Source organism: Anopheles bellator, chromosome 2 (assembly GCF_943735745.2).
Source record: "Anopheles bellator chromosome 2, idAnoBellAS_SP24_06.2, whole genome shotgun sequence".
Lineage (NCBI taxonomy): Eukaryota > Metazoa > Arthropoda > Insecta > Diptera > Culicidae > Anopheles > Anopheles bellator.
Window position 1 is genome coordinate 82,233,989 of NC_071286.1, and position 128,696 is coordinate 82,362,684.

Here is a 128,696-nt window from a genome sequence, read left to right on the forward strand (position 1 = left end):
ACGGTGTCCTGATACTCATCGTAAGATCTTAAATATATAGTAAATTCCCCAAGATGTCAAGAACACATAATTGACGTACACGTGTGTTGATTTGTGATCGTTAATCAATATCCTGTCACCAACAGCCAACGGTATAATTTGAAAAAAGAAAGAAGTGCTTCGGACTAATGGTAATCAAAATTATAAAACTTAATGCAAAATTTTGTACATTGCTTACGGTCTAAGTTCGCTAATCATCGGGCCATGTAGTATATTCAATTCAAAGCCGGCCAGGGTAAAAATGCATTGCGCCGGGTAGGTGGACCTGAGAGTGCCTGGTTGGCCGAGGTCTCAAAACTATTATTTCACAAAAAGGCACTGCAAAACCGCATCCACTGCAGCAGGCAGGCGGAACGGGGCGTTGTGCATTGCGCGAAGAAGGCTGTCATCTTCTTCCTGGTCGTCGGTGGTGACGATGGTGACTTCCTCGGGGCCCAGCATCCCACGGCACTATGATGTGGTCTCGTGTTTTTGTGTCTCACCCCCCGAAGCACCGTTTTTTTTGTGGCTGCTGTGCTCCCTAACGGAGTGCCCCGGGCGGAACTAAGGATGCAAAATTATCATCTTATTATTTATGGACAGACTCACTTCTCGCGATATTAATTATCCGGGGCTCACGGGATGTATAGTTTTCTGCCCATTTTGTTTTTCTCCACCACGAGAGCCACAGATCGTTTCGCCCGACCGAGGCACACATTTTTTGTGCCCTCCGCGTAGCATCTGGCCAGTGGAGAAAAAAAAGCCGTCCGGACCAAATGAAGAAGTCTCAGCGTTATATGACACTTCACGAGGACTCGTCGAGGGCGCAGACACCGCAGAGCCGTCGACCTGTGGAGGAGGTCGCGCTTGGATGGATGGTGTGTAATTGAAAACGAAAACCTTGTCGCCCACGCCGGCCAGCCGGCCGGTCAGGGTCCAGGTGGTAATTTGCGGTCCCTGCGGTGCGGCCCCCCGCCAGGAGTGTGTGGTACGTGAATATTGATTATGACGTCCACGAGACCCCTGATCATCGGCTGGAGCTGGGTTGGATGGGATTTTAGTTTTTGTTTTCCGTCCGACACTTTGTCGGTAGCGTTGCGTCTTCCTCCGGCCGAGGTCCGAAACTTCGTGACATTGACGAGCGGATCACACCCAAGGGGGCGCTGTAGCAATAAATGAGCATTTTTGCTTTTCTTGGACACCACAACCAGTTGCAGGGGAAGGCCACGGCCGAGATGAACGAAAACAGTCACATGAAAGCGAAGTCCTTTAAGGATACGCGCTTGGCACGAGGTCACCACTAATCCTGACATTTGTGTTTCGTCAGTCGTCATTATACGAGACTCATATGGCTTTATTTTTTAAAACAACTGCGTACCTGTCTACGAAATCAGAAACTCCTGCCGAAGGTACTATCGTGGGCGAGTGCGAGGCCTATAATGGTCAAGAATCGACACGAACGTCAACAATGCCTTTGAGGAGGGTATTATGGCTTACACGGGCTTATCGAAATAATTGGGACATAAACCACGATCAGCGCCGTTTCTCGACGACAGCCCATCGATTGGGGCTACTAACCCGGCCCGGCTCAGCTCATAGAGAGAGACTCTGGCCACCGGCTTATCATAAACAAAACAACCGCCCACAGTAGACATCCTCGGCGGCTTACATCACTGCTGACGTCCCCAAGGCACGGTGGACAGCCGTCGAAAAACTGGCTCTCGCGCCCACTTATCGATCGCTTAGCGATCTAATGGCACCGGTGTCAGACATTCTTTGGCATCGAATCCGTTGGGCAATGTGCAACCTGCAGCCAGCCGGCGTGTCATTAATTTTCATTTAACACACATCCGGCGTATGATTGACAGTGGTGGAAAGGATATCATTAGCCGAGTGCGCAACGCAACCACCGCGGCTCTTGAACCGATCGGAATCGACCTTCAAGCGGAAGACCGCACCCGACCGTACCGATTACCGGTAGCAATCCATTATTTCGCTCCTAATAAAGATCATTTGCCTTGTCTGGAAAGCGAGCTTGGCGAGGTAGAACCACTTGGTCTGAAGTGGTTGGCTTGGACCTCTCTTAGGTGGGCTCACAGCCGACCGAGACCGAGGAAAGAACCGGTGGGCGAGAATCGACTGGGAACGGTAAGCATCATCCCCCTTGGGAAGGCACCCTTGAAGAGTAGCGCGCCATCTGGTGGTCGTTTTGTTTGTTTTTGAAGCCCTGGCCACGGCGCAGAGTAGGTGGACACCGAACAAATTGTGTTGTCGATCGTTCTCGATGCGGAAGCCAGCAAGGTCGTAGTACGTAAGGGAAAGAGTTGGACGTTCCGTGAAGGAGGTTCACTTTCGCTTTCCCGTCATACCCTGGCGGTTGACTGGAGCCGACAGATACGCTGACAGTGGGCTATCACCGCACATTCCGCTCCGCCCAATCGTTTATCGCCCACACGCAGCAGTCGCCTCATCCGCACGTTCCAGGCACGGGCTTTAAGGGAGGTCTTTGAAAACGGCGCCACCGATTTCGCTCGTCCGGGTCCGGCACGAATCCATCAACCACATCATCGGCGTTCGACTGTGAAGTTTATGTGAATTCATAAAGCATAATTAATTGTGGCTGCTGCTGCTGCTGGGCGTCTATGCGGTCACCAGTCTCGTCATCGTCCCCTTTGAGGCTGTAGCCGCCGTCGTGTCCGCCCGGAGGTAATCGAAGCGACTTGCATCATGCCCGCCCGGGGTGTATGGCGAAAACGAAGACTGCTGCGCACTTCGATATGCGTTATGCTTCTGGGTTTTCGAAACGGAGCCGTTGATTCAGTGCTCAAGCCTCTAGCCGGCTCTATTCAGGTCGCGGCACCGAGGTGCACCGACGACCGATTTCACTTCCGTCCAACCGACCCGGCCGCCACGCCGCTCGGGTGATGGTCAGTTAACTATGCATGCGCAGACACGGCGTGAGTAATGTGGCCAGTCACTAGTGGCCTACCGTGCCGTGCAGCAAAACTTTCTCCCCAAAAAAAATCGGAGCCGCCATCAAACAGCGCGCAACGCGCCAAACGGAGTAGAACTGATGGTTCTACTCGGACGCTATGCAAAGGGCCGCCAGAGGACGCCACTCTTCCGCTTGCCAGGCTGGACATTTCTTGAGCAGGTCGAGGTCAGCATTCAGGCCTGCCTCGGCCCACGGAAAAATAAAGTCTAACTTGACGCCAACTGGACAGTGGCTCAAAGGACACGGTGTCAGAGAGGTTCGCTCGACCACGACCCCGCCAACATGTCACCTCACGGTGTTCGCGATGTCTCATTTTAAGTTCTGCGCTGGGTCCCCCCCTGAGAGTTCCATCATGCTAAAGCACGCGCTAAAGACCACCGGCCCCAAGGTTAGCGGAAGAGTTGTCAGCGTTTTAGTTTTGTTTTTTGCTGCCCGATCCGATGCGACGTTCTTCTTAAGGTCGCCAGCCACACTGGCTGGCTGGCTCGTGTCCGAAGGTCACCGGAACGCGGTGTCCGGCCAATGCAGCTCCGTGTGGCATACTTTTATTATGTAAATCGATGTTAAACACTTTTATTATTCTTCCTTCTGGGCTCGTGTGGCCGAGGCCGAGAGACGTGCCCTCCGGCAAAGCACCAGCACACCACTGGACAGTGGGGCTTCCGCCGCCAGCTGGATGTTTGCTCGGTTGGTCGGCCAACCCATCGGGGCGAGAACTACAATGGGGGAAGGTTCTGCTATCTGCTGTTCGGTATGTGGGGCTCGGCGACAATGGTCTTCTCACAGGTTGGAAGAGGTTTGCCTGACCGTTCGGTATCAAGTTGTTTAGCTTTACAATGGAAATCAAACAACTGCGCCGCGGTCAAAGATGACGACCTTCAGCCAACATGAACATGTTTTATTGTCACTCACTGCATGCGCCTTAGTCAAGTAGTAATAATATTTAACCGTTGGTGTCTCGTTTCATTTCAGGTTGGTATCTCGCAAATGACGGACTAGGCGATGTGTTGATGGTTCGTAAATGAAGGTACGATTTTTGCGACGACCTAGAATTTGGCAGGGACTTCCGCCAAGACCTCCAGCGGGTTAATACGGAATTTAACTCTTGGTACACCGCTTTACATTCTAAAAACAAATGCGTCTTGCAACTCCATTACCTCTCAGGGATCAGCATGACGCGTCTCCGGAGGAACGATCAGCTGCTGAGGTGTCACCTTACCGCCGTTTGTTACGGGTCTAAGTCGGGACGCGCGATCCATCGGCTCGTTAGCAACCACCCGTGAACAATAGGGCCCCCCCCGGTGATGTCAATATCAATCACCGGTTCGGGCCGGCAACTTACGTATCTAAATAATGTGCCATTAGGGCACCTAAGGCGGCACCTTGCAAGGAGACCAGGTCTCGGTGCCGGCACGAATGAACATGCACCGTTCGCACTTTGCGCACGGTCACCTCGGTCGCCAGCAACAACTACCCCGTGAAGCCACTCAACAGAGTCGAATGTTAAATGGCCACGTCACACCACACGAAACCTCCAATGTCATGTGACAGTCTCCGATGCCGAGACAACAAAAAACCGAAAAACACATTACACACTAACAAGTAGCGCCAACATCGCCAACCGCCGGTGTAGGCGTTTCAGATACTCAGCAACAACAAGCGAAAAAAAACCAACGTCGGAGTTCGAACCGTATCGCGCAAATTGCATAATTTATTCCTCCCAGGGCGCATGTCGCGGGCTGGTAATTTAGGAGTCACCGTGATGTGGCCTGTCGGTGGGAAGTTTTCGGTGATCGGCGGGTGGCGACATCGTCGTGGCCATCGCCGCACCTCGCTACCGAAACGTCCAACTGGCCCAAGATTCGGTCGATTACTATTTAACAATGGAGAGAGAGAATGGAATCGTTTTGGGGGCGAAAAAAGGGGCCTTACCTTCTCTCGTGTGTTCTCGTATCGGCGGAACAATAGGCGCACTGTCAAGCGGGGAGTGTGTTCAGAGTACTCCGCCTGGAGTTGGGTGACAATGACGTTGCCCTTCCATTGCTCGCAACTGGCCACCGATCACTGGGATTTCGAGACCTTAGTTAAAACACCCAGCTCGAGGAAGCCACGTTAGATAATACTATGGTGCTGAAAGGGAGCATCGTCCGCTCTATCCAGAATCCCCCGAGCGTTCCTTCCGAGAAGGCTCAAATCAAGTAGTTTACAATTACACAACAATTCTACTTTAATTCAAATTTAATTTAATTTAAAACCAGTTATCTTTCGGAGACCCAGAGCTTTAAAAACTCGAATCTCCGTGAAAAACTTCCATTGGCAAAGAAACTGAAGTAAGAAAGCCCCAAGTCCAAGGGAGTCGACGACTATGGATCGTCCGCAAGGGCTCACCAAGAAAGCAACTTCAAACTGAAGTAAGCGAAGTGTTCTTGAGACCATATCTAGCCACTCGAATAGTTTAAAGTCTAGATAATTGCTATGACTTACAGATAATTAATAAAAAAAATACAACCCATTGACTCCATAATTCCATAGTGGATCTACATGGCACGCTCTACAAGTCGATTCAAAATTTAGACTAATTTCGGTCAGATGACAAACGGTTCACAGCAATTTGCCAAGAGCCCGAAACAAAAAGGACACCTCTGCATTTGGGCATAGGAAATTGGAAATTGATAGCTCCCCATCGCTAGCAAACCAAATGAATAACCTTCAAGGTTGCCGAACGCTGTGGTCCTCCTCCGATCCAATGTCCTTCTGGGGAACTGATAAATTGTGTTTCCAATCAATTTGTTTACAAAATTAACCCAAGCCATCGGCTCCACCTTACCGACTCCAGCGTCCTATGGCACCGATTCGAAATGTCAATCGGGTCTAACGCGTGTCTTCGATTGCTCCCAACGTTCTCCGTCCTCCAAGCGGTAGCCCCAACCGACGAAGTCTGACGTTCAAATGAACCTCAGGCAAGATTGCGCCCGTGGATTATTATTATTTATTATTTATTATTTATTAATTATAAAAATGTTCGCCGTTCAGGCTTAACAAATGTTGGAAAGAAAAAAAAAAAAAAACAAAAACAAAATATACAGATGTAAAAAAGAGAAAGAAACGAAAAGAAGAAAATACTTACAGACTAAAGAGGAAGGTATGAGGAAAATAAGGTGATGAAGAAGAGGAGGGAGGAGATTATAAAAAGGATTCAAGGAGACGGGAACGGAAGAGTGAAAGGGAGGCATTGAAGTCGAACAGGCTGCTCGCATCGTTGAAGGCCGAAAGTGCACGCAGGAATGGATCGTTCTGACCGTGGCGAGATCGGCGAGGGGGAATCAGGAACAGCGACCTATCCCGAAGATGTCGGGATGGCGCATAGAAAGGAAGAGAGGCGAGGAGATTAGGAGCGTCAATGTTTTGGAGGAGGAGATTGGCAACAAAGAGCGCCTTGGCCATCGTGAGGCGATCCTCAACTCTGGGAAGGCGAAGCATACGGCAGCGAATGCGATAAGGGGGTCTGACAGTGGAGGCGGCACCAACAAAGCGACGGATGGCGCACCTCGTGAACCTCCTCTGGACCCCCTCAAGGCGGCTCATGGCAGTGCTGCCGGCGGGGGACCACACCACACATGCATACTCAAGGATGGGTCGGACCCAGCAACAGAAAAGTGCCCTGAGACACCAGGGATCGCGGATCTCAGATGACATGCGAGTCACAAAGCCAAGGGCTTTGTTGGCTTTTGCCATAACTGCATCCACCTGAGGGGAAAAGGAGAGGGAGTCATCGAGTAGGACACCGAGATCCTTGATCGAAGACACCCTTGGGAGAGGAGAGCCATGGAGAGTATAGCTCCAAGTAAGTTTGGAGCTAGACTTACAGAAGGAAATGACACAGCACTTAGGAGGACATAGAGAGAGACCGTTCGAGGCACTCCAATCGGCAAACTCATCAATAGCACGTTGGAGGGAGATTGCATCATTAGGGGATGCAATTGGAAGCCAGAATTTGACATCATCGGCATACAGAAGGAAATTGATGGGATGAAGGGCAGAAGAGCAATCGTTGATGAAAAGGGAAAAAAGGAGAGGACTAAGGGTGCTTCCTTGAGGCACACCAGAAGGAGTGGGAATAGAAGCGGAGAGACACTCGCCGACCCTAACCCGGGAGGTCCGATGGGATAGGAAGGACTGGAACCAGGATAGGAGGGGGTTGCCGATGCCAAGCCGACTAAGTTTGGCAACAAGGAGGGAGTGAGGAATGGAGTCGAACGCTGCACTGAAGTCAGTGTATACAACATCGACTTGTCCCCCAGCGGAGGTGATAGGGTAGAGGGACAACAGAAGGGACATGAGGTTAGAGGTGGTGGATCTTTTGGGCATAAAGCCATGTTGACGAGGGGAGATATAGGGGCTCACAATAGACAGTACATGGGAGTGAATGATGTATTCAAAGACTTTGGATACAGCACAGAGGATCGAGATGCCACGATAGTTTGAGGCGGTCTGACGGTCTCCCTTCTTGTGGATCGGGATTAGGAAAGCAGCCTTCCACTCCCTAGGGAAAGTTCCCATCCTTAACGATCTCAAAAATAGACGAGAGAGGATCGGAGCGAAAGAATGCATACAACCCTTCAACACAGAGGAAGGAATGCCATCAGGACCGGGAGAGAAGGAGTGCTTCAGGTTATTTAAAGCCGAGAGGACAATGTGCTCATCTATAGGGACATCCGAACAGGACAGGACATCACAAGGGGTGAGAGACAATGCACGGGGAGATAGGAGCGAGTGTGGGGCTGGGCCGACAAACACCGAGGAGAAATGCTTTGCAAATAATTCGCTAATCCCAGAAGGAGAGGAGGACGTCTCGTCTTCAAGGGATAAGGAGGAGGGGATAGCGGAGACACCACGCCGATCATTCGCAAACCATAGGAGGATTAGTAGCTCCCCGAAGGCGACCAGCCAGGCCAACGTGTTGCGTGCGTTCCACAGCCACAGGGGTGTTGGTCGACAGCCCGACATGCGTTCGTGATTAGCCTGCTCAGTGGGCACGGCCGAGATTTAAATCCCAAGACTGCTCACGGCGAGTTCCATAACGTCTGTGTGCGGGCGCGGAAAATCAATCTTCGATCCCAACACGCTTTCCGTGCGCACGTGGCACGGCGCGTACTTTCACTAGGAAGAAGTAGCGGACCGACGCGCGAGTGAAAAGTAATTTTCTGTTACGCACAACCACACTGGGGGTCACTTCACGCCCACCGACACTAATTATGCTGATCATAGTGGTTCTCCTCCACCCGAAACGCTACTCCGTGGAGACAGTGCACTATCTCGTCAGGTCCATCGGTCGCTTCCAGGCTGAACTGGACTTGTCTCTCCGTGTGCTGCTTCTCCGAAAAACCGGCCAGCATCCGCTCCCCGTCCGAGAGGCCGGGCACGGACCTCCGTGGAATGGTATCTCTTCCTTTCGCACTGCCCAGCCCTGCCAACAGCTTGTCATAATAATTGTGCAAGATTACGATCCACGCGCCTCGACCGCACAGCTGCGACCGCACAGTGCGAGAGATCGACCCGCCAATGACGCAATCATGTTGATATGTTGTGCGCGGGTTGAGAATTAATTCATTTCTTCGCCCCTTCGGCCTTTCTAGAGCGGCCCGGCTTACGTAGCTAAGGACCCCTGCGGGCTAATAAGCTTGCCGATCATCTAACGTCCTTCAATCCACCGAAGGACTCCGGACTCTAGGAGTGTTAGATGAGGTTGTGAACACAACCGAGCTAATGGGGCTCCGTGGTCATGTCTGCACCCTTATTTGCACTTGGTCCCAAGGCTACGACCTCCTTCAATATTTGATAACATTTAATTAGACATTCCCCGCTGGAGAGCCAAAGTCCCTTAGGTCGCATTTAAAGCAGTACCACGGCGACGGAAGCACGCACGTTCCCAAGATTGTTTGCAGTGGAGATTCAAGCTGATGCTCGTTACCAATTCGCCGGCTCCAATCCGATCGCAATGGGCAATATTTGCAAGTAAATTAGGCCACCAGGGGACTGCACGACACATTTGCATCTTACAATGTTTCTTCACCTGGTGGACGCTCGGACGTTTGCATTGCGGTGCATAATTCGGCCCCGTCTGCAGATCCGTGGTGCACAACGGAACCAGAGTGTATCCGACACCTTCCCGGCTTGGTTACGTACAGTGTCTCCCCTCCGAAGCACCATCGTGGATCTTTTGATTTACTGCATCAAAATTTCCCGCGGATACGCGGACAGTCAACGACTGGCTGACTCGTGTTGTTTCTGCGGGGGCTTCTGGTGGTTTTTCTTTTTCAAATTCCGAACCTTCCTGAAGTGGCAACTTCTTCGTTCTCACCCGAACCGATAGGCGTCGAGATGGATCCCGGTTGACCCAGCCACCCCGAGTAGTACAACTCCCTGTGTATCTCGTTAAAATTTCATTGCGAAGCAAATATTTTTACGGCCACCATAAATTTCGAGCGTCACAATTCGTCGTGAACCGGTCGGGCGGCGGCGGCCAGCCAGTCCCTTTAGACGAACTCCAACCCTTTCGCGCGGATTTTTTTTCCTGTTCCGCCCGGCAACACTGCCGTTCGGCATCGTTTCGCACGGTAGCGGCCAGCCCCCGGAGCAATAGGTCGCTGCCACACGGCTGCCAAATGGGCGAATGTTTGATGGGCGACTGATTTACGGCCGAAGAAAGATGTTACGCGCGATGTTGGAGATGTGACCGACTCCCGGCTTGACACCGTGACACCGAGTCGCTGTGCCCCACGGCTGTAGGGTACTGGCGAAAATGGGACTCGCCGGACCTTCCAGAAAAGCCCAGACCTCCTTTTTCTCACCGGTTTAAGGGATCAAGGGCCTATCCGGTCAGTCCCTCAGCGCAGCCGTTCGAGTATGACATTTCGCGATTCCGGGGGGCAGAATTTGACAACCGAAGCGACAACCCACAAACCTCATTCTGTCGGAGCGGAGTCAGAACCGGGCCGGGGATCGGAGTTTAGCTCACAAATTGTGTCCCCCGCCGTGTTGAGGTTAATGGTCCATTCTTTCTGACCTGCCCCAAAACCGTGGCCGCGTCAATCGCCGAGGGTCAATCTGTTTTACGATATGTTATGCTCACGATTCCGGGCCAGGCGGCTGTGCAGAGGGGTTCTAGGTTTTTTGCGGTCCGATCCCGCTAGGTTTTGTATTCGTTTTCTCATCACGTTTCTCCCGTAGCCGCCCGCCAAACGTCATAATTCGCCGCGCGAGCAATAATCGCAATCGTGTCGTTTGGCACCCAAACTCTAGTTCCGGGCCACCCCGGGGGGGGGAGGTGGTATGTCGGGAACCCGCTTTTTGCGACATTGTTTTCGGTGCAGCATAAGACACGACGAGGCCATTAGGTAGCGATGGCGGTGGGATCAGCGCGCAGAACATAACCGTGGCCGACGGCACGTTCCCCAACTTAGATTACCCGTCGTCAGGCCAGTCGAGCGGTGACATGGGTAGGGGGGAGACACAACATAATATGTGGCGGGAACGTTGGCCGAGCCAACTGGCGAAATCTCAGCGACCACGAACTGCAAGGCCACCGCCGTAACTCTTGCGCTAGAAAATGGGTTTGTGGCGTGGCGCGCGGTGTACACATGTTTACGATAACTGTCTTCAAGAGGCACGTTTCAGGGCAGAACCCGTGGGCTTGGGGCCAGTAACGATGCGGGTACGGAGGTAAAGCAACAACATCGCCCGCCGCTGCCGCCGTCGGCTTGGTTCAGATTTTGGTCAATTGATCGCGGTCCGCGCACGATCCACGCGGCCAAACAGGAGTCGAGTATCGCCCGGGGGGAGGATCGACGAAACAATAGCAAACCTCCTTCTTGCCGGGGAGCAATAGTGAGGGGTACACTAGAAACATAGGTTCGGCGTGTTTTTGTTTTTCTTCACCCGCCCGTCTGTTTTCGTTTCCAAGCCCCATCTTTCGGAGGCAACAACGTTCTCAGCAGGCAAAGCAGGTCACATCCCCGCAGGCCGTCGGGGTTCTAACACTCCGTTGGAAGTCTCGTTGGAGAACAGCTCGCCCCAGCACCATGCCCTGAGGTGCCACAGCTCGGTTGGCCCCAACTGAGCCGAGGAAAAGTGTCGATTTGCACTTTCGTTTCCGCAATTGTGTCGCAAGAAAGGCGTGCCGTGGCGTTTTCGCTGCCTTGGCTCTCTAGTACGTCTCGGTTTCTGTAGCTGGGCACGGGCGCAGTTCCGCTTTCGATTGCGACCGAGCAGCGAGACCTGGGATAAAATTACTAACAACAACCGATCGGCGTACGCGGCGAGATCGGCGTTTTGAAATGCGCGTGTCATTTTTCCTGTCCCACTGGCCAATGGCTGGGCAGTTTCTGCGGGAGTTTCCAGCAGTTCAATTACTTCCAGGGATCTTCGTTTGGTTTATATTTCTCAGGAAAAAAATCACAGGCTGTTGGGATGTTCTATAATGCTGATCGTAAAAGAATTAAGCGAATACTTTCTTTTCAGAAGTGGTGTACCAGTATGAACTCTTGAAAACGGGCGATTCAACTTCTGTAATCCGTATTGGCTAAATTGTGCATTGAACTTTCGTGCCAAGCGCTGCTTACGCAACAACCACAAGCCAGAAAATGTCGAAAAGATATCGTACATTGAGGGAGGAAATAAGATGCATACTTTTAGCGGCTCGATCTTGGAGCCCGATATCAATCAGAGTTTGGCCTCACGAAATTAAGCTCTCTTCGATGGTGAACGCGGATTCCACGTTTGCGTGTCCTCCGGATCACACCTCGGAGTAACTCCGAGCTATCGCCCATTCCTTCACTTATCTGTTCCTCCCCACACGAGTCTACAACGTTGCTCCTTAGGCGCTCTCCGGGTGACCAACTGTGTTGTCGAAACGAAAGTAAAATTCGACTCACTGCAGGCAGGCCCACCGGGGCTCACACCACCGCCCCGGGGGCAGAATGCACCCCAAATTACCTATCCCAGGTCAAAAAGGTCACCGGGTTAACGGTGGATCGGCGAAGACGGAGATCAAACGAGATCGAGGCAACGGGGCCGGGCCCCTCCGTGCCCTGCGTTAGAGAAAGGAAAGGGAGGCTTAAGCGGGGCTGCAACCATAAATCATGCGGTGCGCTAACGGGGCCCGGCACACCATACGGAGCCGCGGTCAGTAAGGCTCCCCCTTCGACCTTCGAATTCGATGAGGAAATGTGTGCACTGCGCTGTGGCGAGGCGAATGGGGCGCTTAGGCCCAGATTATGCTGCACCACCGGCATACAAACATAGTGCCCGCGCTTGGTGATCGTGCATCGCTACGCCATTGCATTCGGCGGGGCTCTTGGAAAGCTTGACATTTCAATCCGCTTGAACGAATGCGAAAAGATTAAGCCGACGGCACGATCACATTAGTTCGATACTTTTACATGGTTGATATGTAATCTATAGATTGGTGCTCACGTGGCTCAAATCTTCACACATTTCTGGCAGGAAACTAATTCGTTAGCTCGGGAAGGTTCAAGCACGTCGCTTCATTACCGGGAAATCTGTAACGTAGAGCCTTTTAATTTAACAACAAATACTATTGTCATTATTTTGAAACGCGTCTTTAAGCATGTCTTTTCTTTCTGCAGAAACTAAGATGTGTCACCCCCTTAGCCATGGCGGATACGTGAAAATGTGTATTTATTTTCTTTCCCAATGTATGCCGTGGTGTCATTTAACGTTCCATTGTTCAGTCTCGCTGCAGGGTGCACAAAACGGCACCCTTGCCCAATTAGTGACACTGTGGCAGCAGTGAGGGTCGTCGAAGGGCTTAGAAGAAAAAACGCGATCAACCGCGCAACGGTTGCGCCATCAAACAATTTCGCAATCCTCATCCACCGGACGGATTATGTCCAATCGCCAGTGATCCACGGAAAGATATTGGCCAACCGGCTGTGTTACGCTGCAACGCCGACACCATTTTTTCCGGCTTTTTCCGGCATGCACAATGCTGCCATTTTGTGGTGCCAATAAACTTGACCGGACCTGGGCACAAAATTCACATATGTTTGTCAAGTGATTAGCGCCTCCGGAACGCACACGGTTGGCCCTCCTTTGGCGTTGTTGGTGCAACGTCGAAATGCAACACTCGATGCTGTCCAACGAACGCTTTATTTTCGTTAATTGCTTCATAAATCACGCACCGTCGCGACGCCAAAAGACGCGAGTATTAGACTTGGGGGTTATTAATAAGCAGCAGCTCGAGTCGAGGTTGACAGAACGTCGATTTCACGCTGTCCCCAGCGGCGGAATCCGTCAAATGTTATAATTGCACCGAAAAAGTTGCAACCGACCAAACAGAGTGGGCAAAAAACCATTACTTAATGAGCGGCCAGAGGCTCAGCTCAGCGCTTTTTTAAATGTGACTAATTATAATGTGAATCTTCATCTATTTCCACCGCTTTTATGGCGGATTGGCGCGTTTTTTTTGTGTTCATCTCGCTCGCACTATTTTCGAGCTTCGTTTTCCATTCCGTTTGTGGGATGTTTGGCGATTGGCCATTAGGTGGTTTTGGTTGAACCTCACACTCGTCTAAAAATCTGCACACCACGTGTCGGCCAGTCGATCGTCACGGATGACGATGCCTCGCGACAGTCAAATGTTGAAACAATTAAAGCATTTTATTGCCACATTAATCTTCGGGATTCGGGATCGTCCGGGCGGACGCTCCGGAACTCGCGGCGAGGGCGTCTCGGGCTTACGAAAGATGATCTTGAGGCGACCGATTGATGGCGCTTGGTGGAAGTGGGCCCTGGGGTGTTGGATTTCGTTCACAGAAATGTTTCGAGTTGTAGTTTCGTAAGAAATATATCCCTTTTTTCGATTATTTTCCAAAGAAAAACAGGGCACAATTTTATGAGTTCCATTGATTGAACTGCTGCTGGATGGATGTTTGATTTTCTTTCATTCAAATAAAAGTTTCAGGTTTTATTGGCACCGAGCAGCCGATAAGACCGGCAGCCGATGAACTGTCAACGGAACACATTACTAGAGACTAGAGAATTTATTGTCCAACGTTGAGCTGGGCTTGGTTTGTGTAGTTTAAGACCCTGGAAGGACTGTTACCAGCATGCCTGGAACAGGATCGCGTTAACGAAATGATTGTACTCCGATCGAAAACGCATCATGCCGTCATCTTTACGATTTGGTTGTCCACTCAAAACACAGTCTCGAAGACCAATCAGTGGTTGAAGAGATACGCGCAGCTGCGTGTTGGTCGAAGATGCATTTGTTGGTCATCTATCCGTTGAATGAATGGAGACGCACACGTGTCTTACGAATTCGACGGAAATTTTTACTTGAAAAGGACAGACCCGCGATTTTGCTTGTATATTTACGGGTTACTTCAGGTTACTAGAATAATGTCATTAAATGAAATATTGTTTCCCATACGTCTTAATTACGATCGGAACACAACACGTAACCCCAACGCAACTGAAGTGAAGTATTATGAAACAGGAAAAGGCACCGGACACCACGTGAAAGATGAGCAAAGGATAAACAAACAAATTCTGCCCTCGGCCTCGGCAGAACGAAAACCTCAGAACCGAGATATCCTTTTACGCTGCCACAAGCACCTCAAAGTGACGCTTCCAAAACAATCCAAATACCGGCTCAAATGACGAAATACCTTCGCACCCGGCCACCTTATGCAACAACGTCCGAGGACACCCATTGCATAAAACAGCAACGCAACTTCCTACGCTTACGCTGAGTTCTTTTATGCGCCGCATTCGGACCGAGGAAGTGCGAACCGATTTGATTATGATGCCGCCTATCAAATGCTCCCCTCGGCATGTAACTGAGACTTCTGTTTGTCCCCGACAGGTCTCACCTTACTTCGCACCCCGGTATGGGCGCCGATACTGCGCCACGGCAAAACCGCCGGCGCCTAATATCAATTACTCGCGCAATGGCAATTATGCAGTCAATTAGCCCGGGGCTGGGCTTAAATTTCGAAGCCGAGCCGAGCCGAGTGCGATCATATGCTTTTTGGGCCTTGTCGGCGAGAAAGCGTCAGCATTAAACTGTTACCACAGTGTCTATGCTGGCACGTTGGGGCGGTGTGGGGCGAACAACTATTAGCATAATAATAATAGTAATGTAAACATGGGGCGCCGCTTTCGCTCTTCTGAGGCGGAGATCCAAACAAACCCGTCGACCCGAACCGCAGATCGTCGAGCACCAAAGAGAGAACCGAAAATTGGTTCGCGAACCTCGCGCTGTTGTTATGCTGTTTTTTTTCTGACCGAGCGCTCTTAATTGCCACACTCCACTACTCGGCCGGGGGCGCGATCGTCAACGTCTTGATCGTCGTCCGCGTGCCGGCCGAGGCCTAATTATGATGTAATTGTGGCGATGGATGGGGAAAGTTGTGATCCATCGGGTCCAGCGGAGCATATTACCGCATCCGGGATCTCTTGGCCGTTGTCTCGCGAGTTCTCCGCGGCGATGGTTGATGTCTTATTTTAACGCCGTTGGGTGACGAAATTAACGCGCTGTCTTCGAAACGAGGTGTTCCCCCTTTTGAACCATCGTTCGTCCTTGAAGGAGTGAATAATTAGGAGAGTACCCTCCGAGCCCCCCATTCTTCTCCTTCGTGAGCCGCCGTGAGTGCAAAATAAATAAAACGGATCACAAACACTCCTCGTGTTGGCCAACCGAAAAGGGTCACTTCTCTGATGCTAAATATTATTGTTTTGTGTTCAAAACAGCGCAACAACGGGTCAAATCCTCCCCAATAAAGACCACTGTGGCTTTGTGGTGATTCGTGAGCAGAGAAAAAACGGTGCCAACGTCTTCGCCAAGGATGAAGCAAAAGAGCACCAAGAGGGAAGAAAAAGAAAGGCCGTCTATCGTGTTATGTAAATGTGCGTGATTGATGAATCCGAGGCTGGCCGAAGCCCGAGTAATGAAGGCTGAGAGGTGAAAGTATGAATGATTCGAAACTTCTTGTTACACTTCGATTGGAATGCAGAGGGTGGTACACACAGAAACTATCTCAAGTACTGCTCCGCCGGTCGCTAATGGATCCTCGGGGGAGCAGAGTTCGACTGCAGTCTAATGAAATATGAACTTTGCGTGAGCAACCGTTTTTTTTTTGTTTTGCTTGGTCCGAAGCATCTTTTGTTCCGGCAAATCAATTTTATCGTACATTCGAAGCGGATACCGATCCTTTTACGGGTAACAAGGATCGGGTTTAAGACATGATTCATGCTTCACGAATTCCTACGTTTCAACATTGCTCACCAGTTCCGGATTGATGCAACAATCGGACGGACAATGTGCTGTGTTTACAAAAAAACGAAACGATCAATAGCTCACACTTTCTCCTCACGATCAGCAAGTGCTCTAAAAAACCTCGCGAAACTGACACGCACAATGGCCAAGGATGTGGGGTCTTTTTAATTTTTTTTGTATCCGACCAACATTACCGTAAAAAATCGCCGATTCCCGATATGCATAATGTGTCCAAAGTCCAAATTTTGATGCTTGACTTGGCGTTGCATTGCAAAAAAGCGCTTCATTGTCTTACGGCTCGATCATTTCGACATTCCATCGGGTACCTTGTCCCTGTTGTCATTTAAATTCCCAGATGATGGCATCGCCCGTGCTCGTGTGACGTGCGAAAGAAATCAAACATTTCTCGCGTCTGGTGCCCGCGCCATGCATGCTAAAGCGTGATGCATTATGTCAATTTCTCAGCATTCCGTTTTTGCATACTGAGTGTTTCGCAGGGAAGGCGAAAGTTTGTTTTGCAATGAACAAGAGCGCAATAGGGCACCGTCGCCGTGCACGCCAGGTTCGCGCTCTCAAACGATACTCTGGTGTCTTCCCGCTCTATCGTCGCAGCGCACAAGCCACCGAACGCGTGGGGTCGTTCGAAGGACAGTGAAATCAAGTGACAGTGATTCTTTCGCACAGAAAACATTCGCCATTTGTCATGCCACTCGCGTTGATGATGCATTTTTTGCCGGGAAAAACTTGGGTCAAACGAAACCAATAACCCCATCCGTGTGATGTTTTGGCAATTCCAAACCTAACTGAAACTTGAATTGTTTGATCGAATAATAGCATCCGCGCTGGGCAGATGAAAAATTATTGTTTAAAACCTGGCTGTTCCAAAGGCGACATCCATCAGTCGGCTAGCTGTGGCTATCGTCGTCACGATAAATGCTTCTTTTATTGGCGAAACGGGTGCCCATTTAGCGGAGGTTAGAAAGCGCTTATCGTAAACCTCCCTCTAGAACGCGTAATGATTAATACGGCAAAAAAAGGTATTCGTGTGCCGGTCGCGTCGGTATGATGTCGGATGGCGATTCATAAAATACGCATCGCGATAAAAAGCAACGAGCATCTCATTAGCGGCAAATGATCCACACAGCCCGAGCTGGACTCCCTGAGCATCCTGCCTTGTCCTTTGCGGTGGGGGGCCCACGAAACGAGAGTCGGTCTGCCCGAGGATGCCCGTGGGTCTCGGCTCTGTCTGGTGGAGCTCATAAAGCTTACCTTTTAGTGCTGCCTCTAATTGGCCATTCATTAGACGGGGTGCAGTAGTGCAGATGCAGATGCGCCTTGTTGTGTCTCGGGCGATGGGGCGATGCCATTACACCTCGTTTCGCCCTTGATACACGAGCGAGCCCCCGTTATCCGGCCATGCGTCGTAATTCATCGCGAATCGTCTGCAAGTTGTCACGCGGGGCACCGGATTCTCGCCCGCAGTGCGTAGAACGATGCGTGGCCGCGACTCGAGCGAATCTTTGCCGATCTATGGAACGCAGGTTAATATGAAAGAAGGAGTGTAGAGACGACCAGATCGTAGAGCAACTTGGAGACGATGAGGAATACCGATTTGTTCACTACAAAAAGATTTATTATTCAATAAATAGGCACGCTGATAATCCGTTCTATGAATACAAATTTTAATATTAAATTGTCATATTTATTAGAGAAAGAGAAAGGAACTGTCATCCGTGTTCGTCAGTAAACGTATAATTCTTGCTTCTCAAGCAAGCATTTTTCCACCAGCATTTATCAATCTTTTAAATACTTTTTCTAAAATAAAAAAACCCAAATTTATCAATCTTCGATTTTTAAATGACAACCCGTTATCCTCGTACACAAACAACTTTAATTGGAAGCACCTCTAGAATGTACGATCGGCCTGGCGGAATGGACGCCAAATTTAAGCACAATCGAACCCGCCCAACCGTGGAATATAAATTACCAGCTGACTATTTTAATATCTACCTGCACTAATTCACGACAAATGGGGCTCCTTCGGTGGCGCATCATCACTTTCCCGGTGGCGTATGATAATGAGCGAAACGCGCCGAAAAAACCATTCGTCCGTAACGGCACGTGATACTTCACTTACGGGACGCGAGTCACCTTCACGGGGTTCCTTTTTTCCTTTTCTCTCTCTCTTTCGAAATAGCGAAAACCTCGCGCGAAAAACTAATCAAAAATCGGCAACAGAAGCCGCGAAAGCAAGAGTCAAACGCGTCACATGAATAATGCATTGCAACTACGCCACGCTTAGTGCAATTAACAGGGAGCCGAATGGGCATAGTCGGGGGCATAGTTTTACACAAAATGGATTGGAACATTGGTTTTGACAATAGTTTGGTCGTTAGAAAGGAAACAGTTTATCCACAAAGTCGCCTCATTTAAAAGAGCGACAAACATTAAAAACCCCAAAGTTTGGCAGAACGAAAGCCGTGACAACTTTTCGCTTCACCCATCGACGGAGTTTGATACAAAATTCGTCGGCAAAAAAACGAACGACAACTAAAAACGGTACGGATCAGTAGTAAACCGCACACCAGGCCCCCCCGACCGGGTTTCGTCGGAATCATTAACGTCATCCCGAATGGTGGCCCACAAATCATCACGCGGCGACGCCCCAGCAACGGTGCGCTCGAAAAAATGTGCGAGGGATATAAGTGAAAATAAAATTGACACCAAACCCCCGTGACGCGTGACTTCCACCGCCCGGGGGCCGCGAGTGCCCGGGGGGTCCTTCTTGCATTTCCGACGCCACTTTTCGTCTCATGTTTCTGCTGACCGCGGCTCGGGAGGGCAAAATGTGCAATTAAGGCGTTTACTCAGTGGTGGGTGGCCTCGGAAGGTTGCGCCATTTGCGGGCGCCGCCAAGGTTTCCGTGTGATCGCGTTACCGCGACGCTCGAAAGTATTGAGCCGGCCCGAAAATTAAGCTTACTGGGGTGATCATTAAGTTTTGACGTTCGATACCAGAGGACGCTGCTACGAATCTATTCAATGTTTGTTATATTGGTACACTCTTCAAATGAACGTATGTGAAGTTTCATTACAATCGGTCACTGAGTTTGTTTTTTTACAAGCCATTTAGTATCGACATGTCACAGTATTTCTCACAATGGAAAAAATCAAGTATCGTGCAGTGATTTAATTTTTATTTTTGAAGGGTTTGAAAGCAAAGGAAAATTATGAACAGCTGTTGAAAGTATAGAAGAACTCTTCACCTTTAATTAGGGGGTTAAAAGAGGGGTTTCTGAGTTTAAACGTGGTCGTAGTAGCATTGAAGACGATCCATGTCAAAAACGTCAAAAAACAGACATAACACCTGAAATCGTAGAAAAAATACAGGATGTCGTATTGGAAAATCGTCGAATCACTTGACGAGATTTAGTATAAGGGCTAGCCATCTTATTGAGCAATATAACCAATATTTTGACTGAAGTTTTGGATTCCCAAAAGCTGTTTGCAAAATGAGAATTTGTGGAAAGTTCGTTTTTCACCACTTCCCATCCATGGCCGTCACCGCTCAACAGCTCGTCCAAACACTTTCGCCCGCCGGTGTACGTTTCGATCGGCTGAGGGCTCAGATTCGGCGGTGGCACTTATTTTGCTTTTAATTCAATTTCAAAACGCATCAGAAAGCTCCAAGGAAGCGAATGGGCTGCGATGGCAGTTTTTTTTGCGGACCGCAAAACGCAGCAAAAATCCGTCTCAATGCGCCGTAATGTGCGCAAGGCGCGCGATGGGCCCGGCAGACGCGTGAGTGTGCTTGGTGGAGTCGCAAGTCCGAAGTGCAGTATGCAACGCCATGATTCATTCCCATAAATTAAAATCGAAAGCGTGGCGTAGCTGTTTAGTTTCGCTGATCGCCTCCGGCGGCCGCCCGAACCCCGTGCAGTGGCTGGTGATGGTGCTGAAATGTGAGTCTTTATTTCTCATCTCTCTTGCGTTGGTGCGCGGCGACGTGCTGTCTTGAGTGTTCATTTTTTTAATCTATTTGATTTGATTGCCCATCGCTCGCCCCGGACCGGACCGGGGGGGCCTATTAGTGGTGTGGTGGGTGCATCTTAAGAAATACGCGCGTGGTGTGAATTATTTGCAGCCGTCTCGCAATTAGTTCGCACGCGGCAATCGAAGGGAATGGTGGTGCCTTTCAAAACGCGCCGGGCGTTGCCGATATATTGGCAACCGAAAGACACGCGAACCAGCGCTTGATTGATTTACGGCTAGAAAAATCACTAGCGATACGGAGCGTTTCGGACGTTTTCGGACATTTATCGGTTGGTAAGCGGGAGAAACTTTGCCGAGAAGAGAACTGCTCCGATAACCACACGGGGCAGGATAATAAAGTCCGAGCCTAATGGGGGACGCAAATGAGCTAATTAGTAGTCCACGTGGCCCCGGCCCGCTGCCGGACTCCTTTCGGATTAATCGAAAGCGTTTGTTGATAAAAACAGTACGCACCGTTGAGCGCGAAGTGCAGCGGCGGAGAGCGTGCGTGCTTGGAACGCATTCGGGGCACATCCGATCCGCTTCGATCGGCGCGGCGCCAAAAGTTTGGTCCCTCGGCGATAACACAGCGTCGGACGAGACAAATTCCCGGACTCAGTCCGAGTCAGCCAGTCGGTCGGGGAGTCAGTAGGTGCGCGAATTGCATCGAGTGGTGAAGTGAGCCGGATAAAACCGACGCAACCGACACGACGATGCACATCCTGCTGCTGGTGAACGTGAAGCATCCAACATGGCGCGATGCGGTTTTCGTCGGCAGTGGTCAAGCTACAAACCGTAAGCAAGTGCCACGATGAGTCAAGTAGATTTTATTCTTAAAAGACGATCACCTGGCACTTGGGAGCTGTTTTACCGGCAAAAGTCCGCATAAACCGGAGTGGTGTGAACAAGATGAAAGGAACTTCATTGGAGATTCCAAAAATACCGATAAAATGTGCAGTTAGCTTAAATCAGCAGTGCCCGAATCGCGTGTTAAGTGTAACGATTTTGAGGCACGTTACTCGACCTCAAAATGGCCGCCTTTCTGCGTGACACAATTTTTGTTTACCAATCCCAGCACTTAATTCTTCACCTATTTCTTAAAACAAAAAAAAGTGTGCATGCCCTTCACAAATCAAACCGCGGGGTCGAATAAATGTTTCATGCATTCACCGGAGCTCCAAACAGCCTCCTAACATGGAATCGAAATGGTTTGGCCCCGAAGGAGCCCCACCGAGACCCCCATAAACATCCGAGCATCCGAGGTGTGTACCCCTGTAGGGCGGCGTTGACAACTTAATTGCGATTAAATCGCTTACTCCGCGCTCATCGATCCCAGGGCAACAAAAGGACCCCCAAGGCATCACCGTCGCCAGAGGAAAATGCTTTCTTTGGGTGCCTTGCAAACTGTGCCGTGTTCTTCACGCGTTCGCCCCCTTCTAAACCCGTGTGGGTTGGGTCGTCGTTGGGTCGGCGATCGATTTCACTCGCCCGGCGCACGATCCGCACCGGAAACTGGACCGGGGTGGTGTACCAGGAATATATTTTAATAAATATCAAATAATGGCAAAACGAGGGGAGGGGACCATCGGGACCCCTTTGGTTGGGTGTCTTCGGACGCGGAAGTATTGGGCGCGGGCGATTTTCAGTTTCCATTTCGTCGTGAGCGTGAAAGTATACGGCCAGTGCCAATATGTTTCGCGCTGGGTCGGCGCTGCACGGCGGGCCTTGTGATTAATGTCACCTTCGCTTCGAACGTGCGCTTTCGTTTCCCTAATGTGTGTTTCTGTGTGCTCTTTCCCTTCTCCCTCGCCAGTACTGCTGATCACGACCGGCAACGGCAGGAAGATGACCGAAATGCAGCAGCGTGCCAGTATCGAGTTCGAGCGCCAGCGGCACCTGGCCAACTGGCTGATCGAGTCGAGCCCGCACATGCCGACCCCGACGCCGGCCCAGCAGAAGCAACTCCAGCAGCAACTGGTGGCGGCGGCGGCGGCGACGACGGGCGGTGGAAAAAAGACGGCGACCGGCGGCGGCGGCGGAAAGTTCAAGCAGAGTCCGATGTATCTGCTGGCCAAGATCGGCCACAACCTGCAGGCGGTCGGCGGTGGACTCGGTGGTGGTGGTGGTGGAGGTGTTGGGACGGCCGGGACGGGTGCCAACGGTGCTGGCCAGCCACCGAACTCACTGGCCGCCGCCTCGTCCACCTTCAACTCGCAGACCAACCTGCCGCTACAGATCCTGGCTCCGGGTGGTGGAGGTCGCGACGGTAGCAAACCGAAGTTGCGGCGCTTCAACTCACACGACACCAGCGCCAACATGTTCTCGGTGGCGGAGTTTGAAAACGCGCGGCTGGCGCGGAGGAATGAGCTCGAGAACGCGGCCCTACTACGCCAGCGGCAGCGCTACAAGCTCAACTCCTTGTCGTCCGGCGGAGCAGGTGGTGGTGGTGACTGCTCCACCGGTGAAAGCAAGGGCTCGAAGCTGTCGAACGAGTCGGTGACCACCACCGAGCCACTGATTGCGGAACAGTTCTTGGAGCGGTTCTCGTTGCCACGTGTCATCCGCCTTTCGTACACGTCTTCACCGACGGCGGCAGCGGCGGCGGTGGCGGCGGCGGCGACGTCGGGCAACGGGGACCACACGATGACGTCTTCCAGCTCGGCCGAATCGAGCAGCACGGCGGAACGACCGGCCAGCGGGGCCGGCGGGTTGAAGAAGTCGAAGAAATCGAAAGGTGGCCTCGGAACGACCACGACAACGACGGCTGGCGCCAGCGGCGGCGACCTGTTCCTGCTCTACCGGTACATGAAGGGCTACAAGAGCTACCACGTGTTCAACACGAAGGCCTCCACCAACCGGAAGAAGGGCTACAAGATCCCGCAGGACTTCCCAGGTAAGTCGAGAGCTAGGAGCTAGATTGATGATGAGAAAGGATATTTCGTGAACAAATGGAGGATAGCATGATACTTCTCTTAGTAACTCTATTGTAGGATTTTCCCTAACCAGATCTAGTTAAACGACTATATTCTTTCTGAATAATCCAAAGAAGAACTTGCATTGCGCTACAATCATTTGTCTTTTGAATATTAACCTTCAAGACGCTCCTCAAAGTCTTCTGCCTATCGGAACCATCACTGACCGACAAAGTTATTGTCTTGAACACAAGACACGCCCTAGCTGGCCGAAGGTGACGGCTGTAAATGTTATTCCCACAACGGACTTAAGCGCTTCTGAGACACTCGGTTTTGCAACTGCAACACAAATAACGACACCGAATTGATGGTCCACTCGACGCGGACACGACAATCAGAGTTGCATCACCATCGTTGGTTTTTTTCGGTGACCAACCCATTTTATCTCCGTATTTTAATTGGCCTCGCACCACTTCGGCTATTGATTGGCCTTTTAACGTGGCCCCAACGGCTCAGGGTTTGGGCTCCTCATAAGTCACGCCAAAATCTCGCCTTCGGTCACGGTGTCACCCGCGGGCCATTGTGACGTTTGTACCCCTTTTTTTTTGGTCAATCAGCACCACCCTAACCTTCGCCGTTGTTCGCCCAGCGCCGACGCGGATGACATCGTGACAAGAGCCGTGACATCCCCGTCGTTCGGGTCACCCAACCCGAAGGCTTTGGCTGCTCATCCGCCTCCGCGGACCGGCCAGTTGGCATACATTTTACTTTCACAACAAGCGCGACCGGCGCCCCGGCCGGTGAAGTTATGAAAAATTGTCACACGCCACACGACTGTCAGTTTCGTAACGTTTCTTTGTACGGAGCGGGCCTACAGAAGATGAGACACTTGGTGAGATTCTTTTGAACTTTATTATATCCGATTCCGATCCGCAAACCGTTTGCTGAGCCTTGGGTTCGGTTTAGTTTGTCGTTACTTTCTCATTTGTTATTGTTGTAAATCTATCTATCTTCCCATCAGACATTTATCCTCTTTTGTTTTTTATTACGTTGGTTTGTTTGTATCTTTTCTATTCGATTTACTGTATCTTTGGTTTGATTGATGTTGTTTCATGTTTGTTTCATACTTTTTTGTGCGTCACTTCTCTTTATTCTTTTTTTTCTGTTCTTGTTTGCTGATCTCTCTTACTACTTCAAACAAATATGAACTTACAACTATTTAAAAACGTCTTCCATACGTCTTCTGCGTGATTTTATCTTTGTGACTGCTTTTGTCTATTAACGATCATCCACTGGGTCCATATCGATTCCGTTTCGAATCGCCAGAATTGACACCTTCTTTAAGACTCAAACACCCGCCTTATGCCACCAGTTGCTGTGGCGGCAACATCCCAACCTATCGCCCCCCTTTGCTGTGCGTGACCGCGAAAATGACGCTACGCAATGGCGTGTGGTTCGCCCAGCAACAAATTGTCTACGCACAGACAGTTCGCTTCGCCTCAGTTCACGTCGGAATGCATGCCGATGATGAGCATAAACATTTGCATAATATGCGAAGGTTTTCATATTTTTTTTGGTACCCGCTCTCTCTCTCTCTCTCTCTTTCACTCTCTCCCTTTCGGATTGCGCATTCAACCGCGATTTTCCGATGCGCGTGTTACGGTTCCGAGCAGCGCCTGCGAAATTGGCAATGAAAATTGCGTTCGCGGTTGTTGGGTTGCACTCGCTCCGCTTCTTCACACCAGCGCCCATTGTTGATGCCGGCTCAGACGAAGCTCGGGGGTCCCTATTGCATACTATTACCGAGGCACCGAGGCACCAGCCCCAAGCATATCTGCTTCGCCGATCAATCTGCGTCAATCGAACGATGCCGTCGGGCCTGTTCGCCAACAGCCCGCCGGCTAGAGTTCTGGAAAGTGCGCAGATAAATAGTTTCCGATGCTGCTGCGATTCCGTCTGGAGGGGCACCCCTGCGTTCTAAACCACCAGAGGATGACCTCCCCCCCCATCGGGTTCTCTAGGGGGTTGCAAATGATGGCGCAGTTTTTTTTGTATTTTTAATTGAATGCGAAAATATGCAGCGAACGGAAAATGGCATATTTAAGCAGCGCCGCCGCCGTTGCCAGTGCCGCGGCATCATTACTTATCGTTGGTCGCCCATTTTGCATCGAGCAGCGAGAAAAATGCATCGTCAGATGGGTGCCCGGCAACCGCACCGCTGCAGTTGTAGGCCGGTACCATATCAGAGTAGAATTTGTCCACCATCATCGTCATCATTAATCAAGCACGCGAAGCGGCACCGGCACGGGGGTAGGGAACCAATTACGGTGGACCGACCGATACGATAGATGACGACGATGACAGTCTCCATGACAATGACACATCTGGCCGCGGGGCCTGTGCCCCGGGAGGTTGTGGTTGGCCCCGCGTGTATGTGCATCGTTCGGTTGTCAAGATCGTTGTCAAACACGGCACGAACGTACTAAACACCTCCGGCATCCGTCCACCCCATGTCCGGTACCACCCCTATGGATCACGTCGGATAGTAATCATCCATCGCGCGGTGCGCAATTTGCGTGCGCTTCAACAATGGCTGTTGTTGCGTTGGCAGTGTCCGCTGAAAGAATTTTTGCTCGTTGCTTCAGTAAACGCTGATCGAAAAGTGTCTCAAACTAAATTAAACCGAGGCCGTCGGTCGCTTTAATTTAGACACAGATAAAGTAACAAGAGACTTGATTCCGAATCTCCGATTACACTCGCCTAAAAGTATGCAACCTGGTGCTTGGCGACCTGATGAAGGTTCTCCCGTTGCTCGGAGAAGGAAAAACTTAGATTGAGTTGGAAAATTAAATTAAAACAATTGTTTTATTAGGTGATCAACTTATCAACTGGCACCTTTTGTTGAACCGAACACCGTTTCCAAGAACCGCACCAATGTGGGTACCCCGGAGATACTGCGCATACCGACGCATACCGTCACCCAATCGCTACACGCAGATCGCTGATCGGATCGATCTCCTGCGAGATCTCAACCCTCGCCATGCTGGCCAGAATGCACACGGGCCACGTGTAAGGAAACACCGAATCCGATCCGAGGTGCGGAGAGAGAGACATCCGGAAGGGAAGAAACAAGACCCGCATGCGATGTCGCTACATAACGGCCGCGGTTTGAACTTGAACCACAGGCACAGAGCATACACGGTACCGCATAACCCTCCGGCGATGAATGAGGGCTCTTTGTGGTGATCGAATGACGATCGTGAGCTGATCGTTGCATCGTGTGCCTACCACAACGGTTATCTATTGATTGAGTTTTCAAATCTGTTCCTAGTGGTAGGTAGGTCTCGGTTTGATCGCCGTGCGATGATTGGCGGCCTTGGGCGGCAGGGTACCTTGCCTGCGTTTTTACACTGTGGAGCGGCACAGAAAATATGTCATTCGATACGATTCGAGTAGTAGGAGGACATTAGGTTGTTCGAATCGTTCTTCGGTTCGCTCAAACAACCGATCGCTCCTTGGGCCGTCTAATGGGTTGTATCATTATTTTAAATGGTGCCAAAAATGGCAGCTTTAGCTCGGCCAACGCTTGTTTGCCATCATTACGCCGTCCATAGCATAAACGATTGAAAGGTGGTCAATGAAGCCGTGATGTCAATGCCACGGACGGTGACCGCGCGTAAGAGAGATCACCTGTTGATGTAATAGCGATCGGCGAACGAAGAAGGTTATAATTCGAGGGGCTTTTAAGTCTAACCTTCCGTTTCTCCGCCGCCAAAGAAAACGAGGAACCATCGATTTGCCTTCACCCGATGCCACCCATTACGTGGCGGGGGGGGAGTGAATTTTCTTTCCCTCCTTGTTTTCTCTTCGACACCTTCTTGCGCTTGCGTTTGTCGACATTGTTTCAAAATTATGTAGCCCCGTCGTTGGCATAAATTTCCAAAACCAATTTTCTTGCTGGGGAAGCGAAAAGCTAAGATTTCCCCGCTCGAGACGGATCCGCGTCGAGTTCGATGCTTTCACCGTGATCTGGCCGCCTGGGAGAGGTAGGTGCCCCAAACCTCCCGCCAATCCGTTTGTTCGGCATTCTGCCGCACTTCTCATGATTGTCGAAACATGGCGGCTCACGGCGGGCCGCCGAGACTCGATCTTATCCGACAGCATCCGTACCAAAAATGGCGAAGGTGGCCACATGGATTTCCACACTCACTCACGCGATAACACGCAACGCGGCATTTGCGTAACGCGGTAGCCCGCGTTTTGTCTTCCCCGTTGGTGTCGTGGGTCTCCTGCAGACCTCCTACATCGGCCAGCCGATTGAAGACGACAGCTAATTATAAGAAGCCTTACAGATTAGACGGTTATTAATGGGCGGAGAAGCTCTCTCGGCGGGCGGCCATATTTTAGGCCACAGATGAGGGGAAGGTCCAATACCGGTCACCGATCAGAGGCCGCGTGAGACCGTTAACCTAATTACTATCCGATTTCACTCCCACATCTTTCGGTGGAGCCCTTTTCTGTTTTGTAGTAGACCATGGGATGCTAATGAGACGCCCAGGCAACTGACCGTTCCATCAGCCGACTTGACCAGCCCAGCCCAGCCCATGTCTCTCACGGTCATCTCCACCCCGGGGAAGCCATTATGCAACCCGCCCAGTTGCAGCCCGGTCCAGGAATTTTCTGCACCTATTCACCTCGAAAACAATCACTTGAGAAGAAATGTAATCTAACGCGCGGCCTATCAGCAACCTTTTTTTTCTTTGTTTCTGGTGCATAATCATCCGCATTCTTTAATTATTGGTCATTTCTACTGGCGAGCCAGGTTGTAGCGGCCCATAACTTATGGGTTTTGTTGATATGCTAATGTGGGAACTGCCACCGCGGACCGCAAAACTGCTGGAAAGAACGGCGATAGACGAGACCCGTGGACAGACCCATGGGAATTTCCCTCTTCCAGGGATTGAGTCTGTTTGGCTTGGTGTTTATCATACCAGTGTCCAGCTATAATCTCTCATCGCTCATCTCGCTCTCTCTCTCTTTCTCTCCATTCGGACACAGGGTACTTCTCGTTCATCAACGAGAAGGGCGCGGCGTCCGCCACCGTCTACACGACGATCGTCCAGCTGGTCCGGGATCAGGTGTACAAGTTTCTTTCGCTGGAAAATCTGGCCGCCTATACCGAATCGCACGGTCGTAAGTATCGCCTCCTAGCTACGGATAAACGCCCGGATTGGCCATTCATGTCCACACTTTCCCCTTTTCTGCCGACAGCCGACAACTTTAGCCACAAGGCGCACTACGTGAAGGCGACGGCTAAGGCGGGCCAGGTCTACCGTTTGCTCGCCGTGTTTCAGGACGGTGACCACAAGACGGCGTCCGCTAGTCACAAGGATACCACCTCGTCGCTCACGAGCGAGCGACACATCGGGGGTCGCGAGAAGGAGCGAGGAAAGTACGCCCAGCTACTGGACGACAATCGACAGGTAACTATTCCAAACTGTTCCTGGGAGCGAGCAAAATAGTAACTCTTTCGATCCTCCCCTTTCAGATCTACTACGTCTCACTATCGGCCAAAGGGAAGTTCTATGAAATCGAGCAGCATAGTGCGCCCGTCCTGCAGAAGCCGGGTTGTGGTGGTGCGGGTTTCGGCCATCACCATCACCAGCAGCAGAATGGCGGCGGTACGAACAATACCCACAACAGCAACAACAACCCTCTGCAAAACCGGAAACGGGAGCTCAGCCGGGACTGTGTGCATCGGATCGGGTTCATCATGCAATCGGACGTTAGTCTGCCGCTGAATCTGCGGCTCATCTCGCCCCAAAATGGGCTGCCCTCGACCGTACCAGGTGAGTGGGGAATTGCCAGGGGAAAATGAGATGCCTCCGTCCACTAATTGGCCTCCGTTTCACACCCACAGAGTACGTGACGATCGCGAAGTGCAGCGAAGAAAACTTCCTCATCGCCTGTCCGCTGGACGAGCAGCAGCTGACCTCGACGCTGACGCTCACCAAGCTGCACCTGGCCCCGCAGATGAAGTTCGCCAAGTGCACGATGGGCTTCGAGAGCGAGCAGCACATGCTGCTCAACCCGAACGTGCAGACGGTGCTCAAGTTCTGCCAGTTCAACTGCGACAACTTTCTGCGCATCGTCGACCACGAAACGAACGCCATCGAGCTGCAGCAGATGGTGGCGGTGGCGGCCCAGCAACAGCAGCACCGCGACCGGGAGCCCGTTTCGCCCAGTGCCACGCTGACCACCACGACGGGTCCGAGCTCGCTCGGATCCAACACGAGCGGTGGCGGCGGTGGTCCTGGCAAGGAACTGTCGTCGAAGGGTAGCGATGTCCTGCGAGCGTTCGGCCGGCTGTTTGGCGGTGGTTCCGGTGGCGGTGGCGATCGCAACGGATCCGGCCACGAGAAGGAAGATTCCATCATATTTTTAAGTAAAAATGATCTGGAAAGTCTCGAGTGCGGTGCTCGGACCCGGGGTGACCACCACGAAGACCACCAACAAAACCACCACTACCAGCACCACCACCACCACCATCATCACAGTTTGGACGACCGCTCGTTCGATGGATCATCCCGGCAGGAGTTGGCCCACCAACCGCACTCACTGCCGGCCGGTGGATTCAGCGAGAAGATGAAGGTGTTCACCGCGAAGGGCGGTGCCGGAAGCAAGGCAAAGTCCTCTAGCCGTTGGTTCAAGGGTCTGGGAGGCGGCGGGAAAGCGACCAGCGGAGGCAGCGGTGGCCACCATCACGGTCGGCCGATCTCGCCGACGACGACGGTCGACGACGAGTGGGACAAACGGACGAGCCTCGATCGGTACAAGGACATGTCGAAGCTGATCCAGGAACGATTCGGCACGCTCGGTCTGTCCGGCGTCACCTCCCAGCGGGCCACCAGCTCGTCGGACATCCTGCTCGGAGGGGGAGGAGGCACGGAGGACGAGCTGGTCAGCCTCAATCCGGCACCGGGTTGCGGGAGTGCGGAAAAGATCCTCAGCAGCGGGTACGAGTCCGACAGCACGTCTTGCCCCGGTGGCGGCACGGTCGGTATGCAGAAGTCCCGTTCGCTGCAGCACATTGGCCAGCGAGACGGAATGGCCTCGGCCGGTGGCGGTAAAAACCGCCCGGACTTGGTGACCAACATTTCGGGCTCGGTGGAGGGTGGCGGTGGCGACGATGACGATGACGATCGGTTGTCCGAGCTCGACGGGGACACGTTGTTCTTCCCGCTGCGCACCGCCGCCCACCAGCAGTCCTTCATGACGCAGAAGCTGTACAGTGAGTTCCACGTCAAGACGAAACAGTACAGCAAGTCGTCCTCCAGCATCCAGCAGCTCCTGCATCTGGCCAGTGGCAGTGGAGCACTGGCCCACGGGAAGGCGGGCAAACAGCGCGGCGCACCAGTGGCCAGTGGGAAGAACCGGAGCACCTCCAACGAGGTGATCCTCTCGTTCGAGGACCTTCGCTACATGAACCGCGAGGAAGAGGAGCCAAGTGCCGGCAAACGAGGCGGATGGTCGAGCGAACAGGAAGCGGCAGCGGCCCATCGGCGACTGAAGTCGGTTTCGCTGCGAGTACAGCAGGAGGCGGAGGACGAGAACCGGAAAAGGAACAGCGCGCAGGTGCTGGAGGACGATCTACCGTACAGCAGTGTGCGTGACTCGATCGTGCTCCACGAACCGGATGTGACGACGGTGCCGGCGGAGAGTATTTACGCCGAAATATGCAACGACGTACCGGCGCCGACACCACCACCGGGTGGAAGCACCGGCCGCCCGCTCGTGCCTCACCACTCCGTGACGATCAACACCGGGGCTGCATCGGTGCGAGCGATCGAGAAACGGTTCGTCAGCATCCGGATCAATGTGCCACCGTGTGACAGTCTCGCTTCTGGCGGTGGTCCGGTGGTAAGCCTCAATCCGGCCGGCGGTGGCGGCGCGGGTCGCAGCGGTGGAAGCAGCACTAGCAACAGCAGCAGCAGCCGCTGCTCGTCGGCCGTTTCTAGTCCCATCGAAGACAACATCTACAACACCATCAAGTAAAGGACGCCCTGCTGCGCGGTGGCACATTGGGCAGCTGAATCCGCTGGAACTAGGAGGGGTAGGACAGTGCCCCAGGGGGGCAGTGTACAAGAGAAGACCTACCTTTCGCGTTGAACAGTTGTTGGAAACGACGACCAAAGTATTACCGGAATTTGTGATAGCGGCAAGTAAGGAACCCTTAACCGAAGTCCCTAGGAACGGAACGACATTGTAGATTTAGCAAAGGAGCGACGCGGAAGCGATCTGTGGTGTTCGCGAGGGGCAGCGCCAGAGCTGGGAGCACATCGATCGATTAGCGTGTTAAGTGTGTGCGGTTTTTTTTTTCTACTCTTTAATTTAATGTTGGCCAGATAAGCCAGAGTGGTGCTTCCGACTCCGGCTCGACTTCACCAGAAGTATCAGAGCAAACGTGTGGTATTTAAAGGAATGTCACACGACTGGTAGCATGTTACGAAAATGTAAATTTTTTCCAAATTAATCGACGCTCGTAGGGAACGGACACAGCAGCAGTGAGCTTCCCGAAACAAGTAAAGGCGATGATTCTTAGGCGGCCTTTGCGCGGTTCGAAAGGAGCTCTTTCCCGCGCATGGCGACAGGTTTGCGTAACATGGGGGTCCTGTGCTGCCCTGCTAAAGGATTTGGAGGTTGTGAAAGGTATTAGTTTGCTGATCATTAAGGGCCGGTGTTACGCGAGCCCATACGACGCAGAGCAATATATTATTTCTAAAATGTATGGATATGGACCTATTTAATAACGGAACCACGATATTTTTGTAGCGTAAGCGCGATACCGGTGAGTGAAGAGATGAAAGCGGCTCAATAAAAATGTGTTTGAACGTAAGTGGAACAATAAAAAGATTTTTCTGAGTGTTTGTGTACCTTTTTTATGAGTAACCCGCGATCGATATCGAAATAATTTCTACCGAACCAACGATTCTGCGACAACTACCGATCTTAACAGAAATCAATGCAGATTAATGTCTTTTCAGTTACTTTTCTCAAAATCCAAATTAGATCGTTCATCTTGACTCTCCAGAATGGTCCAACAAATCTGTCTCTACCTATTATATGCTTTAAAATCGCCTTCCATTACGGTGCGTCCAGTGCCAAAAATTGCGGATCGTTTTCCTCCCGTTCCAGGGCCTGCAAGTATCTCTTACGTTCCGCCAGCACAAGATCTACGTCCTGCTCGTGTTTCAGCGCCACCTCGAGTGCCTTGTTCCAGCGGTGCATGCGCAAGCAGAACCGAATGGCCTCTGGAATGCGCTTGTTGTGCAGCAGTATAGTTTCCGCTTCCTGGATGCGCCCGTTCATCACGGAGTTTTCAGCCATATGTTCCGGGCTGGACAGTGGCATGGATTTGATGTAGTTCAGATAGTTCACCTTATCAATCTGTAGTGAGGCACAAAACGCTTCCTCACTGATGTCCAGCTGGTTTCGTTTGGACGCCATCGCGGCCAGAGTGGCCCACAGGAGCTGATTCTGTACCAAGCGGCACAGCTTCAGCGACCGTTCCCACTGATTTTCGGCAAACAGTTTGTGCAGTATCACGCAGTAGGTTTTCACAGAGACGGTGAAAATGGCTCCGGAGCTACGGAACGTCACGCTGGCCCCTTCGAAGTTTTCCAGCGTAATGTTCTTACCGAACTCGCTCGTGTCGTACGTGAACGTTGTTAGCGCGATCAAAGTGGGATCCGCGCAGGCTTCACCCGGACAGTACCACACGCTGTAGCTGAGATCGTGAAGGCCGACCAGGATGTTCGTGTCGTTTGACCACATTACCCGATGTACCTGTGTACCGATCTTGTGCGTCACATACTCACTGCCTGTGCAGTTCGTAATGTGCAGATCCTGGTTCGCGTCGACGTACACCAGGTACTGATCGTCGGGACTGCCGAACCGGCAGACGGCCACCTCAACTATTCCCACCTTGGCGTGGATGCTGTATGGTTCCTCCTGCCGAGTGGCACTGGGCAGCAGATCGAAAACGTGCAAGATCGTTTGATCGGAGTGATCGCGCACCGCTAGCGAGTCCATTCCGAGAGAAATACAGCGACTGTTGAGATGGGCGATCTGGGCCTGTGATCCCGGGTACCGAGGGTTCAAGTGTAGCCGCCCGGAGTACGTGTAAATCCAAATGGAGGAATGGTCAACTAGGAGGAAGTTTCTGTCACAAACAAAAATTGCACCAATTATTCCAGATCTCTAAAAAAGGGCAAGCGGTACATACTTCCTGCCAAGCATGATGATGCGAATATCGCTGCGCCCGTCGATGATGATCGGCGTGTTGATGTAGTGCTCGTTGAAGATGTGAATCTGATGAACCGTTGCGACGACCAAATGGCCATAGCCCAGCTCCCACTTGATGACTCGCTCGGAAAAGTCCAACGTGTCGGTGGTACGAGCGACGATGTCCTGCAGTAGGATCGTTTTGCGCCCCGTGGTGATCGCTTTCAGGTTGCGATTCCGTAGCTCCCGTTCGATGATGTGCCCGAAGAGCAGCGTCCCCGTGCTGGTAGAGGACGCTATCTGTGTTCCATCCGCCGACCAAACGATATTAAACAAGGAACCGATCACCTGCTGGTTGAACCTCACGATGCTGTGACTCCACTGCGGGCGAGAGCAGGACACAGTCAGCCACCCATAATCAAACCCGATGTGACGATCAACTTACCCCGGTGCTGTGGCAAAGCTTGACCATGTTGAATCCCCCCACCGCCAGCAGCTCACCATCCGGGCAGAACTCTACCGACGTAATGGCGTAGTCATCGGCCACGCTCGTGTAAACGTTCGTGCCCTGTGTGTCCCAGATCTTGTACCGACAGTCTTCGCCACCGGTCGCAATCAGGGCCGTGTTGTTCGACCACGACAGACACAGCACCATCCCGTCGTGGGCTCTCCACTTCGTCAGCTTACTGTTCGCGGCCAACGGTTTGATCGCTACGAACGATCCCTGGCTGTAGGCAATGGCCGTCGCCGTCGGCCCCCAGCAGGCACACCGGATTTGGCCCTCGTTTTGCACGACCGTCGACCGCAGCATACCGGAACGGGACCAAATCTTAATGACACCGTCCTCGCCGGCCGTCAGCAGTCCGGCTCCGTCGGGGCTCCAGCGAGAGGCCACCACCGTTCCCGCGTGGGCCGAAACATTCCGCTCGACACGCGCACTTTTGTTCAGTATCACAAACCTTCCGTCTTCGCTCGATATCAGCAAACTTTCACCACCCTTACTACCCGACCCGGGACCAAGGCTAGCGCTGGCGACTCCCGAGCCCCTCGCGTAGAGCCAGTGCATGTCGGTCGGGACGAAACCTTCGGGCAGCTTGGCCACTTTCACCATCTCCCGATTGGTGGAGGTCCACTTGTGGAGGTCTTCGCTGCAGCAGCTGTACACATCCTCGTTGTTGCTCCACCCAAGCGTCGAAATAGTATCCTTGAGTTTGGAATCCTTCGAGAGATAGGTTTTGAACTTCATTTTATCTGCCCTCGGTCAAGTGAAAACGACAAGCCCAGTTTTGTGTACACAGCAACCGTTGCTAGGATACCGCCAGGATATCGCGTTTCCAAGTTAAGGTTGGAGTTCGTGCTAGTTCGTTTATGATTATTAGTTTATTGAGCCATTATTATTCATTTTTTTATTATCATTCGAACGAACCCTACTAAGGAACCGAAACTTAAACATTTTCAAGTTCGTTATGCGGCAGATTGACGGTTGACTGTTGAAAAACGGTTAGTGTTCAATGTTCACTTCGTTTACTAACGGTGATTCGGGGCTTCAAACTCAATATGTGGCTCAATGCTACTTGACCGATTCATTTAAAACTTGCTACACGTGAAAATGATTAGAGAATGTAAGGGAAGGATTTGATGATACGTTCCCACCATTTTTTACAAATTTTAATATTTACTTTTTTAAGTGTCGTAAAAGTCTTCGCTAAGCTCGCTAGCTCCATCTGGGGGTTTGTTCATTAACCACGGTGGCCCTCTGGCGGTAACCGTTCGCACTCGGCCTCTGACAGCGCCTGTCATCTCGCTCTAGCGTCGGATGTCCCTTTCCCGCCGCAAGTCAAAATTCTCACTCTCACTCAAGTGAGAAGAACTTCGATGTTTTATTTATTGTTTGTTATTAAAAAATGTTATTATAGTGTAGTGTCCGAGGAATTATACTTGAAAATGACACTTAATTATAATTAAAATTATAATTATAATAATAAAAATTATACTTAAATGATCCAGACTAGTGTTGCATTGTTCATTCGGCGATGGTTCTGGATGGCTTATTGCGTAATGGGTGGCTAATCGAAATGATTATTAATAAATATATATATAATATATATAATATAACATAATTATATATAAATATATTAAAGTTATAAACAATGTGGATCGTTAACAGCTAGGCTGTCAGCGTTATTATTATTGATGGATGGATTGTTGTTTTCTGCCAGCGAACTAAGCAAGATAAGACCAAGATATAGTGAAAGATATTCTATTTAGTGATAACACATCTGCATTTCCTCATATTCTTTGCCCGTATAGCGCAGCCGACAAACTTCAAGCAACTCGCCCTGAACAATGGACCGATCCGGTTGACAAGCAATCCCACGGAGCCCAAAAGCCGGAATACGGAATGCAGTTTGCTGGGCCCCTGCGAGACCCAGGCTTCCCGGATTGGAGGTCCTACCTGCTCATCCGGATTGGCACACTGTCCTGATTACTTGTGGCCACCGCGAGGAACTTCACTTTGCCGCAAGATTGCGTATTTATTCAACACATTTCCGAACGCGTGCGCGGAATTCTGCTAGCCAAGGGTCCCTGTACCGAACATCCATCAGCGAACAAATCCTGACCAAACTATCACTTTCTGAGAGGCTAATATTTATATCAGTTTCTGCATTTATTACCAAGATTACTATTTCTATTCAGTGAACACTTAATGCAATATGAACTCTTAAAATATGTTGCAATACAAAAGAATGATGCACTTGAATATACTGACGCGGAATGACGATCGAGTTTAAGGTTTTAAAGAAAGATGCTTATGACGGTAACGGTATATTCCTAAATATTATGCACTTCTTTTTGCTTATTATGCCGAAGTTAAAATTTTATTTAAGGAAGGCACAAGTAAATAACTATAACCACAACCGAAACGTTGCCAAATTAAGTGACAATTTAGACAATTAAGTGTACAAGTAGTATGAAGCATAAGCAAGTATAAGCATAAGTATAATATAATATTCAGAAGTAAGAAAGTAGGTAGAAAAAAATGCAGGCAGTTGGGCATACAACAGCAATTTCAAACGCGAAACATCGCATCGAATCGAATTTCCCTTTTCACTCGTGAGAATCTGGTCTCAAAAGGGAATTTGAGTGAGAAATTTGACTTATCGTGAGAAAGAAAGGGAATTTCGCTTCGGGAACCGAAGAAAAACGAGAGGTCCAGGCAAAAACCAGAGACCGGGAACGCCGGGTCGAAACGTCTGACGTCTGACGTCTGACGTCTGACGTTTGAGACTGACCAAAAAGAAACAATATATTTTCCTTTGAACCATTAATTTGTTTTCATTTTTCATCATCAGAAAGTGCAGAGTCTAAAAAAGTAAAATTCGAACAAGGAGGAATTTTAATTTTTAATTTTTTTAGAACTTCTTGTTGGCTTTTCCGAGACTTTTCACGCCGAACGGAGCACAGCGGCAGTTCGGCAGTTCTTTTTTGTGGTTAGATATGCTGGCGCGGGTGTTTACTCGCGCGCTGTCCCCGCAGAAAGAATCCCAATAGTGTGTTCCGTTGTGGTTTTCTTGAGTGCGGCGGCGGTCCCAACAGAACCGAATCGCAGTTTTCGAAGGTTGGTGCGGGTGCTGGGAAATTACCCAGCTGGCCAGCAATCCTAGGCACTGCGGGTTCCTTGCGAGTGTGCGTGTGCGTTTTGCGGTGGAAAATTGCCAGTCCTAGGTCCTGGTCGTTGGATGTGAGCAAATCAAGTGGCGCGTCCGTGGTTTCCTCATTTAACCGATTAGCTAAGATATTTGTTTGTCACCACCGGCCACGGCGAAAGTAAGGTGTAAAGGGAGCAGTCCAAGGAGCGGCCACTGAGGCCTCTGCGGGCCGTTGTGTTGTGGTAGGAAGGACGGCCGCCCTGCCTGCTGCGAGGAGAAATCGGATACGGCGAAGTGTTGTTGTGTGATGGTTGCCCTGGCTCCCACCACGACCCCGGCGCATAACCCTTGCTGCACACCCGCAAAATCCGCTACGCCATTAGCCCCACCGAACTACGTAACACAAATTGAATTATGCTTTTGTGTGACGTTTAGTGCCGTCCCCGATTCCTTGGCAACCATCTCCGCAGTAGTGCGGGGGACGGGAACTGCAAAGAAACGTCGTTTATGGCTATGGCAAAAAAAACGGGGAAATATCTTCATCTGTCATTCGAGCGGATTGCTTTGATTCAATTTTGATTCAATTTTCCGCAGCGTGTTTGTTTTCCGTTCGTGCGCGCGTTGCGAGAGGTCCGAATGCGATGGTGTGCGAGCGTGCGTGTGTCCGCGCGGGTATATGTGTGGGTACGTGTCAAGTGGCAACATGCAAAGGTGAAGAAAGCGGGTGCTTCGTGGTGTTGGTGCGTTGTTGTCGGCAGTGGTAGTTGTTGCGTCCGCACTGTGAATGCCGAAGGAAATAAGAGAAAGCCCTCGACAGATCGACGGTTCCGTCGTTGTTTGTCTTCTTTGTCGTTGACCGTCTTCTTTGCTGTGGATACCCATCGTCAACCACTAGAGAGTGAAGCAATTGTGCGTTCTTTCGTTTCAGCCGTGAGAGAGCAAGCAGCAAACAAAATATGGAAAAATGAGATCAATAGTGACCTGCGCGACCGTTGCTAAGCAGCTCTAAAAAGTGTGCACAATTCTTAGCCGGTACGCTCCGGAAGTGCGTCTTGTGTTTCAGCTTCCGGTGGGCAGCCAACTGCAAACATAGAAGCCGAGTGTGAAGTGAGAAACTGCGTCTGCAGCCGGATTTTCATCGTTTCGTCTCGTCAACACCACCGGAAGTGGTCAAGCTGTGCGTGGCGAACTAGGGAGCGGAGTAAAGCGAACAGCGCGAAAAGAGAAATCGACAGAACGAGATGGCCCTGGTGCGGAAGAAACTCGATGACAAAATACTGAAAACGCTCCGGGAGCTGGTCGGCGTCGGCGGCAACAAGGAATGCTTCGACTGCGGCCAGAAGGGACCCACCTACATCAACATGACGATCGGGTCCTTCGTCTGCACCAGCTGCTCCGGGATACTGTAAGTGTGTTCGCTCACTTCCGGGCGGCCTCCCACCGTCCCTGTCCGTTGTCACCTTCCGAGTTCACCGTTCTGGTGGACCCTTTTAGGTTCTGTATCGCACCGCACCACCCGTATTTAATGCGAGAGCCTATCACATAAATAGACCATTTCCGGACCCGGCGATCTTTCGGTTGGGTTTCCCCATCGCCGCACACAGGCAGACAGGACGTGTTCTGAACGATAAGAACATGCGACAAAGCGCATTGTGTCGCTCTGTGACCATGGCTTTGGGATGCATGACGACGTGCCCGGTACCATCAGCGTGTCGTGACTACGTAACGGTCATGATAAATAGTGTCGCGCATGGTAATGGGGTTCTTCGTGCCCCGTACTTGGCTAGGAACGAAAGTTCAGTCATCAGAGTAGCCAATGACTTGCCTTTTGAGCCGTGGATCTTCAAGTTACTTATCAATCGTGTGGCACTTTCGAGTCATAGATGACTGCATAAGAGTCATTAAATTCTACAAGATCATCGAGAATTGACTTATTGGAGCCATTGTTGGTCCGCCTCCCAACAACACTCGCCACGGCCATATCGCTTCCGAAACGTTCCGCCCATCGGAACGAAGGGTCAAATATTGGTTGAGATATCACCAGTTGGGCTCTAGAGCTGGCACCTTTCGTGGTCACGCGCCCTTGGTAGGCCGAATTCCACACACCCTCCAACGAGGTGGGCCCTCAAATACACTTTCAGAGAGGGGCCTCACCAAACATAGCGTCCGGTGCGATTATTTAAATATTGACAGCACGGACAGCATTCTTCACTTGGGCGGCGTCCTCGAAAGAGATCGCTTGGACCGTGGGCAATCGCCCCGCGATCGTGACGTTTACACGGTCACTTGTGAGCCGACAGACGATGCGTGAGTTTCGAGAGAGGAGAGCAACACGGAGATGTCGGAGGTCATTCGCCCCTCGTAATTGACAATTCGTTACACTGCGCTCGACGCTCGCGAAACAAACGCCCGTCGTGATTACCGACTCGCGAGGTGACGACACCCTTGGCCAACATCTTCTCGAACTGGTCCGTTTCGAATATTTTGTGATTCTTTGTGATTATTTTGTGATCACCGCGCCCGGCGAAGGAGGAATGCACCACGTCGAGTTGTGTCGCCAGGACCCTGATGCGTTTTTTCTTTCCTTCGGTTACACCATCTCGGACCGATCCGATCGGCCTGAAACCTGCCTTTCTGGTTCTAAATGAGTGCACATAACTGCACATGTCCTCCCTGTCGGTGGTGGTGGTGCAGCAGTGACGAATGCACGCGTCCCAATTGGTGTCATATGGGACGCGCGCACCACTCCTCCTCAGACGGACACAGAGCTCACCCATTAGCAGCGCGCTACCTGCTCTCTCTCTGGGCCGGTCCGCAGATGATGAACGGAACGTTGCAACACACGCTGCTGTGCCCGTGTATGGCGCGACACCGCGTCTTGGCAGATGCTCGGCGAGGCGCCCCGCCTCAAGCCTAACGAGTTCTCGATGATGGATCATTGCATTAAATCCTTCGCCCCGGCAAACAATTATGGAAGCGACGGCGACGCCTGGCAGCAAACGACAAGCTGGGGCCGGCCGTGAGAATCAATGTGGTACGGCGACAGGCGCGCACGGCAATTCCATGACCCTGGCGAGACCCTTTCTGGGATGCCGAGTCTCCTCCGATGCATTATGCACCACGGGTAACGATTTGTGCGGCAAACTTATGTGACGATGGTTGAGTCGGATTTTACAGCCCTCCACGTGCCGGGAAAGGAATTTCATGTTTTTGGTATGTATTTTACCATGTTGATGATTTGCTGATATTTCAAATGATTGTGTCTTTTAGCAGACAGCAGAGACGGCGGGCCTATTAAACTGGTATGAACTCGAATTCATTGAGCTGGCTCCAAAATCTGTTAGAAGCCCTATCAAGGTTGTGTTGCTCATAATCCTTCGTTGACCACCTCGTTGGGCCTGTCCGTTCAGTCTTTGATGGCCCTGAAAAGAGAAAAGGAAGTGCTGGTGAAACACTCCTTCTAGCACCGGTGACTCTTTAGCCGGCTCGCTATGGTGGTGTATCCTGTTAATTAGAGCGCTATGCGCCACTGCCGGCCCAAAGGACGTTCCTAGGAGTGCACGAAATAAAAACCAATAAGCGTTTAGTACCGTTTGCCGAGAGACTCAGGCCCGCCTCATCGGCAGAGTGCCGTAACGACGAGCGAACGGTTTTCAGGCGTGATACGAATGGCGTGCTGAATTGAATATTTCGTTACACCAGTCAGTTTTATGAGTACCAAACACACACGAGCGCGCACGAGAGAGACGAGCCGTGGCACGGTCCGTATCATAACTCACAATCTCCGGAAATAAAAGTGCCTCCAATCAAGTGCCTCAATATTCAACCCATCAGCCCGCTCGAGCGCCCGACGGCAACATATGAGATCGCACGTGAAATCAAAACAAACCTGCTCTTTGGCGAGCGATGGCGCTGACGATGGTCAATGTTGCTGCCGTGGCCTGGCCGCCTCCCCATTGCTGATCGGTCGAAAACGAAAACAAAACTCCCAACACCGAATGTGTCCGGGTCCGGCCGGCCAGCGAGCTCAGCGAAATATGAGCTCCGCGCTCAGATGCCTCCCGAGTCGCGGGGTGGTGCTGCTGCTTCTTCTTCGGCGCAGCATTCCGTGCCAGCCTTCCGTGCGATTTGCGACTTACGACGGACCCAAACCGGTTTGACTGCGGCTCTCGGTTCGGTTTATGAAATTCCAAGTCGAGTGCGCGGCGACGATACGGCGATCTCGCTCTCGAGCGGCTCGGGACACACATGCAGTGGGTGCGGGGCCGGGACTTGTTGACTCACGCCGGCCGCGATGCGATGTACGCCGCAGGGCCCAAGGCTGTTTTTTTTTAGGACTCGTTTGGCTGGTTGCGTTCGACGTCCGCGAGCCGCGACGTCGATTGACGTCTCCGAATCCGACCCCCAATTGATGGTGTCTTGATCGACCGCTCGCTGGAGGACCGAACACCCGAATACACAGGTTTCTTGGGGCAGCAGCAAGTGTGTGTCCGCGTTGCAGAATGATGAACCCAAATTCCGGTCGGTTCCAGGTCGGCGGGAATTCCAAACCGATCCCCTCGGTCGAATCCAGAGGGCCAGCCCCTAAAGATTCTTGGGCCCCTTTTTGATAGCGATGAATTCGTACCGAAGGATGAGTCATCGATTCAAAAGTGTCACATCTCATATTCGTTGCATTCGGGAACCATTTTAGGGCTTTCTTGGTACAGTCACGGATTGGCCACTTCTGTGTATCAGGTGACCCCTAAAAGGCGCTCTGATTGTTGGTGTTTTCATCACGTTAAGGTTCTTCCGTTGTTTGTAGCTTCTTCACGTTTCACATCGGAGAGTCACCATGTAGATGTCATGTCATAATCGTTGTTCTACCAAAAGTCTAATTATGTCACACTCGTTCCGGTGTCCGGAGTGCCGTTCCTAGTGCCCTTGGATTATGCAACCCTCCCTGTCGTACTCTGCTAATGTTTCAGATCGACCAGGAAGGACCCGGCGGTCATGTAGCACTCTTTCCGAAGCATCATGTTTCCGATTACCGGTTGACCGCAAGCAGCATTTTATTGGCCGACAGTTTTGGTATCTCGCGCGACGATGATCACGACGACGGTGATAAAACTATTGCCAAGTTTTTTGGCACTTCGGGTCCACCGGTGGGGAGGATGGATTGCGATTGACCGGCTCTTCCTCGAATCTCTCTCGAATGCATTTATGCATGTGCCAGAATAATTGGATGGGGCTCCACCTCTACCGGAAGGCGAACCCTCTCTTCCATTTCGAATGACAGCCAAAGTGGTGTGCATGTTTGGGGTGCCCCATTTTAGGGTCAACAAAAATAAGCCCGTCCGTATTTGCATGCTGACACGAAAATGGGTGCAACGATTGGAACTGTGCTGGGATGGTCCAAAATGTATGCAGAAAAAGCCAAAGAAGCCGAAATAAACCCAACACACCGTGCTTTGCATGATTGAAAACGTTCGGGGTGGAAATGGCGCACCGTGGGCATGATGTATCGATTCGGGACAACCCTGATGTCTCTTGCACGCCGTCTGGATGTCCGTCTCTCTCACTCACTCCGCTGAAACCGGATGTTGGTGGGTTCGCGAAAGCTCCAGTGTGTTTGTGCGACATTTTGGGGCGGAAATAGGTGGCAGCCCACGCACCACAACCCGGGGAAACCGAGCAGCGAGCAGCGAGCATTATCACGCCTTTATTGATCGATCGGTGGCACTGCTGGCTGTCGGTCATTTTGCGCCCTCCCGCTTCGTCCGTTTACTCGGACCAAAAGCTAGTAGCTCTCGTGTTAATTAAAAGTAAAGTGTAAATCGTTTTTCGTTCAAAGCCTTCCCAATCATAACCATACCGTCGAGGACGGCAAAAAGAAACCCGTCACTCTCTCTCTCACAAAACTACGTTGCCGAACGGTGAAGGTGAATCGCCGGAGCACCGCGGATACCCGGCGGACGTTGAGGGGTCATAAAATGATTGAAATTTCTCTTCCACATCTCTACCGGTGTTTGCTGGCCGGCTGGACGATCATGCAAAATTCCTACTCCCGGCCGCCGCCGCAGCATGCATATCCGCATAAACACAGACGGCGGCGGTAGCGGCGTGGAACCGGACCGGAACCGGCAATGGCCCGGCCCTGCCCAACCCGGTGGGGAGGTTTTACTTTCTTCTTTCACTTTTCGAAACAGCGCCGATTGCGGAAAACGGACCCCGAGCCGAGCAGCAGCGTATCCGCGAGCGGTCCATTTTGCTTTCGGTGTAAATGATACGTGAAATGAAACCGGTCGGCTCTCGGGCCGCGAATTTTTGTAATGCTTCGCTTCTATCTTTTTCACCCATGCAGACATGGTTTGCATCGGGCGACGATGAACGTGCTCGGGATAGTTCCAATCCGGAATGTGCGCAGTGGACTAATGGAAAAACCCTACCGCGAAACGGGTGCGCAGAGGGTTCTTGGCAGCTCATGATTAGCCGTGGCCATTTTCGGGACGGAATCACGTTGGTGACCGGTTCGGGACGCCCAACCCTGACTCACTGTTTCACCGTTGTGCTGTGGCTCCCGGTCGACGGTGAGTCTATTTTCGAGCCGAGAACAGTTGCCCCAGAAGGCAACCGGCGACATGATAAGAGGTACCGTAAGTTGTGCCATGAAAGCATATGTTGATAGTGGTCCGGTCAATAAAATATGTACAGCTGATAGGGGCACATAACAAATCCTTTTTTTTTGTACTAAACAACTCTTGATCGCGAATGGGAGCTCTCGTGACAGAGTGTGACTCAACCGCGCCGCTGAAAGTTTTTCTTAGAACTTCAATCTGACTGCGCGTTAGAAATAATATTTATTCGTTTCCTTAACGCCCAATGGGGCGAATGCTGTGCCAGCACCAGCACCAGGCGGCCCCCGGCGTCCGGTTTCGTTTGTGATGGAAAGTGATTAAATTTCTTTAAGCAGAAAATGAAACCAACCGGGCCGCGGCTGTATTGTGGCGTTTTCCCTCGATTTTATTAATCTTGTTTGTAGTTACTGGTGGCGGTGCTCCGATCCGATACACCGCCCGTCGTGTCGTGCCGGCTCCAATGTAGGTCGCAACCATTGCGCCCGACGACGATGCCCTCCATACGCAAGGGGGCCGCGTCTGCCGACGGGGCCCCCGGATACCGGCGCGGCCCAGATTGGCACCCGCCCCGCCTAACCCCACCGATGGGCCAATGTGTGGGGTGCTCTCGCATTTCACTGCATTAAAACACCCGAACCCTGTGTGTCTGGCTGGCTGGGGGTCTGGTGTCACCAACATAAATTTGTCCGGGTGCCGTCTCTAAAGGGAAGCCTGTACAATTCTGCTGTTGTTTTCATTAATTTTTCTGCTCTCGTGTGCTTGTTTGGTTTCTGCGTCGTTTCCCCAATTATGCAGCCCCAGATTAACGGCGCCCAGTTGAAGGCGTTGCAAATTTCCGCTTGGAAAAACTTTTGCTACATTCAACCGATACAAGACCCCGAGCGGATGTGGTACGGGCTCTCTGGCTCTCTGGTGTGAGAGAGAGAGACAGAAGTTGCAAAGGATTAACGATTTCGGAGTGGTCTAATTTGCATGCCAAATCGATGCCGCCGGCGGCCGGTCGGATCGTGAAAGCGCCTTTATTAGAAAGCGAAGCGGCACGGCGGCCACCCCTAGCTCGTTTTCACTTGTTTCATTTTCGAGGTAAATTTTTCACAAAAAACATTGATTTTTATGCTAATGATTGTAATATTATTAGATATGTGAATAGGTTTTTGCAATCTTCATTTGTAGGATTCTAAAATCCTTCAAAACAATGGGAACTGCAGCTAAACAATGGACAGTAACCTGTCGCAACCTCACCACTTGACCTCGCAAGAACCCGCACGCGACATGTCACAAAAGCCCGCTCCGGTCGGACCGCGCGAAGCACTACAAAGGGGGGGACACGCGTGCAAAAACATAAATCTCGCCCCGGTGTTGCGGCAAAACATAAGCACCATCGTCGTCGTCACCACATGCAGCAAAACATCCCCGAGAGAGAGACAACCCGGCGACGCGCGATCCCGGTGTTCGGGAAGACCCACAAAAAGCCTTCCCTTCGCTCGCTCCCTATGCTGGGCCATCGTCGTCGTCGTCGTCGGTTTATGCTTTCCACACGTCCACCACCGAAACTAAACAATTATTATCACATTAAAATGAATCGGAAAGCCGCCGTGCGCCGGGCATATAGGATAGAGGAGGGACCGGTGGCCGTTTTGATCAAAGGGGCGCTCTGTCGGCATCGTTTGATGCCGGCTTCGGCGGACCAGGCGCGCAGCCCATCCAGCAGGACGCGCTCGTGTTGAGCCTTTAGGGCACACAGACACACACACACACGTGTGTCGGGCGATCATCTGCTCCGGATCTTCTCCTGTCCTCCTCGTCGACACTCTGGGCGCGCGCGGAAAAAAAGACACGGCCGTTTGAACTTGGTCCAGTCCGAAACTTCGGCATAATCGTGGCACGAACGGAGCGGCGGCAGCGGCACATGGCACACCGAGTCTTGGAGGGGAAGGTCAGTTCTCGCGCTGCCGCTGCATGTGATGTCGAACATATCAAAGCCATATGCCGGCGGCACGCCAGGGAGCTGGGCTTTGGGCGTTAGGAGAGAAGAAGGGACCAACCGTCCGTTTTATTCCACCTCTAAACGTGGTGCGGGTTTTGGGTTTTGCAACCGGCCGCCCTGATGCCGATACCAGGCGCAGCACAGTCGCTGCACCGTGTGCGTTACTTCTGCCGCGTTTTCCCCGTCCGTAGGGTCCTAGAAGGTGCCGCGCCATCGAAGAAACGAACCTTTTGTTCGTTCGTAACACTGGATTTTAGGGGCGTTAGAATATTGAAAATTTAAGTAAAGTTTCACTAAAGAAATGGAAAAAGTATTTTCTAAGAAGAATGATTGTTGATTTACACAAATGGCCTTCATTACCGTATTTGTTATTATAAGGAAACTGGTGAAAAAGGAGCCAGCAAAATATTCAGTTCAGTTCCAAATTCAGCCGGAACTGCACTGCGAACTTCCAACAGCGAATTTGCAACTTTAAAGCAAAGTTAAAGGGCACCCCGAATTGCGTGTGTCACTTCGTCAATGACACTTGTTCCCACTGCTCAAAAGAGGACGAAACGACCACCTGTGTGAAGGGCTTGGCTTGTCGCAATTACTGTCGAAACTGATTCAAACTAACCTGTTAACCAGCCCAGGAGGGGGCTCTGCTCGTTTGGAGAGAGAGACAGAGGGCCGCACCTTGCGTGCTGCGCATCAATTGGAAAGTCGAGCGGCAAGCGCCGGGTGGGTGGCTGCTGTAATGCTGTTACAGATCGTCGAACGCGATTACCATCATAACGTGCGCGGGCTTCGGTGTCTTCGGAGACCATTAAAACACCGAGAAGCACCTGTAGACACGTACCCGTCGTCGTCGTCGGTGTGATGTTGGACGTAAATCAGCGCGCCGGTTGAGGTGGTTGATCGTTTCAACAACGAACCCATTTGTTATTCGGTGTACCCCCGCCGCCTGTAACACCGTCCGGTCGAGACCAGTTGTTTGGACAGTACTTTTAATCTTTCGCTTCGCAACATGAATGAAAGCATGAATGGGGGGGGGTTTTATCAGCATCAGTCGAAGCGTCGGGGCGTGCTCTTATCGTGTCTGGTGGTTGCTTATGCTTCCGGGCCGATGTTGCGATGCTCGGTTCCGTGTCTGCTGTAGCATTGCTATTTGTTTTATCGCTTCCGTGGTGCCAGATGCTCGATTCCCGGTTTAGAGGTCATCTGAGCCATCTCCTTCGTACGGGAATCAATAATGCTTTGAAGACGTGTGGCAATTTGCCAGTCTGCGCTCCATTTCAATCCAACTTTTGATGTTGTGTTGTGTAGCACTTTTATCGATGACTCTGGCAAATGTGGGCCTCATGAATGGTTTTATTTTAATTCCACTCTATGCCCTCGGCCCCTCGGGTAGGGGTTTGAACTTGAAACACCCCCACCCGGCTCGTAATGCAAACCGATTATTCCGTGTGCGGGCGAAGACGATTACTCCATTCGTGCCGGAGTGGCTTAAAAAGCCCTGGTTTTGTGTCTTGGTAGCGCCACGCGCGCGTCACGCTCGGAGTAATAAGGCACCGCGACGCATCCGGTTCGTCTCAACCTCGTCCTGTTTCGCCACCGCCGCCGCCGACGCAATCGCATTTTGGCCTCCGAAATCACCGTGTGTGACCGACCGACAATGGCGCGACGCGCACACGGGAAGGAAATTTCCTAACTACTGAATAACCTTTTCCGTCGCACGGCGTTTTAGTCGTGGCTCGCTGGCTTCCGGTACCGCCGACCGCGACAGATGGCGCAGATGGCGGGGTTGGGGCTCCAACGAACGCGAGTCACTCAACTCTGCTGCTGCGGTTTCGTGTCAACTTCGTGGTCCGCGGGACGAAAGCATGGCATTCAATTGTGCCTAAGTAACCCGGCCAGCCCGGCTCCCCTCCCGAAAGGGGGGCTTCCAAGGTTACGACAAAGTGGACGATGGCGTTCGTGTGTTCCGTGCCGTGCCGGTGGTAATTATCGTGTTCGATTCTTCTAAGCTTCGGAGCCGCGGCAGGTGTGTTTGTTGGTGGTTATATTTAAAAAGAAAACGTAATGCGCTTACCCCCCTAGAACATTGTTGCCGACCGCCGATGCCAGTTTGTGGGGTCCTTGGCCGTGTGGCATTCAAAATGGAACGAAATGTCATCCGGCGGGACGAGGCCGATGGAGGTAGAGGCACTTACCGTAAGATGTGTGCATTATGGTTGTCTTGCTCCATTCTAAAGTCTTCTTCCTCTTTTAGGTGCGATTGTCCCTATAATGGTGGTAATCCATTTATGATGCGTTGGGGCATGCAACTCCGGCGGCCATTGTTCCCTCGAACATTAGTTAGCAATGTGAAAGAGTTACTTGGAAAGTGGAGCCTCAGTAAGTGCCTTTTCTGGCGGCTCCAGAATGGGACAATTGGAAGTTCAACAGCGGCGACGTTTCGGTGCCGAACAATTCTTCACCCTGAAAATTAATTCAAAACGAGTTTTTGATGTCCCATTGAGCGAGCCCCCCATGATGAAGAACTCAAAGATGGTTGAACTAATTCTCAAAAGAAGAACTCCGCCCTGTGGTGTCATTAAGCGGTACTTTTGCAGGGCCTAATTATTTTTCTTCTTAATCCTTTTATGTGGGGCGACTTCCCAGCACGACCCCCCGAAAACCGAGAGCCTCTCAGCAGCATCGCGATGAGAGCTGCATTTCAAAGGCTGCCGGCGTCGCGCCTAAAATTGTGCCAAGTGTCGCGAAGTGCCAAAAAATGGCGTGAAAACGGAGCTCCCATCAGCTTGTAATACAATACTGGGCGCGCGGACACCCTGTGAAAGTGTTGGCAGGGGATGGTACGACCGGCTATCTGTGTCTCGTGCGCGGTTCCACATAAATATTTCTCTTCGCGTGCTTCGCCAAGCACCAAGAAATGGATGGCAAAAGTAAAAGTTTTTCCACTTTCCGGCAGCGTGCCCGACATGGACCAGCCGTGTACCGGTTTGGTTACCGTCACCCGACACCACCCTCCCCCGGGACACGCGATCCCGAACCCCGACAAGATGAGTCATTTGCAAGCAGCATAAATCCGGCTTAGTGTAGCCGTAGGCCGAGAGCACATTTGAATTCCAACCGGGCCACCGTGAATGCAGAATTTTGCTTTCATTCGAAAGGCTTCCCCTGCCTGGCTGGCACTTATCGACTCTCGGGGAGTCGCCGGGTTTGTGTCTCTGTAACATAAACTCTGGACCCACCGCCGCGGTGTTTGGACACGGGAGAGACCTCGACCGGAAGGGCAACGCAAGCGGAAAGAGTGCACTTTGTTTGCAGCAGGCACTCGAGCTTCTGCTGCTGTGTGGGTTCCGGACACAAAGACCCCCCGCCTTCAGGGACACGTTGTTGTCTTTCGCTGAAGGCGCGAAATTCCGGTTCCAAAGTTCCAATGAAAACGATAACATCTTCACGTCTCTGGGTCTGCCTTGAGATAAACAACGACACACACGATGGCCTCTTTGGGGGTGGGGAGCACTTAGTTGAGGTCTTGTTCTCCATTGTTTGTTAGTTTCTAAGAGGGTCTAAGGTGCGGAAAGAAATCTAGCCATCAGGGCCGTTGTGTAGATTCTTCCTGATTCCTGCACCGCGGACGCGGTCACATTGACAGTCTATACACCTATAAAACCGGGTGGCAATAAATACTAACCGTCAACGCCCCGAAGCCAATGACGCAGTCCACAAAGAGAGGTTCGGCGTTCCTCAAGAAACCGCGCAATGTGTATAAGTGAACTCAAGCGCGCCCGTTCGCGTAAACATGAATCACACGCGTGTTTTGCGCGCCTTGTATAGCCGAGCGTGACGTTAATGCCCTTATACGCGTCATGGTTGTTATAAGCGCGCCGAGCAGGTGTTATAAAAATAGTCCCTCCCACGGGCATGCTGCATTCGGCCGCGCCAGGACCCCTAGCAGTGCCGATGCCGATTTGGCACCGGAACCCCGGCACGCTCGTGTGTTTTTGGAAAGAGCACACACTTTTTAGTGTGGCCAAAAAAACAGGAATTGATTATGAGATTATGTGACGTGCGATTACCGCATCGCGGACCGTGCTGATGGAGCATCCCTCGAAGCCCGCCTACCGTCGCTAGTTGGTGGAGAAATCGAACGAATTCCACCACCGATTACGTGCTGTAAATGCGTGCGTTATGATGTGCGATAAATGTAGATACAACCTTTTGGCCACCCTTGGGGCACTGCTTTCACCTTTGATTGCATATCGCCGAGGATACGGGAAGTGGACCACATTAAGACTTTAGAGGTCTCCGATTTTATGTAAGAGAGGGCCCATCACCGACGCTGCGTAATTATTGATGCGATCGGAATTCCAGACAGATGTGCGCTAACACAAATAGCCGAATCGGTTACAAACCCGCGCCGGGGTAACAGTGAAACATCCATCGGCACGCGACGCCATCGAGAGGGGAGGATGTTGCAGTGTAAATAGTAACGTGCTCTCAACACGCCATCGCGCGCCCTGGACACTTAATGCCTTACCTCGGCCAACCCAAGGGCCTGTTTCTCATCATTCATTCATTCATAAACCCCTTCGGCGGCCATTGTTTTTTCCAACATTCCATTCTAATTGGCCGCCGCCGTTTGGTCGAGATTCCGCACCCTCGAGCCTTGCGTTGTGAGCTTTCCCTAAAACCACCGGCCGTTTACGACGTGAGTTTTTCGTGACGATGTTCGGAGCGAGAGGTTTGGCATTTCGAGTGGCATCCGGTGATAAACCCACCGCGGTCTTGCAAATATCAAACCAATAAGCGGCTGCAGATCAGAGGCCGCGCATTATGACCTTTTCCGTTGAACATTGTAAAACTTAGCCCGAACGATGATCCGAGCTTTTAGCCTTTAAGGAGAGACAACCCCCACGGTGGGCGCGCGTAATTGACAGAAAGTATCAGTCGTGACTCAAGTAGCCACTCGGCAGGACACCTTCTTTTGCGTCTTCTCGTAGCACCACTCCCCGCCGGGCGACGCGTAATTGATAAGCACCGGTACGTGACTACTTCGCCATGATAAGAACTGTGCCTGGTAGAGATCGGTCGAAGATTAGAAAGCCAGCCGTCCCGGGGCCGGGTCGCATGTCTGTCGCAAAACCTACCCTAAACTGCTTATCGACGCGTTCATAATAAAACGAAAACATCCGCCGCGCGCTCGGTGCACTCGCTTTGCTTGTTGCTGTTTGCAGGCCGCGTTGAAGGTTCCCTTTCTTAGGAAAACAAAGCGCAAAGGGGGTGCTTCTAATGTTGTTCCTTGGAAAAGATTCCGGTCCACGGACGGGGAACGTGTACCGTCGTCGCGTCAGCCCAATCTCTCACTATCGCGTCCCACACCAATGGCGCACCCGTCTCGGAGTACCCGGCTAATTCCAGACACTACGACGGTGATCACTATTTTTAAGATGAGATTAATGCGCAATACCCACCGTCCGGCGGGCGCGCACCGCAGGGCAACTATTTACTAACAAATCAGTCAAGGGCGTCCGGGGCGTTACGTGGGGAGTGTGATTAAGGCTCCTATAGATTTGCTTTCCGTCCTTCGTTCCCCCACAGCTAGATCGGCTTGCCGCAGTTGATTGAGCTGAACTCTGGTGGACTATTTTGCTACTATCAGACATACTTCCTTGCAACTACTGCCCCACTATTTTTCCGTTCCGCGGTTAAGTAACACACCAGGAACGATTAGGTCATCCAATGGCACCAGCAAAAACCTCTGGCACTCGGTTGGGCTAATCAATTTCGCCACAGGGTGGAAAAGTTATCGATAATTAAGTTACCATCAAGCGATTTCGGTGTGTCGGATTGACATTCCCGCATCAATCAGCATGAGCATCTTAACGAGTGGATCAATACGCACTGGAGAACGGTTCCGGTTTTAGTGTCATAATTGAAGTCTAATCTCGTTACATGTGAATAAATTTAGCCGCCGCATATCGGCCACGAAGAATGATGGGCCAATGAATATTCAATCCGATTGTGCTGCCGCAGATGTAACGTCTCATTTTATTTGCATTCTAAACTCTTCGTTCGTTTCGAGGCCACATAGTGTGTTGGAGGAGATAAGTTCGCCAGTAAATCCGCCCATATTGCTGGCGCTCAGCCGCCAGTGAACCTAAGTTTCACGACTCCGGGGACCTGTTGAGACGTAGACGTAGGATTAAATAACGAGTAACGACACATCGATACGGAGACATATGCAACAAGATGCCCTTCTGTTGGCTCCGTCTTGGTCTATTTGACTCACTTTATAGCGACTTTATGCCCTTTGAATTTAAGCGTCACGCAGAGTAGAGTACTATAAACGGTTTTTATTGCTTCACCATTGCAGAAGAGGACTGACGCCGCCGCATCGGGTGAAGTCGATTTCGATGGCCACATTCACGCAGGAGGAGATTGAGTTTCTGAAACAGAACGGAAATGACAACTGCGGCCGAACCTGGCTCGGGCTCTGGGATCCGAAGCGTGCAATCAAGCAGGAGCATCGGGACTTTATGATAGACAAATACGAACGGAAACGGTAAGCCCGCCGCAATGTGTTGCCCCGGATGGCGTATGTTTATTCGTTTCGATTCCCTGCCACCCACAGATACTACCTGGAACCCGCTAGTCCGCTCAAATCGCTGCCCACCAACGCGTCCAGCTCGCTGACGTCCCTGACGGCGGCGAAGAATGCCAATGAAAGTTTAGTTCCTCTCAAAACGCCAACGCTGACACCGCCGGCCACGTTACGATTGCATCGCCACAACTCCGGCTCGTGCAATGGGCTGAACGCCACCGTGAGCGCGTCCTCGTCGTCCCTCGGAACGGCGGCGGGCTGCTTGACGAGCCAGTTTCAGCAGCAGTTCACACCGGACGACAGTGATTTCTTCGGCCCGGCGGCCACGGTGACGGCGGATCCGCCCAAAATCCTGCCGCCGACACCGCAGAAGCACCCGAACCTGCAGCGCAAGAATGGCATCAAGATGAAGAAGCCTGCCGGGGGCGGTGAGCTGGTTGGACCAACGACTTACGGGCGCAACCAGAAGAACGGTTTGCTGAACCACTCGGCGGCGACGGCGTTCACCGGTAGCAGTGGAGACATCAACGCCAACAAGTTCACCCCCGACGGTGACTTTGTGGCCGACTTTGGGAGTGCCACCATCATCAGTACCGTTGCCAGCAACGGCGGAAGTCACTACGGAAGTGCCAGCAGCTTGAGGAACGGTGGCGGCGCCCTCGTCGGGTCGGCCGAAAACGGTGTCTACCATAATGGCGTCACGGCGAACGGTGGACCGGCCTCGAATGGCGAACTGGAAAACTTTGCCGATTTTGACCACAATCCGATTTTCAACTCGGCAGGTAATAGATCGGGCGGGCAGCGATCACTAGCGTTTAGAGCGTAGTTAATGAATTCGGGTTCTTGGGAATGGGATTGAGTGGGATTGACGACCCTGTGGGGCTGACGTGTCTTCTCGTGATCAAAATGTGTTTCTTATTTACTCCCTTCGGCGGCGGCTTCGGCTTTATTTGGATGGTTCGAAATAACGCAGAAAACATGAAGTCGTACTTCAGTTCCAACAGTATCGACAGCAACAGCACGCCGACCAACAGTGTCAGCAGTAGTACGGCCAGCGTGCAAAGCCTGAACGGTTCCGATCCGTTCGCCAACTTCTACTCGCTCACGCACACAATGGCCAACGGTGGGGGCTCCGCCAATTCGGCCGGATCTACCGCGGGCACTCCTACGGGTGGTCCGTTGCCGCCCAAGCACCACCACCACGGTGGCTATACGTGCATGTCGTCACCGGATGAAAAGTCGGCAAAGGTTACCAGCTACGGATTCGGCAACACTTTCCCGGGTGAAACGCGTTTCGCAGCCAGCGGATACGGCACCGGTTACAGTCACCTTCAAAACTACGCCAGCGTCGTCGTGGCCCACCCGCAGCCAGAGAGCAATCGAACGATGGGCAGTGCGGCTAATGGCAGCTTCCACCACAATAATAACAATAACAACGATAACACGACGCTCGACAATGTTCAGTGGAATTTTTGGCAACAGTTCGGAAGCAACTATTGGCCACCCGGGGCCGGCCGGGGTGGTGGTGATGCTAGCTTTCAGCAACCGCAGCAGCAGCAGCAGCAGCAACAACAGCAACAGTATCGCAACAGTAACAGCGCGCTACAGATGATGAGCCCGCAGCGTGCAGCAGGCCAAATAAATTATTGCTCAGATCCGAATCGATGGAGTAAGTTTTTGGCACACCGACGTCCGGCCGGCACAGACACGCACACGTACCTCATTCTCATCATCCCCGTGCGGCTGTGTTGCGCCGGGATGATGGTCACGATGGTTTTCATTTTGTTCTTATCTGCTTCCCGAACGCCATTTGCATCATCATACTCTCGAGCGCTGTGTTGCGCCGGATATGATGAGGTGGTGTGGCTTTGCTTTCGCATGCTCCGGGAACCGCGTTTGCTGCTGCGCCCGGGGATCTTTAATGCGGTCCCACCGAATAGTGTAGAAGCGCACTTTTTTTTGTTTCCCACTTTGATTTCGTAACCCACGCCATCCGCCATCCGCAACGTGTTTGTAGTTCGCTCCTCCTGCCGAAAGCTGCTTGTTAGAGTAGAACACATTTTGCTTTCGACACCGGACCGCTAATAAGGTCGCAAATATTGGCTCCGCTCGTTCGATGCCATTAGTAGCAGTGTAGCTTTAGCCGCACGGTGGCCAAATTTGGTTCGATTTCTTCGCTCTTCGTTTGCGTTCACGCGATCCCAGAGGACAGTGATCGATATCCGATTCCGAAACCGTGTTTAATCCGCATGGGAGAGCCCGATTTGTGCCATTTCGTTCCTTCCTCTAATCCGCCTGGGACCCCCCTCCCCTCGTGTCGCTTTGTAGTGGTTCCGTGTGGTTGTTTTCTTTCGGGTTGCCATCAATTTGAACGCGATGTGCTAAAAATAGAACCCCTATCTGGGTGTTACGTTTCAGGTCTTCCGGTGTCGGCGGGACTGAACGGTTCACACGTCAACGGGGGTAGCAACGGCAACAACATGCACACCACAACACCGTCCATCGATCGATACGCCGCCCTGAAGGATCTGGACGAGCAGTTCCGGGAGATTAAGCTGGAGGCCGAATCGAACAACAACGGCCCGCTAACCGCGTTGAAAGCTTCGGCCGGCACCAGCGCAAGCGATCCTCACTCGCACGGTAAGCTCTTGATTTAGGGCCACTTTAAACGCTACCGTGGGTTGCTAACCGAGTTGTCTGTTTGCAGGACCGGCGAACCCGTTCAAAACGGCCAATCCGTTCCAACAGTCGCCAGCAGCGTGGCCAATCGCAGCGCCCACCAACGGTTCCCCGGTCATCGGAGACCCACGGCATCAGCCGACCAATGGGACCAATGGCGGATTCTACGCAACGTCCCCGTACCAGGGTGGATTCGTGCAGCCAGGCAGTGCGTCCCATCTGTACAACGGTAACGTCAGCGCATCTACCGGCGTTACACCGGTGGCCGGGTACCATCATCCTGCCGCTTACCATCAGAATGGCAACGGCTACGCCATGGTCGGAACCAACGGGGCAATGATGGTGAACGGTAGTGGTGGACCGCAACTGTTGAACAACGTGCCGGTTCACCATTTTGGCAACTTTGGAAACCCATTTATGGTACGTACCTGCACAGGGGGGGCCGTCCATTACTCCTGCTTCATTGTTTTTTTTTTCGCCTTCTCTCTTTTTAGGCTGCCGGTACGACTGCGGGCCACTCGAATAATCCCTTCTTATGAGTAGCTTCGTAGAAGAATGTGTATAGCTAGTAAATTATCTGTTTCGATTAAAAGCTGTTTATGTGTGTCCCTGGCCCCCCTTCCGGGTTAAGCTTATTTCTTTTCTCTCTTTCCCTCTCGATGATGAGACAGTGATAATGAGGCATGCGCGTGTTTGAGATGAGGTGGTAGAGACACCCATTGTATGGTCACACAAGGCATCAAAAAGCATTCGGGACAGGGCCACCACCTTTAAGCGATGTATATACATTTTAATGTACTACAGTGCCGGTATGCGCAAACAAGAATTACAAGTTTTATTTAGTAACTAGCAGCACTCCGTAGCCCGGCCGATGGCACACGCTAAATTATTATCATCCTTACCATTCACACCGCCCAAGAGCAGGGCAGATTCGGAAGGCTTCGTTCATCGATCCGGTTTAAGTGCAGTAGTTCCGGCGTTACTCAAAGCTTTAGCACCAGAGAGAGAGACAGAGCCACTCACCAGAGGTTTCATTTAAGAGGCGATGCTTTTGAGCTAAAACGTTAGCAAGGTTTCCCGAGGGCCGTGTCACCGCGAAACAAACGCGTAGAGTTATGAAACGTTTACATAGCCAAGCCAGACGCTTACACAGTCGTATCCGAATGCCCAGCGGAACCCTAGAGTACCGGTTTTGAGTGTCATTCAAAATGGGATATTCACACGGATGGAGCCACTTGGGGGTTTGCTGCTGCTTTCAATCGCTAGCTTCCCTTCCCGGCCGGCAGCTAAAACGCTTATCACACGGAACTTTGCAACGGTCGCAAAGAAACGGGGTGTGCAGTGTTTGTAGGGTGCGGCCCATGCGAAGCTTAGCGTCCTACGGGCGCATTCTCTCTTCCAGGAGAACTCCATCGGCACAGTTTCCAAGCACATGACAAACAGAACAAAGACAGAACGCGTGATGATCACAGCAGCCTCGGCAGACCAGGTGTCGCGTTAGCGTAATCAAAGTTCCCTTTGGTGGCAGACGTAGGTTTAAAAATGGCGAATGGCGGAGCAGCAGCCACGTTAGTAGTGCGAATAGTAGTGACAACCAAGATGAACAATATTTTTAGCATAAAACGATCAAATCGAACAAATTATTGGTGGAAAAGTTTATGGAAAGTTGTAGAAAAATAGACGGAGATGAGACCTTTTAATGACGTTTACTGTTTTGTTTCGCTTCGAAAGAATTGTGCATCGCTCTCGGTTTCGTTGATAAAAGGGTGCACAATAAGCATGCAGACTACCGCTGTACTGGTTGTACAGCAGGAAATAATAGGGATGGAATTTAGGAGAGCAGAGCCAGTTTGTCGGATCGGATTTTAAACCCACTAATCTTGCTAAGAAATGTCGAACAAAGAAGAGTATTATAATTAGAAGGCAACTGACGTTGACAACCAAAATGGTAAAAATGTTTTATCATCTCTCTAACAAACTTTTTCTCTCTCGCTCTCTCTCTCTCTCCCACTAGCTTAATGCGAGTTCAGTATTGGTTTGAGGGCAATGGGAGATGCTTTTAATAGAGATTTTAAAGTCCCAACATTCTTAAACAACAACAAAAAACTGAATATTTCCTACTTAAACAAGACCGTTTGCAACGATTTTAAACGCAAGCAGAAGATGTTGATGTTGAGACCAGAAACCTATTAGTGACTGCAGACACCAGTCTTTGAATCTTAGAACAAATCCATTAAAACAGATTCCCGGCGGTATAGTGCATCGCGTCGCAACCGGACCTAGTTGATCAAAGGTATACTTCAGCAAACTCTGCTCAATTAAAAGCGAACACATTAGAAGAGTCTTCGCCCTTTTATTCCACTCGATAATATCGGTCCAACGGTTCTCTTTGCCGGAAGTAAAAACACTCACCAACGAGGTAGCTTCGTGGCACGATGATGATGTTGTAGGGATGACATAAATGTGGGCTTATATAAAGAAGACGCTTATGTGGCCTTATATCTAAAAGAACAAAACGTGAGGTAAACTAATGCGCTAGTTTTGTAGATTGAAACGGAGATCTAATAAACACTGCATGGAAAGCTAACACCAAGAACACCTTTGACTCGCCGTGTGCATTGCGTGTAGTGATAAACTTCCGACAGACACGGTAGAAACGGCCATCCGTGTAAAGATGCAGCGGGAGAACTGAAAACACTGGAGACGAAAAGCGAAACGTTTTCAAGTATTTGCGTGCCAGGGCCAGTGTTTTACCAATACTTTAACTGCCGAATCTGGCAGAAAAGGGGATGACGCGATTCTTACTCGTTATTGTGTAGGCAAGTTTTATCCGAATGCATTACCATCGAAAATATAGCTTACAGAAAAATGTATTTCCTTTCACTGTCGCTTTCTGGGAGAGGAGTTACTAATTGTGCTTAGGTAACGGCGAAGTATTGGGAACGGAACGCAAGTGTAGGATGAACGGACATACCAAGCAAAATGAATGCTAAGTGATACCCAACAAACAGAACATCAAACAAATGGAACGGTAAAACAGAACACGAGTGATTTTGAGATTAGCCTAGCTACACCACGGCATTGCGCCTTATCAGCTTACAATAGATAGATAATTTTGTTTAAAATGGCACAACTCGCATACTGATCGCGCGGCTGATCTTCTTCAAGCAAGATCAGCATAATTTCGACGCCTTAAGGGCGAGTGATGTGACAAGAATGTGATTATTGCTGTTGGAACCCCAGATCCTAGCGGCAAGGCGTGGCTTACATCTCTTTTGTGCCTTAATTTCCCGCTTAATCAGAATGTGATGGTTGTTGTATTTCAAGAAAGCCGGTTCGTACTCGCGTTACAAACACGATCCAATCCGTTTCATCCCATCCCGTCGCGGCTGTTCGATTCATACTTTTTTGACCCCCCAAAGATACTGTTCAGAGGGAAAAGGCTTTCTATCGTTCGCGCGCCAACGTGTTATGTCACGGTGGCAAAAAGGTTCGTTTAGCTCCGTCCTATAATACACGTATTACGCCAAGACGCGAACTGTGTGCTTTGAAATTTGTAATGGCACCATTTTATCGCTTAAGGAGAAACGTTTAGATACCGCCTTTTGTCATACTCTCCGTCACCTTTTTCGCGTTAGATCACTAAGTACGGCCGATTCCGGTAGCTCGATACCACTATGTGCTATGCGGGTAGAGAGTCGACGAATTAGTGCAGAAACTGCTGCTCGGAATGGCGATGGATGGTTGCGATTGGGACACAAAGTTGTGAAAAGGAAAAGCACTGATACCTAAACGAGACGCAGATATACAAACTGTTGTGAAATATTTACTAACAAGCCTGGCTAATGGTTAAACGATTTTTAATTCAGTAACAAATTAAAAGAAGTAAAATAAAATAAATTCGACGTGAAAGAGTCAACATGTTCAAGCAAAATGGGATATATCTACCTACACACTATCGTAGCGAAAAATGTAGAGATGTTTTAAATAAAACCCGATAAGATACGTCTATATATACATACCTTATACAAGCATACTATATAAAGATAAAATAACAAGTTTATGAACTAATTATGTTGCAAAGGTCGTGAATAAAGAAAAGTAATATTTAATATTTATTAGGGGAGCTATGGCCGTGTATCGAATTTACTTTCATTTAATTTTGTTTCTTCAGTTTTTTTCGTTTGCCTTTTTATTGGACGGTAAGTTAAATTTCCTGAAGTAGAAACATTGGAAAAAGACCTATTCTACTGAGAACTGCAGAGTTGTGTAACGAAAATCGTCAAAAAGATGCGATGCTTGGCCTGTGAGGCATTTCATGGTTTGCGACACAAAATTGCGCTTCCCGGCAGCCGTCACGTCACCGACAGATTGTAATAGGGCCGCAGAAGCACAGCGAAGGTAGCTGAAGCTGGTATCCCCGCAGAAAGAGTTTAGTCGGGTGTTCTTTTCACGCGTTCGCTGCAACGATCACGGTCTGCTGAGAGAAGAGAAAACTCTCCTGCCCAACCGATCGACACTGCGATCGCTGCGGTGTGAAAGAGTTGACATGATGATAAGAACGTGCGATGGTCGTGAGAGAAGTTACGATCAAATTGTAAATGTTTTCAAATAGTTACAGTTTTCGGATTTGCGCGGGAAAATGTTTTAAATGAAAGACTTGTTTAGCTAATTTTTGTTAAATTTTATTGCCACCTAATTGCTCTTTCATTTAACGCGTCAGGGTCGTAGCCAAGGATGTGGTTGAATGGGGCCGCCATGATCAGCCCTTTTGATTAGGCTATCGATTCGCTGCAAAGTGTAGGCCAATCCCATTGCTAAGGGTTACGATGATCCCTGGGGTCCTGTTATGGTCAAAAAACGTTGTACCGATGGGTCACATTCCCAAAGGGACTGCCGCGCAATATACTACGATGTTTACGTGACGAAGAGAAGGTTGTCGTTGGTTTTATTTTTTGCCTCCGTGAGATCTAATTTAAGAAGAGTGCAACGAAATGCACTTTCGGTGGCCGTCTCGAGCGTCAGAATAAGAAAAAGAATCACGAGAATAAGCACCAGAGCGGAAGTTGCGTTATTTAATGCGGTAGAAATGTTTTATTTTTCGCGTTTCTGCCCATTTTTAGTTGATGCTGCTCTCCTGGCCTATCGATTATTAATTCTTTGCATTGTTTCAGAACTAGTGTCTACTTTTCTTACGTTTCTCTAGCTTAGTCGGATTTCTAACAGAAATTGTTCTTAGGCGGTGTGAGCTGTGCGCGTGTCGGTCGGTCACTGGCGCTAACGGAGATTTTTGTCCACGACGTGATGGTCCGTGTTTGGATGGCTCAGCGGCAGCGCCAGCGCGGGCGCTCTCAAGTCATCCGGTTGGTTGGAACCCCCCACTGGACCGGCGTAACGAGGAGATACTATATAAAACACACACGACGCACGGCAATCGTTAGCTCGCGGATAAAATTGAAGGAAAATGAAACTCAAAGCAAAAACCTAAACTGCGACCATTCAATTCACCGATTCTAGTATTAGCAGCGGCGCCACTGCCACCTTTTCCACTCGATTCGTAAAGCTAGTGCTCCGGCCGGGCGAGAGGCGAGGTGTGCTGGCCCTTCTCGTTTATTGTTGTTCCGCGGCTCTCGCCCCACGCCGGATGCGGTGTACGCTAAGCGTCGCGGTGTGCTCAGTAGATCTGAATGATACCCGATTCCAGGAGTTTCTGTATTTTGGAAGCTACTTGTGGGTTCTTTAGATGTCTGTGGAAGAAAAGCGAAAAGTGCAGTCAGTCGGAGGCTGTCGATCGCCGGCAGGGGGGGGAAACACCGGTTACTTACTCTTGTACCGCTTTCGGATCACTCTGCATCTGCTCGAGGATGACGCGCATCGCCGGGTCCTTCAGGATCTGCTGCACTTCCGGGTCATTCATTGCCTTCTTCCACACCTCCTTCGGGTCGGCATGGACCGCCATCGTGCAGGCCCGGTAGCCTTCGAGCGCTTCCGCGTTGTTCGGGTCGATCTCGAGCGCTTTCTGGTAGGCGGTGAGGGCTTCCGACGACTTCTGCATCACCTGCAGGATCTTGCCCTTGCGGATCCAGCCCTTGATGAACGCCTCGTCCAGCCGGCAGCACGTTTCGCAGTCCTTCAGCCCGAGGTCGAAGGCGGCCAGCTTGGTGTAGCAGGCGGCCCGGTTGCTGTACAGTTTCGCATCGTCCGGATTGCGTTTGATGGCCTCGGAGTAGTGCTTCACGGCCGCACTGTAGTCACCCTTCTTGAAGAACTCGTTGCCCTGCTCCTTCTCCTCCTCCGCCTTGGCCGGATCGATGTACTCCAGGCGCTCGATTTCCTTGATCTTCTTCTCCGTGTCGCTGAGCAACGATTTCACCTCCGGCGTCCGGTGCTCGGACAGCGACTTCTCGAAGTACGTCTTCGCCGATTTGTGGTCCTCCAGGCGGCGGTACGCGTTGCCCGTGCGCGTGAACGCCTTCGCGATCAGCTTGTAGTCGGCGCGGTTCTCGCGACCTACGTCAACCGCCTTCTCGCACTCTTCGATGCACTTCCGGAACTCCTTCTGCTCGAAGTATACGGCCGCGATGTTGTTGTGGAATGTAATGTCCGTCGGGTCGTGCGTCAGAGCGGTGCGGTAGTGCCGCAGGGCGGCCTCAAAGTCCTTCCGTTTGTACGCCGCATTGCCGAGGTCCTTTTCTTTCAGCGCCTGCTGCTTGTTTGGAGCCTGATCTTGGGAGGCCATTTTGCTGCACTGGCGGTGGCGCCTTGACTACCGGAAAAACTTGGCTCCGCTGCTACCGTCGGTCACCGATACAGGTCCGTGAAAAACGCAGCACCGTTCCGCACACGTTCACGCCTCTTTCCGCTAGTTCGGAGCTGTCTCGCTGTCCGAGGTTAGAATTTTCGCGTTGCCAGAAAACAACTTCGATCGAGCACGGAATTCCTGCTTGTCACGTTTTTCTTCACCGTGTTGCGCTCCCGTTGTTTGCTTGTTCACTGCTGGGAAAATAAAGAGTTGCGAGGCTCGGGGTAAGTGTGCCGCTGTTAAGAAAGAATTGCCTTTGTGGAACAGTGTGGAACAATCGAGAACGAAAACATGCGCTGTCTTGGATGCCGGACTTGCTGAAGCCGCGAATGTTTCGAGGTTGCGCGCGAGCGAGACAGCACCAGAATCCATAGAAACGTCAGCGCGCGCTGTGCTCGATTTTGCGGCAAACTGACAGCCGTTCGTCGAAATCGGTGGAACATTTTTTTTTTTTTTTTAAATTTTTCCCGATGCGGGAAAACAACCTGTTTCTCCCCCCCGTGTTGATCCTGTGTGGCAAACAGGGGGGCAGGTATGCGATGTATCGCATTTTATTCAGATAATATATATACATAAATACATAAATAAGGCACATATTTACAAATAGCTATACATTTAGTCACTTTCGCAAGTCGCGGATGTAGCCGTATAGACGGATCCAGCTCCGCTACAAGGAGCTGTCAGTCGCTACTCCGCTCTTGCTCTGCACAGTCGGTGGAACATTGGTGGGAAATTGTGCAACGGAACCGATTTTCGAAGGAAAGTGAAGGTGATATATGAATTATATCGATTCGCTCTCCAAGGATCTCATTATCTTGGGGCATGGATGCTGCAACATGCATGGAAAGCACGGTCTGGTTTGCACAGAGTTTTCTGGAACGCGCGGGAACTTCTCTTCATCGACAACTGCTCGACTGCTCGACAGACCGATTCGAGAGAAATCGGTGGTCGAATTTTTGAAAATTCGACATTGTTTTCGCGCGAACAACGAATTAAAATGTGTTCTGAAAGTTTTTCCATTTTCCCAGCGATGGACAACATTGAAACGAGTGGCTTTGGAATTTCTGTTGTATTACTGATCCTCCTCCGAAATATATCAATTTGTTGAGAAAATTCTTGTTACTCATAAAGAACTAAACATCAAACGAACAAAATTTAAAACCACTCTTTCTGCGCCCAAGTAAAACAATATTGTGTGTCTAAATAGTTGTTCAATAAAAGTTTTTCACAAGCCACTACGTATCAAACGATAGATTAAATAGATTTATCCAAAATAATCCGTTTGCGGCACGAAAGCCGTCAACCCCGGACAGTGCATATCAATTAGAGTGCAAGGCTTTATGCTGCCACTTAATAAGGATCTGACCGTTCTAACAATAATAAATAATGAGCCCCTTTGAGATGCTGAAAAATGACCCGGATTTGCTATTGGCCTGATGTGCTTATTGTATATAAATTTTGAATTGCTCACCTGGATAATTTATTTCAATTCGAATCGCATATTACGAAATTTGCGCTGGTTCAGTTTGATTTCATTGGCTGTTGAAGCGTCGATAAAAATAAATCGTATGCTCGTATGGCAATCCACTTTATGCGCCTCTCGCATCTCGCACTTTGCACTCCGAAGAATCGCCGAATGACGGTTTCGCCACACAATCGCCCGTGCGCACACAAAGCTGTAATCGGATTTAAAGCAATTTACAATTTTACACTATTAAATCACTGTCACGTGTGATACGCTGACCACGCCGTGCCGCCGCAGCCTCCCGGGGCTGTTGGTTTGCACGGTCTGGAGCACTGAATGGCGAACGGGAAACCGCAGACAGAGCCGCGCGCGTGGAAGGTTTACAATTGATTTCACTTTATTATTCCCAGACCGACGCGAACGCCAGATTTCGGAAGTACGCACCCAAATAATGTTGATGCGTTTTCCAGCTTTTTTTTGTGTGCCTTGAAGGTGTCCGAAGTGATGGATTGGATTGGTGGCCAGACTAAATTGGCGGAATGTCTGTGTTTTCAAAATGAGCACCACAAAAAGGCCAAATTCAATATTTGGGTTACGGACAGATCAGTGTCGGTCGGTTACAAATGCGTTGCGTTTTGTTGAATTTCGCCTGTCTGTTCGGAAGAGGGAAAAAGGATATAAGTAAACAATTGGCCAGCGAATGGCGGTCATCCACCCAAAAAGAGAAGTTTTTGTTCTATCCTTTATCCCTCACGGATATTCAGCGGATTTTTGTCAAATTTTCGGACACCCTATCTAACACCACGAGGTCCGTCCGTCTCCGTGCTGGAATGCGCCCTCCGGCCACCGGTTTTGGGTCACTTTATCGAGAGAGTATTTATTTTTAGTTGGCAAGCGCCGGTCTTATCGTCGGTTGCAGCACACAAAAGTGCATCCCTTCCTGGCAAAAAAGATGGCATGTTCCGTGGGACACAATGGCAACCTGTCATACCGCCCACATCCGGGCAAAAAATCCGCTTTACTGCAGATAGATGTTTGCAGTGTGACTCTGTTACAGTACTGGGTCTGTGGGGAGCGACCCTTTTATTTCGCTTTCTTTGCCGTTTCGCTACTAATGGAGCTGTTCAGCAAGGACGACCCAGGGACCTTAAAGGGACATGTGTCCGATCGGGCAACGTGATACTGGTGCTCCCCCACGTTGCCCCCCCACGTTGCCCCCCCACGAGATGGTCAAATATTTGTGCTCAATTTTCATTCGATTTATCGCAAGCCGCAGTCACCATTTTGTGCCGAATGAGTTTTTGAAAAGGAATCAAAAGGCACTAAATTGGTTTTGGCAATAGCGGGATTATTTCCTACTCATCCCGCCTCATTCATCATTTAATAAAATGTTTTCATTAGTTTAATTTTAAACACAAAATTTAATTGAAATTGATAGGGTAAAACTAAATATTCAAAACCCTCTGTTTAACCGCTCTCCAGAGAACCGCCACGAACCGATACAGTTTCCGTAGCAATTTAGTGACGGACTATCCACCGTAAAACCGTACGCTTCCGGAAGTTTGCGGGTTGACTTGTTTCTGTGGTTTTCGGTTTCGGTTGACTTTTTTCATGCCTGAAATGTGCTATCATTGACATGTTCGGCCATTCATTTGTTTCGCTCGTGAAAAGTCTTATTTTTCCCGGCGAGTCCTGAATAAATAACACGCGCTCCTGTGGGTTTAGTGGTCGTGGGAAAATGGTCCGATTGCACGTGGTTTTTTCCTAGCTCGCTCGCCAGCTCCGGCAACGATTCCGATTCCGTTTTGTCACTGATTGGTCCAATTGAAAGGACGATCAAATTTTGATCCTACGCGTTTCGTTGTGTCCTGCGCGGGTTTTGTAAGCGAACGGGGTCGTAGGAACGGACGGATTAGAGGCGAGTGCGAGTTGTGTCGTTTCGCTGATAACCGGACAAGCCGGAGCCGCAGTTTTGCGATTCCTGTCACGACGAGCTTGCAAATCTGGCATCGTCCAGAAGTCATTAGAGTTAGAGTGAATGAAAGCAATCGCAAAAGTGTTTTTAATTTTTCCCTCAAACCTTTGTCGATTTGCTATTCCTGGATAACAGGTTATGTAACGACCCTTCCGTTACCGAAAGAGGCCATATCATCATTTGTCCTCTTTAGAGGACGATATTAGAGGAACGTTTTGAAAATGGGTCACTGCCTTGATTTTTCTCAGCATCTATTTGAAAGCGAAATAGTTCAATGGCCGTCTCTGAAAATTATTATTACTAGATTATTAAATTCCAAATGCATGTTCCTTCTCAAAATGACCAATTTTGCGAACGTTCGTCTGCAGACTCCACCACTTGATATCGAGTACCTCAACTTAGGCGCTCGAAATGATCCAAAATAAGCCATCGATCTGGCAAGGGCTGTTCGCTTCGTTACCTGCCATTTTAATTATCGATTTTCTGTGCGTCTAATGATTTTTGATTGTCTGCTCTCCACGTTTCGCCCCGCCCGATCTGAAGCATCTCCAAAGTATCATTAACCCGCAGGATTTCGATGAACTAATTATAGCATTTTCCAATTCAAATCCTCGCGTTCCTGGAACTGAGGCGAAGCGGCGAGATTGTGCTGTAAATAAAACAGACCGTAGCGCGCAACGGCCGATTCCCGATGAATGGCTCTCAGTCCAGGGGCAATGATTAACCTAATCCGGGGCAATTGAAAGTTTATCCATCAGCGGCCACGTGCGCCATCTCCTGGAGGCCATCGACCGGAAAGTGCTACAAACTATATTAATAAGACAGCGTACATTGAGTGCGACAGTTGAGATCTATTTCAGCGCGTTGGCGTTCCGCGGTTCGCTGGAAAGCCTAGAGGCGTTCGCACGTTCCCTCCCGGATCCGGTGGAAGCTCGGAGTGCTTTAATGCCAAGCAGCCCCAGGCACGCAAAATTCCCATACGCGATACGGTGGCATCGGTGCGAGCTTTCACCATCCAGCATTGATTTCCCGGAAGCGTCCGAGTGGTAATAGAGAGTTGAAATAAATTAATTTCATTTCGAGTCCTTTTACCGCACATTCTCGGGGAAAGAGCGAACCCCTTTCGTTACCCTTTCGGGTGCATAGTTTTTATTTGCATGGCGAGTCAGGCGTGAGCCAGCGAACGAGATGATGATATCGGAATGACCCACATTGGGTACACCCGGAGGTGCTACTAACATTTATAGTGCACAAACAATGTTTTTATCTTTGTTTATGACATGATTTTATAATACAGTAAACATTACCATTTTATTCGTTTAATTTTATTTGAATTAACACCATTGAATATTAGCGATCAATCACCGGAAATGAAACAGTTGACGAAATTAAAACCGTAATTACTTTCGTACTCACCCAATCTGTGCTGCGCTCGTTCCCCACGGATTGTGGACAGCGGATTGTTGAGCCGTGCATTCTATTGGTTTCCATTTAATGACACCGTTCTGCCCGACCCATTCTAGCGTCCGAGCGCGTTCGTTAGTTTAATATTTTGCACGTGTGCGTGGGAATGTATTTATTTTCTTTCATTAAGGACCCCGTTTCCGTGTCACCCACTTTGAATCGGATCGCGAAACTGCGCGAAATGCGCGCTGAACCGGTGCAGGGCCTGCCGGGCGTAAGGAACAAAAAAATAAATAAATCGATCCTTATTGAAACCATTTGACTTACCTGCTTATTCGAATTCGATTTCGTACTCGAGTTGCCTTTTTGTTGCGATTCTCGGCCGCCCGACGGGATGATAGGATTACCGGCAGCCATGTGCCAGGACATTAATCCCGGTTCGTCCTTTCATTCATTCCGCCCAAAAACGGGACACGCGCCACCCAAAAGTACCTACCCGGGCAAAACGCGATCCAAATAATGCTCTCGCTGTGGCGTTTCGCGGACAAAATAATATTTATAGTTTTGGACGAAAAATTGATTCGTTGCCGTGAACAATAACAACGCGCACCATGAATAAGTCATTCCGGCTTCCCGGTGGCGGCGGAATGCCTAGGGGCTTAGAATGGGCCCGGCCGGCGAGGCATAAAATTGCTCACATTAATAATCAGTGAGTTAGGCGATCGGCAGGCGGCAGACTGTGCAGTTTCGTGCGTGCAACGCACCGCAACCGATGCAGCTGCACCCTGCACCGAGGGTATGCACTTATCCGCCGCGACAGCGACAACATAGTTATTTATGGCCATTGTTACTGTTTGTTTGCGCGGATTCGGTCGCGTCGCGGAACGCGGAAACGCATTAATATTTTCACTTTTTCTGTCCCTTATATCAGTCCGGACGGCCATGTAGTGTCATGTTTATTTCGGCCGACTGTGCCATTCATAAAGAAATTAAGATTGTACCGTTTCGCTAAATGATTTAGGAGAGGACATTTGCGCCGCGAGCAGCGCGTTGAATGGTGAACTCGGTTATGTGGATCTCAAATTTGGCAAAGGAAAAGGAAATGAAAGCTTTGATAGCTTTGGACCTTTTCCGTGCATGAATGAATGCTTATCTTATTTTATTTTGAAAGAAGCATCGTCAATATAGTTGGAAGATTGCCAAAAATGACTAATATTAGTAATCTTGTTTAAATTTTGGAATTATATACAGTCTAAAGTTTAAATAAAATCTTTAACAGATCGTACAAAACACACATTCTAACAGCCGAAAACCGAAAACCACTAAAAACCAACCTAAAATAGCAAAACAGTATAACAAAAGTTGGGCAAAAAGTTGTACGTTGCCAAAGTAAATTGGTTTTTACACACCATCGAAATTTAAAGTTTAAATAAATTCTAAAGATGATTAGTTGTACAAAGTCTTAGGCACAAAACAAGCTTGTGTATCGGTGGACTGCCTGATGGACTGATGTATCGGTGAAACTTTTCCGACCACAATGAATAAACGAAACAAATTATAACATAGCCATAGATAATTATCTCAACTGTTGAATAATCAGTGCACCGAGTAGCGCACATGGAAACAGTGCCAAAAGTAAGCCCCTTTAAAACCTCAGCCATGTTACAACCGCAAGACGCAACAAAATTACGACCCCTTGTTAGTTAGAAAATTATTCCCTTAAAACCCGGCTGCACAGGATTCGCCGCTGCTGGATGGGAATAGTTGGATGTCTGAAAAGTTTAGCTCGCATTACTGGGTCGCGTCTTTGGCGTGTTTAACATTTCGCCGGAAACCCGGTGGCTCCCGTTCTCCGCGCTCTATCCCCCGCTCCCTCTCCCTTCCTCTCTCAAACTCTGTGTCTCTCGGGCTGGCGTGGCGTGTTAATTTGCTTCTATCCGGCCCACCGGCAGCAGATCCGGTTAACTGGCGAAAGCCGCGGTGTACACTAATAAGCATTTCTTCATTAACAGCACCCGACCGACGGCGGCCCTGTGCATTGCATTGCTCATCCCGTCATCCCGTGGGTTGGTTCGTACAGAAAGATTTTCATTTTAAGGATTTCGCCCGGGCGCGTCCGGTATTTCCACACTGCACACGAAGGAAGCCGTCGTCGGGAGGTGGCCCTAAGCCCGTTGGTTGGCGTATCAGATGCAGCACTGTGAAAACAACCAAGATGCAGATACACACTTGGTGGTGGTGTCCGCCTTCCGGCGAGGGATTCACTTACAGACTCCGGGCGTCGGTACGCGGTACGTAAGCGCCCGGCGGCTGATTTGAGCTCAGCGCCAACGAAAACAAAATTACACATTTTCGGTGCACAGGACACGACCACGCGCGGTGGCAAAAGAACACCGAACAGTACAACAATCCGGTCCCCAGCGAGCTCCTTCGGGGCACAGGATGCACTTTCACGCGCCGGGCGCTCGTCGGTGGCCGACGTTGACGTGAACTGGAACAGCTAGAAACACACTCGCGCCCTGCGGGGAAAGGAACTAGATCTTGCGTGGCAACATTCGGAGCAGCCATCAGCAGAAGTGACAATGTTTTAGAGTGTGTATTTATAAGCCGTGCGCCACGAGGCAGTATGCTAATTTCAAGTTTTGCACACCGTTGGCAGGGGTTCCCTCTTTCGGTTCCCTCTATAAATATAAATTTAGTTAGTAATTCAATTATTTAGATATTTAGATTTAGATTGATACTAAATTCGGTAATTGATTTACGAACTATCTAGAGTGTCCAAAGCAAATGCGAACCCGAAATGGCACAGTCAGACGGCAGAGGTGTTTCTGTGGCTTGCACCGGAACACCGGAAGTATTCCACTAAAAAGCAGAACTAGTGCCCGAACTTACTCATATGTCCACCCGGTGCTGCTGACTGGAACTGGGGCCCCGAAAAACTTTTCCCATCCTTCGCCCCGTGTGTAGAGGCGCCATGGGACACGGGACACGAAATAGCTAAAGTGACAAGAACATACCGAAACACACCGAAATAGAGCGCGGTCCGTACCGTCGACCGAGGAGCCAACCGCCCGTACGGTCGTGGTCGCGGGCCGGCGCGTGAAAAGTTAGCGAACCGCGGAACGGGAACGTCACGTGCCCCACGGGGTAGCATAAGTGATATTATATTGTTTATATGTTTATTATGCTGTTAGCGGATAACGCCTGACAAAACTGTGCTCGAAGTGAAATTGAAGATCTGGCGCCGCCCACCGTCGTCGTCCGGTGGGGGAGAGTGTCAGGTTTAAAAGGACCTTCCGCGGGGGGCGAGCGGAAGATGTGCCCGAAGCGATGTGCCACGGTAACCACGGGCACTACGGAGGTGAATGGAATGTTGTAACATATACACCGTGCGCGCTCCCGTAATGCGGACCATTACGGTGACAGTCACATAAAATAATAATGAAGCTAAAAGGTAGCAAATTTCGCTCGGGCTCTTCGGCTGGCGAGCTAGCGAGCGCGAGTCCTGGGCATTGAGCGCATCAATAGTCGTGATGTTCACTGTAACAGTGAATGTAATGGAGCTCCGAAGATTGAATAAAATGTGTTAAAACAAAGACGCTAGCGTAGAACAACTTTATATGCATGAAGGTATTCTTCGATAGCAACTTGACTTAGGCGTATGGAGTAGTGTGATATCAAATATATTTACCTACAAGGTCAAAAGAAAAGGCTCTAGACATAATAACAAAATTTATGATTAAAGGTTACCAATAAAGCGAAATATATATAAATGAAAGACAACAATTGAAATGTACTTTATTAGCTAATTTTTAACCCATCGAAAACTATGCTGAAAATTTCCGGACCATTTTTCCGGAATGAAACAATCATTTCCACATAGAAAGAAAAACATATCCACAGTATCCGCGAAGCCTTGCGACCGACAAAACCACCAATCGCGCGATGCTATCTTATCGATCTCGTCCCCTTGATAGCAGCCAGGTCCTTGTGTCCTGTGTCCACAGAATCGGCAAACCCAAACCAAGGCCCGGCGGCATCGGCGGCGGGTTTAATTAAAGATTACCAATAATGCGCCGTTTAGTTTTCATCTCCGGCCAACCACCGTGAAGATTCAACAGCGCCCGAACCTGCAGCCAAACCGCGGGCGAACAACTTTTCCGGGTTCTCGAAGGAAGCCACCGGAGGCCCCGGTGGTACGGAATCGGGACCACCTCTCGAAACCGCATCATTATTGTTGCGGTTTTGCAGCGATGCCACGCACACACAGCCGCGCGCACCGCAAACATTATCAACTGGCGAAAGCTCGGCTCTAATCAAACAATTCGCAGCCCGGACCCCCGGACCACGGGGACCGGATTTTAAGGACGGGCACCCAGCATGGAGCATCACGGAGCCCGCCGGAGTTCCGGTCGGGCGAATGGGCACTCGGCTTCAATGGTGCACACATGCCCCGGGGGCGAAGAATACGGTCGCCCGGACCGCCTTAGACACGGAATTCAATTAGACGTTTGGCCGACAATCAAACTCCGGCGGGCCGGCTAATCTCGAAACAATTAACTTCATTAGATGGCACAAAAGCCGCGGGAAATAATTGAAAATATAATATGATTTCGGGGGGCCGATTGTCGGGGCCCGAAAACATTGCACAACTAGACCCCCGGGGTGTCTGTGGCTAGTCTTCGGTTCGTTTAACCGGTGGATGGCTCCGAATCAAAGGATGACGATTTCCTGCGGCGACGGGCTAAATACGATTGCCGTGACACTTAACGAGATCGGCAAAGCACCTTCGACGGCCAACCAATGCAAACATCGGAAGGCGAGCGATGTTTGCTGTTTCGGGGTGGTGTTAAAAGTGTCACATTAAAGTATTATTAATGGCGCGCTTACACCGGTCGGTCCCAAGTTACTGATAATGCCAGACTGCCTGGCCAGCCAGGTACAATATGCTTCAGTGTTGCTGATTTAATTAAAAGCGAGCGAAAAAGAACCGAAACATCCGAATCGAAGTCGTTTCTTCCGCCCGGCCAACCGAACGGTGGTCGATCATTAAACGGAACAGACTGGCCGGCCGGCGACACATTCTTAATTCGATGTTTTAATTGTTCAAATTATGCGTAGCGAAAGGTGGTCCGCGCGAGGTGATAAAATTGAATCAAAACGGACGGAATAAATTGTGCACCCGAGCTTCCGGGGCCTCGGCCTCGGACAGCATTATGCTGTCCGTGCGTGCGAGAGGTTGGCGCCACAGGACGCTAAATGCGCGGGGCCGAGGGGTGGATAAAAATGGAGGCGCATTTTTTGTCGCTGCCTTTCACCGATTTTCAATCACAGCCGATAGATTTTTCAATTTGTGCGGATTAAATTTGTACCAATTAAACGGGTGATTTGGTGCACGCCGATGATGATGGCGCCGGGCCGGGGCCGGGCCGTGTTATGTTGCAATGTTTTTCTATCATTTGCCTCCACCACGGCCGCGTTGCACGTTGACGATGGCCGCTGACGCCGGCATGCACTGGGCGTCCGGGTAAATACACTTTAGCCGAAAGAGGTACCATATTTTAACCCGTGGATGGACTTTTTTCCTACCGACCCATTTTCCCATTTTCCACTCTCTCTCTCTCGCGCACTGACCATTTACTGCTGGCAGGTCCACCGTGTCCACTACGGCGGAAGTGCACTTCCGCCGGAGGAGGTTTGGAAATGAAAATTAATGCATTTCCCTGCGCATCGATCCTTCGGGGCGCGCGCGCGTGTGTCCAGTGTATTGACATCCTAATCAGAGCCCGTAAACAGAGCCCGATTGCGATTGTGGTATTTGTTTGCTTTTCCTTGATTGCTGAAAGTGTCGGTGGCTGTGAGAGAGAGACGGCTAGGGCTAGGAGTCCAAGAAGATATATGCCACGTGGCAGAGCCTCGGCCTAACAAGTCCCAACCGGGTTGATGGGTTGATTTAGCGTCATGAGTTGATTAAAGACAGAAAAATTAAACGCTGGCCATTGCAAACGAGGTAAACGAATACGTTTGATTGAGTTATGTTTACGCACGATATTTTAATGTCTAACCACCAAAATCAAGCTGTTTGCCAGTGAAAGAAAGGAAAATATGGTAAGGTCTTTCTATTACTCGCATCAGTTGGCAGTAAAACCCGTTGGCTGCAAGCACGATATTCGTAACCATTTTTTCTGACATTCAAACATTCTCTCTCGAAACCCGGAAATGGATGGCCTTTCTGTGCTGTGTGGTGTTCGCAATGTACTACTTTCAATTTCTATAACCTACAAATAAAAATAACATTAATATCAGTTTGGGGAAAAAGTAATCGACGTTTTTCGCGATAGATGGCTTTAATGATCGATATGTAGTGAAGTATCGATCGTACAGTTTCAAGGCTCATTTTAAAGCTGATGCTTTAAACTTTAAAAAATGCTTTCATTGTTTATTGTTTGTTCCCTTCGTTTGTGAGTTACAGGGGGTAAACAATGGAAGTCATCAAAGAGAAAATGGGATACATTTTACTGTTTATCTTTAGAAAGGTTCAAAATTCAAGCTAGGTTGCTTAAATTTTGCATGTTGTTCGTGGTGCCGGTACTCTAACGGCTAGTGGCAATAAATTTTGGTTTCGTTGAACCGTTTCAGTTTTTTTTTATTTTAAAGCCTAGGCAGATACGTTATCGAAAATGTCGATAAAATCACATAAATAATCAAAGTTTATCGACATGTTAATAATCAGAGCATCAGCCAGAAGCTAAAGATCAATCACCGAATAGGTTAAAGCCATTTGCACAGGTTTGCCTAACGGAATGAAATCGACACCTGTTTCGCGCATTACAAAATTTCGTGAGTGACGAAAAACTGCGATCAAAACAGTATTTTAACATTGGATTGTTCGAGTTTTTCGCCAATAACGACTAAACCTTCTACAAAAATGCCATTATTTTCAAAAAGGCAACAAATTTTCCAAGAAAACGGTGAATATTTGACGCAAATCGGAACATTGGAAACCTGATAAATATAGTTTTGAATGTCACCCAAAAATAATGGATTACTTTTTCCCCAGCCTCATACTTTATCTTACGCGCCGCCGTTTAGTAAATGCAAATCACGAATAGACCACTAAGCACTAATTCATATTAGTCGCCAGCGACAACGCTCAAAAAAAGCGGACACTTGTACCCGAGAAAACGATGCATTTCGAGGTTTCGGCGAAGTTGAAATGCTAAACATAAACACACTCTCCCGCTTCCGTGACGGTGCGTGACGAAACTTTTCACTTAAATTGCAATACCGTCCACGTGGCGCGATGTCGTAGCAAAGTTTCGCCCATCGCATCAAAGCTCAACCGAGCATGGCTGCAAATAATGTCAATTCAAAAGTTTAGTTATGATTCCGTTATATTGCGCCCGGTCGGTCGGTCGGAATGCCACGCTGCGCCGGGGACATGCTTTCGGAGAGTTCCGTGTCCGTGTTGAAAGTGTGTTTTTATGCTGCGCTTTCTCCTGCACACTCGCGCCGAGTGGGACTGCGCGAAAGTTAGGCCACATTATTTGATGACACGCTTGTCATAGGGACTCCCTGTATGTGATCCGTTTTTTTTTCTCCCCACGGGAAGAAGGAGCAGCATCATCTAACGACCTAGCGTTTGTCTACTGGTGCTGCTGCTACTGCTGCTCCTGCAATATAACGCACCGAATTTCGGGTCTAGTGCGCCGCCATAAAAGGGTGCGAAAACTCCGAGTTGCATAACAATAATTTTTCATTATACCCAACCGGTTGGTGCTGATACCCGGGGGCTGCCGGGTTCTCATATCCGCGTCTTTCTCCCTTTTTTTTTGGACGGGGAGAGCAGCAACACTTCCTGGGAGCATTTTGTTTTTCATTCACTTTCTGCAGCTGGCACACCCCGCCAAGCCCGGGCCCATTTTGTGGGTCACATCCGCCACCACCACGAATGCACTTGATGCACTCTGGCCATTCGCTTTTATGCACTATCTGATTCCCGGCCGCCAAAGTGTCATCGCTAGGGCTGCGATTCCATTAAACGCCACAAAGTGACACGGGGCCATTGCGGAGCCGAAAAATCATCGCCAACCGTCATCACCGTCATCGTCGTCATCGCCATCGGATGCTGCTGCTGCGAGTGTTTGCAGCGTTTTCGGTGGGATGGATGACCGAGAAATCTGTATACCGCAATCATAGGAAATTGCATTCAATAGCAAAATTATTACGTGCCGCCCACACACTCACAGACCGCCTCCCTCCCCTCCCCGCTTGACACCTTTTCGGTGCGGCCGGAGGTCAAGTAAACGGCTCTAGCTTTCGGTCGTCTCCCGGTACACCCCGGAACGCGCTGACTGCTTCTTGCGTTCAGTGGAAGAATTATCGCAAGTATATACTTTTTTGAAAATTTTATCTTAAGCTGGGAGCAGAATTTGATATTCATGTGTTTGAACTTGAAGACGCTCATTTTTAATTTTTATTATTGTTGAAAATTTGGATCGAAAGGAACTTCGATAGTCAGGTCCTAGAAATTGGCGTAGGTTGATTCTCATTTATTGAGTCTTACTTCGTTCGGGTCCAGTGCATCGTTGCCAGATCTAGGCGCTTGGCTTGCGCGCGGGTGTACCGAATTCGATATGCCAAACTCCCGACGACATTATGCTGATGATCTCGCACCTCACCGAATGCCCGCACCGGGAACCGGGTTCCTTTTCCGCATAGTCAACGCCAAATCAACAACGCCATCACCGCCGCCGCCGCCGCCACCGCCACATCTAACTGTCACCAGAACCGGAACTTCCGGCCCCTCGGAACCGCAACCGCACCGCACCGCGTGGTGGAACAATAGGACGCTGCAGCTCTCTCCCTGCCGAACCGAACGAAAGAAGACTATCAAATATTGTCAGCTTTATTGAAGGTTTTATGGCGTGTTCATAATGCGAATGCGAATTTTCGGGTTCTCCACGGCCCCTTCCAGGAAGATGTCCACGGGGGCCGGGGAGCGTCCCAATGAGGGCACCCTTCCCACCTGCTGTGCGCATTGTTTGCGCAAGGTTAATCAGATGTGAAAGATGACGCTCTAGTCGTCGCCGGGCCGGGCGCCGGGCCAATATCAATATGGACAAGCCACACTGCGGACAATGCACCTCGGACAGTGTTGGGCTGGGTGCGAAAATTATAATATATAATTTCACCAGCCCCAATGGGCCGGGGGGGGATTGGTCCGCCTCTGGGGGCACCGCCCGGGGAAGGATCACCGCCCGATCAGAGCCGCCGGCACGGGACGATCCCGGTTCCCCGGTTCGATTGCATTCGATGGATTTATTCGCACTCCGCCCGCTAGTTTGTTTTCCGCTTTCGCAAACACAAATAAACGGTGCTGAGGGGGATGGTGAACGGGGTGAGGTGGAAAAAGTTGTACCAGGACAGTCAGTGGCTCAACGCCACTGACCACTGCGCGGCTCCACGGCGCGTTGCAATGAGGCATTAGGCGGGCTCTGGGTCGCTTCGGGAGGGTTTAATTAAAATCATAAATTTAAACGGTCCTTCAGTTCGCGTGCGGCCCCCGGGGTTCTCACCGAACGTGTTTACGTCCGCCGAGTCCGAGCCGCATCCTTTTGGCCGCCAGCCGACCGGAAACAATACAGTGTCCCCCGGTTCTCGCCCCGAGAGCGGTTCAAGCGTGAAGAGATTGTAATTAAACTAATCTTAATTCCGAAATTAAACATTTCATAACTGCCGGTTCGGTTCGGTGCGGTGATTAAATGCTATTTCGTTGTCGTTTCGAGGGCGGGGCCGGATGCATTTGAATACATTTTCGGCGCCGCTCGCCGCGCCACGGAGTGTGGAGCTTCTTCAGCGGGCTGGGCGAGGATTCACTTTTACCTTTTAATTTTAACCTCCCGTTTTCCAGTGCATAATTGCGCTGGTTAGCATAATAAATCAGCACTCCAAGCGTGGTAAGTGGTTTTCGAAATAATATGCTCTTCGGTGTGGCCCTATGTCAACCTGGCGCCGGTGGATTAAGTGGTCATGGTGAAATGTTCGATTCGGGTTTGAGAAAAGAGAATGTCGAATGATGTCGATTCGATTCGATTCAGAGCAGTAGCCGCCATTAGCATGTAGATAATCTATCACCATACTGTTTTTATGGCTCAAAAATACATATTCTTTGGACAGAATTTGGAGAATCTCCATTGGATTGACTAGGGCATTCAATAATCCTTAAGTGATTGACCATAATAGGAAAAGATTAGAGTATGCCAATGATTGGGACCTTTCTTGAGAAACTTCATTAAACCACAGTATGGAGACTTGAAGATGGAAGTTGGAAGTGATAATAAATAATTAAAGTGTAATAACTTCCGAGGCATTTGCCGATGAGGTATTGAGATTCATGTCATCATCATTCCAAGCTACAAGCATTATTCCTTCACGGATCATGAAGTGATCTGTTAAGAGTTTCCTTACTGTTTCAATTATTGCTCAACAATTTGAATTGAGAATACAACAAAAGTATTGGAAAGCTCTTTCCATAGCAGTTCCCTCGCCGAAGTTCCCTCAGTGCCAGTATTACTTAGAAATCGATAGTTTCAATATTCAGATTTTAATCAAAGGCTTGGATTTATTGAAAGCGATCCTAACGATGCCCCTGTTAACATGCGGACACCCGGTCTCGGTTCAAAAAAGGTTGGCCACACTGTTTCATTGGAACACCGAGCACTGCCACCTAAAACATCGTGCCCTGTGCATCCTTTCGCGCGTTAATGATTACAGCGAAAACAAAAACCCGACCGACCTATCCGAGTGTTCCGAGGCCCCGGGCAATCAACGGCTTGCGTAACAGAGTAGCAGACAGCAGCCGCAGCAGCAGCAGCAGGCAAATGCAGGACAGGCGTAAATTAAGTTAAAATGTTTACCAAATTAGTGCAAAAGTGCAGGGCAGCAGCAGCAGCAGCAACGCGCGGATGCAATTATCGCGCGCGCTCCGATCCTATCCGTCGTGGCCATTTTCTTGGTTTCCTTTTTTTGCATCATCTGGTTGTCCCCTTGAACATATTTCATCGCCAATGCTACTTTCCTGGCGATGCTTACGAATCCTTTCGAACAGACCCCGGGCAAGCAGGCAAGTGAGACAGACAACTTTTTCCAACACCAGCTCGCCCGGGCCGCCGGTGTGGTGTATGGCGGGGTCCTCGGATAGCCCGGAATTGGTCATTTGGGCATTGGACAGGGGCAGTCGGAATGCCGTTAGTAGCAGCGGCAGCAGCATTGCAAAAACGCGCCACGGTGCAGCAGAAACGCTCCGAAACCCGAGACACATAAAACAAACGTGAAAGCTTTTTAAGTAATTAACTTTTTCCAGCGGCACTTCCAGCTTCGGGCTCCGCTTCGGTTGATCGCTGAAATGATACTAATAATATTACAGAGTGCAGCGTCCGTTTTCCGACTCCACGCCTTTCAACCGAAAAAAGCCGCGACCGGGAGAGCGAGAACGAGGGCCAATTACCGGCACCGAACGGACCGGCCGGAGGCTGGCACGCTGGCGGCTGTAAGATGGGTTTGCATTTATGTTTTCGTCCGTCCTTGGGCGAAACTGCAACATGGAACAATTATGAAGATGAACTAAACGGTGGCTCAATCATTTTGAGGGGGGGCTTTGTTGAGACGGGCGCCGTACGGGCAATTGGGATTGCCGACGACCTGGGGTCGTTATGCTTGATGTATGTTGTTAATATTTTATGAGAGGCGAGCCTTACCCGGAGTTTTGAACAGATTAGATTACTAGTGGATTCCTCGGCAGCAGTGAACTGGCTGGGCACAAGAGGATGTCCAGCACTCACAAGATCGTCTGGTTTCAGCACATATCATGCTCGTGCTCTATTTTAAATACACCCCAACAACAACTAATCTGAAACTGCTCCTTGCTAATCCATTGGCAGAAGTAGCAGCTGAAGGAGCGACAAACGAATAAAGCTAACCCTACAACTCTGACCGGTGGTCCCCGATAGCGCAGGGATCACATCCTCACGGCGAACAGTGTTCAAATCGATTGGCAGCTTCTTTTCCGTTTTCGCCCTTGGAGGCGAAGGTTTGTGGCCCAAAGACGACCATCCCTCGTTCGTCCTTGGGGCGATAAAAAAAACACGCTGGCCAAAAGGACCAAACCGGCTAACCCAAAAAGTGGGCTATTTCTGTTCCATTCCTGTTTGCGATTGTGATTTTCGTGAACGTCTTGTCTTGTCGTGTCCCGGACGGACCGACCGACCGGATTGCCGATGGCCTGAGAAAAAAAGGGTTTTTGTGGAAACTGGCAAAAGATGTTTTCGGGGACGGTTCGGGACCATCGCTCGGGGCAGCGGATATTTAACCGGTGACTTTCGCCATGCTAAACAACGGTTTCGCCAACGGTTTCGGACGCTTCGGATTATAACGCACCGGAGGGTTGCATTGGTTGCAGAAACCAGAAACGCGCATTAAATCGCACTTTTAATGCGGTTCTGTGTCGGCGGGAGACAGCGCTACGCCCAACCGCACACCAGACACCGGGCCACATAATCAGGCGGATTTCTATAAACATACCGGCGACCGGCGTCGGGGCATCGTTGGCCACGAATTGCATCCCCCGATTCAGGACCAACTTTTATGCGCATATCATGTGACCCAGTTCGCTCCGGCTCCTGCGGCTCGTGTGGGTGTGTCGGATGGCGGGCGGCAAAGGTCGAGCAAATTTCTCCATTTATCGTCCGGGGGTGGAATCCCGACGTATGAATGGTTTATGACGCACAGGAGATCCGTGCGAGGGCGACGGAAAATGAAACGATTCACGAAACGAACGATCCGTCCAATGCTACGTGGTGTGGTGAGTGAAAATCCTCGCGCTCTTCTGCTGCCAAGTTGAACAGAAAACATCAAAGCGGAATGAGTTTTCCGGTTCCGTAGTGCTTCAAAATATCCTTTATTTTTCCAGTTCTTCCCAATTCTATTTGGTGCCCAACTACTGTCAATCCGAATGTTAGTGGTCGCTGTAACAGAAACACCCTTTGTTAGCCCACGCAGTATGGTTCCGCCCGTCCGGACCGATCCCTGGCTTGATTTTCGTTGATCCGAAGCCATTACGCCACCGGTCCGGGGTGACGAATAGCAACCCGAGCCGGGTCAAATGAACTCGACACGATCCTCTCGAAAGTGTCCTCGAAGTGGCTTGGAGGCCAGCCGGGAATCCCATCCGACCGACCGCTCTATTGTCGCTTTCCGATGCACGGGGGCCATTTCGGTTATGAAATTTTGATAGTGCCATTGAAAAACATACTTTACGACGATTTGTCCCGGGCTTCGGGAGGTCGCTGGGAGGTGTTGGCCCATATCGGCTGGCCAGGCGGACCGGCGGATGGCTCGTAAAACGGTTCACCTGCTCCGGACGTGCCACGACCGGCGGTCCTCCAACGGGCGCTCGGTTGAAGGATCCACGGAAGATGCATATTACTTGCGAGAAATAAACAGCTCCGTAACGTATGTTTTACGAGCCATTTCCGAGCGTGTGCTAGGCGAATAATAATGACTTTTTCGGAGGCGCGCTGGTTCATTGTCTATCGATCCCTCCGCCAGGGGGGCCGCCGAGAAAATCCTGCAAGATTTTCCGTCTTCCGTCGTCTCCATCGCTCTCGCTCTCGGTCGGAACGATAAATCCGGCGCTCGCTGTTGATGGTGGTGACAATTTTCTGCTCATATTTTCGCACACGCGCTGGAGGAGGACACCGAACAGTGACGATTAGCTGGAATCGGTGGCCAAAGTCACGATTCGCTCGTATAAACGCGATGGCGATGGCCAAAGTTGGGACCCACATCATCTTCGCGCTGGGTTTTTGGGTTCGGTTTTTGTGCGCTGCTCTCCGTCGGTGTTTCGATTCCGATCCGGGTAACGATTGTTTTATTACTGTTGGACATGGTATGGCCGTTTTGACGATGCACCGCAATCGACATGCGATGGCCCAGCACACACAGCAGCACCACGCACGCCAAGGTTCGTGACACCGTTTGACCATTAAAAAAGTCCAAAACGCCGCCGCAGCGGAAAAACGCCAACTCGGCCAACCCGGGCCGGAATGGTGGTCGGGGCGGTCATGTCCGAAGCACAAACTTCTAATGCGTAATTGTACCACATTAAAAGCTGCCCCAGCATCAATGCGGGAATCATCGCTGTGGTCTGCGGGATGATGGTAATCCGCATATCCGACGAGATTGCCTCTGTCTCTCTGTGAGGTCATGGGACATGTGAACGTTTCGCTCTTGCTTTGACAGATCTATCAGTTTTTCGGTTCAACCTTAGTTTGCCCAAGAGAAATGGAACGTAATTAAAACACAGAAACTGCTCGGGGTTGTGTGGAAAGTGACCTACGCATCCTGGACAAAGCTGACCGACTTCATAAAACATTCAACCCAACGGGGGTTATTTATTAACCAAGTATTTTCCTTATGCTTCGACAGTCATTAACTATTTTTTTTGAAATCTTTTAGCCACATCCCCTGATTAAATTACTATTCGATGTCACACTGATGGAAAGTTCTTTGATGTGACATCATCGCCTCGTCGCTGTCGGGTGGTTCTGCATCGACCGGACATTAAAACGCGGCAAGTACGCGTCAGGCCATCGACACAAAGATAAACCCTTTTCGCGCTTGCCAGCATGACAATGCCACGGTCGAATGGCCTGCGGGTCACCCGATTGTCTTTGCCCTTTGCGTCTTTGCCCAAGAAGCGTGCCACGAGGGCGTTGGCGCTTTTTGCGATTTAAAATTTAAATTTCTCGAAAGGAGCAGCACTGCTTGAAAGATTTACGACTTTTTAATGCCTTAACGCTTATCCTCGGCATCATAAATAAAACATATTTCGCGGCCCGTGCCCGGTCCGTGCGATGAAAATTAAGCTGCAACATAAAAGAAAACCCCGTCAAGCGTCAGGACCAATGAACGCGATAATGGCACGGGCACGCGAAGGTCCACCGGAAAGTGAGACACACTCTCCAGCGCGACAAAGGCCTCCACCGACATAAGTGGCCGGCCAGCTTGGCCCCGTGGGAAGGGTGCTAACATCCTTGGCTTGACGACAAAATTTGAAGCAAACCTTTCGCCATCAGTCCCGAGCTCAGCCCGGCGCCCATCTTAACGGGTCGTGCTGGGCCATCTTGCTGCAAAGTGCCACACGATCATAAAGCGTAGGCCCCGAGTGCCGTCCCCCGGCAAGGACGATACGGGGCGAGTCGTTTCACTTAAATCGTGGTACGTGGAAATTTTGATCGTAACACGGGATGCTTCAGGAGGTGCATCTCCCACGCCCGTAATGGGTGCCATCTTGTGCTCTGCGTGTCTTGCGCAACAAAACTGCATCAGGTGCGCCCCGACTGCTGTATGTAAAGTGTCATTAGCGAATGTCAAAGATTGACGTCGTAAAAAGCATCCGGTGGCGGTGCGCAACCATTTCGTGGCACGCCGGCTTCTGGTCATTCGTCTTAAATAAAAGTTATGAAGCAAAAGTTATTATTATGTATTACAGAGCGTGGAGCGTAAGTTTCTGCGTTGAGCGTAGCGGAGCTGCACACCTACAGCACCTTTTATCACGCTGGTGATCTCGCAGTAGTAATAAGATTTATTAGAAGTGCTTTTAAAAGTTAGGATGGCCAATGTTTGCTAATGCTTGCCGTCGTCAGAGGGGCGGCATCGCTGTCACTGGCTATTTCATTAGCGCGTGGACCGTCCTGCTGCTAACAAATTGCAACTTCTTTACTTAATATCTTTACAACGAGATTTTTTTACAAACCTTTTTCGAACAACCAACTATTTGTGATTATTGCTACGCGGCTGAGAGCAACCGAAAAGCTTGTTTCAAACGGTTATGAATTTCAAAATTGTTTTCACCACATATTCACCACCTAGACATGGGCGCCTAAAGGTATGCAATTCCAATGCACTGATCGTTCGAAAATCCATTTTTCTCCATTTTTTAGCTTTGTAGTAATGGACTAACAATGTGTTGTAAGAAATTAAGAAAATCCGTGCTGATCGCTTTAATTTGTAATTCTTTTTAAATAAATGTTGTTTGTGGTTTGGTGGTTTATTATTTATTATTAAAATGGCTATTTTTCAACCTTATCATGAATCATCTCTTAGTTGTATATATTCGACTGACTATGCGTAATCTAGAGTAGCTTTTGTACTTTTACTGTTTCGGATCTGTTATTTTTCAACAAACAAAATCAAATATTGAAGAAAATCTTATAAAACAAAACTTATCAAGAGAAAGGCAGCTTCCCGATAATTGGACAACTCCCGACCCGCAACGTCATGGCGCAATGGGGAATGCAAAACAATAACCACACCACTCTGCATCTCGTGTCCACACATACAAACTGGGGTCCACATTTTCGGCGCCCGGCGCAAAATACTAACAATGGACGCGGGAAATTAAGGCACCTCCTTCGCGAGGTCGATTTAATTATTTTACGAAACCGCTGGCTTTGTGCTGCGGTCACCCATCTCGTGGGTGCCGCCGCCCGCCGCCTCCACCGATTAGATCCCCGTCCGAGCATAATTCGTCCCCAGTGACTCCGGCTCCGGAGATGGACACCTTTCGTCATGTGACTGGACGCGCGGCCCGGAGGACGGCGTGTCCGGCACAGCGTTGCAGAAATAAATCGTCGCGAGCCGCGGGCGGCTTTTATGCGAAGTTATGATGTACGGTCCGGGTTTCTGGTCATTTGAGCCACACGGGTGCCCCGCGCACTCCGCTGCCGTTTTACGTGTTTAACGTTCTTGCTTAATTCCATTACAGCGCCATCAACCGTCCGGCCCCGGGGAAACGGTCGCTTCGGGTGTGCGGAATTAAAAAGAGCGCGGTGGCAAAACTTTTCCACCAGCGCGACAACATAAGTAATTTTCCGGAGTGTTGTTCGTGTCCGCCAGTCTTCTGCTCGGTTTGGCCTGCTCGCCACCCTCCGACAGCAAACAGCACAGCTCCTTCCCGCATCCTTGGCCGCGTCGCGCACGGGTCGTTCTATCGTCCGCAGTCAACTTTCGTTGTTATTTTATGGCTGTTTGGCTGCGGATTTGAAGTGCTGTTGAATGCTAATGAAGCATTCCCGCCGCCGCATTCCCGATTGGCCCCCCTCTCTAGCTGGTGAACCACCAACTCAAGTCAGCCAGTGCTGACCAGGCACCCGGAGCCCACTCCGCGGGTGTTGATTCGCAGAATGTCCAGGATAACGTCGGCAGAAGTCACGGCCACCACCCGCCGGGGGATCAAGTTGGGCCGATTCAAGAGGACCCGAAAACCGGACGACGTCGCCGACCCGGACCGGGCCCGGGACTGCTCTGTATGCAAAGTTGTGCACGGAAAAAAATCACGTACGAAATGAATTTGTTTGCAGCCATTTGGGCTGCGCACGTTCCACGGGGCTCTGTTGGGCGCGCGGGGTCTCCGTCCGGGCTACGGGTGGATTAGCCCGGCCAAGCCCGGAATCGGCAACAGCACGACGAAAGGTGGAAAAGTTGTCGATGAAAAGAACCTTTCACTAACTATGCGGTGGCGCAGACCCACGCAGGGCCGGGAGCTTCGGCTCGGCACCGGAAGTCATCGGATTGAAAACTTCAATTGCACCTTTGACCGACGTGACGACGAGTCGGGGGACCCGGGAGCTATCCAGCGCCTGCGGCCGGAGATCTTTCAATCCAAATAATCACGTCGAAGACGAACGAACGACTGCTGGCCGGCATGACCTCTGTGGAGTTGAGGCTGTATAATTGCTGTACTCCTCCGCTGGGGTCCTGGACCGGTGCCGAGGGGGCCGCTGGTTGGTGCTTCTAGGTGCCCCAAAACAAACCCTCAGCCAACACCAACTGAACTGGATTACGCACAAATTATCTCCAATTATGGGCGATTCCAGTCCAGGCCGGGTGCAGCTCCGACGGTGCTCGGATCCTCATTAGTACGAGTTTTTCGGCGTCGACTTGCGTCGGAGCAACTGGTTGATTGATGTGTCCGAAGAATCGCTCCGACTCTTCCTGATGTGGCCTACCTTATTTGCTTAGCAGACCCCTGCGTTCTGCCCGGTTCTGCCACTAATGAAACTTCTCCAAACCCGTGAGGGGCCGGCAGTGGACGAGGATGAGATTTCATCAGCCCGAACGGGACGATGATTGTCTTGTTGAGCTCGTGCGTTGCGTTTGTGGCTGTTTTTGTGGCTTTTCACTTTCCAGCTAACCGTTTTCCACTTCGTCGGCCAAACAGTAACAGCATTAGAACCCTTTCGACGAGGGGCAACCACTCGCCTCCACTCGCCAGAAGTCATCGGTTTTAATCACGGTACGCAACGACGGTAACTACACTGTATGGCTTCGAAATTGGCTGTTCCGTGCGTACATGTAATGTTTCTTTTCATTTGATTTAATTATTATTACCAGTAACGGAACTGTATCATAGCCCGATCGCAGGCTATCTCCGCTGGGAATGGTGGATCCGTTGTGTGTTTATGGTGCACTTTCCCGGGCCAGTATATCCCAACATGGTCCTATGACATTCCACACCACAAAGATCACATAACTCGTAAGTAAAGCCTCCATAAAAACACTATTACGGGGCTAGTGGGCTGCCACAATATAAACATCCGCCCGTTGAGCGCCTCGTAAAGCGCATGGTTCAATACTAATTCCGCCCGTCAGCACAAAGTTGCACTTCATAAACATCGTAATTGAGGTTTGATTCGCTTCTTCGCCCGAAGGCCCGTCGATGGCTGCTAGATCGCTCGGCACGTAAGAGGCCACATCGATCTAGTAGAGGATGCTGTACACAGCAAGTGGCTAATGGATGTTTAGCGTGGCCTTTTCCCTTCGACGATTATTTATTTTTTGTCGCCCTCCCTCGCTCGATTTTTGTTTCGCTCACACACATGTGGATTTGATTTGTTTTCTTGTTTCGTTTGTTTTTTCGCCGAGAAACAATCGCAAACTTTGGGGGGTTTTGGAGTGTATTCAAGGCCTGACTAGATTGCTGCAGCGCGTGTGGTTACGGTTGCTAAAAGCAACATCTATTTGATGTACTTTCTGACGCTCATTTGGCTGTCTAGTGCAAGTGTTATTTAACTTCAATTATTCAAGCCTATTTCAGGTTATATAATGTTACGTGAGGTTTATGCTTTAAAGACGCACAGTACATTGATTTTTTTTTAATTGATTAATACCTTCAGGTTTTCGATGCGGGTTTTGAGGTAAGTGCTGCAAAAATGGAAGCGACTTCTTCCACTACAGGGTGTTTCATTATAGCCACATAAGTGGAAATGATCTTCAATGAAATGTGTTGTTGACGAATGATTTGGCGACCTACCACTTTGAAAATAAGTTTTTCATGTTTCCCAGAATTATATTTTATACATAAATGTCATGAATGAACTTTTCAAACAAATGTACAACCAATGAAAAATATTCAGCCGTTTATTTTTTATAACCAAATGAAATCGTGCATCGTTAATGAATCACCCTGTATTATTATCATTATTAATCGTCTGACATTTTTTGGGATCCTTTAAGTGGTGTAGTTAAATGTAGTGACCAACAATCATTATTCATTAAAAATTCGAACATATTGGACTTACTTGAAAGAGTTTGGCAGACCGAGCACTAATTTGGACGAAAAAAGCGGCATGTCGCATTGGTCTGGTCCAGCCGACCTGGACCTCACAGAAGCATCAGAAATGTTGCAACCCTTTTTGCAAATTGTCATGACGTTTCAAATTAGTGTTACATTTAAAAAAAATCCACAGCTAATAATGCAAATTGTAAATTCATAACGTGACGTAATGATGGGCTCATTACCATTTGGGAGGCTTTTTGAGTTCATAATTTGCTTTGAAGCCTGCTCCACCGGACCCGGTGGCAATTAGCTTGAAACAGTCCGAGAGTTAAAAGCTTGAGTCGGCGGGGAACACCGGCACTGGATGCCAGATTAGTCCGGCCCCGACCGATCGATCGATCGCTCGGCGCAGAGCTTTCGTCGGAGCAGTAGTTGGAGCACTTGCAGCGACTCCCGTGTGTCCCGCTAGCTGGCCGGTGTAATTACGTATTAATTTAACGCACGTACATGCTACCGTATTTTACGTTGTCCACCGTCCACGTCCGTGCATCGCTTGTCACGTCACCCGCTCGTCCCGCAGCCCTCGGACCGGATGACGGGCCGCGGTTGCCAGAATAAATTTACTCAAAATTCAAATTAGAATCACGATTCTCCAATTGAAATTTCGATTCGCCCGTTTATCGTCCACCGGCTCCTTCGCCCGTTCGAGTTCGTGGCGCGAATCGATCTGGATTCCGTTGTTGTTCTTTTTCCCGCCGGCGGGCGAGGTCCGTCCACCAGTTTGGTCGGTCAGCCGTGACCGAAGCCTAGGCAAACTCTGCGATGGTTCTAATTCCTAAATTTCCCGTCCGTAACGGTCCGGTGGCCAGCGACACCAAAAGGCGAAGACCCCGACCGGGAATGCGCCAAAGGCGCGCATTCTAGAATCGCGACTAGGTCGATGGCCGATGAGCTGCGCCGCCCAAACGGCTCCGGTGGGGCCCAGACTTAACGCGTGACGACACTTCTGGAAAAAGGGAAGCGCGTTTCGTTTAACCGGGACTTCGATCGCTAGACACCATTTTACAGACCACTTAACTGTGGCACCCGATCTGTACCTCGACCGATTGGGTGATCTGCTCATTTCATGGGTGTCTCTGTGAAATGATTCTTGGACCATGGCCCGCCAAAAGGAGATGGGCAGCGAAGATGTGGTCCGCCGTGATCGCCGTGGCTGACACGTGAAACATTGCCCCGAAACGAGCGGCTTCGCGAGGGCGTTGATTGAAGGTCCGAAATTATAAAACATTAATAACAATCGATTAGTGTTAACGGGCGATTACACCCGAAAACTGGGGCTCCCGTTTGAACGATGATAAATGTCCAATCGCAAGGGTTCCAATGACGATCGCGATGAGCCCTCGAAGTCCACGTATTGTCATAGCGTTAACTCGAAAAGGGTCTCCAACACCTAATGCCATGTTGGTGGTTGACGATGTGGCCAAGAGATTATGGAGTAGCAGAAACAACTGCAAACATCAATAAATCTATCATTTTATTTAAACCTGATCCTGTATTGGCCATCCAATACTGGATGAATTTATTAGCTCTTTTTATGTTACATAAAAAAACTTCTACCATTGACTCACTGATAACCATAAACTGTTTCGAACCATTCCAAAAAGGATTGCTGACAAAAAGCGACGCCGATGATGACCGCGGCTGTTAGTCACCATTGTGGTCGTGATTGGTGAGCTCCATGATTGCACTTGAAGAGCATCCCTCGGCAGAACTAACACCGGGGGTGGGCAGGCTGTTAAACTTACACCCACAGGCCGACGGACACATCACCACGGAACGGTCGGGAGCTTGCGGTCCCCCCGTCGGCATCAGGCCCATCGGCGCCTGTAAAGAGAGCGGTTGACATGATATCATCTCGGGGCTAATTTAATTACCGTGTTTCGGAAAATTCGCTTCGATCGACATACCGGGCCAATGCCGGGTGGCGGGGGCCGTCCAATAATCGGCGCCAATCAGTGCGGTGCATAATGGCCTCCGCCGCCCCATGCCCATAATCGATTCGATGCCGGGATCCGGAGACCGAAAAGTGTCACTCTCGAATGCGTTGAAATGTTCGACGGGCCGGGCTTAGATGCGATCCGGTGACAAGCTGTTTTTGACCGGGGAGTGAGTTTGGGGCGGAACCGGACGGAACGGAAGTCGGCCGATTTCGGTTATTGCCCGCATGGTTGTTTACTTTTGCGCCAGGATTAGTGAAGGACCAGCAGCGGCAGCAGCAGCAGCAGTCAAAACAATGTACTCGGCGGAACAGACGGCACCATTTGCGGTGACGGCTGTCGGCCGGATTTGTGTGCTCGACTGTAAACCGAAAGCGATCGATTTTTGGCCCGATTAGCGACAAGCTGGCAGCAATTTGAGGACGCTTTATTTCATTCAATTGCTGCTCCGCGTCTGGCCAACGGAGTTCTAATGCGTCCATTCAGTAAACCCACAACGACGCGCGATGTTGGAAGTGAAGGGAGACCGTAAAGGCTTTTTGCTTTCATCACCACTCACGGTCACGCTTAGTTATTGCCTGCAATCGGTTACAACTGCACCCAGCCCCCAGGGGGTCTGCCCAACAGGAGTGGTAAATAAAGTTCCCTGGCCGTAATCCTATTGAACCTTTGGGCAACTCGCACGGGGCCCAGGCTTATGTCGCCTCAATCATCATCGAGACAATCGTGGCTATAAAAAATACAAACGCACGGTAATCAACCTAAACGGCCTAACTTCACTAATAAGCTTCGATCGCTGATCGCTCTGCATCACTTGATTGTACTAAATTGTACTAAAACAAGTCATTCAAGGGATTTTCTTGAGGTGATTTTGAATAAAATAATGAACCCCGGCACGTGGGTTCGCTTTCTGGGCCCACCTTCGCCAGATGGCCTCTAACGCTGCGCTCTAGTTTCGTGGCCCCGAGCGTAGGTGTTGTCGATCGGTGGCCACGGCTCATCGCCTCACCGAGGACCGTCTGACCATACTGACCATATGAACCGGACGAGCTTCGAGGTGAATTAATTATAGCCAACCGCACACAGAACCACACGGGCACAGGCGTTGCACGACAAAAATGGCATTTAACGGAGATGATTCCCCCGGGGTCCAGTCCGGGCGGAGAAAGAAAGTCGCCACGGCCGCACTCAAATCAAACCATTTTCGTCACAGAAGACGAACGAAAAACAATGCCGGACAAAAGAAGACGGAATCGTTAACCGAATTGAGCAACGGACGCGCCACGGAATCGTCTTACCGTGCGGGTATCGTGGGGCGTTTAAATTATGATATGCCCGCGCTATGCTGGGGCGGCCCACATCACGGCAGAACCCACGCCAAAAACGGACTGTCGGATAAAATAGGGGTCCGTTGGACCAACCGCTCAGCAAGTGCACCGACGGCTGGCCGGCGCTGGTGCGTAAAGTGTAACCGAAATCATTTAATTTGAACGCAAAGCAAAGCCCAGTCCCCTCAGCCCTTTAACGGACGACTTAACGATCGAGTGCCCTCGGGCCCCCGGCGGGGTCGAAACCTGAAGGAAGCGCATGCGACGGAATGTGGAAGTCGGTGCACGTGCATGGTCGCGTTGAGTCATCAACCGCCCGTGATGGCGTCCACCGGAAGTCACGCAAAGCGCACAGGGGCTTGGTCGGCCCAGAATTCGAGCACCGGGGGTTCGCGAGGGTGCGTCAAGCGCGCTCGTCCTCAGAATCATCTTCCGGAACGGATCGTTACAAGCGGGTTCTTCGGGGGACCGGCTGGGCGTTATGAGACAATTGCAAATGAACGGCGCAGCAAGTGATAGGCGATCTACATTCGTTCGTAATAATTGGTTACCTTTATTACTGCTGCTCTGGTGGGGTGTCGAGCCCTCCGTGGGGTTTTGAATGGCTTCAACGGAAAAAGCAGGGCTTCCAATGGGAGTTGTTCCGGACCTCAGCGGAAAGATGGGTTCCTCTCACTGTAAGCCTGATTTTTTGCTTTTATTTTGTGTTATTAAATATTTTGACCACTTTTACCTTTGGTTTGTGGACAAGCGATAGCATCAATTCTGAGTAATTAGAACAAATAAGTTCGTGCAAATGAATAGAAAAGGGCGAAAGAAGTACTACTGTCGTCGAAAAACTATTTCTGTGTTCTTCTAAATCAATCTCATCCTATCATCTTTAAAATGAGCCCAACCCATGTCTACGTTTGTTCCCATTTTTGATGCGGTCCCAAACATCCTTCGGTGGAAAAGCGTTCACGGAGAAGCCTCTACATAATACACCAATTCCGATTCCGGTTCCGATAATTTTTTGACCACAGTAGGATGTTTTCTTAATAACAAAACCTCGCACAGAAACCCGGCGTCCCGTTCCTTCAAAGCATAACTTCACTTCCAGTCGTCAGTGAGGCCTCGCCGTATACCTCGTTTTCACTGCCGTCGGATTTATGCTGACCATTAAAGCGCGCGTACGCCACGCGGACCAGACGGATTGAGTTATTAAAGAAAGATTAGAACATAATTTGTGGTTTGATTACCTAAATCTTGTGCCGCCCGCCGCGATTTGCGTGACGGGCAGCGAGCGAAAGCTGCCGGATACCGAGGCCGCCTCAGCCAGGTTCCGGAACCCGTCGCCTCGGCCGGGTTCCGCTAGGCGCGCGGCTCAATTTAAAACAATTGAAACGCCCAAAAGGGGAGAAAACAGACGAAACAAACCGATGTCAGCGTGTGGCGGAGCTTAATTATTTATCCATTTAGCGCAACTCTTATGTAGCGCGGCCGGCCGCCGTTCGGTGTTGTGTTATGAGAATTAAAATGCATTTAATAATGGCCATTGTCGGCGTGTCACGGGTGTCTCGGGGTGTGATTTTGGCGCTCCTAGCTCGGGGCCCGGGTGGAAAGGAAAAAGGGTGCCCGCCATTGTTGGGTGTCGTGAAATGAAAAGTATCTTGCGCGACAACGTCGACGACGAGTGACTTGCGCGGTACAGTTACTTGGCTCACTTCTCGGCCGGAAAATTGTCGCCATCGTGTAATGGACGTAATGTTTTGTGGTGTTTTGTGAGTGATTGTTTTTCATTTTTCTTTTTCGTTCTCCTGGGCCCCAGTCCCCGGGCCGATGGGAAGGCTGGCCCAAATGTGTGTCAACCATGTTTTGGCCACCCGTTCTCGTTTCTTTTTTCTCATTCGCGGTAATCATACAGTGGCTCCAGTTTTCATTGCTCTTTAATGGAATTTTCCTTAAAAAGTTTTCCCAACAAAATCATCTGAACCACAGACTTGCTACTTAGAGACGATTAAAGAGGCATCGTGCATCGTGATTTTTTTTATGACAAAAAAGAAGAAAGAACCGAAACCGACGTCAAAATCGAAACGGGCTAATTTTGCGCAGTTTCAAAATCGTTTTCCTGCTAGTTTATCGCTTTAAAACGGCACTTTCCGGTGTAGTATCTGCCAGCAAGTGATACCCATTATATGCACACTTTACTTCTAAACGATACGACTCTTGAATACAGATCAACCGGCATCCAGAGGCGTCCTGCTGGACCACGGACCTCCTGTTCCACTTCCTGCCGGCCCAGGAACACAACTGTGCGAACTGGTGTAGAACTGTGACTTGCGAAGTTCTCTGACCATTGCATTTGATACGTTCGATTTGCTTTGCCGACCCCAACATGCAGAACCCGGTCAAAACTTCACCTTGGTGACTCTCGGCCGAGATATGCTTGTAACACGGCGCCACGGCGTAGTGCAACTTTTGGCGAGAATCGGTCCGCCGGAAACTGTTGCTCCGCAAAAGGCGGCCCCCGAAACTTCGGCCACCTCGGGATACGTGTGGAGCTCGTCGAGAAAGCAGCAAAAAACGATCCTTATCAATAATTGGCACGTGGTGATCGTTTTCGTCCGATTTCCTGCCCGCTGCGAAGTGGTGAAAAGTTGTGGACTTCCTCACATCCCAGAACAAATATCGAAAGTCGCACCGTGAACTTTTTGCGGGCGGACGATGGCACATCCGAAACTTAAGAATAACCCGCACACGCCGATCGAATCCGAAAGGAATTAAGAGACGGACGGACGGAGAGTAGTTATTGTAAAGTTCCCTTCGAACCGAGTTCCAGTTCGCAGTTTTTCGGTTCGGTTTAAAATCAAACTTTGATTCGCCGGGGCTTAAACCGGGGTACCTCAAACGAAAGGGGCCGAAGTAATGGTAAACAAACGATACTTGCCACAAGCCGGTTCGGGCCGGGGCCGAGGCCCGCAAACTTTCCGGACGAAGCCGGCCCTCCCGTTTTTTGGGAACGTCAACATTTGGCAGGTTTTGGGCGCGCAAATATTTGGCACAACCCAGCGGGGCCAGCGGGGCAAAACCATCGGCAAAGGACATCGGAAACTTGTTTTCTTCCTGCCTTATCAACGTAATTACATCTTAATTAAGGAACCACTAAAATAATCATCAACAATTGTGCTTTGCTCTTCGGCGGAACGGGCCTGCCAATGGGCCAAAGCCCGAGCCCGGGCACCTACATACGGCAGGACGGCGTGCCAGGACCGGTGGCGGACTGGTGAAGTTTCGTGCGCAAACTTCATAAAGCAGAAGCAAAACACAGATAAAGCCCCGTTATCTGCCCCGAAAGTTTTGCACAGTCCAAAAGTCTGCAACTTCACCGTCATCATCAGCAGCGAGTCGGGCTCGATTGCATGCCGCATGCAACTCCCGGGGCCCCGCCACCCCAGCGTGCTGCATATCGCATGCGGCAATCAGCGCCAGCACGGGGAACGCAGCTGGGAAAGGAGCCTCGCATTGGAAACATAATTTGACTTTCAATTTTTGCCCCGAAGAAAGCCCGAAAGACGCGAGACGACGAGCCCGGAGGTCCCTGAGAAGTCTCCCAGGGGAGGATGCATTTGCGGTGCATGTGGCAATTTGTCAAAAGAAGCAAGAATTTTGACGGACGCAAGAAAATGGCGGGGCTAAAAGGGTTCCACGTGCCCGGAACGCGAAATCACGCGGCACAGTAATTGATTTTCGCGTACCAAGCCAATTCCTGCCAGGGTTTTTTTTTTCGGAACAGCATTCATCTGAATTAGGCAACGAGACGAGAGTCCACATTTGGTGTCCAAACTGTCGACATAAAATCTTGTCGCAGACCTGAATCGGTGGAGCGAGCCAAAAAGGAGCCAGTTTTCCATCGGACCATACAAGGGATAGAAAATCGAACCAGTGCCAAAGGAACCCGTGCCGTTGATGAAATCGATAGAGCTTCTTGAGACGGGTCAATTACTTCATAGGACATTGAGTAGCTAACTAACTCTTCGGACCATCAGTGGAAAGTCCGGAACCGGATATAAACCATAAAGTCGACCTTCGTCGACACGATCCTCTTTGTAGCACCAGATACCACTTAAGGTTCTCGAGCTCGTTTGTAGGGTAATTAAATATGACTTTGACCGCAGACCTGTCGATGGATGGCTGCAGGTGCATCAGCCACGCGGCACGGACCGGTTGCGTAAATGTAAATCAAATTAACCGCCGGAAGTAATCGTCGTCTCAATTAGTGCCTTCCATCGCCATCCGTCGGTCACCCATCCCATCAAACGGTCCTCTGTCAATTGCGAACCACTACCGAAGCCGTCGGGCCGCGGAAGCCGAAACGAAACAATTGTTTGTTGTTGCTGTCGGGCGGTAGCAATTTGTCGGAAAGCGATCATCTCCCGATCCGCCGCCACCAGAGGTGAGCGCGTGTGTTTTTTTAGCGCGTCCCGCGCGGCTTAAGTTCTTCCCGCCCGAAAGCGGGGCGAGGAAAAGCGGAAAAGCACACTCCGGAATAGGCGATAATGAGCTGCGCCCGGACCGGGCGCGGTGAAAAGCATCACCCTCGAGCGATGCGAGCGATCATTTCCGTCATCTTACGCGGCTCGGTCTCGGTTTGGCACATCATCATCTCCATTTCGCAGATGCGGATTACGGCCAGCGCAAAAGGTTCTGCAATGAGCCGCGTCGCCCGGACTTTCTTTTAACGATCGAGCCGGGGGACCAGAACTTGCGCCAACAACATCTCGACGCGTCATAGGAGCGATCTCCAGCAACAAACTCCCCCTGCAGAAGATGCTGGACAACGGTCAACGGGCAACCACTTGGCAACGTGGCGCGCGGGCGAGCATGATAAATATTCATTTATGTAAAAATTTAAAAGCCCCACAACACGCGGCCATAAACAGCGGCGGGGGTCCCAAGCCTGAGGGGGGAGCCCGCGCGCTCAAGAACCCGATCCCGCTGGCCGGTCGCCATCTTGAGCACCTTAAGAAAACGGTGGGCACAGAGCGAAAGATCGCGCTTACCTGGAGCGCGGTGTATTGGTATTGGTGCCACCGGGTGCCTACCTTTCGGACCCCTGCCCCTGCCCATCCACCCTTGGTTTCTATGCTGCGCTCCTTGGTGGCTTTGTTGTTTGTCTCCCTGGTTGGCCGGGCCCAGATGCGACGCACCTCATCCGCCGCCGCGATCGCGTCTCTCGATCGTCGTTTGTAAAGACCTTTTTTTTTGTTTTCTGCTTGTTGAAGACTCTCCTCTTCCTTCGCTCCTTCTGAGCGCGGCGTTGTTCACCTTTTGTCTTCCAGCGTGTCTTGCATTATGCTCTGTCTCTCCCTCTCTCTCGCGTTTGGACCCTGCGTCATGTTTTGAAAGCAAACACTCGGGCCCAGGGCTTGGCACAGCATATATTGGCACTGGTGGGCCCTCGAGACGCCGTTCACGTTCTTGAGCCTTTCTTTTTCCGCAATTAATCGTCGCTCGGCACTGTGTATGTTTATGTGTGACTGTTAGTTTCGGCTGCCCACGTACGTAATTCGGAATTGCAGTACGGAGTTCTGCATGCACGGGAACGATTATTAATACCGCTTTTTTATGTTTTGGCTGGAGCTCAGCTCGCGAGGCGATTGGCGCAATTATCTCTCTCTTTCTCTGTGTTTGCGCCACACCATTGTCTCTCGGCGGAGCTTTGGACCCGAGAACTTCAAATAATTATTCGATTTGTTCATGGGGAATGTAACCAAAAAAAAAGTCGGTTGTAATTGTTGCTAGTTAGCGTCGTTCACTTTTGGCATTAATATTTTGGGAAAACAATGAGCCGCGAAGCAGGACCTTCACAGCGGAACCTTATTAGGCACTTGAAGTGTGGTTTGTTTGGCGAATTATGGCCGTTGGATAACTTGGCTTGTTGAGTATGGCTTTATTGAATTACCTTAACCTTCGACTAAATCGCTGAGCTGATAATTGCCAGTGGCCATTTTAGGCCATTATTGAAGTTAGTGTATAGGTTCCTACCAAACCGAGCCAGGGTGATAATGGGGTGACTCAAAATGTCGCTTGTCCCCGAATTTTGAACGTATTTCGAATGTCCCGGAATCGAACGCTGGCGGCCGCCCAGTGACCGACTTAAGTATGTCCCAGCCCAAATGAAGCCATTTATTCAACACCTCGTTGGCTTTCGTTGGCATCCTGTTGGGGGACCCTTTCTTTTCCCCGATGGCGGCCAGGTCCATAATCTACGGTTGATCACGTCCCGTCCGGCACGAGATGAGTAATGGAGGAATGGCGCCTCTTCCTCCCGGTTGCCCCACTGTCGCTTTGTTTCTGTGGGTCGCCGTTTCCCTAATCGGGACCGGCTGGCTAGCCGTCCAGCCCGAAAATCCTCCAAATGGTGCGTCTTTTCATTAATCCCTTTTAGGCGCGCTATCCCCGGGGTCGATTAGAGTCCGGCCGATAGTCCGGGGGATAGACACACATTTTTCGAATACGATCTCTCGCCCGGTCCGGGGCCCGGGGGAAACTCAATAGCGGCCAACCAGAGTATCATAATTTACAGCTATTTTTATCGCCAGAATTAATATGTTCGTCCCGGACCCGGGACCCGTACCCCGGCGCTCGCTTATGATCGTTAATCATAGACCGAGAGCCCCACCACCCGCTGGGGGCTAGGGGGAACCGGATTGCGTGCGACGAGCGATACTTCCGATCCGGTCCCGTCGCGCCGGATCCCGCGGCTTCGAAAACCGATGTCAGCCCATGAAAACGATACTTTTTCTACGATCGCTGCCGCCGCCAGCGAAGGCAAAGTGGCGTAGCGAATGGGCGAGCTGGACGAGACGCACCCGGCAAGCGAGCGGGCGCTGCCTCAATTTGTCTTGAAGAAGTCGCCGGTTCTGGGCGCGAGACGAAAAACATTGGGCCGCCCAAACGGAAAAAAACAAAAAAAGGCCCAAATGTCGGGACGGGAAAAATAACATTCGAAGAGCCGAAGCCGAGCGATGGCACATTTATCAGCTGGTGTTAATGTTATTCCCATTTACGGCCGGCTGGCAGACAGATAGTTCGTAGGGCTTTTTGGGCGCAAAAAAATCACACTCCGCTATCGGTAATTAGTTTATCAACTATTTAATTTCCCGAGGCCCACCCTCCCCCGGGGGACCGATACCGATTCTTGTCACGCCAGCAGCAACTTCGTGAGACGTCCCGCGGCCGGGACGATATTCATAATGGCGCCCGATGGACGAACGAAAACAACTGTGGCGACGCTGGGAACCCATCAGCCAGTGGAGTGACATTAGGAATCGGGAAAGCACCGTTAAATCGCCACGATAACGCCCGTCAGGGGCTGTGTAATCCGCAGCTCAGCACGCAGCCCTTGTGGCGCTTGTTTGCCGCCAAGAAGTTGTTGCGCCAAGTGTGCGTCTGGTTTGGGGCGAATAGTTTATTTATGCAAGAAAAACAGGTCGACGAGTTTCGGATTCTAAATGGCACATCAAAGGCCTCCGAAAAGCAGACTAATCATTATGGATGGTTCACGGCATAGAGTAAACATAGAGCGGCTGGGCAAAATGAAGACGATTGGGAAGTGAATAGTTCCCAAAAAATGAAGATCGAATCTATTGATGACGATGTAGAAGATTTGAAGCGTATCAATATTGTCCAAGAGAAGACCCGATTTTCCAACGAAAGGCTGCAAATATCGAGATCGAGCAAACGGACTTTCCGAACTTCACGGAATCGCTGGGAAAGGTGACCGACTTAATGATTGTTTTGCCCAGCCATGATGCGAACGACAATATTTTGGACAACCTCATACGTTCGGGCACACTCGGCCCCGTCCTAACGAAAGCATCGTCGCCCGACTTTGAAGTATCATTTTCACGCACGTAACGAAACAGTTACAGCAACCGTGGATATGGAACGGCCCTCACGGTCCCAGTTCACACGCCGCACCGGCGGAAGCTCGGAAAGTACGTAACAGACATCGGTGTACCCCCGAAGCCGACCGCAAACCAGAACATCCTGAGACGCACAGACCCCGTTAAGTTCCCTCGACGCAACAAATGGCAACATCGTTTCGATCAACTTTGCATACGAGGCCAACTGTATCGGTCGGGGAGAATGCATCCCAGCTTCCGCTGCCGGTGGCACTTCCGCAGCCGCTCTCAGACGCTAAGCTGTTATCGTACGCACGGCCATTGCTCTCACCTCGACGGGCTCTTGTCTTAATGCGATGCTAATAACATAGGCGTCGAGCATTCTAATTACGATGCACCCGGGCGCGGAGGTGCAGAAAGTGGGACGCCCACCGGAGGGGGAACCCGAACCCGGACCGAAAGGGGCGATCGATTAAGGAGAAACAAGAAATCACTCAGAAGTGCATCCACAACCACGTCGGGGGCTGTCAGCGGGACGACTCTCTCTCTCTCGCTGGTGCACCCTGACACTAACGACCGACAAACTGATGGCTGGGCACGAGGAAGAACCTGGCCGTGCAAAAACCGGTACCAAAACCGGATCTTACACCAGAACCCGCTCCCTGGCCGGCCAGCTCGACGATGGGTCTGACGTACTACGTGGACCGAACACGAGTGAGCCTCAGTGGACAGTAGATTCCAGAGCTTGCCCAAGGGTGGCGAAGATTTTGTCATAAAACTTCGGACAGTGCGAAGATCACTTGATCCTCGTATATCTGGCGGGAATTGATAGCATAAAGTGAAGACTCCCTTCTCGTCGCTCGGGATCGTCACACTCCAGCCGACGTAGTACGGGGCGATGGATTTGCGCGCCTCCTAAAGGAACCGCTCCATGCTCGATTCGCCAAGCTGGCCGCCATTACGGAGCTCCGTAGCTTTCCCGAGTGCATCCTGCTCGAGGTGGAGGCGGCGGTGGGCGACGCAACGACACATCGGCCATCCCACATATGCGGCTCCCCAGTCCCCAGTGTTGGTGGTTGTGTGGGTCCGCCGAATGAGGTTCTATGCATTTTCCCGTTCATTGCTCTCGGTTCGCGTGATCCGTGGCGTACTTACACGCTTGGCCATTTGGCGGTGTGTGCGGATCGTCGTACGTACGCACCAACGCCAAACAGGATTTGCCCGACAGGCGGCGGGGGGAGATCCCGTTTCTTGTGAGTGATCTTGTGCTACTTTGCGCTGACAACCGCCGCTCCGTGCGCCGTGCGATGCATATGCCGCAGATTGATCGCTTTTGCATCCGAGCAACGAGGCCACCGAATGTACTGTGTACCATCGGTCGGCCATGTTTTCGTGCCAATCATCGCCCCTTGGCGTCTCCTATTGTTTGTTGGACCCAGCTTTGCATGAGACGGAATGAGCATTCTGCTGACGCCGAACAAAGCATGGTCCAAGATGCAACTGATCAAATACTGCGTCCGGCGATCGGACGGCCGTACGATCGGTTAGAATAAAGGTTAGACAGTTCCTTTCTTTCTTGGCGCGAGTGTGGCTTTGAATGCTTAATTGCGATCGTCCAGGTGAGGTACTACTGCGGCCAAAAAATAAACGGGAAACAGTATTCTTCAATGCGAACAACAAATAGTTCTTTTTGGGTGTTCTACGTGGTTTGCGTAAAAGAAGACTGATTTTTTGGAGAGACCATTCCTGGTTCAACTTAGTCGTGATGGTTTCGCTTCACATTTTCGTGATCATTTCATGATCATTTCATCATAACCTCGTTCCCAGATCGTTCCGCAACCTCTGAAATATCTTTCGAGTTTTAAGCGAATTCCCGATTATTTCTGGCCAGATCAGTAGCAGAGCTTCGATAGCTTTTAGCATCCTAATGGCTATAGAACCGCTTCTTGCATTGTCTGCCGAAGCTTGGAATCGTGACCCGTACGGCTTCTTGTTAGGTTAGAAACCTCGCCCTAAAAGAAACTTCTAAACGAACTCCAGCTCGATGAAAATGCTGGGTGCTGTTTACGCGATTCGTCAAATTGGACCAACAAGAAGCAGTCCTCGAATATGGCGATCCGTCCGTTTCTGGCAGGAAAACCATCCTGTTTTGGGCATCCTGCCCAAGAAGCAGGCAAGAAAAGCGCTGCGAAAAGCGCAGCAAAAATAAATCGCGGTGCAACTGGGTTTCTGCAACGGCTGCACTCGCCGCTCCGCTCCTTTCCCGTAAAACGAGTTCCGTGCGCGAGTTGGTGTGCGTGCCGCCGTTGTCAAGGTGTGCGCGGGCTTGTTGCACCTTTGGCGCTGTTGCCGTATCGCGCGCCATGGCCATTCTTCTCCCCCTTTTCTCGTCGGCCGTTTCGGTTACAAACCGTTTTTTCTTCTCTCCGTCTGCCTTTTTGGTCCGCGCACTCACCAACACCAGAGGTGATCCGTTGTGTGCGTTCGGGCAGGAGCCGCCGCACTATGGAGAAACGGTGGTCATACGTTAGCTTTAAAAACTGAGCCTCAAATGGATAAATTATCTATGGCAAATCCGAATTTTTAGCCTATATTAATTTATTTAAATTAATCTGTCAAAGTCGAAAGAGTGATAAAAATGGATCTTTAAGACCAACTTTTATCAGGTACTTTAACGCGATCATTAGCACAGTTCTGCCAAAGTAATGTACCGATTCGAAAGGCAGTGAATCCTTCTTTGATATGAAATAATCAAATGCTTACATAAATGCATTACAAAAAGAATTTGAGTACTTTGAAACTATTTCCAGTAAGTTTACTATTTCCGCTAGGCTTATTTTAAGAAAAAAAAACTGGATGCATAAGGAGCCACCTCGTTTCTATGTAGTCTATGAAATGGCCATGACGTTGATAAAAGTCCATAAATAAAGTCCTGCCTAAAAAAAATTATGTCCGCCTTTCGTATCGGAATTCCCCACCATGCGTCGCCGCAAGCGGTTTACGCCGGGGCAGATGTTGGGTCTGCGCAGGAACGCGCGCCTCAGTTTCAAAGAATTGTGTGCGGCGTGCGGACGTTCCGTTGCGCGTTCCGATTGGAAGTTGCTCGCTACGTGCCCCCTCTCTCTGTGTCCCTGAAGGATTGTGCCACCGGAGACAACGGAGCTGGTGACGTGAAAGGCGTGCGTGCGTGTCCCGTTAGCTGGGCTGGGCAAACACGAAAACGAAAACAAACAGGAAGCCAGTCAGCCAGTCAGCCAGCCATATTCTTCGAAAGGGGTCTCGGGAAACGCGGGCGGATCGAACGGTTCCGCGCCGGGGGTTACTGGAGCAGTGAATGTGCAGTGAAGCGCGGCACAAGGCACGTCTGAAGGCAGAAGGAGCTAATACGGAGAATCACAATCAGAGCACGGATCGCCGATCGAGTAATTAATTGGGGAGAGCGTCCATCTTGGACGCCGGACGCACATTTGCAACACCACGTGTATGTGTTTGTGTGTGGTGTCAGTGATCCTCCAAAAGTTGAAAGTGCTCTAAAGTCGGGCCACAAGCCCGAGCGCCGAAATGGGTCCCAGGCGGCGATAGTGCGCCAAGGCAAAGGATATAAATCTTTCGCTGTGTTCGGTGGCTAAAATGATGATGATCGCCATTTGATTGGGTGAAACGTTTGACGTTTGACGCGATCGGAAGTGACGGCCGGTGACGGCCATAAACAAAAGGAAGTGGCGAAGAAAGGTTGGAAATTGACCGTGTTGTGTGTTTTCCGGAATCGGAAAGTTCAGCAAATCTGCTCACAAAGGGCGCACGTGTGTTTGGAGTGTCCAGATTGTCGCCGAGAGGTTGTCGGTGGGGCTCCTGCCAACAACAACAACAGGTGGTTTCTTATGTGTTGCGCCTGACCGTGGGCGGGGAGCATAAGGCCGCACTCTGACGATCGTGACAAATCGTACCCACGTGCCCCAGGTCGCGCAAATCCGAACCCCCGAGAGAAGTGATCGATGTGATTGGCGGTGATGTGCTGATTGATCAAATTAAGGCGAAGGAAAACAGCCGAAGACCACCAGACCATCGTGGGGCATTGTTGAGTGAAGCGCACAACACGCAAGCGCACGAGAAACAATCGAAAGAGGCGCGAAAAAACAAACAGCACGAGGAATGGAATTACCACGAGCCAAACGAACGACGACGACGACGATGGATATTTATCGAACGCTAACAGGTAGGTGAGCGCGGGCGGTGCACCACCCCCTCCCGCATTAAATTGCGCCAACGATCGGTAAAGGGGGAAACACATAAATGGCCACCCGGGTTTAAAGTCCACCACCCCTTTAAGCACAAAAATGTAAAGTGGGGAGTGGAAAATAAAAAGGTGCAACCCTCCTCGTGAAACGTCAGCTGATTTGGGCCTTTGGGCCACGGTCCCCGCCGCCCCAGGGGGGGCGGGTGTTGTTTTGCGTTTCCCTTCGCTTCGCGTCCCTTCGGCACGATCACGATCCTCGTTCCAACGCTTGATTGCCTCTTTTTCTTAGTCGCGCCTTATGCTGCGCTGCGGCCTCGCAACAAAGGCTTGAGCTGGTTGAGCGAGTTAACGCGGCCCAGACACACACCAGCACCAGCGATCACGCGGTCTTGAGAACCACTTACCACCGGACCAACAATGCGGATTGTTCGCCCTGTTTTTTTTTCGTGGTATGCAAACGTCGGAGTCGCACCACGCCAAATGACATGACGCCGCGCGGTTGATGAATGTCACTTTCGTTCCGTTCGTTTCGTTTTCCCGACGCAGGATAATGGGGTTCGGATTCGAAAGTCTACCGAACGTCGTACCGGTTAACCCTTGGGCGAACAACCCAGGCGTGTTTAACCAGGTGTTCCTGGTTCCTGGATGGCCGCCCCGAACGGTTGCGACTCATACCCGAAGAATGTGAGCAAACACCCAGACACCGACACCGAGTGTAACACGCTGCTGTTGGCCGTTAAAACTGGCCCGCGTTGAAAGCGAGGCGAAATCAGTCAGGTGCGCGGTCCGTACGGCGAAAGGGGTGGACATAAAAATGCATGAGAAACAAGAAAACGGAGAGAAACATTAAAATCTCACCGGCGAACGCTGCCGCTGCGCTGCCGTGTTAACAAACTAGATAAAAATCGTCGACATAAGCAATGTGTCCAACCGACGGCAGTGGCTGTTGCAACTCGAAGCGCCTCCAAGCCTCGAAGCCCTTATAAATATTAAAACCGCTACCCCCCCGGTAAGACTCGCTTATGAAGCATAACATTTCGCCGTTGCCGCCGCCTTTTTTTTCGTCTCTCGCGCTCACTTTTCACAACTATCGCGAGCCGCAAGGCGCCGTTAGTCAGCTCGCTGTGGGGCTTGAGCCACAGCGTGTTGTGAAAACTTCAAAAGGAAGTTGCAATAATCCTTTACAAAATTGTGGTTTTAATAATTCCTCCACAGCGCGCTCGCACCGGCGACATCCTTGCCGGCGCGGAGGAAACGGTCAATATGGCTCATCCATAAATAAGCAGCATATTTTGCGGCCCGACTGTCCCCCTGGGTTGCATGATGCATGAGGCCCAGGTACGGTGCACCGAAAAATGCGCACCACACAAGGTCACCTCTATGACCCTCTGGCTCGGGGCGAAAGTGGTGGTCCGAGGCGTCGTAACCTGCCCGGTGGCCACACATGTAACGCATCCCAGCGGTTGGCTATGCTGCTGCAGTGGCCATAAACTTGTCCTTTGCCAGCGCCGTGTACCTGTGTGTGCCTGGCTCAGGTCACTTCACAGGTTTCGGTTCGGAAATCGGTGAACGCAAGAAACAAGTCTCTGGTTCCTCGTCCTCGAAGGGAGCAAGTTTCGATTGCTCCGCGCGAAACCCACACTGTCTGCCGCCTGCCTGTCTCGAATTTTGGGCAAGTCCGTCGCAGATCGATTGAGTCCGTCTAAGCCGCCACGGCACCAAAAGCGAAACAAATGACCGCTTAAGGGTCATTAGGAGCGAAAAGCGAATTTTCATCGCCAACCCCCCTGAGGGGGATTTACATAAACTGCTTGCTTGTGTTCCATTTTATGATGGCGTGTGTCTTGCGTACATTTCGGCCATTTTTCGTCTTAAATCAATCGACGAGTGTGCGAGAACTAGAAACGTATAATTAGCGGCCAAACTATCGATGGGCTTCATTAGTATGATAATTTTTCTAGCTTCAGTTCGCGGGCCCGGGGCCCGGAGATTTCACTACGCTGGGCGGGTGGGGCGTGCGGAAAGCCACGATCGTAGCCGACTGGAAGAACACTGGAACCATTAATTTTTACGCATTCCTCTGGCGACCGCTAACCGGTTTTCGCGGCTTAACGCCATTCAGGTTACGGTTGGCGCGGCTGCTACACCACCGATGGACCTCAGCCTCTTATTAAACCTCTCAAGGTGGGGCAGCACGTGCCCGCGCGGGAGCGGGACCGGAGCCATGTTGAATCAACTGTTGTGCTTGTGTATGTGTGGGGGGGCGAGGGGTTTTAAAAATCCGCCAGCCTCTCCCTCTCGAGTGGTGGTTCTCCAGCGCGGCTCTGGTTCTTCTTACTCTTCGTAAGGCTGCCCCGGTCGGCTAAGAAGTTGTTGTATAGGGTGGGGTCCAGTCTAGTGTTTGGATTCCGAAGATGATGGAGCCGCAAAATGTCGATTGTTGAAACCGAATGTTGTCCAAGTTTTCAGCTTCAATCGTTTCAGTCGAAGAAACAATCAACCAAACATGGGCCGATGATGCAGCCGGACCAGACCTCATCAAACGGTCGCTCGTTACGGCTGCATTGGCTTCCTTTGCACGACGTGTGGGTTTTCCGAACCACAATACTGCTTATTAACATAGCCTCAGAGGTGGAAATGTTCTTCAATGAAATGTACTTTTGACGATGAAATGAAATGATTTGGCGACCTATTACTTTGGAAAATTTTTTTCCATATTTTTCAATTTTCTGCAACCAGAATTATATTTTATTCATAAATGTCTTGAATGCACCTTTCAAACAAATGTTCAACCATTCAAAAATATTCAGCCGTTTTTTTATAACCAAATGAAAAAGTGCATCGTTAATGAAACACCCTGTACTTCCCAATTTTCTGCCAGCGTATAGCGTCCCATTTTTTAAGAGTCTATGTTTGTTCTAAATGTGTACTAAATGTTATGTTTCTAGAAGATTAAGTTTGACGTTTTAAAAGTCAAGTAACTGGTAACTCCAAACCCCTTGATGGTCGCACCACCCTATATTTGCTGGCTGGCCGGCCGAACCACTCTGTGGGTAGTGGTCGATCAGATTCCAAAACACTCCCCTCTGTGGTGCGATATTTCGCGACACCACCCGAAACCGGCCGGTGTTGGTTTGGCGAAGAAACAGGAAGACGTGTGCTAAGAAGCAACTGGTTCACGGAGTGTAGTAGGCCTCGAGAGGCCCGCCAGGCTCAAAACATCCTCACGCGCGTACGTCGCGTAATGTGCGCCGCTTCGGAAAAGTGCTTTCGGTTGATTTCTGGCGAGAGGTGCCACTTAATCAGGGCCTCCGAGAACGGTGTTGCTCGCGAGTTTATGTTAATGTGTCGAGAGCGCTCTCGGGGGCTGTGTGTTTGAAGTGCTGGCTGCCTGCCTGGCCCCGTACGCGTCCGGATGACGGACACTTCGTTACCCCGTCGTCCGCCTTTTTGCTGAATAGCTTAACAATTCCCCTCGAATAGGGAAAGAATTCCGATGGCTTTGGTTTCACAGCTTAGCGAAACTTGAGCCGCGTGAACCACGTCCCTCCCGCGGGGCGTTCCTGCGCGCGTCCCTTTCCGAAACGAGAGGATATGTTCTCTATTTAATTATGAGTCCGAAAAGCAAAGGATACGTGATGGCGTGCGATGAAAAGGGATCCCCCAACTTGGCTGTGCCTTGCACGAAGCAAGCGGTGTATATCCTTCTAGGGTTTTTGGAAGCTCCGTTTGAAAAGTAGGCACTGAACTGGCGCAAGAAGCACCGCGGCAGTATCTGCGATATCGTTTTCCTGGCACGACCCTACTTGTTGGCCACAACTCAGCGGCAGCAGCAGCATCGGGGAGCATCGCGCAAAACAATAGGAGCTGGATGAGCCACGGCAGCCAGCCAGCCATGTTTGCTGTGATTTATGAGCCACTGCCACTGCTCTCCACGGCAGTTGACGATGACAGCCGCTTACCGGTGTGGCCAGGCCACCGGAGCCTGTAGCTGGACGAGTAGAACGTTTGTAATTAAATTTTAAAGCATCCCCACACTGGCCGAAGAGTTCTGTCTCTACTTCCAGCACGCCGTCGTTAATGACTTCTTGTAATTGATGTTGCATCAAGCGAGCACCACCCGGTGAACCCGGTGCAAGCCGGTGCTGGTGGTGGCCGGCTAAATTAAACGTTTCCGGCAGCGCCGAACCGACGAGGAGATGGCCCATGATTGCCCAGCATCATCGTGCACATTCCCACAGCCCCAAGGTGCACTCTGCCGGAGATCCGTGCCGGAGATCGTCGGATTTTCGGGCCCGGCCCATCGACCAACTGTTGTCTGCCGGGATTTTGGCAGGATGTGTCTATTCCGTCTCCTTTTTTCCCCGATTCGATTCGGGTCTGCCGGCGGAAAGGATCTCTCACGAAGGGAAAGGTGCCAAAGCGGTCTTCCAGGTAGTTCCAGGTTCCAGCCTGCCTGGACTGACCTGGGTCTGGCTCTGGCTCAACATAAAGGATTCTTCCAGTTCTTCGCTTTCGCTCTCGCCTCTTTGGATATTTGGGATGCACCCGCCGCATGCGTGTTAGCGTTTCGAAGATCTTCAAATCTATCGTCCGACATTCTTCATGGCCGGGCCACAAAGAAAAGGACCCGCGCTGGATGCACGAGAAGCGAACATCCACAAGAGAGGAACGGGCATCATAATGACATTTAATAACCCAGGAACACGGCCCAGGTCGGCCATCTTGAGCCGCGAGGAGATGATTACCTGTGCGCGTCTCGTCGAGGGCAGGGCGGCCATGTTTTGTGCTACTTGGCACTGTAAAACGTGACAGAATTTGAAATAATCCACGCGTTTGCGTGTCACAGCGGACCGTGCGTGCGTGCGTGCCGGTCGGCCGGTAGGCTTCACCGTTGTCGGGGATTCCGGGCGTCTGTCTAATCTGCGCCTTCCACGACACACTCCCCGAAGAGACGAAAGTTTCCCAGCTTTTCCCAGCGGACGCGTCGAAAAGTTTTATGGCGTGTGTGGCGCAGGGCCGCCGACGGGCGAAAAAGTAGCAACAAACTGGCAACTAATAAGCGAACTGTCAACGGGCGTTTGCGCGTCTTCGCGCGAGGACTTCAAGAAGGACTGACGTTGCGAGACACCCGGCACCCGGCGGGAGCTAATGAGAGTCTCGGGAAGCAGCAGGGGGCATTGAGACGGGACGACCACGGGGGGCCACGACGATATCATCGTTTGTAGCGGGGTGCGCATATGCAAACATCCGGACGCGCGTGACGATGATGCGGTTTCGAAATCGATGAATTGGTCCCGCGACTCCCGCGGCGAAGCCTTCGCTACTGACTTGCGCTGTTTGTTTGCGCAAAGTGTCATCGAGCGAGAGACAGAGAGAGAGATAGACATTTGAATAACCCAACAGCAGAACGGGTGTGAGTCACGGTGGTGACCACACCGTCACCGCCCGCCCGTTCGATTGGGAGGTCAGATGCCAAACCGCAGCCCGCGCCTCGTGACATATCGTCTGGCTGTGTGCGTGATGATGGATTGAAGATAATACATCATCGCCACCGGGCCTCTCGGGTTGTTGCAACATACCCCCGGGGGGGCTCGAGATCAAGCCCCGTACGTCGCAGCCATTCGTTTGTTGTCACTCGCCTCGATGGCCACTGCATCGAGCCGTAATCGTAAAGATCGTCGTCATTACCGCCGCTTCCAGCTTCATGTGAACACCGAGAGGTGACTTTTGGCATACGGCGACGGGGGCCGGCTGTCTCTTTGCATTGCTAATGATGCTCATTGGCGCAACGTCCAACTCGGGTCCTGCGGATCGTCCTCCGCAGGTCGCGGTTCCAGTCACGCCGGGGGCGCAATCTCAAAACCAATAGAAATCAATCGATTGTGGAAGCACAACACACCACGGCACAATCAATTGGCCTCCGGGAAGTCAACATTGCCATTATCTCCACCACAGCTCGCGCTGACTCCGGAATGGAGCAGTCAATGGCGAAGTACTAAAATTAGCGAAACCGAGATAGAGAGCGCTAGAGAGGGAGAGTGAGAGAGAGAGCGCTGATCTGTGGTGGTCACCCTGAGCCCTGGCACAACATGTCTGGCACATAAATAGAAGGCTCCTGCAGACGACACTCACGACGACGATGGCACTGGCGACGGCGAGATGGTGATCAATAAATTTTCATATTTGTAAAAGCCACCCCCGCCCGTCCGGTTTGGGTGGGGCGAAGGGTCCGGTAGTGTTGGGGACCAAGGCACCGGACGGGGTGGGGGCGAACCGAGGGCAACCGCAGCCAGCCCAAGAAATGATTTGCATATTGCAAATTTATTAATAAACGGATTTTAATACTAATGCACGGAGGAACTCATGTGTATGGGTGGGTGTGTGGGTCTGTCGCATTCATGATTGGAAGTGATTTTCCCCGAGGACCCCGCACCCACCCCGGGGTTTCTGGGGGTGACGCGGCGGGCATTCGACGTGGCATTCGGAAGAGCTTCCCCAACACCAGAGCTCTCTCGCCATGGCGACGGCTAAAGAAACCGGTTCCCCCGACGACGACGACGACGACGACGGAGCCGTGCATTTGTGGCTGGCGCCATCTGCAGGCGGAAGAGGGAAGCAGCGCGTTGCGCGGGTGCACAATTCCGCAAGTTGAGCCGTGCTGCACCCAGCAGATACAGCAGATCCTGGCCCGGAGACGGAGACTCCAGACGAAGGAGTGTTGGTGCGGTGGAGTGTCATTTAGCGAATGGTTTGGCTGCATCCTGCACGGCGCATTCACGGCGCAACTTGTGGTTCGGAGTCAGCCCGGTCTTCGGGTCGCCTGGATATTGAAAGGCGGCTTATAACTACACTTTACCGGTTAGCCAATCCTTTCGCCCGATGGTTACCAAGCATATTTCACGTCGCTCTCGGGTGCGGCCGATGAATGCCATCCTTTTGTGAGGTCCGTGCCTTTGCGTTCACCCCCCTCCGGGACGTCGGGATTACACGGGTGGCTGACACTTTTCGGCGGGGGGCATAAAGCTCTCCATTTACTGCTCCCGGGTTAGTCCGTTGCGTGCCGCGGGAATGCTGCTGGATTCTCTGCCAACTGCCGGGTTGCGTTCTTGGGACTTGGATTTGGCGTCGGTCTTGCTCCTGGTGTTCCCTCGGGTTCGAGGATCCGCTTTCTTATGCATGATTAATGGAAAGCGCGCTATTCGGTGGAGCTGAGTTGGGGTCGGGTTTTTGGGCTAATGATGGATTGAAATGATTTTTATGCGAAGGAGACCTCCGTAAGTAGGCCCCTCAAAGGACTTCACCACGGATCGTGGTTCACTCACTTGGCCGCGATCAAGACGTGTTTGTCACTTTCTTTTTTTTTTTTGTTGGTCGGCGGATGATTTCGGGCGGAACAGGAAAGCGCCACGCGGTGGAGGTGAAAGTTGAACCTCATCGTGACGCACCGTGGATCGGTCGCGGGGTTCGTGTAAATTTATTAACCCCGAACTGACGCCTCGCGACCGGTGCGGATGTCTTCGGAAATGTCTCCGACACCGGCAATCATTATGATTGCCATCCATCCGCATGCCACCGAAAGCCATCTCACCCTCATAACTGATCAATCACGACGACGGAGACGACGTTGGAAAAGTGTATGTTTTTCCCGTCCCAGGTCTGCGTCGCGGTCTTGATTGCGGCGGCCCCGACTTTACCGGGCGCTAGTAGCCACGATCGAGCGAGCCAAGGTGAAAGTGTCTTTATATGGCACACATACACACTGGTGCTGGTGGAAAATTAGCTACAAGGGAAAGCGACCTCTCGCGGTAAGGTTCCAGCGAAGAACCCGCTTTCCTTTCACGCCGCGGTCGGGGCTCCCGGTCTTCGCGCTCTCTCTGTTTCGGCTGCAGGGGGCCTATTAAATGGTGAGCAGAGCGACGTGGTGTGTGCCCAATTGATGGGGGGGCCTCCTCTGCTGGTCGCGGTGCAATTTTTCGTTTTTTGGGACACATTTAGCGCGGACCTGCACGGAAGCGGATATTGTTAGTGGGGAATTTTGAGCAATAGACACCAGAAATTAAAAACCTGCGGCGGCCACTAATGTGGAGAAACGCACGCGCGCGGATGCGTATGTTGTTGCGTCCGCGGGAACGCGAATTTGGCCGGAGTTTGTTTGGCCGGTTTGGACTCAAAAATGTCAAACAAAGCCTTGGTTTTCCTTGTTGCATTAACTTTCTACAAAACGATGGTCTCCGAACATTGAATCACATTTTTGCAGTTATTTTCTGTGACCTTTTGTGACTTGATCCTCCTCAATTCATGGTCGCCGAAACGGGTCTTTTGAAATCGTGTGGAAACTGGCAGCTTTTTTCTGAAAAATTTATTCCAGTGAAGAAGGACGAATAAGCATTTTATGTATCAAAATATGACATACTACTGTGGCCAAAAAAAAATTGTACATATTTTTTCTTCCCTTCTATCAGCAATACTTCGATGCCTACACTTGTTCCAATTTCCCGAAAGCTTGTTCCAAACGGTCCAAGGAGTCCTTTTTATGAATAACTTCGACTCCTATCTCATCTATTGACTGTAAAAGCAATGTCCACGGAGCGGTCTCTTAAGTCTAGCGACTTCTGGCAAGTTGCCAAACTAAGTTGAAATTCACAATGCACCAAACCACAATAATCAAAGAAAACGGTTTCCCGTTATTTTCTTGCCACAGCACTGTGCAAAGCACATCGTGTAACAAAGTTAGTAACGGTTGACAAGTAGATACGTTTCATCTAGTTACCACCATTTTCCGGGGTTAGCTTATGATGTTACCGTTGCGCTGGAAACGTCTACCAACTTCAACGGTTTCTAGATGACACAACGTTTTCTATCCATTTGTCACGCGTAGTTCCTGGGGCGCTCTATGGCCCTACGATCCCATGGGTCCTACTCATTTTAATTAAAACTACTCTCCAAATTGTACTTAAATATAAAAAGGCGGCTTTATGCCCAGAAATGAACCTTACCATGTCCAGGACCGTTGCTGTTGCGTGGTTCAAACGGCAATTCAGCAACACTGAACCAACTCGGGCTCATGTTGTTTGTCAGCAGACGCTGAGGGCTAAGGCCCAGCGTCAGTGGTCAGTAATTTTGTTTAGCCTTCGTCACGTCACGCGGTTTCGCGGTGTGGCAGGTAGACTGACCCCAGCCCAGGCTGCAGCAAGAAAAGCCCCGAAACCTGTCGGAAAGGATGACCATCATCCGGAAGACGCGTTCGACCGCCTCACCGGCTGAAAAGATGAAACGAGTGTGGTGGACGGAAGCGCATATTTTCAATTTGAAAATGTATAATTTCGGAACCATGGTGAGGCCAAGCACTCCGGCGAAGCTGATTATCATAACCATCAGCATCATCATCATCGTGGTGGTGTCTCTCTGCTGCCGTCCACGAACGGTGCTGTGTGGTCGTTGTCGTTGGGCGGCCGGTGGTTTAAATAATTCTCGGCACCGCCAAACGAGAAGCTGCGGAGAGCTTGGCCACGGGGCCACGGGGTTCGCCAGGGTCATGCCCCGTCCACGGACTCGCCCGTCTCCTCATCTGCTAATAGTGTGTACATCATCTTCTGCGCCGAACGCGCGACTCCTTACCGCCCATTCTCCTCGCTCGCTGCCGACTTTAAAGTACTTTTTGTCGAAAGCGCGCGTGTATGGGCACTTCTACCTCGTGACTCCTCACGGTCCGGCGCAACATTGGCAGGGGCAGGCTCCGAAAAACTAACCGACGAGCAGCTGGCGCAAAAAGCTCTGGCCTCTCGCTGCTGTCAGGTTATGGCTGCGGTTTTCGGCGTATATTATTTGGTCCCAGAATAAGGAAGAAAGATACGTCCGTCCGTACGTTCGCCATGTTGATGAAGCGGTGCGTGACGGTGGCCAGTTAGATGTGTGGCGAGAGTCAGTGGTCGGGTTTCTGGCCGCGTCCCAGCCCCCGTGGCGATCGATGATGATGATGTGGCGAAACCGGCAGCCGTCGAAGGACGAAGGTCTCTCGCCGCAGCTGACGGCAGGAAATCGTCGAGCGGCGTTTCGGAGAAGAAGGCCCCATTCAACGTCCCGGCCAGGATTCGCAGTACGCGTTTTTTGGGAGCATCGCATCGGGGTCCGAAGAATAGCGGCCATATGGTGATCCTGTCGGCGATTTCTTGGAACACACCAGGAGTCGATGGATGGTTCTTGGACCGCGATTCAAATCACACCTGTCGTTTAGGGTTGCGAACCCAGAGGACCTGGCGGACCTGGGGCGCACGGGTTGCATCCTCTCAGGCAGCAGAGCCCGCTAATTACACGGAGGCCCCCGAGTTCTGCGCTTGGTTTGCTGCGTGCTTGACTCGAGAGAGAGACCTCGTGGATTGCAGATGCGCTACTGCAGCAGGTTGTGGTCTCAACGGGTTGCTGCGGCTGCGGCCATTAAAAGAAGGCGAAGACGAAGCAGCAGCACCGGTAATGGAGGGTTTTGAGGCAATTATGTGCCCGAATAGCCCCGTGGTGGTGGTGGTTAGCTTCTATCACCGGGCGATCGGCGAGCTCGTCGATTAAAAGGTAGTTAGGTTCGGGAGCCACGAAAGACACAACCGTTTTACGAAAGTATCTCGAATTTCTTGGGCCACAAAAAGGGCCCTGCGTTGCGTGGTCCCAACTACGGCCCGAGGCTGGTTGAGTCTTCGACTTCCGGGAGTCGGAATATTTCAACCGCCTGATACATCCTTCACTGCTCGAATAAGATCTTCAGCTGTTTATTGAACCCGGGATCGCTTTTAGGGGTCGTATTCTGCGCGACGTGTGATATTCGTCGACGGTGTGCTACTGAATTGTGTTATCGAAACCATCTTTTTCGGTATCAGCCGTTAAATGCTCTCCATCTGCTGTGGACGCCAAAGGGTTTGAGTTGGCGTGCCGTGGGCCATAAGACGGGGCTCTCTAAACAAAAGTCTCCCGCCCCGCGCTTGTGGGCGAGCTCTTACGCGCTCTCCAAAGCCCGCACTAATTTGCCTAAAATAACAATAAAATTGATTATCGAGATTTTCGGACGCGGCCTAACGAGAGGACCGCGGCCCATCCGAAATTCAACCCCATTCCATCCACTTACCGGGAGGGGCCGAACAGCGAACAGAAGGAAACAAAACGGAGCGATCGGAGGGACCCCTCGAAGAAGCACTCTGGCGCGGATCTCTCGAGTCGAACCCGCGCTTTGGCCGGGATGGGTTCCAAGAAATCCAAGACAGCACGGCAAGGCAAGAAGAACAGCACCCAAACACACGGGCCCGTGGTTGATTGCTGACGCTTGACGTTGGCTTCTTGTGCCCGGCTGGCCGCTTATGGCGAGGAACCTCCTCGCAAGGGACGAGAAAACAGGCTTTCAGAAGTCTCACCACTTTTGGTGACATGTTGTGTGTGTTTGGATCGGATCGGGTGAGTGGCAAGTTTTTATGATGATGTCCTCGTTTCCCGACCACTGCGAAGAAGAAGAAGAGGAAGAAGACGAAGCAGAAGAGGTGCCTACACTTTTATGGCGCGCGGAACCCACTACGGCGGTGGTAGAATCTCTGGCCCAGGAGAAAGCAGCGCGAAGAAAGCGGAAAGATTGCCAATCGAAAGCCGGTTTGGGTAAGGCGCAGCAGCCCACTCCTGGTGCCTCAGGCGGGGGTCCACTTGGAGTACGGGCTCCTTTTCGGGCTCGACGACGACGACGACGACGACGGGTGGTTCTCCGGAAAGGTTCTGCGAGTGGGGCTAGAAGTCACCTCCAGCGCACCAACGCGGACTCCAATTAAATCCGCCTTATCGGCGGCGAGACATTTGAAGTATTGTGGCATTAAATCATAAATTTGGTTCCGATCGCCCGTCCGGACACTGCCACAGCCCTCTCGGCTTCCGATTGATTGGCTTGGCCGGTTGGTCGTTTATCGCGCCGCTTCGATTATCGCGGTCCTATAAAAGAGAGGTAGAATGTGCATTAGGAGAACATGATGGTCTGGCCATTCCTGGAGGCTTGTTTCTGCCGTCTGGTGTTAAAACCTTTTTGTGTTCACAGTAATTAAAGTCTGGCCCGTGGAGAGTATTCGGTGAGAGAGATCTGGGGAGGCAGTTCCTGAGGATCGGGAAACTCGAAGAAGGCAGCGAGCAGTTTCCAAGAAAGGCTCCCCGAAATCGGTTCTTATCGTCCGAGAGGGAGACGATAATGTTAATCGATAAACGATAAAATCTTACCAAACGGGCTTTACACCGGTCCCTTGAGTGGCACCATCATCGAAGATCTACGTTGATTAGTTGGGCTTTAAAATTGAAAGCTGCCCCGCCCTCAAGGCTCACCCGTTCTCGAAATCTTGACTCAGCGCTGACTCAACGTCTAGGAAGGAAACTAATATCAATTGCCATTGTGGACGGTGGAACATAAAAAAGACACTAAGACACCAGTGTAAGTAGCTTGTACAAAATTAAGTTTCTTTTCTTGTAAATGAGGCCAACCGCCTTCTGTTGACGAGCTCCGAGAAAAGGGAATCTTTGTAAAGCAAAAAGAGGGCCCAACATAAATCAATCTGGGGGTTAGTTGATCCTCTTTGAATGAATATTCAAATGTGATATACAAAACCGGCGATCCAAACAATGCCCTGCACAAAAAAAACGGGGAGCCCTTCGTTTGACACGACGACGATCGTCCGCGTGCGGTGCGTGCGTGCCACGTTTTGCAGCCGGCCAAGGTGTCGGTTGGCTGGGGGGGAGCCCCATCGTGACTGCCGAAACGTGTGGCCAGCCGGCCCACGTGCCCTGGCAGGTTCGTGATCGAGGTGTTGCTTGGTGCTTTTTTTCGAAATCCCCATTGTTTGAGGCCTCAAAAAAGGGCTATCACTGAATGGTTGCTGCAGTTGCAGCGGTACAAAGCACCCGTCAAAATGCAGCTGTCCCGTACCGGAGGGTGCCCGTACATTAATTATCTCCTCGACCAATCATGTCCGCAGCAGCAGCAGCAGCAGCAGGTTCCGCCGAGTGTGTATGCGTGGAATGACTTCGTGGTTTGTGCGGTGGCCATCGGGGTTAAGGGCGCAAAGAGGGGGGGTCGTGGAATGCGAAGGCTTCATCGAAGGTGCGCTCCTCTCAGTGTTATGCTGCTGCCGGGGAGAATGATGATGCTGATGGCCGCAGATGACAAACCCCCCTAGAGGGACACACTCGCTTCGCCAACTGTCTGACTCCTGTCAGGGTCAACTGTTGCACCACGACCGTTTGCACCCAGAAAGGATTTCTTTTATTGACCCAAAGCGCACCAAACAGTTGCGCAAAAGCTTCAAGATCGCAACCCGCAGCCTCGATGCGGGGATGCTGTTTTCGTGGCTCGCCGTTTTATGTTTATACGCATCGGCCATCGACTTGGTGGAGGGACGGCTTGTTTTGCCTTCTTCGATGGTAAAATTTACGACCGAAAGGTGCACGAAAGTTAATTTTTGAATTCATTCCCTTCCCTCACGGGCCGAGGCCCGGGGGACGACGATGGCCGCGCTCAGAGTTGCGCTCCGTCACCTTTTCACCTCCGAACCGCCGGCCCGCCATTCCCGATGGGTTAGAGTAAGAAAGATAAAGAAGGAGATACGCCGCTGTTTATGTGGTCCTCCGTCTTGGCGGCCATGTTGGGAAGCTAGCCAGAATGGCCTGGCCAGCCTCTCTCTCTCACTCGCTCGCTCTGCGGTCTGGGGTCCGCAGGAAAGCGAACGGACGGACGGACCGAAAACCGGTTTCCTCCGTTGTGGAGGAGACCCCGCGGCTCGACGAGAAAGAGGAGGCTGTTCGACAGGTCAAACCGGTTTGTGGGACGTAGAGGGAAAAGAGTTACAACCCCCGCCCCTCAGTGGCCACCGTCGCGTTCGATAACGGAGACTCTGGAGACCCCGCAGATCCTGTGCGCAGAACCACCGACCGACCGGTCGCCAGGTGAGGTGTGCCACATATCGCTCAAGAGCTTCGTCGGAGAGCTGGAGAGATGACATCTCGCGACAGTTTCTCGCAGACCCGGCCAGAGGGCGCGCTTGTCGTCACGGTGTTACGGCCTGGCCCGGCTCGGTCCGTCTTCCCGTCCGATGGGCCCGGGAGATGGATAAAAAGGACCGGTTAGACGACTCTTGGTGGGGTTCTTCTTGTTGCTTTCGGTTTTGCACCACCGCTCCCGGGAACTCGCTCCGTGGTGGAGCTCTCCTCCCCGGACCTCGGGAGAAAACCGTTTTTTCGCCCGCCAAAAAAAAAAAGGCAAGGGAAAAGAACGAATGTCAAGAAGCAACAGAGGGCAACCGATAACTCCGAAGAACGGAACGGCTGCGGCGGCAAGAAAGCAGAGCCCTCAGCGAAAGCAACGGACCCTCAAGACACCCCGTTCTCTCGCCCATTTAGAGAAACCCCTTTTTCGGGGACCCAAGCCCAAGAGGAAGGCACTTAAAGGAGATAACGAAACAGGCGAAAGCAAAAGCAAAAAAACGGAATCATTCTGTGTGTTGTTGTGGCCCCCGCCCGACCCGAAAGGTATTATTATCGTCTCCGTGTAATCATCGGTGGCTATTATCATCCCAGATATGCAACATGTTTCGCTCTTGGGTCGGGTCGGTCCCTCGTTTTTTTGTCTTTTTTCGGGGCGCAAAAAGGGGTTGGCCATCCCCCAGCACACATATGAGAGCGAGGCTTTGTTTCGCGCTGCTGCGCGAGAGGGTGCATAATTTTACCGCCAACATCTTCGGCCACGACGGATGCATGCATGTAGTGTGGATTTATGGAAGCCAGGTGGGACGTCGACCCAAAGCTTTTCCGGCCCGGTTTGAGGTCATTCCGTCTTCGGCCGATGATCAAGTAGGGCGGCGCGCGCAGGTTGATATGTGGACAAACCCCTATCGGACCGGAGACCTGCCGGGGAGCGGTTTTTGGCAGAAACTCAACCTCTCAACCGTTGAAGGTTATGGGAGAAAGCCACGGAATTCCGGCAAGCGAGCCCACAGAATACGGCGCTCTAATTGGCATATAATTTCTAGTCCAGATTTCTTCTAGCCCTGGCGGAGGAGGTCCCAGGTCCCCAGGAAACGCGATATCGCGCCTCGCGCTTGTGTGTGAAGTTCTCGCCTTCTCCCCGAGTCGGCCCGTGAAGCCATTCGCATGTCATTCGCCTTAATGATTCGCCCGACGGCCACCCCTTATCGCTTCTCGTCCTCAAGATCTTTGTCTAGCGATCAATAAAACGATGATCCGGGACGCGGGGGTGTTGGGTGGCCACAGCACCACCAGCACCTTCGGTTGTTTCGTTCCTAATTTCGCCACGGGCCTCCGCTTCGAAAGATCGCGCGGGGCCGGCGGGGCGGGTCCTATAAATTTATAATTTTCCTTTATTTCGTTTTCGTGTCCATTTTGGCCCCCAGGTCGCTCGGCCAACCTAGAGCTGCCTGGAGGAGGAGTGTGTGGAGTGAAGATTTACAGCAATTTTCTTCCGAAACGAAAGGCGAATGGGGCGGGCCACCGGGGGTAGCTGCCTTCCCGAGCCTCTCTCATGTGTGAGGGGTCATTGCTTTTACACTCTAACGACTTGTGCCCACGGTCCCGGCGTCCAGTCGAAATTATTCACATTTTTTCCGCTCCGACTCCGGCCGGGGCACGACGGTAGCCAGCACGATGGCAATGAAGATGCGCAGGACCCGACACCCACGACCCGGAAGATGAAGTTTCTTCACGAAACACAATTATATAACCATTATCGATGTCTTGCACGACGGGTGTCGGTTCCGCCCGGCTCCCGGACCGTGGTGCTTGAAGCGAGTGGCTTGATCTTCACGGCAGAGCTCGGTGACGCTCGGTTTCATTTTCAGCCGACACCAGACACCGGCTCATGGACTCAACACCGAGAGAGAGAGAAAGAGGTGTCAAGTACAGGGCGACAGGGCTCCGCATCATCAGACTCGCACTGGTAATGCACTCTGCTCCGCCGCTGCTCAAATATTGAGACGCGAGCCCGAGACGATGAAGTTTGTCCCGATGTCTGACGTAGGTGGGCCTATCGAAATGGAAAGATAAATACATAAATATTATTACTCATGCATGTTTGTCTTTTATCATCGCCGTCGTCGTGGCGCACTTGCGAAACAATGGACGTCGATGTCACTCCTGGCCGTCTGGCTGCAGTTTTAATGCGTCCCCAACACGGCGGTGTTCCGGGCAGCTGTGGAAACGGAAACAATGGTCTCGGCTAGAGCAAAGTTGTACCACCCAAAAAGTGGCTCCACTTTAAGCGGCGGGCGGGCGCGTTGAGTGATGGGTCCGGGGCCACTGCAACTTGCCCCTCCTCGGTCGGACGATTGTTGTCCCAAATTGACAAAGTTGCTTGAAAAGTAATTTATTTACTTTGAACGATGAGTTCCCCAACATTCTCATTGCTTCACACTTTGTTGTGGGGTGTACGGCGTAGTTTCTTGCTGGGCTGGGGCGGGCTGGCCCAAAATGTAATCGTTTGGGTCGAGGAATTGGAGTACGGAACCGTGTGGGGACGTGTGTGGGCAACGATTGGGAATTGCGTTTTTTTCGGGCGGAGATTGAATATTCCGAGTTTTGAATAGTTGTTACCAGTGTGTGTCGCAAATGGGAAATTTCTGTTTTTGTCCTGACTCCGGGTGTGGTTTCCCCGGGTTCATCTTGCACTACCAAGGAATTTAATTGATATGGGTGACGTGCGATCGGATCGGGCAGTGTTGCCAGATGATCAGTCACAAAGCTGAGCTGATCGAATCAGCAATTACACAGATCCTCCATCATCGGCCCGGAATAGATTTGCGATTGCGTCCGGTCTCCCGTCGGCAAACCAAGGATCGTTCCAGTTGACAACCGGGTTGGTGGTTGCCAGGTGTGTAGCCCATCGTTTAAATTATATCCGGCGCGAGTGAATGTCCGGCGGAATCTGCTTTTCTTCTGCCAACTCCATAAGTGTCCTGCGCCGAGGACGCCATAGCACTATCTCCACCAGCCCATTTCTCTGAGGTGGTGGCGGCAGAGTACACTACTCTGCTAATCACTTTTATCTCTACAGGCGCATACGAACGTGAGTCCGGTTTCGCCGGCCAGAAGCCAGATTTATCGATGTAGTTCTTCTGCCGCCCGGTTCGGTGTCTGGCGCAGGGCGGTTGTTCCATCCTCCAGCAGCAGCAGCAGCTTGTTATCTTAAAAAGATGCAAATTGTTACCACTTTTATGTAACTGCTCGGGTGTGTGCCACTGACTTCCGGGTCCGGGTTCCGGGCGGTTGTGTTTGACAGTTGGAGGAAACAAGAAAGTAGCGCCGGAGCAGGAACAGGGAACCGTAGCGGAACAGAGTGCAAGCGTGCGGAATCGTATCCTTATTTATTTCTCATATGCGCTGCAGCACACCGGTGCAAAAAGCGGGCAAATCCTGGCCGTCGCCGCAAACCCCGGGTCGTCGGCCCGGCTGTGGGCCGTCGGCAGTGTGTACCGGGATTTGAGCGTAATGAATGCATCCGTTTCCGGGGCGCGCGCGGCAACGGTTACGGCGGCGGCGGCGGTCGTGGGTTCTGTCGGGCCCGGCCACAGAGCAACATGTCTTTAATTTGCTAACGCTCTCGTAATCATTTGCAGTGGCTCAATTGTGAAACAATCCACAATTGCTACATGTGTTCGGTTTCGAGGCAGCGAGCTCAGCTCTGCGACATTGTCCACGACCGGGTTTATGAGCTCGCTCTCGGGGCGTCCTCCGGGCTCCGGATTACCCGGACACCGTGGATGATGTAAAGCTGATGCGAATTTAAATTTACGTACCGAACAGCTCGCCTGGCCAGAATTCGCTTCGAATGGAAGCCTCTGTCTAGGGTTATTACAGACAGTGGTGCTCTGATTGCGACCTCGAACCTTGCGATAATGAACTGTCCTTGTGAAGAATTAGCATTAAGCTTCCGATTCAGACCTCGAGTCCTTCGCGGGAATCGAGCGCTTTCTCAACGAAAACGGGGACGAACGGCACCAGTCTGTAGATATGACTTGCGTGGACCTTGGCCCAAAAGGGCCTGCTGTTGTCCGGTGATTTACTCCGCCCGACAGCGTGTGGTCAGCGTTCCATGAAAATAGTGTCCATTTACGGTGCCTCCGAGCTTTAATGGGGACGGGCGCCCGTGTGTGCGCCACATGTGTGCGGTTTTTTTCATGATGATTCACGAGTTCCGAGCCGTGGAAGAATGTGGAATGTTATGCAAAACTGAAGTTGCAGCGAGAAGCCTGCACACACAAAGGCACACAAGGCCAGGCCGCGCAATTACACGATGCAGCTGGTGAGTGATGATGCAGTCGACCTTTAAAGATCTCGTCAGCGAGCCCGACCGAGCGCCTCGATTGGAGACATCGATATGCACAGGGCTCTGTTTGACATTCGCCGAGAGTTGATTTCCTGATTCCGACGATTCGATTCGCCCCGCGGGGGCTTCAGCGCCCCCCGCTGCCGCGTCGAGTGCCCGTTGAACGATTGATGACGATTGTTGTTTCGCAATGAAGTTGCAAACAGCGCTGGGCGGATGGGTGTAATGGATGGGCAAAAAGTTCCCATCAAAGCACCGAGGCCGAGGCCGAGGTTGTCCTGTCCCCCCCACCCATCCAGAGGATCACATTTCTGCGGCCCATGTAACCCGATCGCTTCGCATCCTTCCCGGACTGGACTGGGCAGGGGCGAACAGAAGCCCACACATGCGGAGTGGTGACATCGATAGTTGCGTGTTACAACATCCGAATCCATGAAAACCACGAATCCTCTCTCGGGGTCCAGTCCGATGCTTTGGGAACCCCGACCCGGTGATCCCAAAAACGGGCCCTTTCCGGTTCTCCGGTGGGGGGGGGGGGGGATTCCGCCCTCCGACTTCCGTGAAAAAGAGGGCGGAAGTTTATGGTGAACACCACCACCACCACGGTTCACGGACTGAGTTTTTGGCTGGGCCGGAGCTAATTCAGGTGACTTTCTCACAGAGCACATACGCGGCGTCGGTCCTTCCTTTTTTGGAGAGGGTGTTCGGTCGCTCGGGACCCTGTTGAAGGGCTCAGGTAGAAACCGACTTTCTTGAGGAACACGTATCGCCCCGCGGGGAGGAGGGTTGATCGATGGATGGTTGGTCGATCCGTTTGTTCGACACGCGGTCTTCGATTCCAGGAAGTTGTGTGAAAAGGTGGTGAGAAAAGGTATTTTACTTGCTTTCGGTGCCCATTGTGGGTTCGCTGGGACCCCTTCAGGAGAAAAAGGACCTTCTTGGGCCACGGGATGCACGGGATGCATTCCTCAAGCTCTCGAGAAGTATCCGCTGGAAACTTGAAACAGTTGGCCCGGCAAGCCTGGACCGCTTTTTTACCTGCACACGTTTTGTAAGGATCATTCATTAGAATTGTCACGTAATAATAATGGTCACAGGTTCGATCGCGGTGCAGGTTCGGAAACGGTGTTTGGCGAGTGGGAAAAATCCCATTCGAATGCATGCCGGGAGTGGCATTGGTGCCGCGACGGAGCGTGAGGAGGAATAAATTATCGAGCCCCCGGAGCTGCTCAACTATTTACTCTGCAACAAGCAGCAGCAGCCGCATGGGGTCCTCTCGGCGGATGTGATTGTTTGCGTTGCAATCGATGCATCTTTTCCTCTATTGACCAGACGGAGGAGAACCCTTAGAACATCTGTTCAAAGATTAAACTAGAACTGCTGGTGGGTTGGGATGCAGAGCGATTCCTTATCTTATTTAACCGAAAATGAAATCAGAACCATCAGGACCAGGACCAACTTCGGTCGCTTTCCACTCCTGTTTCCCCCCGTATCTATCTGTGGGTACCATAATCTGTTAGAACGAATGATTTATTTTTCCTTAACCACTTTGTTTCTCATTCTTTCTCCCTCTCGCTTGTAGGTAAGACACGCGGCCCGAGCCTGTTAATTTTATCGGCAACAGAAGATCTCGATCGGTGGCGATCGGGCATATCCGCGCCCGGCTGTGCCAGGGTAAGCTCTATGCTCCAAAAAGGTATGGTGAGCCCGTCTGGGTCCGTATCTAGAACAATACGCCACAGCGGCCGGTACACCACAGCGACATGATTTATGTTTTGGACCAGAACACGGACCAGGAGATGGTCGCCGATAAGCGGTTAAGATTCCTTTTCTCGGCTATTGTGTTCCGATTGCGTTCCCGGAGCGGGTTGTCGGCGGCCCCGTTGTACAATTAAAATTTGTTCAGCTGAATTCCGAAACCCCACGCCAAAGAAACGCTTATTAACGCGTCGGTATCGATAATTTCTATTATTTAAAAATCATTAGCCACGGTGCCACAGGCTTGGTTGTTGGTTTTCGTTCGGTTCTTCGCTTCCTCCGTTCTCGGAGCGGCCTAGAGTTGAGTTCTAGGAGTGCCTAACCCGCGCGCACTGCCAAACCATTATTTGTTTTCCGATTACCGCTCAACGACGGATCGATCGGTTGAGCCGGACCGAAAAAGCGAATCGGAACACGAGAATCGGTGTCGGTAAAGGGTAAACAGGAACAGAGACCCCTCAGACATAGGAGTGCCCTGGCAGTTCATCATCGTCTTCGGGGGTTAGCAATTATTCTGGCTTTTCCGCGGCCCCCACAGGCGAAGTTTTAGGGTTTTTATATTGCCTCATTATTTTGCCGCGAGTCGCGCCGGGTCTGTCTCGTGACTTGGCAGCGGTTCTAAGATGGGGCACCCAACAGAAGAAGAGGGTCTATTAATTTTTCATAGCCAGGCCGCACTGGCTCGCCAGCTCACCGCGTCATCGTCGACGTCGACGGTGCCGATCGAAACTAATGATCCTCTGAATGATCCGTCCTGATGAGAGGGGCACACAGGACCTGTGCCGTCAAACCGTTGCAACCGATGATGATCCCCTAGGGGTTGGGACCCGTGACTGCGTGTAGAATAAGTGCGTTAATTGCTTTCTTCGAGCCTGCCCTTTTGAACCCGTCAAAATGGGCGCGCCTCCCGAAAGATAGATACTCGGCTCGGCTCGAGGCTAGGTGTGACTCGTCAATCGATCATGGGCCAGAGTGGCGTGGCGTGCGTTTCCTCCCCGTACTTGAGACTTGAGATCGCTCCGACCTGGGGTGTGCCCCCTTTTTGCCTATCTGTCCGGCCGCGGCTTTCACAAGATTCCAGCGCCCGGGGAATCAACGGGCCGATTGTGGTGTGTCTGCCGACGACCGAGCCTCAGCTCAGCCCGCGAGTCGCAGAATGACACAAGAGCCCTCGCCCTCCGGAGTGGAGTGTCAGGAGTAAAATAAATCGATAGTGTCTATCGAAGCGCGGATGGGGAAACATGATCTTCGGAACCGTCCGTCCGGAGACGCGGTGGAGTCCCGGGTCGGGTCGGGTCGGGGGACGGACGTCGCATTCGTCGTGGGCTAATCGAATTTTATTATTCTTTGAATTCTGCCCCTGCCACAAAAAGGGTCTCTCCGGTTCCAGGTGTTCGAGATCTTCGCCACCGGGTTCGTCCCGTTTGTTCGCTCGCGGATTGTGAAACGTGGCGGTGCGACGCAGTGGAGAAGAAAGCACGAACCGCGAGGAACCCCCAGTTCCGTGTTGGAATGGCCCGTCCCGTCACCAACGTCGGTGGGGTTGGTTTGCCCCCGGGGCAGTTGACATACATATTCCCGTCGGTCAAGACCGTAAAAATAATCATCGATGATCGGGCAGAAAAAGAAACCTTCCCCGGTCCGGAGTAGCACAGAGAGAGAGAGAGAGAGAGAGAGAGAGGGAGAGTTGCTGTGGTGGTGCTGTGGCTGGGCCAGCGAACCGTCGCGATGTTTGAGGACGCTAATGATGTTGGCAATGGGTCCGGTCATCATGTAGGCCATTATATACGTACGGGTTCGGGCCATAACAACATCAACGGCCAACAACGAAAGCGGGAAACGAGAGAAACCTGACGAAGAACGCCCGACCAGACCAGGTAAGGCGAAGAAATTGGTCACCCTCTCGGAGCTTGCGTGCCTGTGTGGATCGATGGTGACCGCGAGTTGTACAAGAATGGTGGCCAGAGCCAATCGGTGACATTCGGAGACATTGAAAAAACAGGGAACGGCGAACCAGAGAGAGAGAGAATCCGGGAGATGGAAACGATCGAAGGAGTAGCACGCAAGACACCCCCCGTTCACGATCATAATTTATCGACGACGATCGCCGGTCCCTTGTTCGCCTCAACCAGCACAGCATCCAAGGAAGGCCGAGGGCCTCCAATGTCCCCGAGAGGAATGCTTTTTTTGTTGTTGAATAAATCTTTGCCCCTTTAAATTTGGAACCCCCTTTCTCGGGCCCCGCAGATCGGGCCGCAATTATCGAAGTTATTTATGTGCGTTCGACGATCGAGAGGCGGAACTTTGCTTTGGGCGTCTAATGTCCGCGGGTCGCGTGGGGTGTCGCTGCGTTTCCGATCCACGCACTTGAAACGGTGATCTCGATCTTGAACTTTCGCGCTACGTGGGGTGGAAGTGGCCCTGACATCGGCCGGATCGGCTGGGCGTTCGATGGAGCAAAGTTCTGTGAGCCTCGAAAAGAAAGTTGTCCACCGTTTACGGGTTTTACGGGCGGATCCATACGCTCCTTACGCCGTGGTTGGCGCTAGCCGTCATCATCCGGTTTCAATCGGGCGCGAATGAAATTCTCTCTCCGGCTCCGGCTCCGGGGGATTTGGCTTCCTTCTTTAAGCCAAAACATGTAACGGTTCATTACCACCGAGGAGGCCGAGGCTGGCTTGCGGCCATTTCCGCAGCCGGAGCCGGAGCACCTTTTCCCTCGGGCCCTCGGGCGTAGGATGAGCGTAGGGACCCCCTGTGCTGTGTTGTCCCTACGCCCGGCAGGACATTAGAGAGGACGGCAAAAGTAGCAACCGGCCTCCGGCCGGGTGGAGTCCTAAACTTTTTCCTCGACGCCCAACTTCCTGGCATGTGTATGCAAATGGTGTGTTTGTTTAGCGGGCCGCGCCAACATCTCGGGCTTCCGAACCGAGTTCCGAGTGTTTATGTGTTTAAGGAGCCATTAAAATAATAAGCAGCGGGGTCCGAGCCGACTGGTCCACACGGAGGTTTAACGGAGCAAATTACTCGCTCGGTCGTAATTAAATCATAACAACAAATCAAGACAAATCAAATTACATCGCGCAGGGCGTGCACTGCTCCCGGTCCGGGCCTTTGGCTGAAATTGTGTCGCTGGAGCACCGAGCACCAAGTTTTGGCTTTAATTGATCCACGGACGTCCGGAGGGGGTCCGTGAGTTAGGCTTGGGAGCCGCCAGCAGTCCTCAGCAGTGGGCCGTGTGTCGACACGGCCCATTTAAAAGCAATTACTCTCGGCCAAACGATGATGTGCGTTCGATGTCCATCTCTCGAGCCGTGGGGATTCCTGGACTAGGGGCTCCTGGAGATACGCGCGGCGCACATTTTTCAAGTTCTTTCTTCACTCGAGAAGGTCTCAGGGGCCTCAAGAATGCAGGGCACGGTCACCATCGTATCCACCATGGCCGAGTGCAAAGTATTTCACTCATCTCTACGATTGTTCTTAGTTAAAGGTTAAATAAACTTCGTCCCCACATTTTCCCCCCAGGGGGTAATAAACTGTGCGTCGTCGTCAGGGGCTTTGGCATTTCTTAATCTGCTGCGGTGGAATTCTGGAACTGAGGGGTGACGACAAGTAACGCCAGCAGTACTCATAATTATGTGCAACGATTTTCTTGGGCCCACGGTGGGAAGAGAATGTCCGGTGGTCCGATCTTGATTTTGCCGCCCTCCGATATGAAATTCTTAGCGTTAGTGACATATTGTGGCGGAAAGGGTCGAGTTCTCGTCGTGACATGGGACCCTCGGCGGAATGTGTGTCTTGCCGAGGCGGCCCAGCTCAAAGACCCAGACCCAGAAGAGGGCACTATTAGAGCGTATTAATATGGTGTTCGCGCACGGTTCTCGCGGTCTCGGTCCGAGATAATTTGCCGGAGCAATTTTCGGAACCCCGATCTGACCCCGAGGGGCTCCCTCGGGGGGGTGTCACAGATTTTGGATCGAGCGAATGGAGGGTGAGAACACGATCGAGGTCACGCGGGGTGCGATTCGGTTCGACAATTTTAAACGAACGATTAAACTTCGCCACCAGGGGGCGCTCGCACCGGCGGACCTGAAATTGATTTTTGTCCAAAATTCGATTCGAGTTCGTGCCAGGAATCGAGAGAAATCGTGTGTAATTAAGCCGCGTGCGCGCTTCGAACGCACGACATGGTCCCGGGCCGATGCCAAAGATCCTGCCCCTCTCTCGCGCTTGGGGAGAATGGTAATAATTCGCTCCCCGGGAAGCAGAAGCAGCGCACCGAATCCGGCATTCGTTCTGGTGGAAGATTAGATAAAAAGCGATGTGTAAGCAGCTTAGCTACGGGGCGGTTCCGGGAGCTCTCCCGATCCGACCTGAGCCGACTCGACGTCGTGGCTGTTGTTTCCTCGGTTACGGTCAGCCAATGGTCGAGGTGAGGTCGGAAAACGCGCTTCGTCGGCTATAATTTGCCTCCTCGCTGGTCGCACACGGGTCGATTGTTATCGGCAGGAAGAGGAGCGCTGGTCTGGATGCGACCGGGAGCAGGAAGGATTAGCGGCTACCGAACGTCTCGGCAATTGTCACCGTCGTCGCCGTTCGGGAAGGGATCGAGTTAACCTTCCCTCCGCCCAACACGGGCCAAGCCGTTTTCGACGGTAGCCGGCAACGAAATAAGAAATAAGATGTCCGCGTTGGGATTTCTTTTGGTGTGCGTGATTATCATAAATTCTGTTCATAAGCCTGTGGTCCGGTCGTCGGGCGGCTTTGGAATATGTGGGGAATTAAGAGGTCAAAGTGGCACGACTACGGACTACTCTGGAGGACGAGTTTTGTTGAATGTTGTACCCAAAATAATCCCACAATGGGCGGAAAGTGTGTAGTTATTGGGTCCATAAATGAAAATGTCTATAAATATGAAAAAAGGAAAGTCTGTCTGGCTCATAAAAGGGCTAAGGAATCTGGTCGGTTCAAGCATTTGTATGAGTTTGGACTGGAGTGTCCTCAATACTGAAGAAGCATCAAGAAATGTCAATGAACTCTTCTTCAAGACAACGTAAATTTTCTGTTACTCTCCGTAACAATGTAGTTTATTTACGGCCGGGGTTGGTGGGTCCTAAAGTATTCCCTAGAGACTGCGTTTCAAGAGTTCGTCAACATCAGGATAAAGAATTTTTGCAACTGCAGAAGAGCAAGAACCTCTACATAACTGGACTCCCCTAGAAAGCCGCTAGCCGCTTGGGGGACTTGGGGATGACACGAACCATCATGATCTATAAAGCTCTCTCACCGCAAATGAATATGCAGTAGGGGTGGGTACCTCAGCAAAACAAGAACTTGGCTGGCCAAAAATCGCAGACAAAATAATTGTATGATTAAGTGAATCTGTTTAGGACCGGGCCACCGAGCCCCCTCGGGGGCATCGGGCGCCCATTTGATGAGGGCCCCACCTTGCGAGTTACGACGATTATCTCTCGGCTCTGGCCGGCTGAATTCCGTTGGTCCTTCCTTTAAACATTCCCCCAACCAGCCGCCGGGCGGACGGGCCTTGTGGTCCATTGTTAATTGAAACAAATAAATTATTCAATCATTAGCCCTCTGCCGCGCGAAGTGCGAGTCCCGCGAACCCTGCGGGGAAGAAGTTCCCGTTTTCCCACCGTTTCAGCCACCAATGTCATCTTCTCGGTGTTCTCCCACCCAGCTCCGGGTGCGGGCGGGCGGGCGGTCGAAGAATTAAAACAGAATTGTGAGCTGCCAAATTACTTGACCGGTGCGGGGGGCTTCTTGGGGCGACGGAGCGCCCATCCAAGGAAAGTAAAAATGGCGGCAGCAAAAAAAAAAAAACGGTTTGGTGGATAATAAAATAAAATCCCAAATCTTGGACTGCTCGGGTGGGTCGGTTGTGGGTGGTTCGGGAGGGGGAAGGTGGGGCTCGGCTGGGGTCGGACGGACGACAGTTAGAACAATAAAGGTGAATTAATTTTATCTCTCGTCGCGCGACGGTGCTGGTGGCACCTAATCTGCGTCATTCAATCTGTGGCTCCTCGCTGCCCCCACACCCCGCCCCCCCGAAACCCTGTGCCGAGGTCGCGATACCCCTAAGGTCTATTGTTTCGCGGTTTCCGCCACCGCACCGCACCCCACCGTCCGTCCGTCCGTCCCCGGCTGGATTCGAAGATTTTATTCCTGTTAAAAGAAAATGGTGGAAAATGGCTCCGAAGAACCGTTTTTTTGCCGTCTTCGCCGTCTTCGTCTTCTACTGCTTCTGCTGGCACGGGGGTGTCGGAGGGTGGCGGCGGGTGGCGTCGTTTCCCATGGCCCCCTCGCCGCCCCACCGCGTTGCGTCGAGAAGGCAACGGGGAAAACCTAAATTACCCTCCCAAGGCACACAAAGGTGCGCGCATGGTGCCGGAGAGGGTGGCCATCAGGGGCGGACGGGGTGGGGTGTGTTCACCTAAAGGACACCGCCGCAGACTAAGGGTAAAGAAAAAAAAAAACGCGGAGCGTATCCCAGCGTGACAGAAGTTTGCCCGGCTCCGGGGACCCCAGCGACGGCGAGAGGGGTGGTGGCGGTGGCGGGCGCTTGGGAAATGAGCGAGGAAAATTCTCACGCTCGGCAAACACCTCGTTTGCGTTAAAATAAAAATTAACATTTTAATTTTATTTCCTCCCTCGCGCCAACACCGCCTCTGGGGCGGGTCATGACCGCGAGGATCAGGCTCCAGGCCGAGTATGTGTGTGCTAAGGTGAATTTAATGTGCGGGTGGTGCATGTGTGGGTGCGGTGTTTGTCTTTGTCTGCGTCTTCACAAGCGCGGG

The 128,696-nt window shown here is 51.2% G+C and overlaps 4 protein-coding genes across 7 annotated transcripts; 2 read left to right on the forward strand and 2 right to left on the reverse strand.

Moving 5' to 3' along the window:
• The first annotated feature begins 20,166 nt into the window (after positions 1-20,166).
• Positions 20,167-31,582, forward strand: LOC131211744 (uncharacterized). The gene is made up of 6 exons (XM_058205337.1): positions 20,167-20,274; positions 22,158-23,237; positions 28,315-28,446; positions 28,528-28,739; positions 28,805-29,105; positions 29,177-31,582. The coding sequence occupies exons 1-6, from the start codon at positions 20,262-20,264 to the stop codon at positions 31,309-31,311; spliced, it is 3,873 nt and encodes a 1,290-aa protein (XP_058061320.1). The 5' UTR covers positions 20,167-20,261; the 3' UTR covers positions 31,312-31,582.
• Positions 31,583-32,400: 818 nt separating this feature from the next.
• LOC131208192 (intraflagellar transport protein 80 homolog) lies at positions 32,401-34,786 on the reverse strand. The gene is made up of 3 exons (XM_058200844.1): positions 33,986-34,786; positions 33,542-33,921; positions 32,401-33,478 (listed from the first exon to the last, which is right to left on the reverse strand). The coding sequence occupies exons 1-3, from the start codon at positions 34,784-34,786 to the stop codon at positions 32,401-32,403; spliced, it is 2,259 nt and encodes a 752-aa protein (XP_058056827.1).
• Positions 34,787-37,027: 2,241 nt separating this feature from the next.
• Positions 37,028-59,148, forward strand: LOC131211491 (arf-GAP domain and FG repeat-containing protein 1). Of its 4 annotated transcripts, none has more exons than XM_058204981.1 (8): positions 37,028-37,159; positions 38,119-38,595; positions 52,159-52,347; positions 52,417-53,168; positions 53,360-54,055; positions 54,805-55,026; positions 55,094-55,485; positions 55,560-59,148. In XM_058204981.1, exons 2-8 carry the CDS (start codon positions 38,432-38,434, stop codon positions 55,602-55,604), a joined length of 2,460 nt encoding a protein of 819 aa, XP_058060964.1. In that variant the 5' UTR covers positions 37,028-37,159; positions 38,119-38,431; the 3' UTR covers positions 55,605-59,148. The 4 variants fall into 4 exon arrangements, with proteins under 4 accessions (XP_058060964.1, XP_058060963.1, XP_058060965.1 ...); XM_058204982.1 differs by lacking the exon at positions 37,028-37,159 and adding an exon at positions 37,388-37,432; XM_058204978.1 differs by lacking the exon at positions 37,028-37,159 and adding an exon at positions 37,810-37,874.
• Positions 59,149-59,993: 845 nt separating this feature from the next.
• Positions 59,994-62,166, reverse strand: LOC131208423 (stress-induced-phosphoprotein 1). The gene is made up of 2 exons (XM_058201167.1): positions 60,891-62,166; positions 59,994-60,812 (listed from the first exon to the last, which is right to left on the reverse strand). Exons 1-2 carry the CDS (start codon positions 61,802-61,804, stop codon positions 60,740-60,742), a joined length of 987 nt encoding a protein of 328 aa, XP_058057150.1. The 5' UTR covers positions 61,805-62,166; the 3' UTR covers positions 59,994-60,739.
• Positions 62,167-128,696: the final 66,530 nt, after the last annotated feature.

Excerpts from the sequence above, each read along its gene's own strand:
- LOC131208423 (XM_058201167.1), bottom strand. The coding sequence starts at position 61,804 with ATGGCCTCCCAAGATCAGGCTCCAAACAAGCAGCAGGCGCTGAAAGAA. Across the intron at positions 60,813-60,890 it reads GATCCGAAAGCGGTACAAGA|ACATCTAAAGAACCCACAAG; the intron begins GTAAGTAACCGG and ends TTTCTTCCACAG.
- LOC131208192 (XM_058200844.1), bottom strand. The coding sequence starts at position 34,786 with ATGAAGTTCAAAACCTATCTCTCGAAGGATTCCAAACTCAAGGATACT. Across the intron at positions 33,922-33,985 it reads AGCTTTGCCACAGCACCGGG|TGGAGTCACAGCATCGTGAG; the intron begins GTAAGTTGATCG and ends TCTCGCCCGCAG. Across the intron at positions 33,479-33,541 it reads ATCATCATGCTTGGCAGGAA|AAACTTCCTCCTAGTTGACC; the intron begins GTATGTACCGCT and ends TGTTTGTGACAG.
- LOC131211744 (XM_058205337.1), top strand. Across the intron at positions 28,447-28,527 it reads CGCCTATACCGAATCGCACG|CCGACAACTTTAGCCACAAG; the intron begins GTCGTAAGTATC and ends TTCTGCCGACAG. Across the intron at positions 28,740-28,804 it reads TACTGGACGACAATCGACAG|ATCTACTACGTCTCACTATC; the intron begins GTAACTATTCCA and ends CTCCCCTTTCAG.
- LOC131211491 (XM_058204981.1), top strand. The coding sequence starts at position 38,432 with ATGGCCCTGGTGCGGAAGAAACTCGATGACAAAATACTGAAAACGCTC. Across the intron at positions 55,027-55,093 it reads AAGCGATCCTCACTCGCACG|GACCGGCGAACCCGTTCAAA; the intron begins GTAAGCTCTTGA and ends GTCTGTTTGCAG. Across the intron at positions 55,486-55,559 it reads ACTTTGGAAACCCATTTATG|GCTGCCGGTACGACTGCGGG; the intron begins GTACGTACCTGC and ends CTCTCTTTTTAG.